General features: G+C 46.5%; 1 long non-coding RNA gene across 1 annotated transcript; it reads right to left on the bottom strand.

The window, feature by feature from the left end:
• Window positions 1-31,908: 31,908 nt before the first annotated feature.
• On the bottom strand, window positions 31,909-100,243 carry LOC142589086 (uncharacterized). The gene is made up of 5 exons (XR_012829819.1): window positions 100,204-100,243; window positions 94,332-94,468; window positions 94,176-94,261; window positions 57,681-57,767; window positions 31,909-32,020 (listed from the first exon to the last, which is right to left on the bottom strand). It is a non-coding gene; the product is annotated as an uncharacterized LOC142589086 (long non-coding RNA).
• Window positions 100,244-144,179: the final 43,936 nt, after the last annotated feature.

Raw genomic sequence — 144,179 nt, 5'->3', positions numbered from 1 at the left:
AATACGTGTTCCAGACGCGGCAGTCATCGTCTTCTCGTATTGTGACATGTTGCCGCACGTGCCAAGGCGAGGCGCTGAATTAAAATTGTGAATGCAGTCATAATGAAACACGCCGTTATAGGGATACAGTAGGCACAAGCTGTTCCGGGGTACGTGGAAGCGTGTAATGGTTACAGGAGTTACATTTGGAAATGCGGTTGTTTGCTTGAAATCAGGGGTGAAATCAAGACTCGATGGCAACCAAAGGTAAGTGTAGAACGCCTCGCATTGGACGCTCTCGGGGACACTGAAACAGTGCAGAGTGATATGGGCTGGACCAGTTTTCAAGTGAGAGAAGCTCACAGTAAAATGAATTATGAACACCGACTAAGGAATATGGTGGAAAGTAAATCGGCTGGGATAGTGTTCAGGTATCTGTACAGGAATATCAATGATTCAGAATGGTGGCAAAGAACTAGAAAGCGTACCAGCAACTATGCGACCTGAAGGCGAGCAACACAGTAACAAAGATCGCCAACCGGAACGTCATAGATGCTGATTTAATCTCATTGTTGGCGGCAATGGAAAAAAAGCCTTATATGAGTAACTACAAAAGAAAAAAAACGAATTCAGAAATAAAACAATTTATAATAAGTTCAAGGGAATCTCATTACATTTTGAAGCGAGATCAGAATGCCTTAGAACACGCACGTATAAAGCGAAATATAGTAAGGAGGAAGTATGCTATTGCTGCCCTAAAGTTAAGGAAACGATGGACCATGTTGTAGTAGAATGTGAAGATATCTTCCCAGTGGTCGATTTAGGAATCACTGGACTCCTTGAAGGCCTTGCGTTCAGCGAGATCAGGAGGAAAGTAAACAGGTGCGGAATGGCGATTAGTGAAAGGCGGTTCTAAGATTGGTGGAAGAAAAGTAGGAAATGACAAAAAACGGAAGCGTACAAGAACAAAGTTCACTGTAAGGGTTCAGAAACATTGGTTATGGAAATTCATTGTTATGTTTTTTGCCCTTTTTTAACGTAGGTAGAACATTAGGCAATAGAATAACAAGAGCTTGGCGGCGCAACCCACCGGCCGATTCCAAAGAGGAGGCTCATAACGTCCATCCATCCATCCATGATTGGATCGAAATTGCAAGGTGTTGTCAGTTGGATGTTGCGGAGTGAAATTTTCGGTGCTTCAGGAAGTAAATTGGGTTGCGTTCATTAATGGAAGTAAACTGGGTTGCATGATACCTATGAGCACGCGGCATTTTTTTTTTAGTTTATCTCGTGATGGTCGATGTTCATCTGTTTTTTCACTTGAAGGAGTCAGATCTGTCTCGAAAACTTGTTGTTGTAAGTCTAATACGAGAATGCCTATAAACGATAGGCTGCTGCCTTGTTTCTAGACGGTGAAGGGCCTACCCACCAAGCCATTCTTGCAGCGTTAAATGTTAGGCGATGATTTATTTCTGCCATTATATAGCCACCTATACGTGAGGTCATTCTAAGTGCGCAACAGAGATGATCCGTCACCTCGTTTTTAATGCAGACACAGAGTACTTTACGGTGGAGTAAAAATCACAGCGCTTTTTTATTTGCAACTAATTGGACTAGTCGAGAACCTAGCAAGCACCGTTCGACAGTCTACCCGTGCTGACGCTGTCGACATCTGTATATGCACTCTAAGCATGAGACTGCTTCAGTGTCCCGCCCGGCTTCGCAATACAACATCAGAACGGCAAGTTGCGCCAGTTGGTTGGGATTCATGGTATGGGCTGTAACAGCGGACACAAGACAGGGACAACAGAAGGAATAAAACGGCGACACAGCGCTGGTGTCGTCGTTTTATTCCTTCTCTTGTCCCTGTCTTGTGTGCGCTGTTAGAATCCATACCATGAGTTCACAATACAACTTCATTGACCTAACACTACCTTTGTAAACGAGCATCGCTGTTGTCACCGGAGAAGTGCGCAGCAGTGGCATTTACTGGCGACACATTTTGCGCATTGGCTTATCAATCAGCGGAGAAGTAATGGCCTCCAACAGAAGAGACGACCTGTTCTTGGGGCTTGTGATTTATCGAGACCCGTCCTGGGGTCACCACATGAACCATATGAAACAGCGGCTGATTGCTCTTTGTCACCTGTTCAAGTTCCTCACAGGAAAGCATTCGGGGCTGTCTACACGAGCCATGATACAGCTGTACAGGATGTCCTTTGCTGGATAACTCTGGTACAGTCTACCTGTTACATTTCCCATCTGCAAAGCTAACTTTCGCACTACTCAGACCATTCAGGCGAGACTATTATTGCATGCCTTGGTATACAACGCAGAGCGTCAACGGATGAAATTATTGCCTTTGATCTGGACTGTTCACTAATGACCCGTATCCCCTTCTCGAGAACACATGCACACTTCAGGCACCTTCCCCGGAAATATCCCGACCATCTCGCCACCATAGAAAGGCACCAAACGTAATAAAGTACAGCTCTCAGTGGATATCGTGGTTCGTTTATATTCGAGTGCGCTCATGCGCCTGCACCAGTGTCACATCTATGGTGTTTGTTCCGTCTGAAGTGTACCTCAGTATTCCCAGCATGCGGAAAAAGTTGGACCTAGCGCCATCTGCTCTCAAACAAGTAAGCTTCCTCCTCTTGTACGAGAATTACGGTAGCAACGTACATATCTGTAATGATGGATAGATTGAATCGACCAGTTCTGGCGATGCTCTCTTTACAGCGACAAGAGAAGCAACACTGAGATTCAAGACTGCACGTTTCACGAAGTCTATGGCTGCAGAACTCACGGGTCCGCGCAGTGCAATTCAATTTAGTGACACAGAATCATTGCGTTTGGACCGTGTTTTCTGAATCGGGAAAGGCTTCACACGGTATGCAGTCAGTCTTCCCACGTAAATCTCACGAAGAGGAAATTGTGAACTTATAGCACAACCTCAAATAAAAAGGCCCGCAAATTATTTCACAGTGGCTGCGCGGGCTTTGCGGGATAAGCGCATGTGATTATGCTGGCAAATCTGCCCGATATTGGCATGAAGAGCACAGCACTCAAATTCCTCTTTCTCCGGCTAGAGCGTCTGTCGCATGGCACGCCAGCTCTTTTTACCTGCTGGCACATACCAGGGCTCTAATTCGGCGTATCAGAGTCCTTAAAGCGAAAGCATTATTCTACTCATGACACGAAAAACGTGGCGTAGTTGTAGGCGTTGGTGTTATTACCGTTGGTCCAAAAGGTAACCAAACCGCCGACGTTGGGTGGGAGTCAAACCCACCACATTTGTTGTTCATTGAGGCTCAGGTATTGCGGATACAAATAATTAAGGAACTCAAACCCACGACCATTGCTTGCAGTCGAAACCACGGCATTTGGTGTCATTCCAGGCCAAATTATTTAGCTCACAATGAATTGAGGTACAGTTAAGGCAGTCGAACGCATGAAGTTTGTTGGGAGTCGAATTCTTGACATATCATAGAAGTTGAACCCATGACTTTGCATTATTGCATAACGTAGATGCATTGCACGGTGGTCGCACATCTTTCGCATTCATACACGTACGATTAACTAAGTGACCCTTGAGTTTATTCGAGATGCGGCACCTACACCGTACCACATCTGCAATGACCTATGCCAGCTTGAATGAGGCTCATAGTAGAGTGGCACGTATGTACACATTACCGCTTACTCAGTGCCCCAGGTTGGTCGGATGATTGGCTTTAATACCTCTTCGCTCAACACTGCAGGACGGTGCAATAGCCATTCGATCGCGGACTATCTAGTGAACCAAGAAGGTTGCAAAACGGTTAGGTAAAAAACACATGCGTACACAGTCCACCGAAAGTGCTTGAAGTAACCAAATAATGATAACCCAAAAGTACAAGGCGCACCCTATTTCACGATCTGAACACTTCGCTCCCACTCACACCTCCATCCGTGAGCCATTGCTTCTAACCCGGCTTTGGTAGGGTGTGGCTTACAAAAAGACTTACACTACATCGATTCGAATAACCTGGTACATTGTGCGACGTTTGTGCCAGCAAGGCGGACACCGAAATTTTATTGTGCCGCTGTCATTGACTTGAGTCGCGAAGAGAGTGTACATTGAAAAGCAACGACTGGACGATTGGCCTTTGTACACGCTGGAACTACTCGAAGAGCGCCCCATCGCTCATTGACCCTAAATTGTGTGAAAACACATCTTGCGTTTTGAGGGCGACTGCCAAGTTTGAACAAATTTTACTTGGTGGGATCCTCCGCACGCGTGCGCGTATTCCCCACGTTTACGTCGCAGCACCGCCCTCTCTATAGCTCACCTATCTATTCCCTCTTTACCATTCAGAAGTGGAAAGCAGCGAATGAGGCGCATTCCTGGTTAATGTCCCTGCTTTCTTCCTTTCTTTCTTTCTTCCTTTCTTTCTTTCTTTCTATCTTTCTTTCTTTCTTTCTTTCTTTCTTTCTTTCTTCCCTCTTCCCGCTTGAGCTTTGTGGAAACTCGATGCCTTTATTTTCGCTTCCTTTTGTGGCCCCGTAGAATGTAAAACAAACATCGAGCGTTGGGCGGAGCCTTTTGATCTCAACAGTGCATTGGGGCCTTATAACTCAGCATAACCTCTGGTGAATAAACAATAACATTGTAAAAATAAATACAATATGCAGAACGTGTTGACTTTCCTGTTTTAATGCGTCTTCTAGAACACTTGCCAACTCATTTAACTTCAAAAAGAGTTGTTTTTTGCCTATTATCTGCTGACGTACACTTTCTGATGACAGTACAGAAAACTGCCTTCATGCACTGACGGAGAGGATTGGCAGCGATTTAAAATGCAAACATCATGGGCTCAAACATGTCAAACACTTCATAGAGTTGACATGTTGCAGCGAACCAGGACGCAAGGCAACAACTACTTGGTAGGTGGGATGTCGACCCGACTGCTACCAGGTGTCTAGCAACGCTAGTGACGTGAGAAGTGCCGTGAACGGTGTTGCAGGCGCCGCACCTGGATGGTGCGTGAATTGAGCGGAATGAAAATGTGTCGGTGTTTACGTACGTGCGGACTAGCGGCAAAAAATAGGCGTGGCATACCACGGGTGGTAAATAACTCAGAACAATAACATCCGAGTGTCAACATCTTCCTGTAGCGAAACGAATTACTCTATGAGTTCTTTTTTTAGTACGTCACTGGCCACCGATCGCGGGGAACAAAGAGGACCAGTCATTCAATGGTGCAGGATTCGTTCGCGGGAAGAAAGAGGGCCAGTATTCACTCACTGGGTCAAACGCCGCATGAAACCTTCCTCGCTCAGCATCGCTAATCTCAGCTGCTGTGGTTCCATCTGCGAGCTAATCGCTTGTGTACCGCAGCGGCAAAGACTCCAGGGTGCATGATTTTGCAAACTCTGGGGCATGCTCCGGCCTGCGCCCTGCCACCGCCATTTTTCCCGCTATCGTGTATCTACCTTAAGTCAGCACCATGCTATGTATTAGTTGACGTTTACTGTCTGTCCTGCTCAAACCAGCGCGTATACAGAGAAAGCGGGAAAGCTAGTCTGCTTTCTCGGCGCAGCCTATCAGGCTAAGGCCGAACGCGGACCATTTTCCGTGACTGCGCCGATTGCGCGAAGCGATGAGGGTGCGTGCGCTTCGCTTCTCGGTTGTCGCAGCCATATCCACTCTGCGATTCTGAACACCGTGTGCACCTCCACGCGCGAATGTTGTTTCCAAGGTAAATGCAGGATAACATTGCGACGACTCCACCACTGCTAACGAGGCTGTCATGAACGTGCTCCAAGTGTCCTAAGTATGGACAGCTGGGCTTGTTGGTTGTGATTAGCATTATGAAACATCGTTCCAGCGCACAATTGAACACGGACGAGAAGAGAGATACAACACGAACGCAGGTGTCCGTATAATTGATATGTCAGTAAGAATGGTCTATTGGTTTTTTCCTGGCATCAACGTCTGAAGAGGTCGTGGCTATCGAGTCAGAGCAGTGCCTCTTCCGTCCGTCGGCCAACATATGGCATAGCGGCTTTGGATAAAAGAAATACTGACTCCTAGTGTGATGGTCTGAATACGCGCATCTGTCAGGCTGCTGCATAGTGCCACAGCGGGCATTTTGCGATAGCTGCTGTGAAAGTTAAGCGCTCAAAGTTAGGCTTCCTGTTTCAACTTGTCTCGTCAATAACGTAACTACTCATAAGTAACAGTCTACTGAAGAAAGTTACGGCGTTAAACTGGGCATTAGTGTGCAAAGAACATAATTCATTTATTCAAAAGGGCGTAAATATAGTTGATAACAAGCAATTATGCGTCTATAACTTATTACGTAGGAGTAGGCTGATACACCAGCTTGGCAATCTCGCAATTCAACTCTGACCGGATGCAAAGCTCGCTAGAAGCCACATTAGCGAGCCTGGAGCTCCTTAAAAAGTTGAATACTTCTAGTCGGAGTCCATATCGGTACGAAAGAGCCAAGAGGATGATAAGTGCACGTGTTTCGGTGGCTGTACGAAGACTTTCGAGACACCTGTGACTGCACGAGCTGCTCACACGCAATATGACGTTTTGCAGCAGCCCGGGTGTTTCGTCGTGACCATTCTTTGTGCACGACTACGTCGTAGCAACAAGCAGTGTATTCTTCGGAATATTTCGCTTACCGCTACATAATCAAAAAAAGAGGTGAGGATCTGATCATACACTCATGATGGAACGAATTGTAAATAAATGTATCATGTGGCAAGGCAGCGGCTGAATCACAGTGTACGGTATGCACGTACAACGAAAGTGTGAGTCATTATGCTGTTCAATCGATCGTAGAGTACGTTTTTTTCATTTGTCTGCTGGTGGTAAGGTGTTGTTTTCATAAGCTGAGTAGAGCATAATCACATAATGACGTCAGTGACATTGAACAAGGACTCACTTCTGTCCTTAAACAGTTGCTGAGGAGCCATGTGTTTTGTGGCGATATCAGCGAGGGAAAAGTCGGCGACGCATGTTAAACAGCCAGTTCAGAAGGCTTTTGTTATACTACACTACGTGCTGTAGTCGGCAGTGACAGCGATGCATTTGTTGTCAGAAGGTAACTTACTAAATCGTCTTTGAATATTCATGCTGACGAGAAAGAATAATTCCATAGCAACGTCAATATACTCAGAAAGCAGCCGGCAGGAAGCGTTGTTGAACGCTTGCGTCTTTGATAGAGGTCGCTGCCACAGTGAATGAAATTAGACAAGAGAGGACACTCTGCGAAAACAGGTAACAGGAAATACGTCACGGCTAGTGTTAGTCCCACCCGTTAGTTGACATGAGCACCGCCAAAAGAAGAGTCTGGAATGAACTTAGAGACGATTAATATTTTTGTGGTCTTTCTCGCTGAGACTAAAACGTTTTGCGTATATGTTAATTTACACTTTGTGTCTTATATTTCTTGCGTTATCTAGGAGCAAGCTGACAGCACGCTAGGCGCGACAGATGCATGCATTATGCGCCAGACAGGTCACCGAAGCTAGCGAGGCCAGGTTCGCATGTGTTGTTCGCCTGTTCGGCGATCCGTCTATTTTGGATGCAGCGTGTTCGTTGGGCTCCCGGCATGTTCTTGCGTTTCTTCTTTACTTCGACACGGCACCACTGCATTATTCGAGCACGGCAAGGCAAGAAATCCTGATTAACAGTCTGCGACGCATTCAAGGAGATTTTGGCTTTTATGACACCGAACCCAGACTGGGACGCACTTAGCGACAAACACCTCGGCCGTCTCGGCGCAGTCAATTTGATTTAATGAGTCGTACTGGGAGATGTTTGCGACGCTTTCAATGAGCCGCAAGATTACTATAACTTATTTCTGTAGATTTTAGGCACGCTCGCTGCGTCCGGCTTTGTCACGCAGTTAGCGAAAAGCACCTCGGCCGTGTGACACAGTGTCGCGTGTACTTAATCTTACCGGGAGAAGCTTTGGCACTTTCTTTGACCCGCAGCATTACTGTAACTAATGTCGTTACATTTTTCGGTATTTCTCATGCACAGTGGCCACGCCCGGCGTTGTGACGCAGTCAGCGAAAAGCAACTACGCTGTGTTTCGCAGTTAGTTTCGCGTGTACTGAATCTTACTGAAGAAAACAGACCAGCCATGGCGGGGGAATCTGTACAGAATCTTAGTGAGACAAGTTTGTGACACTTTCTATGGCCCCGCAACATATACAGTATTTCGGTGCTCACGCTTGTCTTAGACGCGACGAGCGATTACCAGGAGTATTCACCCGCAAGCATTTGGCTTGCGGCAAGAGAATGCGCAAAAGAAAACGCTGAGGAGCTCGAAAACCAAGAACTCGATAAGTCTGTCTTCTGAATGACGGAAAACAGGCTTTTCACGCACGCATTTCTCTTGAGTGCGAGTAGAAGGCATTCTGCGCGCGTCTAGTATGCTCTAGCTTGTGTTGTGGCCACCTCTGTGTGTGTAGCGTACTATCGCGTAGCTTGAGGCCAAATTGTTTTCGAAACGCCCTGTTTCCCGTGGATTTGTGCTCTTAAAGTGCAAGAAATGACGCACGGGAATGGGAGAACGCTTGCAAATCAGATGTTTTTTTCATAATTTATAGCATGGTTTAGAATGATTCAAGTATTTTTGACACCAGGTATGTAAGAGCAAATTGATTTTGTTTGTAATGTCCCCCATTCACCACTTCCGCACTTTTCCTCTCTACACACAGTACTTCTAAAAGGGCTAAATACCAAAGTAATGCATGCCTCTAATTTTTTTCAGCTGATGCCATCCGGTGAAGCTTCATTAATTTGTAGCGAGTAATTTGACTGTATATTGTGAAACAATGACGTGGCCCTACAGCGAGGTACACGGTGCCCCAGTGCACTGGATAACCTCTGCTTGGTCACGTGAGCAGAACTTCGCCTCGATGGGCGTGGCATTATGTTCGCTGCACTCTCCCAGTTTCAGTTTCTGTGTGCTCTGGTAACCGAAATTCGTCGGCCGCAGTTCCGCCTTTATTCGCCTTTCTCCAAACACAAAAGGTGATAAAGCTTGTACGGAGAGCTAACTTCATTGTCCCAATTACAAGGAACCCGCTTAAACAATACATTTGAAACTGAGAGAATTATCTTTTGGTAATTAGCCACTAATTACCGCGTATCAGTCGTCACCCCGTAGTCGCCGCCACTGACGGTGTGTATCCGAAGGAGCCGTTCATTTATTTCAAAACTGCTACTTTTAAACCTTACTGAAAACCTTCGTAGGAACTCCCTGTAGAACTGGTATGCTCCTTGCACCAAAAACGCCCGTGTATCATCGTTTGCTGTATTGAATATGATACACACAAAATATCTAGCTTAACTATGACGTAAGGTGCCGTGGCACATTAGAAAGCTGAAAATAACGAGATCTTTGCCTACGGTGTCCTGTCCACCTTGCGTAAATATTAAATAAATGCTGTTTTGGCATAGTATAGTCAGTAGGTACTGTGCAAAAATATATTTAAAAATAATGTACGGTTTATAGTAATATTATAAAAAATATTATTTAGCAAATCATATCGATATTGGTTCTTCACTGAGCACTTTAGAACATGACACACCCTTTTCGGTTTTTTTTTTGTTGTTGGGAGAAAGAAGCCATACTGACTAGTGTTTTCTGGAATGCAGTGATCACATCTTTTATTGAAATGCTGCAGCATGGAACCTATGATACCGTCTTATTGATGTTAAGTGACGAGTACATCTTATTAATGTGTTTAATAATGTTGTATCAAAAATTTTATTGGAACTGCTTCTTCGCTAAAGTTGGAGTTTCACTTCTTTAGTATACCTTGGCACTTCTGTGAGTAAACAGTCCTCGTTTTCCCTTGTTTTACGTGTTCGTTGTATTTAGTTACGCAGTCGGTTGTAGGGCCGGTAAGTATTGATGAAATCGTCACTCGTAGTTCGAACCACTGTCCGCCTGAAATTAAAAGAAAGCAGACAATGTAAATGCGTATGGCAAGTCCTATGTGGATGCACTGTTTTCTGCTTATTTCCATATGCAGTGAAATGAAGTCTATCCTTGATGTCGATCCTTTGGGAAATGGCTTACACAGAGTACCTTCGTTGCCTATCCTGCACAGAGCTAAAAAGGCAAGTAGGCGGACTAAACTTTTTTTTATTGGCTGTATAATTGCTGCCTCGTGGAGGGTAATAACAGCTGCTGAGCGTGAACACTCCTGCAAGAGCCCCTTTTAAAGTTACAGTTGCCTGTGTTATTATGGCAGAAAGGGACGCATCATTATACGCATCCCTGTAGAATAAGTCGCGGTTTTTTTGCAGGAAACCAAATTAGAAAAGTATTTCTTAGCTATATTGGCACCGTATGCCGAATTTATAGCGATGTCAGTGCTCTGTAGATTACATATGCATCGAAGTGAAGAAGTAAGCATATTTTTCCAGTTAATTCGGCGCGTAAATTCAGCAACATTATGCAAAGAACAAGCTTTTGCGAAGGGAAGTCACTAAAGTAGAACATATTTTCTAATTTTTATTTAAAAATGGCACGCAAGTAAAAACTTTGGAGCTGGTGTTTTAAGTGCTACAGAAGAAGCATGAAAGGCTGATCCCAATTGCCAGGACAGCCTACCAGTTGGCAGAATTTGAGGGTTCAGCGCGGAACAATATAGCGCAACCATTCTTTCGCATGATCTTCGTCTTGTTTTTGTTCTGTTTGTTGTTGCCTCATAACATCTGCATAAACCATCGCAATATCTTTGTCTTCTTTACTGTCGCGCAGCCTTCAGAGGTGGAGACGGAAACCCGGCGTTCGTGAGGGTGCGACCTCAAAGGTTGGGACGTATGCCTGAACGTACGACATGAACAATGTTGATAAGGTAGTGTTTACAAGCTTGCATATCAGACTTCTAGGCGTTGCAAAAAATTATCAAAATTACAAATAGGATAACTTCAATCAGATATGCACTTGAAAACGGTGCACAATTAGTGCCCCAGGAAAGCAACTGAGTAAATACAAAATAGTGGACTACTTATCTAATTCAACTAGATGGAGGCAATGCCTGCCATATTTCACTATTTTATTGAAACACTAGACGATAATGATGGTAATACGTGTTCCAGACGCGGCAGTCATCGTCTTCTCGTATTGTGACATGTTGCCGCACGTGCCAAGGCGAGGCGCTGAATTAAAACTTGTGGATGCAGCAATAATGAAACACACGCCGTTATAGGGATACAGTAGGTACGAGCTGTTCCGGGGTACGTGGAAGCGTGTAATGGTTATAGGAGTTACATTTGGAAATGCGGTTGTTTGCTTGAAATCAGGGGTGAAATCAAGACTCGATGGCAACCAAAGGTAAGTGGAACGCCTCGCATTGGACGCTCTCGGTGACACTGAAACTGTGCAGCGTGATATAGGCTGGACCAGTTTTCAAGTGAGAGAAGCTTACAGTAAAATGAATTTTGAACACCGACTAAGAAATATGGTGGAAAATAAATCGGCTGGGATAGTGTTCAGGGGCGCTATAACGTAAAACTATTCCAAACTTTTCTATTCCAATTCTGCTATCAGCCATCCACGATTGGTCAAAAACTTTTTTCGACCACCCCCACTTCACCTGTCTGTCATGCGGACGTCACGAAAACCGCGATACCTCCCCATCTGATGTTATGTGTACAGACTGATTATGCATGATTTGACAGACAAAAGAAAAACAGATGTTTCTGATTCGACCCCTTTTCGCCATTAGCCCTCGACTATTGGTAAAAAGTTTTCGGGCTGCACCCACTTCACCTGCCTGTCACGCGACGTCACAAAACCGCAATAACTCACCGCGTCAAAGTGACGTGTACGCGATAAAGATGCATTAATATGCCGAACAAAACTGAATTTGCTTCGGAATAGCCGCATGCTGCCCCGTTCCGAAAGGAATAGAAGATGGCTGCCGCCGATCACTCAGACGCTGGCTACTCGCACCTGCCGGAGAGCATGGGTGTATTTACGTATAATAACGCTTCTTGCGTGGCCGTGGAACGTTTTCGAGCACTTTCGGCACGTTTACCCCCTCATTCTGCCAACTCTTCTTTGCTGAGGGTCCGTTTTAGCGTCATTCTTGAGCTTCCGTTGCATGCCGCCGCGATTTTCGACCAGCCACCGCAAGCTAAGTAAGGGAAAGCCGACCAATCGTAGCCGCCGGCACCACCCTCTTCATCCGGTTATCGACTTTCAGTGCAGTGGCTCGGCCCCATCGAATCCCTCTCCACTTGAGCCTTCTGCTCGCCTCTTGTCAGCCAATCAGATACGACAAGCCGCTCAGTGTAGGCAACGTTATTCGTTTTTCAAGCAAAGAAAAGTGACCTCCTATGAACGAGGAGAGCGTTTGATTGGTCTGTTTAGACAACCCTGCGGGTGACCGCCCGGTGCTTGCGTTGGTGCTTACGCAAATTTGACGTCAGGAGATTGGAATAGAAACATATTGGAATAGTTTTACGTTATAGGGCCCCAGGTATCTGTACAGGAATATCATTGATTCAGAATGGTGGAAAATAACTAGAAAGCGCACCAGCAAGTTCGCGACCTGAAGGCGAGTGACACAGTAACAAAAATCGCCAAGCGGAAGGTCATAGAGGCTGATTTAATCTCATTGGTGGCGGCAATGGAAATAAAGCCTGCTATGAGTAACTACATAAGAAAAAAACGAAATCAGAAATAAAACAATTTATAATAAGTTCAAGGGAATCTAATTACTTTTCGAAGCGAAATCAGAATACCTTAGAACACGCACGTATAACGCGAAATATAGGAAGGAAAAAGTATGCTTTTGCTGCCCTAAAGTTAAGGAAACGATGGAGCATGTTGTAGTAGAATGTGAAGATATCTTCCCAGTGGTCGATTTAGGAATCACTAGATTCCTTGAAGCCCTTGCGTTCAGAGAGATCAGGAGGAAAGTAAACAGGTGAGGAATGGCGATTAGTGAAAGGCAGTTCGAAGATTGGTGGAAGAAAAGCAGGAAATGACAAAGAACGGAGGCGTACAAAAACAAAGTTCACTATATATAAGGGTTCAGAAACATTGCTTATGGAAATTCATTGCTATGTTTTTGCCCTTTTTTAACGTAGGCAGAACATTAGGCAATAGAATAACAAGAGCTTAGCGGCGCAACCCACCGGCCCATTCCAAAGGGGAGGCTCATAACATCCATCCATCCATCCATGATTGGTCCAAAATTGCAAGGCGTTGTCAGTTGGATGTTGCCGAGGGAAATTTTCGGTGCTTCAGGAAGTAAATTGGGTTGCGTTCATTATTGGAAGTAAATTGGGTTGCGTGGTTGCTATGAGCACGCGGTGTTTTTCTGTGGAGTTTTTCCTCGTGAAGGTCGATGGTCATCTTATTTTTTCACTTGAAGGAGGCAGATCTGTCTCGAAAACTTGTTGTAAGTCTAATACGAGAACGCCTGTAAACGATTGGCGGCTGCCTTGTTTCTAGACGGTGAAGGGCCTACCCACCAAACCATTCTTGCAGGGTTAAAGGTTAGGCAATGATTTATTTCTGCCATTATATAGCCACCTATACGTGAGATCATTCTAAGTTCTCAACAGAGATGATCCGTCACCTCGTTTTTATAGTAGCCACAGAGTACTTTACGGCGGAGTAAAAATCACAGCACTTTTTCATTTGCAACTAACTGGACTAGTCGAGAACCTAGCAAGCACCGTTCGACAGTCAACCCGTGCTGACGCTGCCGACATTTGTATATGCACTCCAAGCATGACACTGCTTTAGTGTCCCGCCCGGCTTCACAATACAACATCAGAACGGCAAGTTGGGCCAGTTGGTTGGGTTTCATGGTATGGGTTGTAACAGAGCACACAAGACGGGGACAACAGAAGGAATAAAACGACGACACAGTGCTGGTGACGTCGTTTTATTCTTTCTGTTGTCCCTGTCTTGTGTGCGCTGTTAGAATCCATACCATGAATTCACAATACAACTTCATCGACCTCACACTACCTTTGTAAACGAGGATCGCTGTTGTCCCGGAGAAGTGCGCAGCAGTGGCATTTACTGGCGACACATTTTGCGCATTGGCTTATCAATCAACGGAGAAGTAATAGCCTCCAACAGAAGAGATGACCTGTTCTTGGGGCTTGTGATTGATCGAGACCTGTCCTGGGGTCACCACATGAACCATATGAAACAGCGGCTGATTGCTCTTTGTCACGTGTTCAAGTTCCTCACAGGAAAGCATTCGGGGCTGTCTACACGTGCCATAATACAGCTGTACAAGATATCCTTTGTAGAATAACTCTAGTAGAGCCTACCTGTTACATTTCATATCTGCAAAACTAAGTTTGGCACTACTCAGACCATTCAGGCCAGGCCATTATTGCATGCCTTGGTATACAACGCAGAGCGTCAACGGATGAAAGTATTCTCTTTGATCTGGACTAATCACTAATGACCCATATCCCCTTCTAGACAACGCATGCACACTTCGGGCACCTTCCCCGGAAACATTCCGACCGTCTCGCCACCATAGAAAGGCACCAAACGTCATAAAGTACAGCTCTCAGTAGATATCGTGGCTCGTTTATATTATAGTGTGCCCATGCGCCCACACCAGTGTCACATCTATGGTTCTTGTTCTGTCTGAAGTGTACCTGAGGATTCCCAGCATTCAGAAAAAGTTACACCTAGCGCCATCTGCTCTCAAACAAGTAAGCTTCCTCCTCTTGTACGAGAATTACGGTAGCCACGTACATATCTGCAATGATGGATAGATTGAATCGACCAGTTCTGGCGATGCTCTCTTTACAGCGAGAAGAGAAGCAACACTGAGATTCAAGACTGAACGTTTCACGAAGTCTATGGCTGCAGAACTCGCGGGTCCGCGCAGTGCATTTCAATTTAATGACACAGAATCATTGGGTTTGGACCGTGTTTTCTTAATCGGGAAAGGCTTCACACAGTATGCAGTCAGTCTTCCCACGTGAATCTCACGAACAGCTAATGTATGAAATGGTGAACCTTTACCACAACCTCAAATAAAAAGGCGCGCAAATTATTTCACAGTGGCTGCCCGGGCTTTGCGGGATAAGCGCATATGATTACGCTGCCAAATCTGCCCGATATTGGCATGAAGAGCACAGCGCTCAAATTCCTCTTTCTCTGACAAGAGCGTCTGTCGCATGGCACGCCAGCTCTTTTTACCTGCTGGCACATACTCAGTGCTGTAATTCAGCGTATCAGAGTTTTTACAGCGAAAGCATTATAGGGCACATGAGACGAAAAACGTGCCGTAGTTGTAGGCGTTGGTGTTATTACCGTTAGTCCAAAAGGTCACCAAACCCCCGACGTTGGGTGGGAGTCAAACCCACGACATTTGTTGTTCATTAAGGCTCAGGTATTGAGGATGTAAATAATTAAGGTACTCAAACCCACGACCATTGCTGGTAGTCAATACCACGGCGTTTGGTGTCATTCCAGGCCAAGTTATTTAGCTCACAATGAATTGAGGTAGAGTTAATTAAGGCAGTCGAACGCATGAAGTTTGTTGGGAGTCGAATGCTTGACATATCAGAGAAGTTTAACCCAGGACTTTGCGTTATTGCATAACGTAAAGGCATTGCACGGTGGTCGCACATCTTTCGCATTCATACACGTAGGATTAACTAAGTGCCCCTTTAATTTATTCGAGATGCGGCACCTACGCCGTACCACATCTGCAATGACCTATGCCGGCGTGACAGAGGCTCATAGTAGAGTGGCACGTATGTACAAATTACCTCGTACTCAGTGACCCAGGTTCGTCGGATGATTGGTTTTAATACCTCGTCGCTCAACACTGCAGGGCGGCGCGATACCCATTCGATCGCGGACTACCCAGTGAACCAAGAAGGTTGCAAAACGGTTAGATTAAAAAGCATATGCGTACGCAGTCCACCGAAAGTGCTTCAAGTAACCAAATAATGATAACCCAATAGTACAAGGCGCACCATATTTCACGATCTTAACACTTCGCTCCCACTCACACCTCCTTCCGTGAGGCATTGCTTCTAACCCGGCTTTGGTAGGGTGTGGCTTACAAGAAGACTTACACTACATCGATTCGAATAACCTGGTACATCGTGCGACGTTTGTGGCAGCAAGGCGAACACCGAAATTTTATTGTGCCGCTGTCATTGACTTGAGTCGCAAAGACAGTGTACATTCAGTAGCGACGACTGGACGATTGGCCTTTGTCCACGCAGGCACTACTCGGAGAGCGCCCCATCGCTCATTGACCCTAAATTGTGTGAAAACACATTTTATGTTTTGAGGGCGACTGCCAAGTTTGAACAAATTTTGCTCCGCACGCGTGCGCGTATCCCCCACGTTTACGTTGCACCACCGCCCTCTCTATAGCTCACCTTTCTATTCCCTCTTTACCATTCCCAAGTGGAAAGCAGCGAACGAGGCGCATTCCTGGTTAATGTCCCTGCCTGCTTTCTTTCTTTCTTTCTTTCTTTCTTTCTTTCTTTCTTTCTTTCTTTCTTTCTTTCTTTCTTTCCTGTTCCTCTGCTGCTTGAGCTTTGTGGAAACTCGATGCCTTTATTTTCGCTTCCCCGTAGAATGTAAAACAAACATCAAGCGTTGGGCGGAGCCTTTTGATCTCAACGGTGTATTGGGGCCTTATAACTTTCAGCATAACTTCTGGTGCATATTTAATAACATTGTAAAAACACAATATGCAGATCGTGTTGATTTTGCTGTTTTAATGCGTCTTCTAGAACACTTGCCAAGTCATTTAGCTTCAAAAAGAGTTGTTTTTTGCCTAATATTTACTGATGTACACGTTCTGACGACAGCACTGAAAACTGGCTTAAAACTGGAGACGAGAGATACAACACGAACGCAGGTGTCCGTATAATTGATATGGCAGTAAGAATCGTCCATTGTTTTTTTCTTGGCATCAACGTCTGAAGGGGTCGTGGCTATCGAGTCAGAGCATTCTCTATTCCGTCCGTCGGCCAACATATGGCATAGAGTCTTTGGATAAAACAAATACTGATTTCTAGTGTGACGGTCTGAATACGCGCATCTGTCGGGCTAGGCTGCTGCATAGTACCACTGCGGGCATTTTGCGATAGCTGCTGTGAAAGGTAAGCGCTCAAAGTTAGGCTTCCTGTTGCAACTTGTCTCGTCAATAACGTAACTGCTTATAAGTAACAGTCTACTGAAGAAAGTTACGGCGTTACACTGGGCATTAGTGTGGAAAGAACAGAATTCATTTATTCAAGACGGCGTAAATATAGTTGATAACAAGCAATTATGCACCTATAACTTATTACGTAGGAGAAGGCTGATACACCAGCTTGGCAATCTCGCAATTCACCTCTGACCGGATGCCAAGCTCGCTAGAGACCACATTAGTGAGCCTGGAGCTCCTTAAAGAGTTGAATACTTCTATTCGGAGTCCATTTCGGTACGAAAGAGCCAAAAGGATGATAAGTGCATGTGTGCCGGTGGCTGTACGAAGACTTTCGAGACACCTGTGACTGCACGAACTGCTCACACGCAATATGACGTTTTGCAGCAGCCCGGGTGTTTCGTCGTGACCATTCTTTGTGCACGACTACGTCGTAGCAACAAGCAGTGTATTCTTCGGAATATTTCGCTTACCGCTACATAATGAACAAAGAGGTGAGAATCTGATCATACACTCATGATGGGACGAATTGTAAATGAATGTATCATGTGGCAAGGCAGCGGCTGAATCACAGTGTACGGTATGCACGTACAGCGAAAGTGTGAGTCGTTATGCTGTTCAGTCGATCGTAGAGCACGTTTTCCCATTTGTCTGCAGGTGTTAAGGTGTAGTTTTCATATGCTGAGTAGAACATAAGCACATAATGACGTCATTGACATTAAACAAGGACTCACTTCTGTCCTTAAACAGTTGCTGAGGAGCCATGTGTTTTATGGTGATATCAGCAAGGGAAAAGCCGGCGACACATGTTAAACAGCGAGTTTGGAAGGCTTTTGTAATACTACACTACGTGTTGTAGTCAGCAGTGACGGCGATCCATTTGTTGCCAGAAGGTAATTTACTAAATCGTCCTTGAATATTCATGCTGACGTGAAAGAATGATTCCATCGCAACGTCAATATACTGAGAAAGCAGCCGGCAGGAAGCGTTGTTGATCGCTTGCGTCTTTGATAGAGGTCGCTGCCACAGTGAATGAAATTCAACACGACAGGACACTCTTCGAAAACAGGCAACAGGAAATACGTCACGGCTAGCGTTTATCCCACCCGTTAGTTGACATGAGCACCGCAAAAGAAGAGTCTGGAATGAACTTACAGACGATTAATATTTTTGTGTTCTTTCTCGCTGAGACTAAAACGTTTTGCGTATAAGATAATTTACACTTTGTGTCTTATATTTCTTGCGTTATCTAGGAGCAAGCTGACAGCACGCTAGGCGCGACAGATGCATGCATTATGCGCCAGACAGGTCACCGAAGCTAGCGAGGCCAGGTTCGCATGTGTTGTTCGCCTGTTCGGCGATCCGTCTATTTTGGATGCAGCGTGTTCGTTGGGCTCCCGGCATGTTCTTGCGTTTCTTCTTTACTTCGACACGGCACCACTGCATTATTCGAGCACGGCAAGGCAAGAAATCCTGATTAACAGTCTGCGACGCATTCAAGGAGATTTTGGCTTTTATGACACCGAACCCAGACAGGGACGCACTTAGCGACAAACACCTCGGCCATCTCGGTGCAGTCAATTTGATTTAATGAGTCGTACTGGGAGATGTTTGCGACGCTTTCAATGAGCCGCAAGATTACTATAACTTATTTCTGTAGATTTTAGGCACGCTCGCTGCGTCTGGCTTTGTCACGCAGTTAGCGAAAAGCACCTCGGCCGTGTGACACAGTGTCGCGTGTACTTAATCTTACCGGGAGAAGCTTTGGCACTTTCTTTGACCCGCAGCATTACTGTAACTAATGTCGTTACTTTTTTCGGTATTTCTCATGCACAGTGGCCACGCCCGGCGTTGTGATGCAGTCAGCGAAAAGCAACTACGCTGTGTTTCGCAGTTAGTTTCGCGTGTACTGAATCTTACTGAAGAAAACAGACCAGCCTTGGCGGGGGAATCTGTACAGAATCTTAGTGAGACAAGTTTGTGACGCATTTTTCTATGGCCCCGCAACATATACAGTATTTCGGTGCTCACGCTTGTCTTAGACGCGACGAGCGATTACCAGGAGTATTCACCCTGAAGCATTTGGCTTGCGGCAAGAGAATGCGCAAAAGAAAACGCTGAGGAGCTCGAAAACCAAGAACTCGATAAGTCTGTCTTCTGAATGATTAAAAAAAGGCCTTTAACCCACGAATTTCTCTTGAGTGCGAGTAGAAGGCATTCTGCGCGCGTCTAGTATGCTCTAGGTGACAGCCTGTGTTGTGGCCACCTCTGTGTGTGTAGCGTACTATCGCGTGGCTTGAGGCCAAATTGTTTTCGAAACGCGCAGTTGCCCGTGGATTTGTGCTCTTAAAGTGCAAGAAATGACGCACGGGAATGGGAGAACGCTTGCAAATCAGATGTTTCTTTCATAATTTATAGCACGGTTTAGAATGATTCAGGTATTTTTGACACCAGGTATGTAAGAGCAAATTGCTTTTGTTTGTAATGTCCCCCATTCACCACTTCCGCACTTTTCCTGTCTACACACAGTACTTCTAAAAGGGCTAAATACCAAAGTAATGCATGCCTGTAATTTTTTTCAGCTGATGGCATCCGGTGAAGCTTCATTAATTTGTAGCGAGTAATTTGACTGTATATTGTGAAACAATGACGTGGCCCTACAGCGAGGTACACGGTGCCCCAGTGCACTGGATAACCTCTGCTTGGTCACGTGAGCAGAACTTCGCCTCGATGGGCGTGGCATTACGTTCGCTGCACTCTCGCAGTTTCAGTTTCTGTGTGCTCTGGTAACCGAAATTCGTCGGCCGCAGTTCCGCCTTTATTCGCCTTTCTCCAAACACAAAAGGTGATAAGGCTTGTACGGAGAGCTAACTTCATTGTCCCAATTACAAGGAACCCGCTTAAACAATACATTTGAAACTGAGAGAATTATCTTTTGGTAATTAGCCACTAATTACCACGTATCAGTCGTCACCCCGTAGTCGCCGCCACTGACGGTGTGTATCCGAAGGAGCCGTTCATTTATTTCAAAATTGCTAGTTTAAAAATTACTGAAAACCTTCGTATTAATTCCCCGTAGAACTGGTATGCTCCTTGCGCCAAAAATACCCGTGTATCATCGTTTGCTGTATTGAATATGATACACACAAAATATCTAGCTTTACTATGACGTACGGTGCCGTGGCACATTAGAAAGCTTAAAATAACGAGCTCTTTGCCTACGATGTCCTGTCCACCTTGCGTAAATATTAAATAAATGCTGTTTTGGCATACTATAGTCAATAGGTACTGTGCAAAAATATATTTAGGAATAATGTACGGTTTATAGTATTATTATACAAAAATAATATTTAGCAAATCATATCGATATTGGTTCTTCACTGAGCACTTTAGAACATGAAACACCCTTTTCGGTTTTTTTTTGTTGTTGGGAGAAAGAAGCCATACTCACTAGTGTATTCTGGAATGCAGTGATCAAATCTTTTATTGAAATGCTGCAGCATGGAACCTATGATACCGTCTTATTGATGTTAAGTGACGAGTACATCTTATTAATGTGTTTAATAATATTGTATCAAAAATTTTATTGGAACTGCTTCTTCGCTAAAGTTGGGGTTTCACTTGTTTAGTATACCTTGGCACTTCTGTGAGTAAACAGTCCTCGTTTTCCCTTGTTTTACGTGTTCGTTGTATTTAGTTACGCAGTCGGTTGTAGGGCCGGTAAGTATGGATGAATTCGTCACTCGTAGTTCGAACCACTGTCCGCCTGAAATTAAAAGAAAGCAGACAATGTAAATGTGTATGGCAAGTCCTATGTGGATGCACTGTTTTCTGTTTATTTCCTGATGCAGTGAAATGAAGTCTATCCTTGATGTTGATCCTTTGGGAAATGGCTTACACAGAGTACCTTCGTTGCCTATCCTGCAGAGAGCTAAAAAGGCAAGTAGGCGGACTAAACTTTTTTTTATTCGCAGTATAATTGCTGCCTCGTGGAAGGTAATAACAGCTGCTGAGCGTGAACACTCCTGCAAGATCCCCTTTTAAAGTTACAGTTGCCTGTGTTATTATGGCACAAAGGGACGCATCATTATACGCATCCCTCTAGAAGTGGCGGTTTTTTCGCACGTAACCAAATTAGAAAACTATTTCTTAGCTATATTGGCACCGTATGCCGAATTTATAGCTATGCCAGTGCTCCGTAGATTACATACGCATCGAAGTGAAGAAGTAAGCATAATGTTCCATTTATTCGGCGCGTAAATTCAGCAACATTAGACAAACAACAAGCTTTCGCGAAGGGAAGTCACTAAAATAGAACATATTTTCTCATTTTTAGTTAAAACTGGCACGCAAGTAAAAACTTTGGAGCAGGTGTTTTAAGTGCTACAGAAGAAGCATGAAAGGCTGATCCCAATTGCCAGGACAGCCTACCAGTTGGCGGAATTTGAGGGTTAAGCGCGGAACAATACAGCGCAAACATTCTTTCGCATGATTTTCGTCTTGTTTTTGTACTGTTTCTTGTTGCCTCATAACATCTGCATAAACCATCGCAATATCTTTGTCTTCTTTACTGTCGCGCAACTTTCAGAGGTGGAGACGGAAACCCGGCGTTCGTGAGGATGCGACCTCAAAGGTTGGGACGTATGCCTGAACGTACGACATGAACAATGTTGATAAGGTAGTGTTTAGAAGCTTGGATATCACACTTCTAGGCGTTGCAAAGAATTATCAACTTTATAAATAGGATAACTTCAATCAGATATGCATTTGAAAACGGTGCACAATTAGTGCCCCAGGAAAGCAACTGAGTAAATACAAAATAATAGTGGACTACTTTTCTAAGGCAACTAGATGCAGGCAATGTCTTCCATATTTCAGTATTTTATTGAAACACTAGACGACAATGAGGGTAATGCGTGTTCCAGACGCGGCAGTCATCGTCTTCTCGTATTGTGACATGTTGCCGCACGTGCCAAGGCGAGGCGCTGAATTAAAATTGTGAATGCAGTCATAATGAAACACGCCGTTATAGGGATACAGTAGGTACAAGCTGTTCCGGGGTACGTGGAGGCGTGTAATGGTTACAGGAGTTACATTTGGAAATGCGGTTGTTTGCTTGAAATCAGGGGTGAAATCAAGACTCGATGGCAACCAAAGGTAAGTGTAGAACGCCTCGCATTGGACGCTCTCGGGGACACTGAAACTGTGCAGAGTGATATGGGCTGGACCAGTTTTCAAGTGAGAGAAGCTCACAGTAAAATGAATTATGAACACCGACTAAGGAATATGGTGGAAAGTAAATCGGCTGGGATAGTGTTCAGGTATCTGTACAGGAATATCAATGATTCAGAATGGTGGAAAAGAACTAGAAAGCGTACCAGCAACTATGCCACCTGAAGGCGAGCAACACAGTAACAAAGATCGCCAAGCGGAAGGTCATAGATGCTGATTTAATCTCATTGTTGGCGGCAATGGAAAAAAAGCCTTATATGAGTAACTACAAAAGAAAAAAAAACGAATTCAGAAATAAAACAATTTATAATAGGTTCAAGGGAATCTCATTACTTTTTGAAGCGAGATCAGAATGCCTTAGAACACGCACGTATAAAGCGAAATATAGTAAGGAGGAAGTATGGTATTGCTGCCCTAAAGTTAAGGAAACGATGGACCATGTTGTAGTAGAATGTGAAGATATCTTCCCAGTGGTCGATTTAGGAATCACTGGACTCCTTGAAGGCCTTGCGTTCAGCGAGATCAGGAGGAAAGTAAACAGGTGCGGAATGGCGATTAGTGAAAGGCGGTTCTATGATTGGTGAAAGAAAAGTAGGAAATGACAAAAAACGGAAGCGTACAAGAACAAAGTTCACTATAAGGGTTCAGAAACATTGGTTATGGAAATTCATTGTTATGTTTTTTGCCCTTTTTTAACGTAGGTAGAACATTAGGCAATAGAATAACAAGAGCTTGGCGGCGCAACCCACCGGCCGATTCCAAAGAGGAGGCTCATAACGTCCATCCATCCATCCATGATTGGATCGAAATTGCAAGGTGTTGTCAGTTGGATGTTGCGGAGTGAAATTTTCGGTACTTCAGGAAGTAAATTGGGTTGCGTTCATTAATGGAAGTAAACTGGGTTGCATGATACCTATGAGCAGGCGGCATTTTTTTTTTTAGTTTTTCTCGTGATGGTCGATGTTCATCTGTTTTTTCACTTGAAGGAGTCAGATCTGTCTCGAAAACTTGTTGTTGTAAGTCTAATACGAGAATGCCTATAAACGATAGGCTGCTGCCTTGTTTCTAGACGGTGAAGGGCCTACCCACCAAGCCATTCTTGCAGCGTTAAAAGTTAGGCGATGATTTATTTCTGCCATTATATAGCCACCTATACGTGAGGTCATTCTAAGTGCTCAACAGAGATGATCCGTCACCTCGTTTTTAATGCAGACACAGAGTACTTTACGGTGGAGTAAAAATCACAGCGCTTTTTTATTTGCAACTAATTGGACTAGTCGAGAACCTAGCAAGCACCGTTCGACAGTCTACCCGTGCTGACGCTGTCGACATCTGTATATGCACTCTAAGCATGAGACTGCTTTAGTGTCCCGCCCGGCTTCGCAATACAACATCAGAACGGCAAGTTGCGCCAGTTGGTTCGGATTCATGGTATGGGCTGTAACAGTGCACACAAGACAGGGACAACAGAAGAAATAAAACGGCGACACAGCGCTGGTGTCGTCGTTTTATTCCTTCTCTTGGCCCTGTCTTGTGTGCGCTGTTAGAATCCATACCATGAGTTCACAATACAACTTCATTGACCTCACACTACCTTTGTAAACGAGGATCGCTGTTGTCGCCGGAGAAGTGCGCAGCAGTAGCATTTACTGGCGACACATTTTGCGCATTGGCTTATCAATCAGCGGAGAAGTAATAGCCTCCAACAGAAGAGACGACCTGTTCTTGGGGCTTGTGATTTATCGAGACCCGTCCTGGGGTCACCACATGAACCATATGAAACAGCGGCTGATTGCTCTTTGTCACCTGTTCAAGTTCCTCACAGGAAAGCATTCGGGGCTGTCTACACGAGCCATGATACAGCTGTACAGGATGTCCTTTGTTGGATAACTCTAGTACAGTGTACCTGTTACATTTCCCATCTGCAAAGCTAACTTTCGCACTACTCAGACCATTCAGGCGAGGCTATTATTGCATGCCTTGGTATACAACGCAGAGCGTCAACGGATGAAATTATTGCCTTTGATCTGGACTGTTCACTAATGACCCGTATCCCCTTCTCGAGAACACATGCACACTTCAGGCACCTTCCCCGGAAATATCCCGACCATCTCGCCACCATAGAAAGGCACCAAACGTAATAAAGTACAGCTCTCAGTGGATATCGTGGCTCGTTTATATTCGAGTGCGCTCATGCGCCTGCACCAGTGTCACATCTATGGTGTTTGTTCCGTCTGAAGTGTACCTCAGTATTCCCAGCATGCGGAAAAAGTTGGACCTAGCGCCATCTGCTCTCAAACAAGTAAGCTTCCTCCTCTTGTACGAGAATTACGGTAGCAACGTACATATCTGTAATGATGGATAGATTGAATCGACCAGTTCTGGCGATGCTCTCTTTACAGCGACAAGAGAAGCAACACTGAGATTCAAGACTGCACGTTTCACGAAGTCTATGGCTGCAGAACTCACGGGTCCGCGCAGTGCAATTCAATTTAGTGACACAGAATCATTGCGTTTGGACCGTGTTTTCTGAATCGGGAAAGGCTTCACACGGTATGAAGTCAGTCTTCCCACGTAAATCTCACGAAGAGGAAATTGTGAACTTATAGCACAACCTCAAATAATAAGGCCCGCAAATTATTTCACAGTGGCTGCGCGGGCTTTGCGGGATAAGCGCATGTGATTATGCTGGCAAATCTGCCCGATATTGGCATGAAGAGCACAGCACTCAAATTCCTCTTTCTCCGACTAGAGCGTCTGTCGCATGGCACGCCAGCTCTTTTTACCTGCTGGCACATACCAGGGCTCTAATTCGGCGTATCAGAGTTCTTAAAGCGAAAGCATTATTCTACTCATGAGACGAAAAACGTGGCGTAGTTGTAGGCGTTGGTGTTATTACCGTTGGTCCAAAAGGTAACCAAACCGCCGACGTTGGGTGAGAGTCACACCCACCACATTTGTTGTTCATTAAGGCTCAGGTATTGCGGATATAAATAATTAAGGAACTCAAACCCACGACCATTGCTGGTAGTCGAAACCACGGCATTTGGTGTCAGTCCAGGCCAAATTATTTAGCTCACAATGAATTGAGGTACAGTTAAGGCAGTCGAACGCATGAAGTTTGTTGGTAGTCGAATTCTTGACATATCATAGAAGTTGAACCCAGGACTTTGCATTATTGCATAACGTAGAGGCATTGCACGGTGGTCGCACATCTTTCGCATTCATACACGTACGATTAACTAAGTGCCCCTTGAGTTTATTCGAGATGCGGCACCTACACCGTACCACATCTGCAATGACCTATGCCAGCTTGAATGAGGCTCATAGTAGAGTGGCACGTATGTACACATTACCGCTTACTCAGTGCCCCAGGTTGGTCGAATGATTGGCTTAACTACCTCTTCGCTCAACACTGCAGGACGGTGCAATAGCCATTCAATCGCGGACCACCTAGTGAACCAAGAAGGTTGCAAAACGGTTAGGTAAAAAAAGCACATGCGTACACAGTCCACCGAATGTGCTTGAAGTAACCAAATAATGATAACCCAAAAGTACAACGCGCACCATATTTCACGATCTGAACACTTCGCTCCCACTCACACCTCCATCCGTGAGGCATTGCTTCTAGCCCGGCTTTGGTAGGGTGGGGCTTACAAGAAGACTTACACTACATCGATTCGAATAACCTGGTACATCGTACGACGTTTGTGGCAGCAAGGCGGACACCGAAATTTTATTGTGCCGCTGTCATTGACTTGAGTCGCGAAGAAAGTGTACATTGAAAAGCAACGACTGGACGATTGGCCTTTGTACACGCTGGAACTACTCGAAGAGCGCCCCATCGCTCATTGACCCTAAATTGTGTGAAAACACATCTTGCGTTTTGAGGGCGACTGCCAAGTTTGAACAAATTTTACTTCGTGGGATCCTCCGCACGCGTGCGCGTATTCCCCACGTTTACGTTGCACCACCGCCCTCTCTATAGCTCACCAATCTATTCCCTCTTTACCATTCACAAGTGGAAAGCAGCGAATGAGGCGCATTCCTGGTTAATGTCCCTGCTTTCTTCCTTTCTTTCTTTCTTTCTTTCCTTCTTTCTTTCTTTCTTTCTTTCTTTCTTTCTTTCTTCCCTCTTCCCGCTTGAGCTTTGTGGAAACTCGATGCCTTTATTTTCGCTTCCTTTTGTGGCCCCGTAGAATGTAAAACAAACATCAAGCGTTGGGCGGAGCCTTTTGATCTCAACAGTGCATTGGGGCCTTATAACTTTCAGCATAACCTCTGGTGAATAAACAATAACATTGTAAAAATAAATACAATATGCAGAACGTGTTGACTTTCCTGTTTTAATGCGTCTTCTAGAACACTTGCCAACTCATTTAACTTCAAGAAGAGTTGTTTTTTGCCTATTATCTGCTGACGTACACTTTCTGACGACAGTACAGAAAACTGGCTTCATGCACTGACGGAGAGGATTGGCAGCGATTTAAAATACAAACATCATGGGCTCAAACATGTCAAACACTACATAGAGTTGACATGTTGCAGCGAACCAGGACGCACGGCAACAACTACTTGGTAGGTGGGATGTCGACCCGACTGCTACCAGGTGTCTAGCAACGCTAGTGACGTGAGAAGTGCCGTGAACGGTGTTGCAGGCGCCGCACCTGGATGGTGCGTGAATTGAGCGGAATGAAAATGTGTCGGTGTTTACGTACGTGCGGACTAGCGACAAAAAATAGGCGTGGCATACCACGGGTGGTAAATAACTCAGAACAATAACATCCGAGTGTCAACAACTTCCTGTAGCGAAACGAATTACTCTATGAGTTCTTTTTTTAGTACGTCACTGGCCACCGATCGCGGGGAACAAAGAGGACCAGTCATTCAATGGTGCCGGATTCGTTCGCGGGAAGAAAGAGGGCCAGTATTCACTCACTGGGTCAAACGCCGCATGAAACCTTCCTCGCTCAGCATCGCTAATCTCAGCTGCGGTGGTTCCATCTGCGAGCGAATCGCTTGTGTACCGCAGCGGCAAAGACTCCAGGGAGCATGGTTTTGCAAACTCTGGGGCATGCTCCGGCCTGCGCCCTGCCACCCCCATTTTTCCCGCTATCGTGTATCTACCTTAAGTCAGCACCACGCTATGTATTAGTTGACGTTTACTGTCTGTCCTGCTCAAACCAGCGCGTATACAGAGAAAGCGGGAAAGCTAGTCTGCTTTCCCGGCGCAGCCTATCAGGCTAAGGCCGAACGCGGACCATTTTCCGTGACTGCGCCGATTGCGCGAAGCGATGAGGGTGCGTGCGCTTCGCTTCTCGGTTGTCGCAGCCATATCCACTCTGCGATTCTGAACACCGTGTGCACCTCCACGCGCGAATGTTGTTTCCAAAGTTAAATGCAGGATAACATTGCGACGACTCCTCCACTGCTAACGAGGCTGTCATGAACGTGCTCCAAGTGTCCTAAATATGGACAGCTGGGCTTGTTGGTTGTGATTAGCATTATGAAACATCGTTCCAGCGCACAATTGAACACGGACGAGAAGAGAGATACAACACGAACGCAGGTGTCCGCATAATTGATATGTCAGTAAGAATGGTCCATTGGTTTTTTCCTGGCATCAACGTCTGAAGAGGTCGTGGCTATCGAGTCAGAGCAGTGTCTCTTCCGTCCGTCGGCCAACATATGGCATAGCGGCTTTGGATAAAAGTAATACTGACTCCTAGTGTGATGGTCTGAATACGCGCATCTGTCAGGCTGCTGCATAGTGCCACAGCGGGCATTTTGCGATAGCTGCTGTGAAAGTTAAGCGCTCAAAGTTAGGCTTCCTGTTTGAACTTGTCTCGTCAATAACGTAACTACTCATAAGTAACAGTCTACTGAAGAAAGTTACGGCGTTAAACTGGGCATTAGTGTGCAAAGAACATAATTCATTTATTCAAAAGGGCGTACATATAGTTGATAACAAGCAATTATGCGTCTATAACTTATTACGTAGGAGTAGGCTGATACACCAGCTTGGCAATCTCGCAATTCAACTCTGACCTGATGCAAAGCTCGCTAGAGGCCACATTAGCGAGCCTGGAGCTCCTTAAAGAGTTGAATACTTCTAGTCGGAGTCCATATCGGTACGAAAGAGCCAAGAGGCTGATAAGTGCACGTGTTTCGGTGGCTGTACGAAGACTTTCGAGACACCTGTGACTGCACGAGCTGCTCACACGCAATATGACGTTTTGCACCAGCCCGGGTGTTTCGTCGTGACCATTCTTTGTGCACGACTACGTCGTAGCAACAAGCAGTGTATTCTTCGGAATATTTCGCTTACCGCGACATAATCAAAAAAGAGGTGAGGATCTGATCATACACTCATGATGGAACGAATTGTAAATAAATGTATCATGTGGCAAGGCAGCGGCTTAATCACAGTGTACGGTATGCACGTACAACGAAAGTGTGAGTCATTATGCTGTTCAATCGATCGTAGAGTACGTTTTTTTCATTTGTCTGCTGGTGGTAAGGTGTAGTTTTCATAAGCTGAGTAGAGCATAATCACATAATGACGTCAGTGACATTGAACAAGGACTCACTTCTGTCCTTAAACAGTTGCTGAGGAGCCATGTGTTTTGTGGCGATATCAGCGAGGGAAAAGTCGGCGACGCATGTTAAACAGCTAGTTCGGAAGGCTTTTGTTATACTACACTACGTGCTGTAGTCGGCAGTGACAGCGATGCATTTGTTGTCAGAAGGTAACTTACTAAATCGTCTTTGAATATTCATGCTGACGTGAAAGAATAATTCCATAGCAACGTCAATATACTCAGAAAGCAGCCGGCAGGAAGCGTTGTTGAACGCTTGCGTCTTTGATAGAGGTCGCAGCCACAGTGAATGAAATTAGACAAGAGAGGACACTCTGCGAAAACAGGTAACAGGAAATACGTCACGGCTAGTGTTAGTCCCACCCGTTAGTTGACATGAGCACCGCAAAAGAAGAGTCTGGAAAGAACTTAGAGACGATTAATATTTTTGTGGTCTTTCTCGCTGAGACTAAAACGTTTTGCGTATAAGTTAATTTACACTTTGTGTCTTATATTTCTTGCGTTATCTAGGAGCAAGCTGACAGCACGCTAGGCGCGACAGATGCATGCATTATGCGCCAGACAGGTCACCGAAGCTAGCGAGGCCAGGTTCGCATGTGTTGTTCGCCTGTTCGGCGATCCGTCTATTTTGGATGCAGCGTGCTCGTTGGGCTCCCGGCATGTTCTTGCGTTTCTTCTGCACTTCGACACGGCGCCACTGCATTATTCGAGTACGGCAAGGCAAGAAATTTTGATTAGCAGTCTGCGACGCATTCGAAGCGATTTTGGCTTTTATGACACCGAAGCCAGACTGGGACGCACTTAGCGACAAACACCTCGGCCGTCTCGACGCAGTCAATTTGATTTAATGAGTCGTACTGGGAGATGTTTGCGACGCTTTCAATGAGCCGCAAGATTACTATAACTTATTTCTGTAGATTTTAGGCACGCTCGCTGCGTCCGGCTTTGTCACGCAGTTAGCGAAAAGCACCTCGGCCGTGTGACGCTGTGTCGCGTGTACTTAATCTTACCGGGAGAAGCTTTGGCACTTTCTTTGACCCGCAGCATTACTGTAACTAATGTCGTTACTTTTTTCGGTATTTCTCATGCACAGTGGCCACGCCCGGCGTTGTGATGCAGTCAGCGAAAAGCAACTACGCTGTGTTTCGCAGTTAGTTTCGCGTGTACTGAATCTTACTGATGAAAACAGACCAGCCATGGCGGGGGAATCTGTACAGAATCTTAGTGAGACAAGTTTGTGACACTTTCTATGGCCCCGCAACATTTACAGTATTTCGGTGCTCACGCTTGTCTTAGACGCGACGAGCGATTACCAGGAGTATTCACCCTCAAGCATTTGGCTTGCGGCAAGAGAATGCGCAAAAGAAAACGCTGAGGAGCTCGAAAACCAAGAACTCGATAAGTCTGTCTTCTGAATGATTAAATAAAGGCCTTTAACCCACGAATTTCTCTTGAGTGCGAGTAGAAGGCATTCTGCGCGCGTCTAGTATGCTCTAGGTGACAGCCTGTGTTGTGGAAACCTCTGTGTGTGTAGCGTACTATCGCGTGGCTTGAGGCCAAATTGTTTTCGAAACGCGCAGTTGCCCGTGGATTTGTGCTCTTAAAGTGCAAGAAATGACGCACGGGAATGGGAGAACGCTTGCAAATCAGATGTTTTTTTCATAATTTATAGCACGGTTTAGAATGATTCAGGTATTTTTGACACCAGGTATGTAAGAGCAAATTGCTTTTGTTTGTAATGTCCCCCATTCACCACTTCCGCACTTTTCCTGTCTACACACAGTACTTCTAAAAGGGCTAAATACCAAAGTAATGCATGCCTCTAATTTTTTTCAGCTGATGCCATCCGGTGAAGCTTCATTAATTTGTAGCGAGTAATTTGAGTGTATATTGTGAAACAATGACGTGGGCCTACAGCGAGGTACACGGTGCCCAAGTGCACTGGATAACCTCTGCTTGGTCACGTGAGCAGAACTTCGCCTCGATGGGCGTGGCATTACGTTCGCTGCACTCTCGCAGTTTCAGTTTCTGTGTGCTCTGGTAACCGAAATTCGTCGGCCGCAGTTCCGCCTTTATTCGCGTTTCTCCAAACACAAAAGGTGATAAGGCTTGTACGGAGAGCTAACTTCATTGTCCCAATTACAAGGAACCCGCCTAAACAATACATTTGGAACCGAGAGAATTATCTTTTGGTAATTAGCCACTAATTACCGCGTATCAGTCGTCACCCCGTAGTCGTCGCCACTGACGGTGTGTATCCGAAAGAGCCGTTCATATATTTCAAAACTGCTACTTTTAAACATTACTGAAAACCTTCGTAGGAATTTCCTGTGGAACTGGTGTGCTCCTTGCGCCAAAAACACCCGTGTATCATCGTTTGCTGCATTGAATATGATACACACAAAATATCTAGCTTAACAATGACGTAGGGTGCCGTGGCACATTAGAAAGCTGAAAATAACGAGCTCTTTGCCTACGATGTCCTGTCCACCTTGCGTAAATATTAAATAAATGCTGTTTTGGCATACTATAGTCAGTAGGTACTGTGCAAAAATATATTTAAGAATAATGTACGGTTTATAGTAATATTATACAAAAATAATATTTAGCAAATCATATCGATATTGGTTCTTCACTGAGCACTTTAGAACATGACACACCCTTTTCGTTTTTTTTTGTTGTTGGGAGAAAGAGGCCATACTGACTAGTGTATTCTGGAATGCAGTGATCAAATCTTTTATTGAAACGCTGCAGCATGGAACCTATGATACCGTCTTATTGATGTTAAGTGACGAGTATATCTTAATTATGTGTTTAATAATATTGTATCAAAAATTTTATTGGAACTGCTTCTTCGCTAAAGTTGGAGTTTCAGTTGTTTAGTATACCTTGGCAATTCGGTGAGTAAACAGTCCTCGTTTTTCCTTCTTTTACGTGTTCTTTGTATTTAGTTACGCAGTCGGTTGTAGGGCCGGTAAGTATGGATGAATTCGTCACTCGTAGTTCGAACCACTGTCCGCCTGAAATTAAAAGAAAGCAGACAATGTAAATGCGTATGGCAAGTCCTGTGTGGATGCACTGTTTTCTGCTTATTTCCAGATGCAGTGAAATGAAGTCTATCCTTGGTGTTGATCATTTGGGAAATGGCTGACACAGAGTACCTTCGTTGCTTATCCTGCAGAGAGCTAAAAAGGCAAGTAGGCGGATTAAACTTTTTTTTATTCGCAGTATAATTGCTGCCTCCTGGAGGGTTATAACAGCTGCTGAGCGTGAACACTCCTGCAAGAGCCCCTTTTAAAGTTACAGTTGCCTGTGTTATTATGGCACAAAGGGACGCATCATTATACGCATCCCTCTAGAAGTGGCGGTTTTTTCGCACGTAACCAAATTAGAAAAGTATTTCTTAGCTATATTGGCACCGTATGCCGAATTTATAGCTATGCCAGTGCTCCGTAGATTACATACGTATCGAAGTGAAGAAGTAAGCTTAATGTTCCAGTTAATTCTGCGCGTAAATTCAGCAACATTAGGCAAAGAACTAGCTTTCGCGAAGGGAAGTCACTAAAATAGAACATATTTTCTCATTTTTATTTAAAACTGGCACGCAAATAAAAACTTTGGAGCAGGTGTTTTAAGTGCTACAGAAGAAGCATGAAAGGCTGATCCCAATTGCCAGGACAGCCTGCCAGTTGGCGGAATTTGAGGGTTAAGCGCGGAACAATACAGCGCAAGCATTCTTTCGCATGATTTTCGTCTTGTTTTTGTACTGTTTCTTGTTGCCTCATAACATCTGTATAAACCATCGCAATATCTTTGTCTTCTTTACTGTCGCGCAACCTTCAGAGGTGGAGACGGAAACCGGGCGTTCGTGAGGATGCGACCTCAAAGGTTTGGACGTATGCCTGAACGTACGACATGAACAATGTTGATAAGGTAGTGTTTAGAAGCTTGGATATCACACTTCTAGGCGTTGCAAAAAATTATCAACTTTACAAATAGGATAACTTCAATCAGATATGCATTTGAAGACGGTGCACAATTAGTGCCCCAGGAAAGCAACTGAGTAAATACAAAATAATAGTGGACTACTTTTCTAAGGCAACTAGATGCAGGCAATGTCTGCCATATTTCAGTATTTTATTGAAACATTAGACGACAATGATGGTAATACGTGTTCCAGACGCGGCAGTCATCGTCTTCTCGTATTGTGACATGTTGCCGCACGTGCCAAGGCGAGGCGCTGAATTAAAATTGTGAATGCAGTCATAATGAAACACGCCGTTATAGGGATACAGTAGGCACAAGCTGTTCCGGGGTACGTGGAAGCGTGTAATGGTTACAGGAGTTACATTTGGAAATGCGGTTGTTTGCTTGAAATCAGGGGTGAAATCAAGACTCGATGGCAACCAAAGGTAAGTGTAGAACGCCTCGCATTGGACGCTCTCGGGGACACTGAAACAGTGCAGAGTGATATGGGCTCGACCAGTTTTCAAGTGAGAGAAGCTCACAGTAAAATGAATCATGAACACCGACTAAGGAATACGGTGGAAAGTAAATCGGCTGGGATAGTGTTCAGGTATCTGTACAGGAATATCATTGATTCAGAATGGTGGAAAATTACTAGAAAGCGTACCACCAAGTGTGCGACCTGAAGGCGAGCAACACGGTAACAGAGATCGCCAAGCGGAAGGTCATAGATGCTGATTTAATCTCATTGTTGGCGTCAATGGAAAAAAAGCCTTATATGAGTAACTCCATAAGAAAAAAAAACGAATTCAGAAATAAAACAATTTATAATAAGTTCAAGGGAATCTCATTACTTTTTGAAGCGAGATCAGAATGCCTTAGAACACGCACGTATAAAGCGAAATATAGTAAGGAAGAAGTATGCTATTGCTGCCCTAAAGTTAAGGAAACGATGGACCATGTTGTAGTAGAATGTGAAGAAAGCTTCCCAGTGGTCGATTTAGGAATCACTGGACTCCTCGAAGGCCTTGCGTTCAGCGAGATCAGTAGGAAAGTAAACAGGTGCGGATTGGCGATTAGTGAAAGGCGGTTCTAAGATTGGTGGAAGAAAAGTAGGAAATGACAAAAAACGGAGGCGTACAAAAACAAAGTTCACTATATGGGTTCAGAAACATTGGTTATGGAAATTCATTGTTATGTTTTTTGCCCTTTTTAACGTAGGTAGAACATTAGGCAATAGAATAACTAGAGCTTGGCGGCGCAACCCTCCGGCCGATTCCAAAGAGGAGGCTCATAACGTCCATCCATCCATCCATGATTGGTTCGAAATTGCAAGGTGTTGTCAGTTGGATGTTGCGGAGTGAAATTTTCGGTGCTTCAGGAAGTAAATTGGGTTGCGTTCATTAATGGAAGTAAACTGGATTGCATGGTACCTATGAGCACGCGGCATTTTTTTTTTTAGTTTTTCTCGTGATGGTCGATGTTCATCTGTTTTTTCTCTTGAAGGAGTCAGATCTGTCTCGAAAACTTGTTGTTGTAAGTCTAATACGAGAATGCCTATAAACGATAGGCTGCTGCGTTGTTTCTAGACGGTGAAGGGCCTACCGACCAAGCCATTTTTGCAGCGTTAAAAGTTAGGCGATGATTTATTTCTGCCATTATATAGCCACCTATAGGTGAGATCATTCTAAGTGCTCAACAGAGATGATCCGTCACCTCGTTTTTAATGCAGACACAGAGTACTTTACGGTGGAGTAAAAATCACAGCGCTTTTTCATTTGCAACTAATTGGACTAGTCGAGAAGCTAGCAAGCACCGTTCGACAGTCTACCCGTGCTGACGCTGTCGACATCTGTATATGCACTCTAAGCATGACACTGCTTTAGTGTCCCGCCCGGCTTCGCAATACAACATCAGAACGGCAAGTTGCGCCAGTTGGTTGGGATTCATGGTATGGGCTGTAACAGCGCACACAAGACAGGGACAACAGAAGGAATAAAACGGCGACACAGCGCTGGTGTCGTCGTTTTATTCCTTCTGTTGTCCCTGTCTTGTGTGCGCTGTTAGAACCCATACCTTGAGTTCACAATACAACTTCATTGACCTCACACTACCTTTGTAAACGAGGATCGCTGTTGTCGCCGGAGAAGTGCGCAGCAGTAGCATTTACTGGCGACACATTTTGCGCATTGGCTTATCAATCAGCGGAGAAGTAATAGCCTCCAACAGAAGAGACGACCTGTTCTTGGGGCTTGTGATTGATCGAGACCCGTCCTGGGGTCACCACATGAACCATATGAAACAGCGGCTGATTGCTCTTTGTCACCTGTTCAAGTTCCTCACAGGAATGCATTCGGGGCTGTCTACACGAGCCATGATACAGCTGTACAGGACGTCCTTTGTTGGATAACTCTGGTACAGTCTACCTGTTACATTTCCCATCTGCAAAGCTAACTTTCGCACTACTCAGACCATTCAGGCGAGGCTATTATTGCATGCCTTGGTATACAACGCAGAGCGTCAACGGATGAAATTATTGCCTTTGATCTGGACTATTCACTAATGACCCGTATCCCCTTCTCGAGAACACATGCACACTTCAGGCACCTTCCCCGGAAATATCCCGACCATCTCGCCACCATAGAAAGGCACCAAACGTAATAAAGTACAGCTCTCAGTGGATATCGTGGCTCGTTTATATTCGAGTGCGCTCATGCGCCTGCACCAGTGTCACATCTATGGTGTTTGTTCCGTCTGAAGTGTACCTCAGTATTCCCAGCATGCGGAAAAAGTTGGACCTAGCGCCATCTTCTCTCAAACAAGTAAGCTTCCTCCTCTTATACGAGAATTACGGTAGCAACGTACATATCTGTAATGATGGATAGATTGAATCGACCAGTTCTGGCGATGCTCTCTTTACAGCGACAAGAGAAGCAACACTGAGATTCAAGACTGCACGTTTCACGAAGTCTATGGCTGCAGAACTCACGGGTCCGCGCAGTGCAATTCAATTTAGTGACACAGAATCATTGCGTTTGGACCGTGTTTTCTGAATCTGGAAAGGCTTCACATGGTATGCAGTCAGTCTTCCCACGTAAATCTCACGAAGAGGAAATTGTGAACTTATAGCACAACCTCAAATAAAAAGGCCCGCAAATTATTTCACAGTGGCTGCGCGGGCTTTGCGGGATAAGCGCATGTGATTATGCTGGCAAATCTGCCCGATATTGGCATGAAGAGCACAGCACTCAAATTCCTCTTTCTCCGACTAGAGCGTCTGTCGCATGGCACGCCAGCTCTTTTTACCTGCTGGCACATACCAGGGCTCTAATTCGGCGTATCAGAGTTCTTAAAGCGGAAGCATTATTCTACTCATGAGACGAAAAACGTGGCGTAGTTGTAGGCGTTGGTGTTATTACCGTTGGTCCAAAAGGTAACCAAACCGCCGACGGTGGGTGAGAGTCACACCCACCACATTTGTTGTTCATTAAGGCTCAGGTATTGCGGATATAAATAATTAAGGAACTCAAACCCACGACCATTGCTGGTAGTCGAAACCACGGCATTTGGTGTCAGTCCAGGCCAAATTATTTAGCTCACAATGAATTGAGGTACAGTTAAGGCAGTCGAACGCATGAAGTTTGTTGGTAGTCGAATTCTTGACATATCATAGAAGTTGAACCCAGGACTTTGCATTATTGCATAACGTAGAGGCATTGCACGGTGGTCGCACATCTTTCGCATTCATACACGTACGATTAACTAAGTGCCCCTTGAGTTTATTCGAGATGCGGCACCTACACCGTACCACATCTGCAATGACCTATGCCAGCTTGAATGAGGCTCATAGTAGAGTGGCACGTATGTACACATTACCGCTTACTCAGTGCCCCAGGTTGGTCGAATGATTGGCTTAACTACCTCTTCGCTCAACACTGCAGGACGGTGCAATAGCCATTCAATCGCGGACCACCTAGTGAACCAAGAAGGTTGCAAAACGGTTAGGTAAAAAAAGCACATGCGTACACAGTCCACCGAAAGTGCTTGAAGTAACCAAATAATGATAACCCAAAAGTACAACGCGCACCATATTTCACGATCTGAACACTTCGCTCCCACTCACACCTCCATCCGTGAGGCATTGCTTCTAGCCCGGCTTTGGTAGGGTGGGGCTTACAAGAAGACTTACACTACATCGATTCGAATAACCTGGTACATCGTACGACGTTTGTGGCAGCAAGGCGGACACCGAAATTTTATTGTGCCGCTGTCATTGACTTGAGTCGCGAAGAAAGTGTACATGGAAAAGCAACGACTGGACGATTCGCCTTTGTCCACGCTGGAACTTCTCGAAGAGCGCCCCGCCGCTCATTGACCCTAAATTGTGTGAAAACACATCTTGCGTTTTTAGGGCGACTGCCAAGTTTGAACAAATTTTACTTGGTGGGGTCCTCCGCACGCGTGCGCGTATACCCCACGTTTACGTCGCAGCACCGCCCTCTCTATAGCTCACCTATCTATTCCCTCTTTACCATTCACAAGTGGAAAGCAGCGAACGAGGCGCATTCCTGGTTTATTTCCCTGCTTTCTTTCTTTCTTTCCTTCTTTCTTTCTTTCTTTCTTTCTTTTTTTCTTTCTGTCTTTCTTCCCTCTTCCTCTGCTGCTTGAGCTTTGTGGAAACTCGATGTCTTTATTTTCGCTTCCTTTCGTGGCCCCGTAGAATGTAAGACAAAGATCAAGCGTTGGGCGGAGCCTTTTGATCTCAACAGTGTATTCGGGCCTTATAACTTTCAGCATTTAGCTTCAAAAAGAGTTGTTTTTTGCCTATTATCTGCTGACCTACACTTTCTGACGACAGCACTGAAAACTGTCTTCATGCACTGGCGGAGAGGATTGGCAGCGATTTAACATACAAACATCATGCGCTCAATCATGTCAAACACTACATAGAGTTGACATGTTGGAGCGAACCAGGACGCAAGGCAACAACTACTTGGCAGGTGGGATGTCGACCCGACTGCTACCAGGCGTCTAGCAACGCTAGCGACGTGAGAAGTGCCGTGAACGGCGTTGCAGGCGCCGCACCTGGATGGTGCGTGAATTGAGAGGAATGAAAAGATGTCGGTGTTTACATACGTGCGGACTAGCGACAAAAAATAGGCGTGGCATACCACGGGTGGTAGATAAATCTGAACAATAACATCCGAGTGGCAACATCTTCCTGTAGCGAAACGAATTACTCTGTGAGTTCTTTTTTTAGTACGTCACTCGCCACCGATCGCGGGGAACAAAGAGGACCAGTCATTCACTGGTGCAGGACTCGTTCACGGGAAGAACGAGGGCCAGGATTCATTCACTGGGTCAAACGCTGCATGAAACCTTCCTCGCTCAGCATCGCTAACTCAGCTGCAGTGGTTCCATCGGAGAGTGAATCGCTTGTGTACCGCAGCGGCAAGGACTCCAGGGAGCATGGTTTTGCAAACTCTGGCGCATGCTCCGGCCTGCGCCCTGCCACGCCCATTTTTCCCGCTATCGTGTATCTACTTTAAGTCAGCACCATGCGATGTATTATTTGACGTTTACTGTCTGTCCTGCTCAAACCAGCGCATATACAGAGAAAGCGGGAAAGCTAGTCTGCTTTCCCGGCGCAGTCTATCAGGTGAAGGCCGAACGCGGACCATTTTCCGTGACTGCGCCGATTGCGCGAAGCGTTGACGGTGCGTACGCTTCGCTTCTCGGTTGTCGCAGCCATACGCACTCTGCGATTCTGAACACCCTGTGCACCTCCACGCGTGAATGTTGTTTGCAAAGTTAAAAGCAGGATAACACGGCGACGACTCCACCACTGCTAACGAGGCGGGCACGAACGTGCTCCGGGTGTCCTAAGTATGGACAGCTGGGCTAGTTGGTTGTGATTATCATTATGAAACATCGTTCCAGCGCACAATTGAACGCGGACGTGAAGAGGGATACAACACGAACGCAGGTGTCCGTATAATTGATATGGCAGTAAGAATCGTCCATTGGTTTTTTCCTGGCATCAGCGTCTGAAGGGGTCGTGGCTATCGAGTCAGAGCAGTGTCTGTTCAGTCCGTCATCCAACATATGGCATAGAGGCCTAGGACAAATCAAATACTGACTCCTAGTGTGACGGTCTGAACACGCGCATGTGTCAGGCTGCTGCATAGTACCACTGCGGGCATTTTGCGATAGCTGCTGTGAAAGTTAAGAGCTCAAAGTTAGGCTTCCTGTTGCAACTTGTCTCGTCAATAACGTAACTGCTTATAAGTAACAGTCTACTGAAGAAAGTTACGGCGTTACACTGGGCATTAGTGTACATAAGAACATAATTCATTTATTCAAAATGGCATAAATATAGTTGATAACAAGCAATTATGCGCCTATAACTTATTGCGTAGGAGTAGGCTGATACAGCAGCTTGGCAATCTCGCAATTCACCTCTGACCGGATGCAAAGCTCGCTAGAGGCCACATTAGCGAGCCTGGAGCTCTTTAAAAAGTTGAATACTTCTAGTCGGAGTCCATATCGGTACGAAAGAGCCAAGAGGATGATAAGTGCATGTGTGCCGATGGCTGTACGAAGACTTTCGAGACACCAGTGAGTGCACGAGCTGCTCACACGCAATATGACGTTTTGCAGCAGCCCGGGTGTTTCGTCGTGACCATTCTTTGTGCACGACTACGTCGTAGCAACAAGCAGTGTATTCTTCGGAATATTTCGCTTTCCGCTACATAATGAACAAAGAGGTGAGGATCTGATCATACACTCATGATGGGACGAATTGTGAATGAATGTGTCATGTGGGAAGGCAGCGGCTGAATCACAGTGTACGGTATGCACGTACAACGTAAGTGTGAGTCGGTATGCTGTTCAATCGATCGTAGAGCACGTTTTCCCATTTGTCTGCTGGTGTTAAGGTGTAGTTTTCATAAGCTGAGTAGAACATAATCACATAATGACGTCATTGACATTAAACAAGGACACACTTCTGTCCTTACACAGTTGCTGAGGAGCCATGTGTGTTATGGGGATATCAGCGAGGGAAAAGCCGGCGACGCATGTTAAACAGCGAGTTCGGAAGGCTTTTGTAATACTACACTACGTGTTGTAGTCGGCAGTGACAGCGATTCATTTGTTGCCAGAAGGTAATTTACTAAATCGCCTTTGAATATTCATGCTGACGTGAAAAAATGATTGCATAGCAGCGTCAATATACTGAGAAACCAGCCGGCAGGAAGCGTTGTTGAACGCTTGCGTCTTTGATAGAGCTCGCTGCCACAGTGAATGAAATTAGACAAGAGAGGACACTCTGCGAAAACAGGTAACAGGAAATACGTCACGGCTAGTGTTAGTCCCACCCGTTAGTTGACATGAGCACCGCAAAAGAAGAGTCTGGAATGAACTTAGAGACGATTAATAGTTTTGTGGTCTTTCTCGCTGAGACTAAAACGTTTTGCGTATAAGTTAATTTACACTTTGTGACTTATATTTCTTGCGTTATCTAGGAGCAAGCTGACTGCACGCTAGGTGCGACAGATGCGTGCGTTATGCGCCAGACAGGTCAACGAAGCTAGCGAGGCCAGGTTCGCGTGTGATGTTCGCCTGTTCGGCGATCCGTCTTTTTTGGATGCAGCGTGCTCGTTGGGCTCCCGGCATGTTCTTGCGTTTCTTCTGCACTTCGACACGGCGCCACTGCATTATTCGAGTACGGCAAGGCAAGAAATTTTGATTAGCAGTCTGCGACGCATTCGAAGCGATTTTGGCTTTTATGACACCGAAGCCAGACTGGGACGCACTTAGCGACAAACACCTCGGCCGTCTCGACGCAGTCAATTTGATTTAATGAGTCGTACTGGGAGATGTTTGCGACGCTTTCAATGAGCCGCAAGATTACTATAACTTATTTCTGTAGATTTTAGGCACGCTCGCTGCGTCCGGATTTGTCACGCAGTTAGCGAAAAGCACCTCGGCCGTGTGACGCAGTGTCGCGTGTACTTAATCTTACCGGGAGAAGCTTTGGCACTTTCTTTGACCCACAGCATTACTGCAACTGATGTCGTTACTTTTTTGGGTATTTTTCATGCATAGTGGCCACGCACGTCGTTGTGACGCAGTTAGCGAAAAGCAGCTACGCTGTGTTCCGCAGTTAGTTTCGTGTGTACTGAATCTTACTGAAGAAAACGGACCAGCCATGGCGGGGGAATCTGTACAGAATCTTGGTGAGACAAGTTTGTGACACTTTCTATGGCCCCGCAACATATACAGTATTTCGGTGCTCACGCTTGTCGTAGACGCGACGAGCTATTACCAGGAGTATTCCCCCGCAAGCATTTGGCTTGCGGCATCAGAATGCGCAAAAGAAAACGCTGAGGAGCTCGAAAACCAAGAACTCGATAAGTCTGTCTTCTGAATGACTGAAAACAGGCTTTTCACCCACGCATTTCTCTTGAGTGCGAGTAGAAGGCATTCTGCGTGCGTCTAGCACGCTCTAGATAACAGCCTGTGTTGTGGCCACATCTGTATGTGTAGCGTACTATCGCGTGGCTTGAGGCCAAATTGTTTTCGAAACGCGCAGTTGCCCGTGGATTTGTGCTCTTATAGTGCAAGAAATGACGCACGGGAATGGGAGAACGCTTGCAAATCCGATATTTTTTCATAACTTATAGCACGGTTTAGAATGATTCAGGTATTTGCGACGCCAGGTATGTAAGAGCAAATTGCTTTTTTTTTTGCAATGTCCCCCATTCACCACTTCCGCACTTTTCCTCTCTACACACAGTACTTCTAAAAGGGCTAAATACCAAAGTGATGCATGCCTGTAATTCTTTTCAGCTGATGCCATCCGGTGAAGCTTCGTACGGGAAGTGCTGTTGCTCACCTGGTGCCAGAATGTTCGATGAACGCCGCAAAATCCCGAGCCGAGCATTTATATATGTTGAAATAAAGATTTCCTCATTTTAAGGCGTTTTGCGTCTGCCTTATGAAAAAGCACGGGGCACAGATTCAATGGAGGCTTCTAAAGGTCGTTCTCTATCACTTTAAATAAATAAATGATTGCGGACTAAGGCTGCGCGCGATTGGCCAGAAGAAGCAAAAAAAAAAAACGCCCAGCTCCAGCCAAAGTGCCAGCCAGCGTTGAAAACGAGTGCGCGCAATACCGAAAGCTGAAACAGTTAATCCCATCCGCCTGATGCGCTGCAGTCAATTCGGCCGCTGGGCTCTATGGGAGTGTCCGCTCTTATTGAATATATTTCTCTGTATTGCAGCTTGCACTATGTGCCAAGAAAAAGCATAAATATTGGGCCAGGAGAAAGGACGCCTCACGCTGGTGACCCTAGGCGTGCGAGTCACCCTAGGCGATAAGCTGTGCACTTGTCGTAGGGCTATTCGAAGGCTTCCTAGCATGTGGGCGCAGGCGTAAACAGCAAACACTCAGGGTAGTCGGGTTGGAAATTGTGTAATTATATGTCAAGACCTTATAGCATGAGCATGCAAAATGATATGCCAAGGGCCTGAGATTTTAAACGGTCAACGATCAAACCAAACGTAGGCTAACAATACGGTTCGGACTAAAAAAGTCCCAACTCGTGCTTTAGGAGCTTGCATGGCAATGTCAGAAGAAACCAAACTGTGCCGAGCAAGGTAATCGGCTTCGTTGTACAAGTGACCGCACTTGTGAACCACAGAAATAGTGTACTCATGCAAGCGCAACGCCTAGTAGGCAAGTGCTTTCGTGGATTCATGTAGCAAGTATGGTAAATAAATATTGACCAGTCTAAGAGGTACCGGGGAAAATTTACAGTCGTCCAAAACGAGGAAAAAACACCCGCGCTCGGTGAACGAATGAAGGCAGTCGAAGGGAGAGAAAATAATGGGGGAGGCGTATGCTACGCCAAAATGCTTAAACGTCACTGATATTACGCGAGGGCAGTGCCAGTTCCATGGCCACTATAGCCATTGGCAAGTTTAGTTGGAGCAAGCACATAAAAATGTGATAATATTTTGCAAATTGTGGTTGTATGGGGGAAGAATGTAACGAAAAAACGGCACGCTTCTTCAAACAGTCCTTCAAGGGAACTGTGATTGCCGCAAGGTTTTTGACTGAGCAGGAAAAATACGAACAAAAGCCAATCAAGCTGCGTGCATATTTTGGTTAAAAAGAAAGTACAAGGAAATCCCTCAGGGCACACATTTTTTTTCGGAGGCAGGTTCAATTCCACAAGCTTGAACAAGGTGGCCGAGCACGGTGATCTGACCGCTGTCGAAGCAGCACTTGGTTCAATTGACCTGAAGGTGGTGACACGGAAAACAGCTGTAATGGACGAGACACGCTGCACATTTCTTGAAAACGCAAAAGGAAGAAAGCACGCAGAAAGAACTCTAGGAGTTATCAAACTGCACTTAAGCATTGTACCACTTGCTCATCTCGATGCAGCCCGGTGTAATTGTCAATGCAACTTGATCCAACGAAAAACACTTATAAACGCTTATCGGTCGTTATCAACATTCTCAGAGTTGATTCAAACCTTACCAATCCTTATGTTCCAGTAAATACCTTATTACATTTGACCAGATCCTTATAAACCCACATATATGCCTACTAACATTACCGAGCATGGTCCGACGCTCATCAGCTTTTATCGATTCTTATTAACCTTATCCAACATGATCTGACCATTATCCACTTTCATCTGTCTTTGTTACCGTTATCATAATCTCTGCGACGAGTGTAAGCCCTAATCACCTTTTAGTACAATAAACACCCGCGTCGAACCATCACCCACCGTGATGAGACCCATATAACCCCTCATCACTTCTAATCAACTCTTTGCTTATCGCTCTGTGTCGCGCGACGTGAAGCACATTTATTTATTTAGTTATTTATTTCGGTACCCTGAGTGCCCTGAAGGGCATTACACAAGCGGGGGGGGGGAGGGGTTAGTCCAATAAAACTCATTGTGTCAAACATAGAAACACCTGAGCAAGCAACAAGAAAAGGAAGGATTTCAGTGTGGTAAAAGAAAAACACCTTAGTATAAAGGATCCTTAAACAACACATGGGCCCTTAGAGATCGGTGGCACTTCCGTCGGTGGTGAACGTCGCAATGGAAGGCGCATCCCTCTACCACTGAAACGCATAGACAGTTTGGCATATTTCGGCCTCAAATTTTCGTATAATCCCAATTTCTTTATGTCCATAATGCTCCAAGACGGCTCTACATCTTCTCCTAAAGATATCTATTATTCCACCATCTCCAAATACTTGAACAAAGCCTTCATCAAAACTGTTCTCCTTTAGCATTTCTTTTGTACCGCAGGTTCTAGGCATTCAGCTGCGCCCCTCATGCTTGGGTGTTTAGCTCAGGTTACTATACCTAGCAATTACGCGCGGTGCATTTGGATAGGTATCTTGAGATATAGTCACTCCGATTAGAGAGAACGGATGAAATGCGTGCGATGGCAGAAGCAGGGGGGTGGCCGTGAATTGTCGCTTTTTGAACGTTCCCTTATTTGTAATTTTTCCTCACTCCTAAACTATTTATCTTTTGCAGGTATTCTATTGCAAACTTAAGCACATTAAAAACGTTCACCGCATCCTTGCCACATTTATCTCTGGCGCTAGGTGGCAGCTGAAAATTAAGACAAATTTGTTTTGCCGAAAAAAAAAAGCTGGTTCGTTGTTGCGTCACTGGTTTCCTCAGCAAGTTAAACCACGTTTCATATTGATAGAGACGAAATAGACCAGCTTCTATGTTGTGTTTTTAAGCCATGCTAACAATTTCTATGCCTGTTTCGCTTTCATCAGTCATTGGCCCTCGTGACACAATGACGCAGGTCTTGCGCGTAGTGATAACGTCCTATCGGTTTCTCAGGGCTCAGTTTTCACATGAGTACATCTGCAGTGTAAAAGGAAAGCCTGTTATGGAGCATCTAGTTCAGAGTGTCTTCTCTGCACTATATTCTCGGTTAATGCTTCAAAAAGCGCGTCGGCACTACGTAGTCAAAGGATTAAAGATATGTGGATAGTTGCGAACGTTAAACATTTTTCTTCAAGCTTCACAAGGGAACACACTCGGCTAAAACGTAGTTAGAAGAAACAGGGATTCATGGGCCATTGGGAAACAGGTGCTTCCTATGCAGGAAGTCTTGAATTTTAAACACGTTTTCATTGACTGAAATAATGCCATTTTCTTTTGGGATAACTTTCAGATAATTTCTAAGATGGACCTACCCGTCAATACAGATAGAATTGGTTTTGTAACGCCTGCACAGAATTTTAAACCTATGGACATGACATTTTTACTCGAGCTGCATGCAGTATGACGTAGTCTGTTGGCATATAGAGGCTGTTATGTTACAGGACGATCTGAGCATGAATATTTAGCGCAAATGTTTGTGAAAGTACGTGATGTGTATAAGACGAGTGCCTGTGATGAAGGTGTCATTTTTTGTTGCTTTCAGACGTATCAACTGAGTGACATATGTGAATACAAACCCCCATCTAGTCTTTTGTCAAGCTTGAAATAAAACAAGAGGTCTTTATTCCAGTGAGTAAAACATGGCCTGTAAGCGTGGGGTCATATTTTCGAAACTCACCGCAGCCAACATTTCTTCTTTTGAACTTCATTTGTTTTAACCGTCAATATCAATATAGCGATTCAGCTTGCGTGACGGAGGGAGATGTTTCGTCGTTGGGTGGGCATAGAAATGATTTTTCATTTAAAAGTGATGAGGTCATGAAGTTTGAATACGCAAGTGGACGATGATGTGAACCCACAAAAAAAGAGTGTTCAGCATGCGTTGGAAAGCGGTCAGTGCATTGCAGACTAAAATCGGAATAGCTTTAAGATGGAAAAGCTCATCTGCGATGTCGAACGCACCTTTCTGTTCAGTTCATAGAAGGAAATAGGACGCAGATCTGAGCGAAGGCCGATGAACGATATGGTATTTTGTGCAGCGAAAACAGTAAAACCGGTAAAGTATACGCGGCAGGGGATACACGTCCTTTTCCTTTGTGATCATGTTCAGGGGACTCTAGTCTTGAATAGAACAACAGGTGATGCCCACAGAATCTATGGAGACTAATCCTAGCGCAGCGTTTTGCCCACTTGTAATGTTTCCTGTTCTGTGGCGATTACGCTCTAAGCACGACGACCTATAGCGCTCTCTTCACTGGTGTTCATGCCATCAGGGTGACCAGCGTGGTCAGAATGGATGATTGTTGAAGATAGAAAAAAGTAGCAGGCTTGTGCGAACTTCCATTGGCACACGCTGATTTCCAGCCAAGCTCTTTACCTTGAGTGCTTGCTATGGGAGTTTAATGATGTATTTTATTAAAACACATAATTTGAAAGGCTGCCCTTATAAGACTAGTCCGCTTGAAACCATTGTGCACGTGAGGCTTTCGAGTTCTTGTTAAGGAATTTCTGCAAACATCTAAGTAGAGCCGCCATAGTTTGTGGTGCAAATGCAAGCTGACATCCCCGCGCCGCTGCGGGGGATGGCGATTTTAGGGGCGGCTTTGTCTAGCGAGGAGATTGGCTGTCATAATGACAGGAAATGCAGGGACACAAGTATCTCTCGCTCAGCAGTGACGACTTCTTCGACGACAACTTCGAATTTTAGCGGATATACAAAGCAAGGCAGATTGCCCAGGGCCTCTATGTCTTCGAACAAGCCAGTGGTAGATTAAATTCGGAATAACGCAGTCGTCAGGAGTCTAATCTTATCGAAACTTGCTACGGCAACCTAGGGCGACCTAACAGACAGTATGTCTTGGTTAAACTTGATGCGGTGGCGCACAATCAGGTCATTTATGTCAGAGTTAACGCGCGAAAAATTGTTCACTGCTAACGCTGCACACGGAGTGCGCTTAGCACATTTAGAAAGCACATATAATTTGGTGGCACGAAAGTCCGCTCCTATATCCCCCTAGGGAGTGGTTCCACTGTTGGCGTCATCTAACACGTGGATATCTCCATCTCCGACGCGGATTTACCCATTGTAGTGAAGCCAGCCATTGACGGCCTCGTCAGAGCCCGTGCTTCACGTCCACACATCCCTCTGTGTGAAGAGAGCTTTCAAGTGCGAGTCTCTCCCCTGAAAAACCAGCGTGGGTCACTTTAGACATCCCTTGTCATCATTTATTCAAAGTCACAGCAATGCCGCAATTGCTTAAGGCACGGGCACCTGAGCTCCGTATGTGAGAACACGAGAATGCTGATCCTGCACATTGTCCTACACTGCAGACCCCTGTGAAACCACAGTTCACAGAAGCAGCAATTGCCTTGAGTCCCATGACGCTTCCTCGAACGACTGCCCCAAAATAAAGAAGGAAGAGGAGTGGTCTTGAAGCACACGGCGATAGACCGTTCGTCTAGCCGCGCCCCCCAGGAGACACGCAGGTGGCGCGCGCGCGTGCGTTGGTTGCTTCTAAAGCTGTCACTTGCCAGGTCGTTTTCCTGGCGTTGCGCTTACGGTGTCGACGACGGCTGGAGATGCGGTACGCGTTCGAGCACATGCGGAAACATGATCTGCAACGCCACTGTCGGCTTTATAAGCAGACCTTTTGCAGGCTATGCTAGGAAATGGAGGAGAATCAGGCACAAACGTACCAGTGGCCATTCCATGATGAGGACGGATTTTCAAGCTGAGGTTTATTGCCACCGGCCTGCAGCTTACAGAGATTTGTTGGAAGCGAAGCATTCATCCTAATGTCCCAGATCTCTGTTGCCGGCACTATCCACGAAGTTGCTCTCGCAATTGCGGTCGCATTTCTGTCAGAATTCTGTGTTGGTTGCTAGAAAGGTCAGGTGCACATTCATGTGACCCCCAGTTTCATAGCCAATGCTAAGTAGATATTTGCATGGTGTGATTTGGTTCCCCGTGCTGTCGTGAGCGTCGATACTTGAAGATCGACATTCAGCAGCCAGAAGTGTTCAACCCACGTAGCTGGAGCGTTTCCTTTGTCCGGTTCATAAGAGTGCACGGGCAGGATGAGAAGAGTGTACAGATCTCTTACATGGCTGTTCTTTGTGCTCTAGTTCGGTAGTGCCGCACTTTCGCTCTCAATTTCACAGTACAGCGCGAGCCATCAGCACATAGCTATTTGATTTTGCTTCGCTCATGCAATGTAGGCCCACCAGCAAATCGAGTATATTACAAAACTCGATTTGCTGTTCCATTGCTTCTGTCGCGCGACGCACCTTGCGGAAGATGAAGGCGGTAACGTTATGCCAGTTATGTCTGAGCCTGTGACGAACGTCTAAAAAATGATCAAAAGTTATATGGATCATTTGTAATGGTGGCCAAAAGATCCAGTTCGAGGTTCTCTTTTACTGGCTAGATTACTGGCTACTTTGAAAATGCTGGCAGCACATGCCAGTTGCGTGCATTGTGCAAGCACCTGGTACCTGACGACAGGGCGCTGCGCTCTGCCAGCCTAATTATGTTTTTGATGCCATCTCTCGGTTCAGAAGTAAAAAAAATGACATTATTAAATTAAGTTATGCATTTCGTAAAGGCCCGTACATCTATATTGTGAATTTTTCGAGATAATGTCTAGTTTACATGCTATATTAATTGAGCAACCGAAAACAATGCGCATTTCTTCCACTAGCACGCAATACGATGAGGTGCGCTTTAGAGATGGCTACCTCTATTTTATAGGCCGCGGCTTTCGCTTCTTGCTCCTCTGGCTTTAGAGCAGCCGGTTTACTGATGCAAGCAGCTAATTGAACCGTTCATTTTCCTAACGGTTATAATATTCCGCCCCAGTGTGGCCCGCCCTAGTCAACCCATAGCCGAGGCTACAGCCCAAGTCACAGCCGAAACCATAGCCGTATCCAAACCCAACGCCACAGCCGCAGTGACATCAAGTTACACCGTGAAGCACTGCAGAGTCGAAAGAGCCGGCAAGTGACGAATTGCCTAAAGAAGACTGGTAAGTGGCTGTGATGCTCTGGTTTCATGAACACGTTTTTCATGAACTTGAATATCTGCATGCTGAGTCAGAGGGATGTGCTGCGCAAGCGCTGGATGCTCTTAGTTCAGTGTTTTCAAGTCGTGAGCACGCTCCATGATTCAACGGCAGCCTTCTCTTCGTACTGAAGCAAAAAAAGTACGCAGTTTACTTCGCAGTATACTACGGCATACTGCAACGCACAGCTAAAAAAGCACTGGCCCTGTGGATCACCAAGGTGCATCACCATGTATGGGACAGCGGGACACTTGCTTGGTTTGGTTTTTTCTTTTAGGACGCTTTGGTGCACGCGGTGACATGTTGACATAGTCGTACCTCTCTCTCCTTCCTTCCGCTGTCTATTCCACCTTTCGCTTTCCCCTGTGTAGGCTAGCAAACAGGACTCCTCGTCCGGTTAACCTGTCTGCCTTTCTTACTTTCTCTCCCTGTACAAGGGCAGTACTTATTCTACACTTACTTTCCTCGCTCATCCCCCGCCCCCTAAATTTGATTTCGGTTCCACACATAGTTCCCCCGGGATAGCGGTATAGCTTCTGCGTTTTTCCTGAAACGCCTACAATGCTCCAGATCACTTCCACAGATATGTAACTGCGAATGCGCCAACTGACACATTTCTTGAACGAAAAAACCAGTCAAAAACACAAAGGACAAGAGGAGAGGTTAACACCACAACGACTGGACTATCAACTGAGGTTTATTAGAATCCGTGTAGTCCCAGCACGGCCAGCAGAGCATGCGCAACTGCATCATCGCTAATCACATAGCATGAAAAGACAAGAAACGCTTCTGTCGTGACCGACCTAGAAATTCAAATTCTTTTTCAAATAAGCGTACCGAGGTTGTACTAACGCAGTCATCACCTAATAAACTGATGTAGTACGCTTACAAGATTTCTCGCTCTTCTTCCCTTGCCCCTACCAAGAATCGTCACATTGCTGAACAAAGGGTAACAACCACACTCATTGCAATGGCGAGGCAAGTTTGCACCGTTATCTGACTCCAGGGAGGAGTGGTGCTCACGCAGGCGGTAATTAATACATCGACCGGTTTGGCGTATGTAAAATCTTTCGCACGTGAGAGGGAACTTATAGACAACCCCTGCATCACAAGCCGTAAAACGGTTTTCATGCTGCGTTGTGCAAACGTGGTTCCTTGCCATGCCTCGAGAAATGCGTGAGCACAGACCCGAAAGCTTACAAGGGGCAGAAAACACTACATTTACTCCCTGCTTGGCGGCAACCTTCTTGATGTTGTGGCTCACTTTATGCACATACGGCATAACTTCAAGTTTCCTACGTTCAGTTGCCCCCCCATCTACCAGCTTCGTACGTTCCTTCTTTAGCCTCTGAAGCAGCGATTCAGCCACCGCTTTCAAAAGAGGCGGAGGGAACCCTGCTGCTTCTAAACGTTGGAATTGTGGGTCAAAGCTACTTTTAATAGCGTGGTGACAGCTTCTTTTGAGTGCATTGCGGAAACAATCCATTGCAATCCCTCTTTTTACAATCTTTGAATGTGCAGATCCAAATGGTAAAAGAGCTTTCTTGCCCCTAGGTGAAAACATCCAGCACAAATGCCCGTCACCAAAGAATGTTAGTTGCAGTTCTAGGAACCTGATGGAATGGTTTCTAGGAAGTTCATGAGTGAAATTAAGATTGCGTGAAGAAGCTATAAAAGCAGTCAATACATCGTCTACTGCTGCGGGTAGAGTGTCATTTGGTAAAAGCTTTAAAAGTACTAAATAATCGTCCACATACCTAAAAACTTTGCGTACAAGCTTGTTTAGAAGGAAGCCTTGAAGTTTCCTGTCAGATTTTGCTAAAAATATCTGGGAAAGTACTGGGGCAACACTAGAGCAAATACATATTCCTTTTTTCTGAAGGAACAAGGAACCTTTGAATTCAACAACAGTGGATGACAGATAAAAGGATAGGAGCTCTAGAAAGGCATCCACGGACATACCACATGCATTTTGGAAGTTTACAGCACTGCAGTGATCAATAAGTTCACGCACAGCTACAAAGAGTTCATCATGGGGAATGCTGTAGAAGAGGTCTTCAATGAAAACTGAAAAGGCCAAGTTGGCGCCAGGGATCCCACAATTAAGGACCTCTACCACCGCTGCCGAGCTAGCCACGCTGAATGGATCCTGCGCTGGGAGGGCCGTCAACTGTCGCTGAAGAAACTGACTCACTTACTTCTGCCATGAACCTGTCTCCGTGATGATGGCTCTCAGAGGGCAACCCACCTTGTGTGTTTTTGCTTAAAAGAACACTTTCATGCGGTTCCCCTTGCAATTCATAACACTTCGCGAAAGTTTTTCGAAGTTGTTTTCTTTCAGGAGCTTCACCGCTGCCGTCGTCAACCTTGAGGGCTTCCGATTTGTAGACTCGAAGTTCTTCCCCACAGCAGCCATTGCCTTCTCACCAAAAAACCTTGTCGGAAGGACCACGAAGCCACCATCCTTGTCCGCTTGGAGGAGGATCAGATCATTTTCGATGAAGTGTTCGACAACCCGGTTGAGTACTCGGTTGCTGTTGCCTTACTGCTTGCCATCAACCTTCAGAAAAACGTCAACCCCTTCAGACAGCGCTGTTTTTCATCCTTTTGTGCTTTATCAGCCAGTCGATGTACGGTGGCGAGCAATTCATGGCTCCTTCGCATGGAGTGAGGCTGTACTTGGGGCCATCTTGAAGTAGATCATCAACAACCTTGGGCGCTGTCGCACCTTCCAAGTATGTAACTGAGCCTCTGTTCACTTTTAGCCTTTCCTTTTTAGGCAGATAAACCCTCAGCTGATTCCAGAACACTTATGTTGCATGGCCTGCCAAACGGCGATGATCCCGGAAACAGCGAACAGCGGTTTTTTCGTTCAAGTATGTACCAACTGGCCCAGATTTCAACCCTTCTGACATATTTCCTTTCATCTGCACGTTACGCATATGTACATCTGATGGTCAACAACTATAAGCAGTGTCTCCTGTTTGGTTTGGCGAGAGTAGAAGGGAATCCTACTTTGAACCTCGTTTACGACCTTGAAAAAGGAAAGAAAGAAGGCTAAGTAATTAGTTCAGAGCTCGTAATTTGGCAGAAACACTACAGTTTCGCCATAAAATGCCTTTTACAATACTCAAATTTTCACAATTATTAGACTTCATCTACGTCGCATTATCTCTTGTTATTTGAAAGTAACTGTATGACAATTTTAAGCATTTAAGGTTTTTTGGAAAGGTTGCGATATATCACATGCATTTAACTTCGTAAATAAATTTGCCGCACCCTTTCCCGCATTCTTGCGGAATTTCTTCGTGGTGAAGTATGTACTCCTGCCTTGGCAACCACTTATATTCTGCGCCCCCCGTAAGACACTTATAACGCTCCGGAACACTTCCGAGTATGAAGGTTTAATCCACGCAAGCGTTCCTAACATATGACTCGCCCATCGGAGATATTCAATCCAAAAATTAGGGCTATAAAATACCTTGCACTGGGAGATTTACCAAAATTAGTTTGCTGACAAATGTTTTCCTGCCGATAAGTTACTTTCAATGTTTGCTCAAGAACGCGATAGCTGTTGCCCTTGGAAAACAAAATGTTAGTTTAGAGCCTAATTCTCCAGAACTTCGCCATCTCAACCTGCAGTGATTTTTGTTCAATATAGAAAATTGTTTATTGAAAACGGTGGTAATAAAATATCTATTAGTTTTCGCAAGTTTCGTCATGAATTAATCAGATTAACTACTTTTTCAAGGAAAAAATGCAATAGATTCGTTTACTGTAAACTTTTTCTGCGCCGCCCAGAGGCATATAATACTTTAGAATTATTTGGGTGCTATCCCACTGTAGCACTTTTCCGAAATAATATGACAAATTTATGAACTCTCAGTTTTTGTCCATTTTCCTTTACATTTCCCACGATTTCCTAGAAAGAGGTTAGGGGTTACCATGAATCATCGATGCTCTGCTAGAGGACCGCTCCCACGGCTGCTGGACGCGCCATCCATGACAGCGTGTAATGCCGACAAGTTAGGATGTGCAAGAATTGCTGCATTTCTCTGTGTGCCCTTGATCTTGATAAGAGCGTCTTAATTAGCGGCGTCACAGTGCACCACGAATGTCTTGCTCTTGTTTGTAATGTCTTGTTGGTAAGGAGGCGATGCACAGGCGCTAGTCGGGCCGCACGCTTCATAATAAATCATGCTTAAAAGTTACCCATGCCTAAGAACTGTCGCATGTTTGTGATCGCTATTGCTCGGGGAAGCTTTCTACTGCTTCGATTTTTGATGAAATTAGGTGAATGCAACTGACATCGAGGTGATGAAGTAGTAACTCCAAGTTGTCGACACCAAACTCGCATTTTAAAGTGGCCCTGAACCACTTTTTATCGAAGTGGAGAAATACGTTTGAAGTAAAGATAGGCTATTTCAGAACCACTTTGCCGCAAAAAGTACTTCGATGCGTTCAGCAGAAGCGGAGTTACAGGCAATCAAACACGGCCTCAGCGGTGCTCCCCTTCCTCCTCCAATGCCTTGCACTGCGAAGGCTACGGCGGAGACATCACCGTGGCGCGCAGTTCAAATTTCCGATTTGGTGCCCGTGCAGCGCTAAACGTAGGCCAAACGCGGCTCTCCTTAGAGAGCCGCAGTGGGCTTAGCCACTGGACTCGTGGCGGCACCTCGTGGGGGCCGCGGTATAGCCAAGCGCAGAGACGAATAGCAGCCGCGTATTGGAGTGTGCTTTATGACGAAATAGAGCACACGAGCGAGGATCATAGGGTTTTTGAAACGAGAGCGCTTGAGGAAAAGGTGACTTCGCGCTCCGCTTGCGAACTCCACGGACCGCCTACGGCAGCAAAAGTTGGCTGAGATGTTCACAACAGCGTATGCTACGAGCGGACTCTTATTTATTTCACCAAGCCCTAGGGGCGGCTCGGGGCCCCTTTCAGACATGGATGACGATGCCATGTTCAGATCATCGTTGGGGCAAAACTGGTCGATATTGTAAATGCGCTTCGACGGGTTTACTCGCTACTAACAAGTAGTTGACGTAGGTGAAGGCGAAAAGTAGGCTACGCGGTATTGTGTCAGCAAAACTTTAGAATCATTAGGCGGCATTCAAGGCACTCCCAGAAACACGAAGTGCCCAAATGGCATTGTGATAGCCACCTTAGGTGTGTACTGCTCAACAAGAGGAATCTTGTGCAAAGCGCGGACCAGGCCACACTTCGAAAAGATGTTGGCACCGTGCAGAGCAACGGTGAAATGTTGGGCAGATGGCGCCCACCTGGAAACTCGTCGTCTCTGCTACTAAGTGATTTGAATCTTTCCACAGAACCCTCAAGCGTGGCTTTCATTGCCCTAATCGCAATGCTAAATTATCTAATGGCGTCTTTGATTTTTCACTTTGCTTTCATGGTGGAACTGCTGCGCTCTGGTTTCGCTATGGCTCTCTTTTTTAGCCGGGCTTTCGTAGTACGATTCCTCAATGTGAGTTTCACCGCCGACATACTCAGGTGAAGCAGGACATTGGCCTAAATTACGTTTAGTCGCGTTCCATAGACCTGTCATCTCGGCTTTGAGTTGCTCCATTGCCCTTTTCAGCATTCTCTTTCGCAAGTTGCGCTACCTTAGCATTACTATGCTTCGGCGGCGAACCCCCGTTACCTTTTTGAATTTTACGTTGACTCGGTCCACCCAGTTGGGACCCGTTCCTTGCTCAGCTGACATCTGGATACTGACACTCAACCTGCAGGACCGGGTACTGGAGCGACCTCTGGGGCAGGATGTGCTCCTGGAACAGGATTTCCCTCTCGAGCCAGCGCGTGACTTGTGACCCTTGAGGCCCCTGGAGGACGACCGGCCCCTTGAGCGAGCCCTGGATGAAACTCTGTACGGGCTCGGGCTGGTATCATCGGCCAGTACCAGATAGCGGCTGCCTATGGGCTTCCGACTCGTCAACCTGGATTTGTTACTAATTCCCGACTTGAGATGGGGGGTCTCCGCGCAAAACTAGTCATGTGGTTCTCAGGGTTCTTGATTTCGTCTAGCTCTGCTTTTTTGCCTGATGACGTATGGGATTTGAAATCTCTGCTTGGAGTCCTAATCCGCAGTCAGATGACGACACGCGCAGAGAGCACACTTCGGGGTACATCTGTCCTCGTCATCCGAGTTATTGGCACCACAACCGTGGCAAATCCCATCTTCCAGGGATGGGCAAACATCAGCTCTGTGGCCTACTTTTTAACTCGCCTAGGAAATGTCGGCTTACCTATGGTATAGGGAATTTTTGGCCAGGCTGGGAACACATTTCTCATAGTCTGGCACCTTGATTCCGTCAAAGAGGACTAAAACCGTGCTTGTGCTTTTTATTCTTCTCACCTCTACAGTAACTGGATTCTTCGTCTTGGACTGTGACGGGATCGATATTCCGGATCATCCTGTTTCACATATTGCTTGGAACCGCTACTTAGGCGCTGCCTTCAAAGCTTGTACTGCCGATGATGATAGATTGCACCCTGGCATAAGCCCTGGCATTTATCTCCGAAAGCGTCTTCCTCCTATGCTATCCGCCTTGCGGCCTCTTCGCTGTCGCCGTCTTTCATCCCGCTCTGCTCTAGCACGTTCGCTACTTCATCCTTCGCTGTGCTCGTTCGTTCGTTTACGAGGGCCGCCGACGCACAATGCAGAAACAGCTACCTTAGACCTACGCTCTAGAACTGTCCTGACTGGCTGGCTTTCTTACGGCAATCAATAACGGCAGCACTACAGATTCCAACGAGAAAGTTGGCGTGGTGATATCTGATCCCTGAATTCACTGGCAAAAGTTAATTTCTGCGAATGTGCGCCATCAAATGCAATGTATACGGATAAGTCTGTTACAAAATGTGTGATAGCTTCGTAATTACTGATGATAACTGCAGCTCATGAAAGCCGTGGAAGAAGGTTGCAGATAACAGTAAAGAGAGCTGCTACCGCGACGGCATGTTGCTCACGCGCAATCCGCGAGGTGTTTTCTCCATTTTTCGCCTCTATGTTCATTTTTCTCGTGCTTTGTTGTATATTGCCACGGAACTGCCGCCACAGTGTGGCTGCACTGAGGAGGAGGAAGACGACGTGGGCCCGCTTGATATAGCATCGCCATTTTGGCCTTCCGTTAGCGTCTCTGTAAATAGAGTGTATATAGCATTGGGCTTCAGCTACAAGTAACATTAATTTGGTGGAGGTGCGGGGTAAACAATCGGCATCCTGGTGCAAGCGTCCCGTCTTATATACCACGAAGAAGGTATATTCTTGCAGGCGTAATGCCCAGCGAGCGAGTCGTCCCGTGGGGTCCTGAAGCGAGGAGAGCCAGCAGAGCGCGTGGTGATCAGTGATGACACAAAAGGGGCGTCCATACAAGTATGGACGAAACTTGGGAACAGCCCACACAAGAGCGAGGCACTCGCCCTCTGTGATTGAATAATTGCGCTCGGCGGGTGATAGAAGTCGGCTGGCATAGGCTATAACGCGATCATGTCCACGCTGGCGTTGTGCTAACACTGCTCGTATGCAGTGACCACTGGCATCAGTTCGAACTTCCGTTGAGGCAGACGGGTCAAAGTGGACCAGAATTGGAGGCGTGGTAAGGAGAGTCGTGAGCGGCGAAAAAGATGCGGCATGGTCAGGTCCCCAAGAAAATGGGCCGTCTTTCTTCAAGAGGTCGGCAAGGGGGCGTGCGATGGTCGCAAAATCCTTCACCAAGCGTCGGAAATAAGAGCATAGCCCTACGAAACTACGAACGTCCTTGGTAGACTTCGGAACAGGAAAGTTCGTGACGGCGCGAATTTTGCCCGGATCAGGTCGCACGCCTCTGGCGTCCACGAGGTCTCCAAGGACGGTAATTTGGCGGCGAGCGAAGTGACATTTTGACGAGTTCAACTGGAGACCGGTGCCGCGGAACACGTCAAGAATCGCTGAAAGACGGTCTAGATGCGTGTCAAATGTGGGCGAATAAGCGATGACATCGTCCAGATAGAACAAACAGGTGGACCACTTGAACCCCTGAAGCAAAGAGCCCATCATTCGTTCGAAGGTGGCGGGCGCGTTACAGAGACCAAAAGGCATCACCTTGAACTGATAAAGGCCGTCAGGGGCAACAAATGCAGTCTTCTCTCTGTCCATGTCGTCGACGGATATCTGCCAGTATCCGGACCGTAAGTCGATAGAAGAAAAATAGGTGGCTAGAAAAGGTAGAAAAGGTAGGCTAGAATAGGTAGAAAAAAACATTCGACGTGTGGGCCTTGCTGAAAAGCTGCTGTCGCGCTACACTGGCCCATACCGTGTGGTGCGACAAGTGACCGATGTCACGTATGAAGTCATCCCCGCCGACCTCTCAGCGTCATCGTCGGCTGCAAGGGACATCGTTCACGTGGCGAGACTAAAGCCATACCAAACACCATTAACCGCGGATGTGTAGATTAAGCACCGGGACGGTGCTTCTACTGCCGGGGGTGATGCTACGGTACAGCCGCTACAGTGTGGCTGCACTGAGGAGGAGGAAGACGACGTGGGCCCGCTTGATATAGCGTCGCCATTTTGGCCTTCCGTTAGCATCTCTGTAAATAGAGTGTATATAGCATTGGGCTTCAGCTACACGTAACAATATTATTCAGTAAAGCAGGCCTTCAGCGTTGTCATACTCTCTCGTACTTCGGTAATATAAAGAAACGTACGTACGGCTTTCTTTCAGGAACACGTAGTAAACGGCACACGTGTATTGATCATCTGCATACCATATTACTTCCGATCCCTGCTGGCGGCCGGCTGCATCGAAAAAGGAAATGCTTCAATTCAATTTGTTATAAGGTCTATGTTTCCAATCCTAAAATGTTACAGTTTTAACATCGAGCCCCGAGAAACAAGACTCAATGTAAAGAATGTACACAAACCTGACTAAAGCATTCAGAAAGCATGTGACATTTATACAATTTGCAAAAACGGATATTATGGAAGTTAACGCGATGTTTGTCTTTTCGCATTTATTAAATGTAACCAATTATTCCAATAATACCATAAGAAAGTAGACTAATAGTACAGCATCACATTGTTTGCGTGTTTATTGGGCTTACACAGTATGAAAACGAGGCTGTTTTCTGTTGTGTGAGCTTTCTAGACACCTTTCTCTCCATGTCGAAATCTTTTATTTTGTTTTTAGCGTAAACGTCAATGTACGAGAATGGGGGTGACTATTAGATAAAGTAGAGTGGCACACAAGTTCACGGATGCCTATGTTTTCTTGTCGCTGTGACTCCGACTAAGCAATAACGATTTTTAGTTGGCAGCCGCACTTTAATCGGGACTGAGCATCGACAATTACGAATGAGAGTATCTCACAATGACTTTTGTCGTTATTACGCTAAGAATAAAAGTGATGTCGGAACATACTGTATTGCTCAAACTTGTATTTACAATCTTTAGTGGGAGAAATAGGCAAATAGTCCTTATCGGATTAATAGCTCCCCACGCCACAGCGTATACACGTTGAGACACCACAAAGAAATCTGCACCAGAACAGGCTCGCAAGCGCAGCGAATTTTGTGTAGCTAGCACTTAATATTTGGGGTTCACTACCTCTGACTTCCAATGAGCTAGGAAACGATTGGATCGACGTCTATATTTGTCGCAAAACTTTTATTTTTATTGCCCACGATTGCAGTAGAGTTGTTGATGTTTGTCAGTCACACCGTGAAAACCGCACCACGTAAGGTGGTGCCGTATGTCAATATGTCAACACAATAAAAAGATAGGCATATAGGTCCCAACAAAGCAAAGGGACCTTGAAGTAGACAGGAAATGCTAATCACAATAACTATTCCGTGCAGCCGTCTCTTTCAAAGGACCTTTGAACCAATTTTTGTTGACGTTGAGAAATGTATAGCGACCATCCGTCATTTCCTTGTCCCCACTCCTTGGAAGTGCAGTTTGCCGCGCTGTGGGAGCTAATGCCTTTTGCTGCGCTTACCGCGCATCGATGGTCATTGCGCCCTGCTTGACCGACTTGGTCGCCTGCACAACCATTCGGCATAGCCTTCTGTTTCGTTTGAATAAAGCCATTCGACTCTGCGTTCTCAACCTGTCAAAACATTTATTACTTGCCTGCGCTAAACCGAGCTCCCAGAAAATGCATTTCATGTAGAAATTGACTATTTCACAAATACCTTCCAGCAAAAAAAGTACCTTGATACGCGCAAATGAAGCGGACTTATTAACGGTTAAGCGTCGCTTAATATCCAGTTCTCTGGGCTCCCGTTCCTTCTTCAATGCCTTGGACTGCGAAGAATACGGCTAAGCGGCGCGTGCTTGCAACGCTCCGCCTACTGGAGGTCACCGTCGCCACCAGTTGAAATATGATTTTGGGTGTTTACGTAGGCGGCTCTGCTTCCAATTTTAGTGCATACGGCGTACCATATGTAACCAAACGTGACTGTCTTTACCGACCCGCAGTGCGCATAGCCAGCGGACCCGTCGCTGCCCTACGCGGCGGCCGCGGTATCTGTGCTATGTAGCAGACCGTATAGCATGCAATTGTAGTACGCATGCACAGCGTTTCATTTGTTACCGAGAAGTCTTGAGTGCGTACTCGCGTTCATATGCTGCAGTCGGACTACGCTACGTGGCGCGGACCGGCTTTTCTGTACACCAGTTTGAAAATATACACGTAGTAGCAAGATCAAGCTTTCGCATTTTGAAGCACTGTCACGCTCAATATATATATATATGTATATATATATATATATATATATATATATATATATATCAAACCTCCATTGCGCTCAATACTATGCGAAGTCTGCCAAGGCGTCTACCAAGCGCGGCCCGAGGCAGGTTGAACGCTCAAAACTAGTCGATATTTGCGAGATCCGATGCCTGCAACTCCGATAATTATGGTAGCCAGAGTTTAAATTCTGCAAGGACGGCCGTGGATGAGGGCATCTAGGCAATAGTTGGCTTATTTCAGAGGTACGTAGTGTTTATCAAAATTTAGAAGCTGATTTTCCCTTACTGTAACCTGTTTATTAAACTGCTTAACAAATAAATATACGCCGTAAGAGTATGCAGAAGTGCACTGATCCAACCACCATCTTGATTGTTGACAGCTACTGGCCAGTACCAGCCGCGTATGGGAATTTCTTATATTACGGAATAAAACGCTCAAAAAGAGAGTGAAGAACAGGCTTCTGATTTTTGTAACCAAGCCTGGGGGTCAGTTCAAGAACCCTTTAAGCTTAAGAACGCCAGGAGGAAAAGAGTATTCGGTAACCACCTGCATTTATTAGATAACCCCTGCGCTGATTAATGAATGAATGTGTCATGTATTGTGGCGCAAGGGGCCAGGCATGGCGAAAGAGCGCCATGCCAGTATTAACGAGTTTGCATTGCAGTTATGATTTCTATGAAGTTGATGTGACGTGGCTGTAAAAGGGCCTTAAAGATACTCGCGATAAAGTGCGTAAAATCTCTGTGTAATAACGCATTGGTGATAAAAAATGATGGAAACGATGAGCATTAGGATGCATTGCGAGAGAATGATACGATATGCACAATATGTCTCATGCTAAAATTGGGTAGAGCACTACTGCCTCATTAGAGCCTTTGAAGCACAAGAAGCTGGAGGCATGTGCTATGCAAAACATCACAGTGGAGAAGATGTGCTATGAATTTAAAGCGCTTATAACATGCAGGACAACATCATTCCTGAAATCGAGTACTTCTTTGGCGTTAAGGGCAAACACGGGTATTGAAATAACAAAAGAACGCAAAAAAGTAGATTTTCGGGAAAGTGCGTTTCCGCTATGTTTCTACCATTCACGAATCCCTCCGTGTAATCTAGAACCTAAATTTAATCGGAAAATATTAAAAAACACTTATACGGGCCAGGGTGTCCGCGGAATTAGCAAAAAATTGCCAAAAATGTTCCAACTTCGCACCGTCGTCATTTGCGAACGCGTTGGCCGGCGGGCGCCATGTTGAGCTTGTTAGGAAGCTGCTTTCTTTGTGCGGATTTTGCGCTAGTTAGAAATGGCGTAGGTGAGGAGGAACCGAAGCTATCGCGTAATTTCTGAAGGATGCGCCCGTGCTGCTGATTGGCCAAAGCAAGCACGCCCCCCGCGCGCCTCGCTCCTATTGGTCTGGGGTCGTTTGAGTGCGGATTCCCGCGTGCCCCACAGGCTGGTCGCTCTCGTACGCGCTGCGTGTTTGTCACTGTGGTTTTATCGCGCCGCTGGGAACGTTCAGCCGCTCGCTTCTCGAGAACGTTCGATGAAGTGTCTTTTTTGCTGCCCAAATAGAATGGCTGGAGGAGATAGATCGTCGTCTGAAGAGTAGTACGCGTCAAGGGCTCGGCAAGGCGCAAAGGCGGCCGTGGAATGCGCGATAGAAGACGGATAAGCCTGTCATACACCCGGAGTTGCCGGCTGTTGGTCTGCCTGAAGATTCTGCCGGATCGAGTTCCGAGCGGCAACCCAGTACGTCTAGCATCAACACTTCGTCCACCCACGTCTCGCGTGTTGGCGCAGACCGTATAGATACCGTTTTCTTCACGACCGAAGAAATAAGCAAGCGCGCAGCGATCGCCGATAGTGCGAAAACGCGCCTGGCGTCGCACTCTGCAACGGAGCGAAAGTTTGAGCTGCCGGGTGTTGACACGAAATAGGACGTTAGCGACAGCGGAACGGAACCTGCGATCGTGGATTTATTCGTCGTGCAAGACTTTTTTTGGACTTATGCCATGTCCCGTGTGCGCCGAGAAAACGCTGATGCTTTCGAAGGACCCCGCTAAGGAGCACCGGCTCTGCGCCAAGCTTGTGCTGGAGTGCTCCACGTGTGGCATGCGCGAAAGGATCGTCGGAGGCTTCACATGTCCAACAAGAGTCACACAAACAGTAATGCTTTGATAAACAAGCTTGCAAAGAGGCGCAAGCAAGCAACAGACTCTGCCTACAGACCTGGGCTTTTATAGGTACAGGTGTGACCTTTTGCTGAATGCACAATTGTGAGAGTGTGCATGAGATATAATTTTTTTTAGTTGGAATTCTGGGATTTTACGTTCCAAAACCATGATATGATTCTGGACCAATTCTGACCATTTGGGAAGCGCTACAACACAAGCACATGAACTTTTTTGCATTTCAGCTCCATTGAAATGTGGCGACCAGCACTGGGATTTGATCCAATTTTTTTTCTTGTAGCCATAAACTTTGTGGAAAGGACATACTTTGTTGTGGCCATGAACTCTGCGCAAATTTATTTGCAATGGGATGCCATTTGTGTACCTTCTGTTCAACAGGGAACTAAAATAAGAATCTGAAGCTCGTGGTGCTAGCTTTCTGGCATTGCTTTCAATGACTATGCCTGATTTTGCAACCAATATCTCAGTGTTAATTTTTTCAAAATGGCCATATATATGTCATGAACTTGTTGCTGAAAGACAGGGCTACATGGTGATGCAATTTGTATTGCCATATTGTTAGACCATTAAAAGTTACAGTGAACGGAAAGTTGAAACTCGTTTTTCTCAGCTTCATTTTTTTTCGGAACCGCACACTGCCTTACTGGGGATCTTCATATGTTCTTTCTATGCACCAGCAAAATGTTTGGTAGCAATATATTTGTGTCGAATGGATCTAGCCGGTGATGGTATTTATTTATTTCTAAAGTTGCCGGCTAAGTTTTAATTCCCACTAAATACGAATGAAAATTAGCAAATATATTAAAATTATGTTTACATCTGTTTATTCGCATTATAATTGCACTGAGAACAATAAAAATAGCATTACCGGCTAGAGCGACTCTCTGGCGTTTTGACCGTACACTTTGTTTTTCCTCTTGACAAAGTTAAGTTTTTGAAAAGTCCCGTAACAAAATTATTAAATTTCTGTATTAAAAACATTCCATCATTTGTTCTAATCAATATATACAAAAACTAATTATGTATTTGCAATCAGCAGAAAAAACTAAACAATACTGCTACATATCATCCCGTTCACATTACAATTAACAAAATTGCTTTTGGGACCCACGTCTCCACTTAAGAAGCGTTTCCTTACTAAGAAACCTAGCCTTTGAAGAGGGATGCAATAGCTTATGCAAGGGGACAATGTTTCTTTGGCTCAGCTTCGGCTTCCCGACACTCCAAGAGGACGTGTAGGACAGTCAGCCTGTCAATACATCTACCACAGGTTTATTATTTATTACTATTTATTATAATTTATTTATTTATTGGAAAAAATATAGAAAAATTACATGTGCATAGTAGACATAAGGAGGACCCACAGTCAAAGACTGTATCGGGGCCTCCTGTTAAAGACTCTTTTGATGGTATACAATGTTTACAGCAACAGTAGTACAGATGAGAGCTAACAGTGATATCAAAACATGTTTGTAGCATATTAGTAACAAGAACACTTGTAACAGCACGACAATATAAACACCGAATAAAATGAGACAAAATGAAAATATTAGTAAGCATTTATTATGTATGCTTTTAGTTCTCTTTTAAATTGGTATAAATTTTTTTGCATTTTTCTTTATAGGTGGTACAGTATTCCAAAGCGATAGGGAGGAAAATTCTGCATTTTCTTTACCATTGTTAGTTCGCAATTTAGGTAGACGGAAATTATTATTGACTGCAAATCTAGTGTGGCTATGAGCTATCTTGCAACAAGGTGAGAAGCAGATCAGTGGTAGTTCCTTAGTCATATATTTGTAGAATAATATCCCTAGATTATATTTGGTCAGTTTTGAAATGGCTAGGAAGTTGTTTTCATGTAGTAATGATTTTCCATCTGCAAAGCGTGAACAGCTTGCAATAATTCTTATGGACTGCTTGTGGATTTTCTGGAGGGACGCCAAGTGAGCTTTATAAGGGTTGCCCCAGCATATTACGCTCTATTTAATGAGAGTGAATCAATGAGGGGTATAGCGAGATTAATCTACTAAGTGTGAAGTAGGAACGAGTTTTAATTAGAACACGAATACCGTATGCGATATTTTTATGTGAGAAATGTGATCTATATATTTCAAGCTGCAGCCTAGAGAAATCCCAAGGAAAGATGAGCGTGACAGGGAGAAACAGAGTGTGAGCCAAAAGTTAAAGAAGCGAAGGATGCCGAATGTTGTTGATGTCAGAAAAATACAACAAATGTAGTCTTGGTGTCATTAATAAATAACAAGTTAGCATTGCACCAACCTAAAATATTTTCTAGATCAGTATTTAACTTGTTGATAAGAAGCGACATGTTTTATCAGAGGCAAATATGGTAGTATCATTACCGTACAGTATGCACTTAGTAGACGACAAACAGTTAGGTCGATCATTAATACAAATCAAAAACAGTAGTGGTCCTAAGATGGATCCTTGAGGGATGCCGATATTAGTGGTTTGTTGTCTGGAATAGGCATTATAAACACGCACAACCTGTACACTGTTTGATAAGTCACTTTTTAATATTGAGAGTGCAGGATCACGAACACCGATAGCCTCAATATTATCAAAAATGATATTATGGTTTAAGCATAATGTCTTTTGGAGGTTAATTTCCAGAAAGTAGAAAATTATAGGTCCTAAATGTGTTTCGTATTCTGAGACGACAATGTAGGACATCTCTTCAACGTGATTTTGTGGCGGAGGGCCATAAACCTAACTGTGCCTTTATCACGTGCAGTTTATTATTTGTTACTGCGTCCCACATGCGTTGCCAGTGGTTTCGTAGTTGCTGTCATAAGAAAGGCTTCTGATCTTTGACAGGGACAGCAGCGGTGGGATTAAAAGCATCTTATGTAATTGACATGACCATCTGGTCCACCAGAGCGTTACCCCCGATTCCTCTATGGCCAGGTACCCAGAATATCATTATATTCTGATTAGATAGATGAGCTTTGCACTGCTTGGAATAGAGCTGAATAAGTACTGGATTTTTTTGCTTACAGAGTGACATCAAGGCCTTCACGACACTTAGGGAGCCTGTGCATATTGACACGTGTACTTATCTTTATCGGGCGACCACGTTTCGCCGCCTAACAAATGTAATCGCACAACGCGGGACACGCCTACCTGTATCCGAAGTTTCTGGAAAGTTATCGATGCTTCTATCCGCTGTCTTTTGTCGCCGAACCTTGTGTTATCTGACTTATTCGCCTGAGGCGAATGGTGTAGAACTTTTTGTGGAAGGCGCGCGGGTCCCAACGATTAGTCTGGAACATTCGACGATTGCTGTATAAAAGCCGACGCGGTTGACCCGCTGAGCAGATTTTCTACGATCGACGACCGTGTTCGCCGCTATCGTTGTGCTATAAATGTAGCCTGTTCTTGTGGGCACAGGTTCGCCCAATAAAAGTTAGTTTTGTCTTTCACAGTATTGCTCCTGTGTTCTTCAACGTCAACACCACGTGACAATATAGTTACGCGCTATTCCCGCGCACTGAAGCACGCACCCTTCAGAGCATGGAAGAATGCGCCAGATAACGGTGAAGACGACGATCAGAGTAGCGCTCGTGTTCTTGTTCTGCCATCAAGCCTGCAGCCGTCTCTCTCTGCATATATTTTCTAAATACAATTTCCTATCCCTTTTGTCTACTCTCCTCCCTTTGACATTTTGGTGGGAGGTGCGGGGTATCCACACGGTACAAAGGACCTCCGCAGTGGGCGACGCTTGGCCTTCTCCACGATGGCGGAAGAGGGGTCGGCGCCCACCGAGGCGACTGCAATGACAACGGTCGCCATGGCTCAGCTAAAAGACCCAGGCACATTCTGCGAGACTGACAAAGTCGACATCGAGGATTGGCTACCGCTGTACGCGCGTGAAAGTAAGAATAATCACTGCGATGCGACGATCATGTTGGGCAAACATAAAATTTTAACTCAAAGGAACAGCAAAGGCGGGGTTTGAAAATAACGAAGACGAAATTGGGAGCTAGCATGTGCGCAAGCCAATAAACTAATGCATCAGCGCGACCTAATTAACGTTGAAATCTCGTGACATATGGGGATCACGGTCCTTAATACTAAGAAAACATCCTTATTTATTTTCCAAGAGGCCAAGATTATCAATGTAATACGTACATTGGTAATTGGGAGAGCATTTCTTCAGTCATCATCATCATCATCATCATCATCATCATCAGCCTGGCTACGCCCACTGCAGGGCAAAGACCTCTACAATACTTCTCCAACTACCCCGGTGATGTGCAAATTGTAGCCATGTTGTCCCTGCAAACTTAATCTGATCCGCCCAACTAAATTTCTCCCGACCCCTGCTACGCTTCCCATCTCTTGGAATCCATTTTGTAACTCTTAATGATCATCGGCTATCTTCCCTTCTCATTAAATGCCCGGCTCATTACCCTTTTTTTCTTGATTTCAACTTATGTGTCAACTCGCGTTGGTTCCCTTGCCTAATCTGCACTTTTCTTATCCCCCTCCCATAACATTACACCCATCATTCTTCTTTCCATAGTTACAAAGATGGCGCCGAATCAAACAACACACGAAGATGGGACACGAGACAGCACGTAGGCACGTGTTTTATTCGGCGCCGTCTTTGTAATCATGCTTAACCAACTAGGCCACCAACACATGCTCAGTTACTTCTTTCCAAAGGTCAGTTGCGCTGTCCTCAATTTAGGCAGAACCCTTTTCGCAAGCCTCCAGGTTTCTGCTCCGCAGGTGAGTACTGGTGAGATACAGCTGTTATACACTTTTCTCTTGAGGGATAACGGCAACCTGCTGTTCATGATCTGAGAATGCCTGCCAACCGCACCCCAGCTCATTCTTATTCTTCTGATTATTTCAGTATCATAATCTGTATCCACGGTCACAACCTGGCCTAAGTAGATGTATTCCCTTACCACTTCCAGTGACTCGCTACATATCGTAAACTGCTGTTCTCTTCCGAGGCTGTTAAACATTACTTTAATTTGCTGCAGATTAATTTTCAGACCCACCCTTCTGCTTTGCCTCTACAGGTCAGTGAGCATACATTGCAATTGGTCTCCGGAGTTACTATGCAACGCAATATCATCGACAAATCGCAGTTACTAAGGTATTCTCCATTAACTCTTATGCCGAATTCTTCCCAATCCAAGTCTCTGAGTGCCTTTTGTAAATACCGTGTAAATAGCATGGGAGAGATCGTATCTCCCTGCCTCTCGCCTTTCTTTATTGGGATTTTGTTGCTTTCTTTATGGAGGACTACGGTGGCTGTGGAGCCGCTATAGATATCTTACAGTATTTTTACATACGGGTCGTCTACATCCTCATGCCGAAATGCCGGCATGACTGCTGAGGTTTTCACGGAGTCAAACGCTTTCTCCTAATCAATGAAAGCTATATATAAGGGTTGCTTATATTCTACCCACTCCTCTATCACCTGATTGATAGTGTGAATATGGTCTACTGTTGAGTAGCCGTCCCAAAATCATGCCCGGTCACTTGGTTGACAGAAGTCCAAGGTGTTCCTGATTCTATCTGCGATTACCTTAGTAAATAGTTTGTAGGCAACCGACAGTAAGCTGATCGGCCTACAATTTTTCAGGTCCTTAGCGTCGCCTTTCTGGTGGATTAAGATGATGTTAGCGTTCTTCCAAGAATGCGGTACGCTCATGAAGTGAGGCATTGCGTATACAGGGTGGCCAGTTTTGCTGGAACAATCTGTCCACCATCCTTCAACAAATCTGCTGTTACCTGATCCTCCCCAGCTGCCTTCCCCCTTGGCATAGCTCCCAAGGCTCTCTTTACATCTTCCAGCGTTACTTGTGAGATGTCAAATCCCTCTATAATATTACCTCTTCCATTATCGTCATTAGTGCCACTGGTACTCTATAAATCTCTTAGAAGTCCTCAGCCACTTGAACTATGTTCCAATGTTTGTAATGATATTGCCGGCTTTGTCTCTTAGCGCATCCGTTTGATTATTGCCTATTCTTAATATCTTATTCACTGCTTTTAGGCTTCCTCCATTCCTGAGAGCATGTTCAATTCTATCCATATTATACTTCCTTCTGTCCGCTGTCTTACGCTTGTTGATTAACATCGAAAGTTCGGCCACTTCTGCTCTAGCCGTAGGGTTAGATGCTTTCATACATTGGCATCTCTTATTCAGATCTTGCATCTCCTGCGATATCTTAACGGTATCTTGTCTAACGAAGTTACCACCTGCTTAGATTGCACACTTCTTACCGATTCCCATAATATTGTCGTTCATTGCTTCAACACTAAGGTGCTCTTCCTGAGTTAAAGGCGAATGCCTCTTCTGTAGCTTGACTCGGAATTCCTCTATTTTCGCTATTACTGATAACTCATTGAACGGCTTCTTATGTGCCAGTTTCTTGCGTTCCCTCTTCAAGTCTAGGGAAATTCGAGATCTTACCATCCTTTGGTCACTGCAGCGCACCTTGCTTAGCACGTCCACATCTTGCATGATGCCAGGGTTAGCGCAGAGTACGAAGTCTATTTAACTTCTAGTCTCGCCATTGGGGCGCCTCCACGTCTTCTTTCCGTTATCCCGCTTGCAGAAGAAGGTATTCATTATCCGGAAATTATTTCGTTCTGCAAACTACTAATAACTCTCCCCTGCTATTCCTATAACCTATGATGTATTCCCCCACTGACTTGTCTCCAGCCTACTTCTTGCCTACGCTTTTCTTCATGCCTACGCTCATAAATACAACCTTAGCAAAACATTTGAGTAGGTAGAAAATCGTACAACCAAACCCTTTTTTTCTGACTACACCATATCATACAAGTGTCACTGACTTAAAATCAAAGGCTAATCTTCCCAAACTACATAGGCACCACAGTACGTTCATACTTTGCCTTTATCATAAACTCTACTATATCCTCTCTGCTGACACCGTCTTTCAAATCATATCAGCCACCATAAAGCAGTCTATCCGCCACGTGCTAGGAGAACTTCTCATCTTCATTCCTTTTTTTGTCAAACAGCGATTGATTGAAATATTCTTCCAGTCAGGGTCCTATTTCATGATGATCCTCGCGTTTTAGGTCCGCCATTTAATTACTGGCCTGATTGCGCCATCTGCTTTTATTATCTGTATAATTATTTTAAACGTGTTTCTGCCAACATCTTATTATGTTTATCGAAACGGCTGCCTGTTTTTACTTTTACTTACCGTGTTCCACCCCTAGAAAAATCTTACCGCTACCTTTTGTACACATTACGTTCAACACTTGTCCATTATCCTATGTGGTAAGTTTTCCTGTTTTTTTTGCGCATATTCCTATCCCTTAACCTGTGGATGTGCAAGGTGTTGTAGTCTTTCCAGTTTTCTACGTTGCAGTTTCTCTCCTAACTCATTTCAGTGCTTATTGCGATGGTATTGTTGTTGCCAATTTGCATGCTTGCCCACACCTTATGTGAAATCCCTCCAGCAGGTGTATTGGAAGTATTGTAAATAAAAATAACTAAATAAATTAGTTCAAGCTCTAATGGCGCTAATATATAACGCAAAGTATTTTATTTCGCTCGATTATTTATAGCTAGCCTGATTTATTTGTCGTTAAGCCTAAGTAACATCAATGTAATAGCTCTCCTTTTGGCTTCTTTGCCCATCATTAGTCTACGCAATTATTATTTAGGCCTAAATATTTAACCATAGGTGAGCTAATTAGGCTTTATTAACATTAAATGCTTCTAATACGAGCAAATGAGTACTACCTATCCCAACGATTAAATATTGAATAGCGGATTTCGTGTGAGAGCTACAGAACTGATTCCCCTTGGTAGGCTCCTTGAAACCAAAACTGCCTGGAAAAAGAGCGTCTGTATCGTCGATGTCGCCGCCCCCCAGCCTTTCGTCACGTCTCCGAGATCACCACAACTCCGGCCCGCGAGCCGCCTGCGTCATCTGTTTGCTGTCTGCGTTGGCCTGCTAGTACAGCAAACTGCACTCTCTTCACTCAGATTCCGGATGCGCATTACTGAAGATATCACACCGCCGACCCTCGGGTGCCGTTTTACTGAACGATTGGGCCAATTGGTGGTGATGATACATGGTGTGTCACACCTTCTCTCACCGCTGGAAATTAGAAGTGCGGCGAAGAATTGTGGCTGCTTTACTCGCGGTTGGCTTTGAAACTACGTTGCATATTCGCAAGAAAGGATGCAAGATCATTGGAATAGTTATAATGTCGTTGCGATTCTTAGGATACTTCACGTACTTTCAAGGGAATGTGTATCTACGAATCTAAGTTTGCATACTTGTACCTGACCATTCTCCCGCCTACCTGAGTCACAGGGTAGTCAGTGGTTGAATGGCTAGCGCGTCAGACTGATGTGCTGAGGCAACAGGTTTCAAAACCACCGATGGCGCCAACTTGCTTCACTTAGTAGATAGCAATGTACACATACGTGCCGCTCTTGAGTGATCCTCTGTCACGCTGACGTGGGTTACTTTAGATGCGAGACTGGGTAGCTACCGCTGTTCGAAGAAACTGTTTAACATCGACTTCGGGTACAGGTTATGCGCCAATCGCTCGGCGGAGCGGAAACTTTGTTCTGGTTTTGCACTGTTCTAAAACGAACATCTTTAAAGAATACTTGGGTCATTGGGTATGTACCAGTAGGCGTGTGCCAATCTTCTATGGACGCCATGGACGCCAATTTGGGCGAATAGGTATATGCTACTGGGAATGTGCCGCTCTGCAATGGCGAGGAATATCACTTAAATTTCTCCATTTCTGAGAGGAATCCAACCAACGTCGCTAGGGTTCCGACACGGATAGCAACTAGACACATTAACACGCTGCGCCACAAATTTCCTTTGGTATGTGCCACTATAGCATGAACTTATTTCACGGCAACGCTTCTATTAGCTGCGCCATGACGACACTGGGCATGCGCCGTATACTAATCACCAAACTGAACAACTGGCTATGTGATACTCAGTATGGGGCAAGCGAATGAAGAATTCATAGCGTTCGCGGGCAACGGCGCGCAGTGCTTCTCGTCTGACCAGCCGCGCGCGGACTTCTCGGCAGTACCATTATATGGCGAAGCGGGCCAAGAAAGAATCGCAAGAGAATAGCCCTGTTGCCGCATGACGCGTTTCTCAGCGTTCACACGCACAGGAGCGCCATGCATTTCGAAGGCCACGTGCATGCTGTAGAAGTCCGTGAAAGAACACACAGGAAGTGCGGTCAATGAGCAAACATGCCGATTTAATGAAACAAGAGTGAGGATTATGGTGGCAGGAAAGCGAGGAAGAATCCTCTACATACTCCTCGCCCCGACATGAAACGTTATTTTCGTTGCCTTTGCAAAGAGACAGTCCGGATACACCATATAAAACGATCGTGACGATCGATTAGGCCAGAGTATGTAAACGGAACATTCCACGGCGGTGTTTTCCACTAATTCGTGTAAATTCGCCTTGTGATCGGTATTCACCAGGATATGTGCCCTGTCCTTGATGGCTTACAGAATGCGCAGTTGTACCATGTTCCGCAGTCATAATTCTGGTGTGCACGCATAGTGATGTTAGGTGACGTACCTCAACATTTAACATCAGAAGCAGCCGCTTCTTTTTATATGGTCGATTAGTATCATATGGCCGCTGCTTGATGTTCCTTGAAACCATGTGAATGTCGTCAAGAGATGTGAAGAATCAGCAAAGCAGTCGGCGAAACGGCAACGTTGTTCTTTCTTTGCATTGCTTTGCTCATGCAAAGATGATATCCCGTCTCTGACGCATAGTTTGCCTGGCTTTACTGGATATCCACGCCGTTATTGGTGTCAGTGGTGCAATGTTGGTTGTTATTTTCGAGTTAAGCAGTTGGTTTTGACGGTGGGGGGAAGCAGTGACCAGACGCTCTTCTACGTTGATTGAGCAGCCACGATGGGCCTGCTCTTGCCGGTATCAGTACTGGCTGAAATTCATTTCTCTTCGGTTCATCCTTGCACCTTCGTGGTCTCCAATAATATGAGCAGGCGTTCAGCTTGCCTGGACGACGCTATGACTCTTCGCTGAAAATAAGGTCTTCGTGGACTCCTGGACTGTTCACCAGAGGCGCTGTCGAACTGCGATCGCAAACCTGCACAGTGCACGAAAGCTCTTTCGGTATCCCTGTGGTTACAAGAGCTATTTCTTAATCAATTTTGTGCTTTCGACGCGTCTCTAAAGTCCAAGATGAGATAAAGACATCAGCTGATAGCTGTCTTTGGTTCCGTCATCCACGTCTCCAATCATGTTACTACTTGTTTTACACATGACAATTTTGTGTTCAGTAGGTACTTCGGTATCAATGAGGATGTCTCTCTCTAAGTCGTCCTTTATTTACCGTGATGAATACGGTCCCGTCTTGTAGCTTCGGTCTTACAATCTTTTAGCGGTTTTATTTCTTGAAACGCATGAGGCACAAGAGTAATTGAATGGTCATTCTGCTTTCCGATATCTGTGACATGTCTTCACTGCTTGCACACTTTCTCATCAGAATAGGAATTCTGATTTTTGTCTTTGCTGCAACCAGTCTGTCTCTGTAATCTACCGGAATACTATCTTCTTCATACATGTCATCATCAGACACCAGTACTTGGACCTTTTCCTCTAGAAGACGAAGCCTCTCCTGAAGCAATTCGATATGGCGGCTGACGAGGCGAATTTAAACCGTTGAGACTTCACGGAGATCCGGGTCAGTATCGTCCAAAATGAGGCTGACCGTCGTTCTTATCAGTGTCATATTCCTGCTCAGCGCGGCCTCCTTGTAGCAGAAAACTGTCGCTGGTTGGATGAGCGTCGCTGATAGGGCTGAATCCGCTCTTGCTTGCGAATCGATCCGTGGGCCCGTCATCTGTCAGTCATCGGGGCATGTTCGGCCGTTAATTAATACAGCTCCGGGGTTTCACGGTCAACTTTGTTGAAACCCGCGAAGCACCACACAGGAAGAGCTGTTGATGAGAAAACATGGCGATTTTAGGGAACAAGAGTGATGATGAAGAGGATTATACTTGAGCGAGGAAGAACTTACTAAACTTGCTTTGCAGAAGCGGCGCTCGATGGCGCCAAGGGTTCATAGCGAAGTGCGAAAATGGTGTCCCGCTGTGCTACACGACTGAAACAGAAGTTGTTTCGTGGGTAGAAATACATTATGTCGCTTTATTTATTGTATACTAGTGCATTACATTCTACAGGTATTGCGATATGGGTACTGCTGCAGTTTTCATGCGGTGCTTGAATGTACAGCTGACGCCTCCCGTGGCTTTTTTTCAAGTACGTTAGACCGTTCCTACACTCTTCTTAAGGAAGGGAATTTGTAAAATGTATTATACGCACGGCACAACAAAACGTTGAGCATGTCGTACAGCTGAATACACGCTTCCCTCGGGTCAGCGCTAATTCTATTTGTATTAATGTGCAGCTTGCCTGGGTCGGCGCCGGCAGCGCAGAGCGGCGTTCTCATCACTGCTTCAACAACTGCCGTATATGCTTCCATAGCGTTCATACGTCATTTCACATTAACAATATCAATTGGTGATGCGCGTTCCGTCGTCGAGTAGAAGGACGTATAAGTGAACAAAATCTAGATTAGGCGTTGTTGTATGCCGATGGTAACAAGGCGTTAGCTTAAAAAGATGGGAAAGCAACCATGGAGGACCTTCTGTTGGGCACTAGATCCTCGAAAGTCACTTTTTATGATCTGGCAGATAGTACGAAGTATTCTTCCCCTTCCTAAGCGAAAACATCCTTTCCGTGATCTAGCGCTTCACCAATCTCTGACGGAAGCACAGATTGCTGAATACTTGTGCAATAGAGTTACCAGTTCAGATATTTCAAGGTACCGCACCACGCACCGTACAGTACCGCACCATGTTTTAAAGATACTCGCCTTGACCTTCCTCTCACGATGCCAGTATTGGAAACTGCACTTGCTGTTTGGAGATGATCACCTGCACCTGGACATGACGGTATTTCATGTACTCCTCTGTGGCAACTTTTCATGGAACCTCGGAAAGTTCTACTGTCGCACTACAAGGCCGCGTCGTTGTCCAGTACAGTTCAGAAGCGATGGAACGCAAGCCCTTTGGTGGCCCTCCCAAAGCGAGGAAAATCGCCTTACGAACTGTCATATTACGGGCTAGTAAGTTTGCTGGTTGTGTCGTTAAGGCGATGTTGCGTTTCGCCTGCGACACGCGGTTTTGCCGGCGCGACTGCGGCGGGGCGGCAGACATTTTGGCCCGTTCGGCGTCGCCGCAACGCTCCCCGCCAGGCGTTTCCAGGCGTTTCCAGGCGCGACTGCGGCGGGGCGGCAGACATTTTGGCCCGTTCGGGGTCGCCGCAACGCTCCCCGCCAGGTGTTTCCAGGCGTTTCCAGGCGCGACTGCGGCGGGGCGGCAGACATTTTGGCCCGTTCGGCGTCGCCGCAACGCTCCCCGCCAGGCGTTTCCAGGCGTTTCCAGGCATGTTCCGATGCCACGTGTCTTCATGTGCGTGTGTGAGTGTATGTGCCATTGTGCCCGAACGGCGGCGATGCGACAGCAGGGGGTCACCCTCTCCTTCCAGTCTTTGTGCCCGACCGGCGGCGCTACGACAGTGTGCGTCACCATTAGCCCATTGTACAATCACGTGCTCGTCTATTGAGGGGTTCCTTCTTGCCCTCAACTGCGAGAGTATAAAAACAGCTGCCCCCGGACGCCAAGAGGGGGGGCTCCGATTTCTTCTGTTGAGTAAAGTGCTCTCCCGTCTCTCTACTTCGGTCAACCTGACCGCCAACTCTTTGCGATGTTAAAATAAACAAGTTGTTTTGTTGTTACCAGTCGACTCATGCTTTGCCGGGACCTTCGGATGCTTCCAGTTGTACCCCAGGCCGCCAGGCCAACGCTACCCTTGGGGCTTGCGACCCAGGTACAACCACGGGCGTCAGCGCCGAGTTTCCAACAACCGATGCCATCGGTGGGATCCAAACAACTGTCTGCCAGCGGTGAGATCGCGACAACGGAGGCCAGCAGCGAAGATATGCAGTTGACTGTATGCTGAGCAGCTCAACGACGATCCGGGAGCAGTGCAACGAGCCCTGTGTGATGACTGGTTGCCTGCAGCGGAACGACTGCGCTGGACTCTTGGCTGCGAGGTTTGGTGAGTGCGGGACTTTCTTCTTCTGAGCTTTGCCAGGCTTTTGTTAGTGTCAGAAACAGAGCTGGTAATTGTGGTTGTCGTTGCTGCCGGGTTAGTTTGCGGCAAGGCAATAGTAAGCAGTAGAGAAAGCAGCATTCAGAGCAGCCATGGATTTGAAGTCGTTGCGCAAACCGAAATTGTTGGAGCTTGCAAGAGAGTTGGGTCTGGATGTCTCAGACAAACTAAGAAAACCTGAACTGCTAAAGGCTATTCTTGAGTTAGAGGCTGAGGATGACGAGCTGTCGGAATGCCTTGAGACTATTGAGGAGAGGGAGACTGCAAAAAGACAGGAGCGCGAACTTAAAGAACAGAAAGAAAAAGAAGAGCGTGAACGTAAAGAACAGAAAGAAAAAGAAGAGCGTGAACGTAAAGAACAGAAAGAGCGAGAGCAACAAGAGCGTGACCGTCAACACGCTTTGGAAATGAAGCGTCTTGAGGTAGAGATGGAACGCGCTCGTAATGGAAGTCAGGCACACGGTGCAGGAGAACGCGTATTGTTCAAAATGACTGACCTGATGCGGCCGTTTAAGCTTGGAGAGGACATTGGTTTGTTCCTGGTTAACTTTGAGCGAACGTGCGAGAAGCAGGGGTTCTCTCGGGAAACGTGGCCACAGCGCTTGCTCACTTTGTTACCCGGCGAGGCGGCCGACGTAGTCGCTCGCTTGGATAGAGAGGAGGCAGAGGATTTCGACAAAGTAAAATCGAGTCTGCTAAAAAAGTACCGGCTGTCTGCGGAGGCGTTCCGTCGGAAGTTTCGGGAAAATGAGAAAGGCAAAAGTGAGTCATATACAGAGTTTGCGTATAGGCTTATGTCAAACATGCAGGAGTGGCTCAAAGAAGGAAAAGCGTTTGGTGACCACGATAAAGTTCTGCAGTGTTTTGGGCTAGAACAGTTTTATAGTCGGTTACCGGAGAACGTGCGATACTGGGTCTTGGATAGGCCAGACGTTTGTACGGTGGCTAAAGCCGCTGAGCTAGCCGAGGAGTTTGTGACGCGTCGGGCTCGCGGAGCTAAGGACGGTCAAAAGGGTGAATTTGGCTCGAAGTTTGAGAGGCCGAAGTTCACACCCATGAGAGCAAAGGGGAACACGCGTAGTGCGGATGCGAGTGGAAGCAGTGCGACCGAACCTAAGGAGACGGCGGCAGTCGAAGCCGAACGCAGAAAGCGGTTCGAGATGAGGCAAGCGCGCGTTTGTTATACGTGCCAGAAGCCGGGTCACTTTTCGGCGCAGTGTCCGGAAACAACACCAAAAGTTGTGTTTTTTTCAATAGGCAGCACTGACGAGAACATGAAGCTTCTCGAGCCTTACATGCGAGACCTCCTCGTGAACGGGAAAGAGTGCCGAGTGCTTCGCGATTCCGCAGCTACGATGGATGTAGTTCACCCGTCTTACGTAGAACCCCATATGTTCACGGGCGAGTGCGCATGGATCAAGCAAGCCGTGGAAGCTCATAGCGTGTGTCTGCCAGTAGCAAAGGTGCTTATTGAAGGACCTTTCGGAGCGCTTGAGACGGAGGCGGCAGTGTCATCTATGCTGCCACCCCAGTACCCGTACCTATATTCAAACAGCTCCGATCACCTCCTGCGCGAGAAGGGGCTTTTGTTTGGTGAAGCTAGTGTTCAGGCCTTAACCAGATCGAAGGTTCGGGAGCTCGCTGCAAAGGCGGTAGTTGCGGGGCCGACGTTATCAAACAACGAAAAAGGGTCAGAGGCGCAGCAAGCTGATATTCAGAGCACGCCCGAACTGAATAAACTTGAGTCTGTAACGTTAAAGGCACCAGATACCGGAGAGGAAAATCCCGATGCGGGAAAGTTAGAAGAGCTATCTACTGATTTGCTCATCGCGCCTACGTCAGACGGACTTAATAGGTTGCTAAAAGTCAGCCGGTCGGCTTTGATAGCCGAGCAAAAAAAGGATGGCAGCCTGGAAAACGTGCGCTGCAATGTCAAAGAAGGTATCGCCAGGAAAACTGCGCGTTTTGTGGAAAGAGGTGGAGTCCTGTACCGGAAGTATCTAGACCGCCGAGGAGTGGAGTTCGATCAGCTGATCGTGCCTCAATGCTATCGTCAGGATCTGTTGCGCTTGTCACACGGGGGTTCGTGGTCCGGACACCTTGGAGTTAAGAAAACTAAGGACCGTCTCTTGCAAGAGTACTATTGGCCAGGGTGTTTTCGGGACGCAGACCATTTCGTGAGGACATGTGACACTTGTCAGCGGGTGGGCAAACCAGGGGACAAATCAAGGGCGCCGTTGAAATTGGTACCTATCATAACGGAGCCTTTTAGACGGCTCGTTATTGATACAGTGGGACCTCTGCCGGTAACAGCCACGGGGTACAGACACATTTTGACTGTGATCTGCCCAGCGACAAAGTTCCCTGAAGCAGTGCCGCTTAAAGAACTCAGCTCAGTTGAGATAGTTAATGCACTACTGTCCATATTTGCGCGAGTTGGTTTCCCTGCGGAAATCCAATCAGATCAGGGCACAGTGTTTACTAGCGCTTTGACGACAACTTTTCTCGAAAGGTGTGGGGTAAAGCTGTTACACAGCTCAGTGTACCACCCACAGTCGAATTCCGTTGAGAAGCTCCACTCCGTCATGAAGCGCGTGTTGAGAGCATTGTGTTTTGAACATCGAACTGACTGGGAGCTGTGTCTGCCTGGGGTGATGTTTGCGTTAAGAACCGCGCCGCATGCAGCTACGGGGTTTTCGCCAGCTGAACTGGTGTACGGTCGCTCGCTTCGGTCTCCGCTTCGCATGCTTCGAGAATCGTGGGAAGGTAGGGGCGACGACCCAGTCGTGGTGGAGTACGTACTTAAGCTCCTCGAACGCTTAAGAAGGGCACAGGAGTTGTCAGGTGAAGCAATGACAAAGGCCCAGCAGAGGGCCAAGGTTTATTATGATCGGACAGCCAGGGCCCGTCGTTTTGAGGTGGGCGATGAGGTCATGATATTGCGCACATCGCTAAACAACAAACTAGACGTGCAGTGGGAGGGCCCAGCACGAATTGTTCAGAAACTGTCGGACGTTAACTACGTGGTAAGTATGCCAGGAAAGCGGAAAGCACAGCAAGTTTACCACTGTAATCTGCTCAAACCTTATAGACAAAGGGAAGCAGTGGTGTGCATGATGGTAAACGTTCCTGAAGAGCTTCCGGTCGAGCTTCCGGGACTAGGCTCAGTGACGAACAGGGAAGACACCGGTCAAGTCATTAGTGACCTTATCAGTAAAGCACCGCTGTCGCCCGAGCAGAAAACCGAACTACACCGGCTATTAAAAGAGTTTCAAGGTCTGTTCTCTAAGAGGCCTGGTAGGACTTCTGTACTTACTCATGATATAGAACTTACCTCCCCAGAGCCAGTACGATCCAAGGCGTATCGGGTGTCACCCCGCCAGAGCGATATTATGGAGGCTGAGGTAAAGAAAATGCTACAGCTCGGTGTTATTGAGGCAGGTGAGAGTGATTATACCTCCCCTTTGATTTTAGTTGAGGTACCGGGCAAGGAACCTCGTCCTTGCGTCGACTACCGCAGGCTTAATTCCATCACTAAGGATCAAATTTATCCGATCCCTAACATCGAGGAGCGCCTTGAGAAAGTTAGTAGCGCTCAGTTTATTTCCACCCTAGATCTTGTCAGGGGTTATTGGCAGGTTCCACTTACAGAAGAGGCTAGTAGGTATGCGGCGTTCATTTCACCAATGGGAACATTCCGTCCTAAAGTGTTGAGTTTTGGTTTGAAGAACGCGCCATACTGTTTTTCAAGCCTCATGGATAAAGTGTTGCGGGGACAGCAAGAATTCGCTTTACCGTAGCTAGACGACGTAGCGATATTCTCCGCATCCTGGTCTGAGCATATGGCACACTTGCGGGCAGTGCTAACCCGCCTGCGCGAAGCGGGCTTGACAGTAAAGGCTCCTAAGTGCCAGTTAGCACAGGCCGAGGTTGTCTACCTCGGTCACGTGATTGGTCAGGGTCGTCGCCGCCCCTCTGAAATAAAAGTGGCCGCTGTGCGAGACTTTCCGCAACCGCGCACAAAGACCGATATTCGGTCGTTCTTAGGTGTCGCCGGCTACTATCAGAGGTACATCCCCAGGTACTCTGATATCGCGGCTCCCCTGACGGATGCTCTAAGAAAGTCAGAGCCTCAAACAGTCGTCTGGGACGAGACAAAGGAAAGAGCTTTTAGCGCCCTAAAGAGTGCCCTAACAAACCAGCCTGTGCTACGATCGCCAGACTATACAAAAGGGTTCATTGTTCAGTGCGATGCTAGTGAGCGAGGCATGGGCGTTGTACTGTGCCAACGGGAAAAGGGAGAAGTAGAACATCCCGTCCTGTATGCTAGTCGTAAGCTGACCAGTCGTGAGCAGGCGTATAGCGCCACCGAGAAAGAGTGTGCATGTCTCGTGTGGGCCGTTCAGAAATTGTCATGCTATCTAGCCGGCTCGAGGTTTATCATTGAGACGGATCACTGCCCTCTCCAATGGCTGCAGACCATCTCTCCCAAAAATGGCCGCCTCCTGCGCTGGAGCCTCGCTTTACAACAATATTCCTTTGAGGTGCGTTACAAAAAGGGGAGTCTCAACGGTAACGCCGATGGCTTAAGTCGAAGCCCCTAACGTAGGAATCAGCCTCAAAATTGTTTGTTACTGATGTTTTTCTTCCTGAGGCAGGATTTTTTTTTAACATATTGCTTTTGTTTAGTGTTTCAAAGTGATGATATGCTTTCTAGTGCAATTTTCCAATTTGTGGACGCGTTCTGAGTGATGCTAGACTACTGTAAGGAACTAGGCAGTGGTATAAAAAGGGGAAAAAGCCTGGCAGGGCTTAGTGAGGGTTGTGCCGTGCTTGCTGACTGAGCGGTTGAGTTTCAGCGTAGTTCTAACGCTTGCCGGGAACGAGAACAAAAATGTGAACTCTCCCGAAGTCACTTTGCAGTGTCCCGTGCGAACCTGAACGAGAGAACGAGGCCTTCTCTGTGCGCTGCGCTCAAGAAACGTCGAGGGACGCCCGACTTCGGTTATGAGCATCATCGAGCGACATCCCTCCGGACAGCGGATGCAGTCCCCTGTCCATCGGGATCTCCTTCCCCCGGCGGGGCGGTCTGTTGCGTTTCGCCTGCGACACGCGGTTTTGCCGGCGCGACTGCGGCGGGGCGGCAGACATTTTGGCCCGTTCGGCGTCGCCGCAACGCTCCGCGCCAGGCGTTTCCAGGCGTTTCCAGGCGCGACTGCGGCGGGGCGGCAGACATTTTGGCCCGTTCGGCGTCGCCGCAACGCTCCCCGCCAGGCGTTTCCAGGCGTTTCCAGGCGCGACTGCGGCGGGGCGGCAGACATTTTGGCCCGTTCGGCGTCGCCGCAACGCTCCCCGCCAGGCGTTTCCAGGCGTTTCCAGGCATGTTCCGATGCCACGTGTCTTCATGTGCGTGTGTGAGTGTATGTGCCATTGTGCCCGAACGGCGGCGATGCGACAGCAGGGGGTCACCCTCTCCTTCCAGTCTTTGTGCCCGACCGGCGGCGCTACGACAGTGAGCGTCACCATTAGCCCATTGTACAATCACGTGCTCGTCTATTGAGGGGTTCCTTCTTGCCCTCAACTGCGAGAGTATAAAAACAGCTGCCCCCGGACGCCAAGAGGGGGGGCTCCGATTTCTTCTGTTGAGTAAAGTGCTCTCCCGTCTCTCTACTTCGGTCAACCTGACCGCCAACTCTTTGCGATGTTAAAATAAACAAGTTGTTTTGTTGTTACCAGTCGACTCATGCTTTGCCGGGACCTTCGGATGCTTCCAGTTGTACCCCAGGCCGCCAGGCCAATGCTACCCTTGGGGCTTGCGACCCAGGTACAACCACGGGCGTCAGCGCCGAGTTCCCAACAACCGATGCCATCGGTGGGACCGAAATAGCGACGAAACAGATGGTGCTCACTTTATTTGTGTCCTTCATGGAAAACATAGAGCCTGAAATGAAGACCAGATTTTGAGGTGGACGGTGTGCTGTATATGAAGGTCATTGATTTCATTTCAAGGATCAAACAACAAAAAAGAAGGCATCGATTTCTAGGAGCACTTTCCTCATGCACAAAAGTGCTTTTGATAATGTACATGACAAAGCCATTTCTGACGCCCGCGGTAATTTGCGAACTTGCCGCCGTCTCGACGTGTGGATTGAAAATTACCTGGATGATCTCATGATCTCAGAAGTACTGAGCCTGAACCTTTTCAGTGTTGCCTTTAGTGTCCTTTCGGAAGCAATTTATGGTGCAGCACGCCGAGGGCGTAGCGATGGGGGCGGGCTCTTGGGGCTTCAGCTGCGCCCACAAAATTTTTTCGTCTACTCATGCACCGCCGGCCAAAAGAAGCCCCGGCGCAGGAAATCATTCTGGATATTACTAAAATGTCTATTTCACATTCGAAAGGACATTTCGGCGAGAACATTGCGAACTCCGGCTGCATTTTACACCAAAGTCCATGCACCTAGAGTCACAACACACAAGGAGTCCCATCCGAGCAAAAAGTTTCATGGGCGTTTTGATGGTTAGCGGGCTCTTCAACGCATCTCGCGGAGGCCGCGGAATCTACGGAGCGCATGGATTTCAATTCTGAAATGTTAGGGGTGTAAACTTCTTATGAACTTTTCGTGCTAAAGGCGCAATGATAATTCCAAATTCGGGCTTTAGATTTTCAATTACGTAACCTTGTGGGTTTTATGCTCTTATAAACATTTCACGCCAAAAGGGCATTTTCTTCTCCAAATTTGTACATGGGGCTACACAACGAGACAAGCCAAACTACCACACTATCAAACAACTTGACAAAGCAAGCTTGGGGTCCGATGAGACGAAGCGTTAGTCATTTGTGCCGTCATGTCACAGAAAGGAATATCAACATGATTTTAATCTGTGCCAGAGTATCCGTGTCAAAACAGTACATCCAGAAAATGTGGCTACGTTATTATTTTATTACTTTGACTTTTACTCGCGAGGTCACGTTGAGCCTTTTCAATTTCCTTGCTCTGGCTAGCCCCGGGCTGCGAGAGCCAGGAAGAGCGCATGCGTTTTTCTCGTGATGCGCGGACCACTCCGCGGAGCCCTTTCGTGCGCGTTGGCTTTTATCTGGCTGAGTGGCTTTTGTCCTGTCAAGATTTTTGGACGCTTTCAAGAAAGCAGAAAAAAAATAAGAAACAATGGTCACTCCCCTCCATCACTGTGGTGACTCCATAGATTGCAACGTGTTCTCTTGAGGGCATCAGCTTCGCTTCGATATTGCCACCTGCAGTAGTGGGCACAGAGCAAGAGAAGAGGCAGGAAGAACAAGAAGGAAGTTGCGCGCGTGCTACTCTCACCCACTCGATAGCGAGGTCCCACTGCCATGTTTTTGGGCAGCCAGCTATCTGCATAAAACGTCGCTAGTCCTCTTTGAAGACACGTTGCAAAGTGTTGGAGGTGCGGGGCATTGCTAACTCATGCCGCAGAGCCCTCCTAGAAGCGGAACCACCAGCCCAGTACCAATGGAGACTCCCGTCCATCGGGAAGCCGTAGGATCAGGGGCTGTCTTCAGAAGACAACTTAGCGATTGTAACCACCTCAATTGGTATAGATAGCCCGATGACGTTCAGGTACACACTTCAGAACCCACGGGTTCCAAAGTCGTTCCATGGTGACGTGTTCGAAGTCGTCGAAGACTGGATGGCGGACTTTGAGCGCGTGGCCAAGCACAACGAATGGGACGACGCGACTAAACTGCATTTGTGACTCCCGACGGCTTATACGAATTTTGGGTGCTCCCTTTCGGCTTGTGTTAAGCTCCAGCCACTTCCCAGTGAATTATGGATACCGTACTCGCTGCACTGAAGTGACAGACTTGTTTCGGGTACCTGGATGACGTAGTATTCTTTTCTTAAACGTTTGAGCAACATCTTCATCGCTTGCGGAGTGTGCTAGAAGTGATCCGTTCGGCTGATCTCACGCTTAAACCATAAAGTGCAACTTCGGTTATGACGAGCTCAACTTTTTCGGATACGTCGTCAGCGCCAGAGGATCCCGACAAGCTTTCCACGGTAGGAGCAATTCCTCCTTCGGCCGACAAGGAGACCGTGCGGCCTGTCCTACGAGGATGTGCGTATTATCGCCGTTTCCTTGAAAACTTCTCTCCGTAAGCGGAACCTCTGACTCGCCTTACAAGGGATGACTCGCCATTTTCCTGAAAGATTGAGCAATAAACGGCCTTCGCTGAACTACGCCAACGCATGCAGGCAGCCCCCATCCTGGCACATTTTGACGACGATGCCGACACCGAGGTGCATATTAACACGAGTAACATAAGTCTTGACTCAGTACTCGTCCAACGTCCAGACAGCATTAAAATAGTAATAGCGTATGCTAGCCGTTGGCTGTGCGGTACCGTGCCGAGGCGAACTATTCTACCACAGAAAAAGTGTCTTGTGGTTGTGTGGGGGATCACGAATTTCGCCTTTATGTTTACGGCCGTCCTTCCGAAGTGGTGACAGGCCACCATGCCCTGCGTTGCTTGGCAAACATACGCGACCTTTCAGGACGACTGGCAAGATGAAGCTTGCGGCTACAGGAATTTGATGTCACTGTCGTTTACAAATCTAGCCGCAAGCACGAAGACGCTGACGCACTGTCGTGTGCACCCACCGAATCTACCAGTCGAGAATAAGAGCGTGATGACGACTTCCCGGGCGGCACAACTGCATCGGACTTGATAAGATGACAGCGTGACGACGCTGACATTCGACCTATCATTGAGCACTTAAAGGGCAGACGAAGAACCATTACACGCCATCTATGTCGCCTATTGACGTCTTTCTGAGGTCTACGCGGCAACGTGCTTTACAAGAAAAACGCCCGTGCGATAGACGGAGCCTGCCTGCTGGTGGTCCTAAAAGAGTTGCGGGTTGACATTTTTTTCGCTTGCCATGACAAGCCGACAACTCGTCACTTAGGCTCCTCAGGAAGGGTTGCCAGAGTGCGGGAGATTTATTACTCGCCCGGGCTTTCGGCGATTATCAAACTGTATGTTAAAGGTTGCCGTGAATGTCAGCTACGAAAGTCACCGCCCCGGAAGCCCGCCGGGTTATCGTAACCTATCCAGCCACCTTATAAGCGATTTGACCAAGTCGGCTTGTACATTCTTGGGCCTTTTCCTCTCTCGACCGACGGCAAGATGCGGGCGATTATGAGGATTGACTATTTAACCCGCTATGCCGAGACGGAGGCGCCCCCACGAGCCACGGCTTCTGAGATCGTGCTGTTCCTTATGTGCCACATGGTATTGCGCCATGGTACCCCGTCTACTGTAATCACAGACGCAGGGACGGCGTTCACAGCACAGCTCATGCACGAAACTTTTCAGTTGAGAAACACGTGGCATCGAAAGATGACTGGTTACCTTCCTTAGTCCAACGGACTTACAGAGCGAGTAAAGGAGGTTATCACGGATATGATCTATAAGCATATTTACGTCTAGCAATAAACATGCGATGATATATTGCCTTACGCGACCTTCACGTACAACACCGCCGTACAAGAAACCACGCGCTTTACACCGTTTCATCTCCTTTCCCGCCGCGAAGTTCAGACGATGTTAGACGATATGCTACCTTGTAAAAGAGACGAGCGCCTAACTACTGACGCCGAAGAATTTGCTCAGCGCGCTGAGGAAGCTTGGCAAACCGCGCAACTGCACATCGTTCAACAACAGCACGCCGACGCACGGCGTTATAGCATCCGCCACAGGCAAGTCTGCTACAACCACGGCGACCAAGTGTGGGTGTGGACTCCCGTTCGCCGCCGAGGCCTTAGTGCAAAGTTGCTCAGGCGGTATTTTGGCCCATACAAAGTGCGGCGCCGCATTAGCGACCTGAACTACGAAGTCGTTCTGGACAGTGCGGCTCAGACACGGCGTAGAAAACAACCTAGACCTGAGATCGTTCACGTTGTACGCATGAAGACATATGTTGCGCGTTCGTGATTACAACTTCTTTGTTCATTTATTCAATTTTTATATTTGTGCTTATACTTGCCGCTAATGCGGCTATCTCTCCGGTTCTTGAGACTGCATGAAACGCTGCGCCACTGCTGTACTTGTGGCTTTCCTGTCGCTGTTACTGTGTTCTTTGCGCGAACATCTGTTTGACCGTGTTTCTTTGCCCCCTCTTTTTCTTACACCATTTCTTCACCATCGAGACGATTCTGATTTCAAGGGAGGGGGAAAATGCAACATGCAGTAGTGGGCACAGTGCAAGAGAAGAGGCAGGAAGAACAAGAAGGAAGGAGCGTGCGTGCTACTCCCACCCGCTCGATAGCCAGATCCATCAACCGTGTTTTTCTGGAGCCAGCTGTCGGAAATATACGCAGCGCGTCCTATGTGAAGATACGTGGCAATATTATTGGAACTTCCCCTGAAAGTCTTTTGTTTCGGCGCTGTAGGATACCGAGGAGAATGCGTATGATTCTCTGTGGACCAAGCGATTCATGTTTTCTTTGATATTCCTTCGGTAGCCACAATAGGTGTCCAAAGTAGGCATTCAGTTGTGGTCAAGATGCTTTCCTGGACGTTTTTTCTTTCTCATTTGGTGCTCCACCCCACAAAATAAAGAGAAAGTATTGTTGCGGGGCAGCGAATTCTCCCGTGGGGAAGGTTTCATTTTCTTCTTTCTTTGCGGAAAGTAATAGACCACGGAACTCTTCAGTTGCCGCATACTCTTATTGTATTATTTCGAAAGCAAATATATGGACACTCCATGAACATTTAATGCCCCCGCCGTCGTCGTGAGGTTCCGTTTAAAGTGCTAGGTGGTAACATCGTCAAAGCACGACGGATGCGGTATGTTCCAGCGTAAGCCTGGGGAGGGGATGGGCAAGCGCACGATTGTGGCATAATCTCGTATGCGTAACGCAGAGAAGCGAGGAGGAAGCGCGCCGCCTTCCGTCACTCGCGATGCATCGGGGGGAGTGGAGGGAGGGGGGCCTAGGATTCTGTGATCTGTGATTGCGCCACATGTTTATTTGCCTTGTTTGACGGATTATGTACAGTGGCTTTTACTTAGACACGTACGTTTATTGAATACTTATACTATGTATATTTAAATATCTTGTTGGTGAGGTTTTGTTTGTACTTGCAGTTTATCAAGCCGTTTCCACGCATTTGTATATTCCACTGTAACTTCGCATTTCTAATGTATAATTCGCAGAACTCATGCTCTTTATATGTGCTCTCCGTTGCGGCTATAATTTTTGTACACTTACTCAGTATACACGACCGGGGACAGCTGCTCCTGCGGAATACATTGCAACAAGGGCAGCGTTGCTGAGATTTTTCTCTGTGCGTACCAAATGTACAAAAATGTAAACAAGGTTCTTCAATGACAAAAATTAATTAAAATATTTTTGCTCAACTTGTTCATTCCATGTCCTTTGAATTTTTCATACAAGCGGCATGCACTGCTTTCCTGGTTTCCAAGGGATATAGCTCTAAAGTTCGTGTGATATTCTGTTTACTTATTAAGTGGACAAAAAATTGGAGGACGCTTAAGCTTCGCCTTCAAGAGTTGAACGCGACAGCGTTCCCGTCGACCCGCCAAGGGGTGTAAGACAATGGGCTACGGCGCAGCGACTACGACTACACGCCCCGCATCGGACGCGGTGAGCGTCGAGCAACGCAGCGTTCGGCGCGACAACGAAATGTGCGCCTGAGCAAGCGACGCACGCCTGAGCCTTAGAAACGGCTCCTTTCTAAGGCAACACCGCGTTCACTAGAGGCGCTTTTGTACCGCTTTGAAGCATCGAACTCGTGGCTCAGTGGTAACGTCTCCGTCTCACACTCCGGAGACCCTGGTTCGATTCCCACCCAGCCCATCTTGGAAGTTGCTTTTTATTTATGAAGTGCCTGCCGTGATTTATCGCTCACGGCCAACGCCGCGGACGCCGACACCGACGCCGACGACACCGGCTTTTCTGCGACACGAGCTCCTTAACGCTATCGCGTTAAAACATGAAAGCGTTGATATCACTTATTTATGGTACAATTTTTGAGACATCCAAGTATATTATTTTCTACAAAACTACATATTTCACTTTCCTCGCAAGTGCGTAGCGTTCAAGAATTCGTCTGCAGCGTCTCTGGCAATGACAATGTAGGTATTATTCAAGTGTTTCATTCCTGGACAAATTCTATATGGAGGAGGCCGAGCTGTAACCTGAGTACCCCACCCCTCAAAACAAATTTTCTGTCTGCACCACTACAGTGCGCATCAATATGTACGCCGACGACATATGCATTTCCTATGCGAGTAACCACATATACTTCGATGTTATCATTGATCGCAGTGTTTTATGGTCAGATAATGTGGCAATGTTAAAGAAAGAAATCAGTGAACTTTCTCGAGTTGTTCGGTTTCTGGCCGGTGTGAAGTGGGGCCCGTCTGGGCATTCGCTAGTCTCGCGGAAGCAGACTTTCTACTTCGGCTGCATTTGATGCAGCCTGCCAGATATATCAAGTAGGAGCCTATCATGATTGCGTGCACTGGAAAGAGCCTAAGCACAGATGCTGAAAACACGCCTAGGAGTCCCACGTTGCACACGAAACTCTAGTACAACTGAAGGTCGCGTCACCCCTCTACCTGTATTTCTACGACGTGAAACTTTTCAAGTATTCCTGAAGCAGCTGTGCTGTCACAGATGTCACCACTTCACGACACGTACCGAGACATGGCCGGATTTCACTTTTTCGAGAGGCATTACATACCAGGAGTCCACCACACCATCATACTTTGGCCTTGCTGACCTTCCACCAATGTCATCATGGGGAATGCCCAAAATGCGGATCCATCTTTATATTTCCGGTACTTTTTCATCATCATCATCATCAGCCTGGTTACGCCCACTGCCGGGCAAAGGCCTCCCCCATACTTCTTCAACAACCCCGGTCATGTACTAATTGTGGCCATGCCGTCCCCGCAAACTTCTTCCCTTCCCTTCCAAACGCACCCCAGCCTATTCTTATTCTTCTGATTATTTCTGTCTTATGATCTGGACCCGCCGTAACTATCTGCCCTAAGTAGCTGTATTCTCTTACCACTTCCAGTGCCTCGCTACCTATTGTAAATTGCTGTTTCTCTTGCGACGCTGTTAAACATGACTTTAATTTTCTGCAGATTATTTTTAGACCCACTCTTCTGCTTTGCCTCCCCAGATCAGTAAGCATGCATTGCAATTGGTCCCCTGAGTTACTAAGCAAGGCAATATCATCAGCGAATCTCAAGTTACTAAGGTATTCCCCATTATCTTTTATCCCCAATTCTTCCCAATCCAGGTCTCTGAATACCTCGTGTAAACACGCTGTGAATAGCATTCGAGAGATCGTATCTTCCTGGCTATCGCCTTTATTTATTGGGATTTTGTTGCTTTCTTTATGGAGGACTACGGTGTCTGTGGAGCCGCTATATATATCTTACAGTATTTTTACATACGGCTCGTGTGCACCCTGACTCCGTAATGCCTCCATGGCTGCTGAGGTTCGCACAGAATCAAACGCTTTCTCGTAATCAATGAAAGCTATACATAAGGGTTGGTTATATTCCGCACATTTCTCTATCACCTGATTGATAGTGTGAATATGGTCTATTGTTGAGTAGCCTTTACGGAATCCTGCCTGGTCATTTGCTTGACAGAAGTCTAAGGTGTTCCTGATTCTATTTGCGATTACCTTAGAAAATAGTTTGTAGGCAACTGACAGTAAGCTGATCGGTCTATAATTTTTCAAGTCTTTGGCGTCCCCTTTCTTATTGATTAGGATTGCGTTAGCGTTCTTCCAAGATTGCGGTACGCTCGAGGTCATGAGGCATTGCGTATACAAGGTGGCCAGTTTCTCTAGTACAATCTACCCACTATCCTTCAACAAATGTGCGATCACCTGATCCTCCCCAGCTGCCTTCCCGCTTTGCATAGCTCCCAAGGCTTGCTTTACTTCTTCCGGCATTACCTGTGGGATTTCGAATTCCTCTATGCTATTCTCTCTTCCATTATCGTCGTGGGTGCCACTGGTACTGTATGAATCTCTATAGAACTCCTCAGCCACTTGAACAATCTCATCCATATTAGCAATGATATTGCCGGCTTTGTCTCTTAACGCATACATCTGATTCTTGCCAATTCCTAGTTTTTTCTTCACTGCTTTTAGGCTTCCTCCATTCCTGAGAGCATGTTCAATTCTATCTATGTTATACTTCCTTATGTCAGCTGCCTTCCGCTTGTTGAATAACTTCGAAAGTTCCGCCAGTTCTATTCTAGCTGTAGGGTTAGAGGCTTTCATACATTGGCGTTTCTTGATGAGGTCTTCCGTCTCCTGCTATAGCTTACTGGTATCCTGTCTAACGGAGTTCCCACCGACTTCTATTGCACATTCCTTTACGATGCCCACAAGGTTGTCGTTCATTGCTTAAACACTAAGGCCATCTTTCTTAGGTAAAGCCGAATACCTGTTCTGTAGCATGATCTGGAATTCCTCTATTTTCCCTCTTACCGCTAACTCATTTATCGGCTTCTTATGTGCCAGTTTCTTCCGTTCTCTCCTCAGGTCTAGGCTAATTCGAGTTCTTACCATCTTATAGTAACTGCAGCGCACCTTGCTGAGCACGTCCACATCTTGTATGATGCCAGGGTTAACGCAGAGCATGAAGTCTATTTCATTTCTAGTCTTGCCGTTCGGGCTACTCCACGTCCACTTTCGGCTATCCCGCTTGCGGAAGAAGGTATTCATTACCCGCATATTATTCTGTTCCGCAAACTCTACTAATAACTCCCCCGTGCTACTCCTAGTGCCTATGCCATATTCTCTCACTGCCTTGTCTCCAGCCTGCTTCTTGCCTGCCTTGGCATTGAAATCGCCCATCAGTATAGCGTATTTTGTTTTCACTCTACCCATCGCCGATTCCACGTCGTCATAGAAGCTTTCGACTTCCTGGTCATCATGACTGGATGTAGGGGCGTAGACTTTTACAACCTTCATTTTGTACCTCTGATTAAGTTTCACAACAAGACCTCCCACCCTCTCGTTAATGCTATAGAGTTCCTGTATGTTACCAGCTATGTTCTTATTAATCAGGAATCCGACTCCTAGTTCTCGTCTCTCCGCTAAGCCCCGGTGGCACAGGACGTGCCCGCTTTTTAGCACTGTATATGCTTCTTTTGGCCTCCTAACTGTACTGAGCCCTATGATATCCCATTTACTGCCCTCCGATTCCTCCAATCGCACTTCTAGACTCGCCTCGCTCGATAACGTTCTAGCGTTAAACGTTGCCAGGTTCATATTCCAATGGCGGCATGTCCTACTTTTTTTAAATATCGCCAATACCAGCCGCGGGCCTCAGGCATCTCTAACTTGAATATATGTCGAAAGAATATGACTCTACGGTCATGTGTATAAGGACAAATTGGTGTCATTGTATGTGTCAGTTTGGCTTTTGTCGTGCCTGCGCATCAAGGCATTCGGCAGTTTTATCTGCGTAACATGAAGACACCAACATCAACAGAACTAGTGGTAATCAGAGAGGCAATTCACTATATCTCGTCAAGTATGAACAGAACTTCAGCGACGCAAAATTGGCTTTACAGCTACATAGAGTTGTAATGAAAGAAAGCCCTTACGATGTGCTGCATGTTCAAACTGCCGAGCTAACAACATGGTGGAAGAGAACGGCCACCACAATACATTTCAATGAATTCCGAGTCACTGTCATGTATACGGCAGCGAACTGTCCGAGGCCGAAGCGAAAAAGGCAGTAGAATAAACAGCCACAGCTTGTCCTTGCTTTTTCCAGAACGGATGCCAACTGCTTTCTGTCAGGTGTCATCCGAGAAGCGACAATAAAATACTGCCCAAATGGAATGATCGCCACGGACAACTTCAAAGATAGGACTCTACCACGAAGTTTAGGCAACCGCCAAAAATACAGTGCAGTTGTGCTAATATTCTCCAGAGATTTAGGCTGGGGGTAGCCGTTACACCCGCGCACGTGCACCTGATGCGACGCAAGGAAGTTGACCAATCACCTTACGCGCCTCGACACCATAACGTTGTTGCAGGAGGTTATTCAATGCCCATGGGCAGTCCTTAAATCGAGTTTTCAGGCCGGCCTCCCTTGACTTTTGAAAATGCATGAGCTGGAGTGTAGGCTTGGAACAGGCCGAAGTGATTGGTATGTTTTACGTGCTCCTTCTATCGTCATTGTTACATATCATGATCCTCTTTCTTTGCCTCTGGCCTTTGTCGCAGCACAGAGTAGCTGGGTTGAGGAATGAACCTGAGGCCTAGTTCTCTGCATTTCGTACCATTAAAGCTTTGCCTCTCCGTCTTCACCTTAACAAAAGACGTTGCACTCAGTTCCTCTGGCCGCGATACGACAAAGTCTGCTTCTCGTAAATTGACAAATGATACAGTGCGCAGAGTTACCTGACCGTTTAGGTAAATGGCACGAATTGACCGGCGTTGCCGCAATTCGCAATTACGAAGATTGAGAACTGGAAACGGCAATCCTAGTTTAGTTTTGGATCGCAAACCGAATCCAGTTCCCCTTGCAGTACAGATTGTTTTGTCGCTCGAAGTAGTTCTTTAATGACGTTCCTTCGGGGTATTGCTCTAATCGTACCGTTATCCAGAAGACTAACAAAGACAAGAATTTGGAGCGTGAGTCGTGGATTCGTATAAGACTTTGCCGTTCTGCATACACTTAAATTACTTTCAGCTTTCTCTCTGTAGTACACGTACACACAGTTTGAGGCTGCTTCGTCTACTTCAAGAAGTTCTTGCTGTGTAGATATAGTTCGGCGCAGACGTGATGGATATCATACAGGAAGTGGCTCGCTTGGATGGTAGTCGGTGCCTACGTGGCTAGGGGCTCGCTTTTCTCCAGGAACAGACAGTGGCTCTTTGTGTTCAATGCTTAAAATATGGGGGTCCGGTTTATACTGTGCAAGCTCCCACGAGTTTGTTGTGCACACGACACAGCAGCCAAAATCGATAAAAGTTGTGTGGAAGATACCTAAACAGTTAGCAGTCAGTGGTTAATCTTACGAATAATTAAACATTTGCAAGCCAGTCGTTCTGTTAACCTTCTGGTAAGATCTATCAATAGTGATCTGAGTATCTGAGTTGTATATGAATAACTTAATTTAAAGCGAAGCTTTCTTTGTGTCTTCCATGGATTTTTCCGCTTATTCTGCTCCTGCAGTTGCTCAACGTCTATGAAAAAAAACCACAGAAAGCTTTGCTTACATCGATTCCCAGAGTGCACAGGATGCGCATATTTCTTTTTTTTTACTTGCCTGCGGCAGTTTTCTAGACCTGGCGACGGCTTTTTTTGCTGCTTCCGTAAATCTGACAAGGGAGGATGACCGGGAGCAATGCGTCGTCGCTGCAGTCGGACAGCCACAGGCACCGAACAGTGGAGTCACGCGTATAATCGGGTGTTTATTGCACCGTTCTGAATTGCTGTACATAGCTCATCTCAGAAGAGCGGAATAAACGCAGCGTATAAACAGCGCAATAGACGCGGCGTGATTAGAGCAGCCTGTCGAGTGGCAGTGGGGACACCCAGCTTGCTAACTTGGCCATTCCCAAATTTAAGTGACGGAAAAGTTTTGGCCGCGTCAGACACCTATGGACCTAAGCAGGAAATAAATATGAAACTAATCACAAAATAAACGAGGCACCACGCATAATCGCACTCGCGAGCGTGAAGTGGAAAGTGAAATATGGTACCGCTACGCCACCAGCGAAGCTTGCCTGGCTGTTTATCAGTTGATAGTTTTTCAGCGCCCTTGAAGTATTATATTTCCAAATTTCGACGTTTTGAAGGCAGATTCTTTTACGCTTTTCGCGCATTCTGCTATGGCATTTTGTGCTATAATGCATTTAACGCCTCGAGTCACTTGTAAATGCGTCTTTCGTTAGAATGGGGAGACTTCCGCCGCGTTGACACTGATTTCCGTCGAGGTGTGCCTCTGATCATAGATTCTCCCGCTTGTTCCCGTAGGATTACAGCTTTCCCAGTTGATGTCAGGAAGATGTGCGGGTATGATAAAAACCTCTGGGGTACGTACTATTTGAAGATTGCGCGAAGCTTCTCGGAATTCTGCTGACAAATTAATTTGTCGACTTAAATATATGTCGGATGCTTATGGATGCTGCGCTAGCTTGAGCGTCACGCTGTCCACCAGAAGGAAAGGAATCATTGACAACTTTTCGTGGCAAGGAAAGCAAAACTACAGAGGAGTAGTTTCTGCATTTGTGGTACTGCGTCATAAATTTTGCTAGCAATTAACCACGCGTTCGGTTTGTCCAAGTAGATACTAAATCAAGGGCGTAGCTTCCATGTGCGACAATTTCGCGTTCTTCCACAGCTAGAAATCAAAGCTGCAAATAAATTTTCCAATCAGACCCGTCTCTTTGTTTTGTTTTCCCGTCGTATATCAAGTGTTTACGTTCTCTTTTGTCCAGCACACGTTAACGTGAATGTGAAAATTTTTCAGCCAGGCTCCTACTTGTGCACATTTTGCCTACGAAGCTTTCGCTGCATTACTACACGACGCTGCCTGTATAACAGCCTTGCATCCGATATTTCGCATCGCACTTGAGAATAGAGATGATCTGGCGTCATACACCCGCCGCGCTGGCTTGCCGGCCGTGGTGTTGGGCTGCTACGCACAAGGTCGGGGGTTAAATTTCCGGCCCCCTTAGCCGCATTTTCATGAGGTCGAAATGCAATTACGCCCACGTGCCGGTAATCTCAGGCACGCGAAAGATCCTCTCGTAGTCAAAATTGTTCCGTGGAACTCCTCTACGGCGTCTCTCACAATAAAATTGTGGTTTGGCACGCATAACAGCAACATTCAATTAAATTGCATCCTGTTGCCATAGCTACGCCAATTTACGAGATTGAGAAAATCCAGGTAATCCCAAGATGCTTCAAAAGAGCCCTAGACTTTGTTGTTCCATAAAGAAAGAAAAAAGGCAAAAGTAAAACTTACTTTTATTGGTAGCGATAACAAGTTGGTCGTACACGTCGAATCCTGTGTCCCATTGTGTAAAAGTTCCTTTCAAGTGAAAGACTTTCCTACAGAAGGAACCATACGAAACCAAACATTATATTTTTTTTCTTAGACATTCAGGTAAGTTTTTCTTACCTGACTGTTTTTTCGTAGTAGTATCTTCGAAACGTGATATTCGTATCTGTTATTGTCTCTGTCACGTCCACGTTGCAACTAGTTATAAAATTGTCAGTTGAGTAGTATAGCCAGATAGGGTCCTCGTACTCCAGGAACTAGACAATCATAGAGGTTGTATTTTGGATAAAAAGTACATATAAAAAGTAAAAAAAGACCATGTAACTACATAAGTATCGTGCGAACCTTTTAGCATTTCTTTATTTACTTGTCTTTACCTCAAACCAGAGCTACTGTGCACATAAATAGTGCCTCTCAAATTTTATTTAGAAATAGTAAATATATTGGTCCTACTGTAGCTCTTTAAAAAAATCCTACGAATAGATATAGAATTCGTTTTCCTATTTGATGGGCAAAAATTTCCGCCAAAGAGCAGCAACCTACGAAACCGGCGCAAGAGTGCGAGCTTGGACGCACTTCTAGGAGCTATTAAGGCGATACTTCGGACCGTATCGAGTACTACGTTCCTTAAGTGACCTGCGAGGTAGCACCCGGCAGCACCCGCCTGAAGTAGTGCACGTAGCTCGCATGAAACCGTACGTCAGCGAGTGACTGTGCGAGGAACTTCATACCAGTGACCTCCTCTAGCATAGGGACGATGGTTCCTTTTCGAGGAAGGCAAATTCCGCGTCTCTTTTATGTCGACGACAAAGACACTGCTGAGAACTTTAGCAGGCTCCGCCTAGTGCATCGGCTAGCGGTGATTAGAAGACGAAGTTCGCTCTAAGCTCGACTAAAAATACAAAAAAGAACATTCGTTATACTTTTACGCTGTAGAAAGGTGGTTCCGATTCCACCAAATATTGACTCATTTGTCTTTGCGCCACGTGAATCGCTCAAATTATTGGAAAATTTTGGCAAGAGACAAGAAAACTGATTGACTTTAATAGTTCCACCGTACCTACTGAAACCTTTAGAGCTAAGGAAAATTAGGGAGTTCACATTACAAGTACTGCGGATGTTATTCGCTCTCTGCCTTCTCCAGCGCCAGGTCCAGATGAAGTTACCACAGCCGTAATAAAAATTCTGCATAATTGATCCCCGCAAGATGTTTTGATTAAGTTAAATTACTATCTAAAGATATTTGGAAACCTTCAAAACGGAAAATTGTTAAGGTAATTCCGATCCCTAAAATACAGGGAGGTGGATATAATTTAGGTGATATTAGACCAATTTCTCTCACATGCCATTTCGTTAATCTAATATAAAGAGTTTTGAAGTGTTGAATTACAACCTACATTTTTGAAAACGTAATACTTAGCCCCAGTTAAATTGTATTTCGATCTTGGTGCTCGACGTGGTGTGTGCACGTAACCATAGAGAGTCCGATACAACTTGCTCGTCGCCAAAGAGGATATTCAGCATTTAGTCACCTTCGATCTAGTTAAATATTATGATTCAGTGTAGCGTGGCCTACTGATAAAGCAACTAGAGAATTACAGGTTTCCGAAATACATCCTGCCGTGGGATTCAGAATTTTTTAAGGAAAAAAATTCTATGGTTTTCAAAGCAGATGTTCATTGTCTAGGTAGGAGCAGAAAATCTGGGTACCACAAGGGCGTGTGTTATCTCCTGTTTATTTAATATATTGACACATGCCATTGCATATGGGTCATTCACATACACGCTTGAGAGGTAGGAAGAAGAGAACGTTTTAGTTGTCTCTTTTCCGGTGAAGACGTGGACTCCTGGCTGTCTCCGTTGTTTCGCCCATGACATTACTGGTGGAAGTGCTGGGTAAGTGTACCTTCGCCCACAAAAGTTTCCGCCGTCACTTCAATCCCCTTACAGACAGCCACAGCTCCCACAGCAAGAAGCAGCGGCGCCCCCAATGCCTACCACCCGAATTCGGTTCCTTGTCATCGAGACTGGAGATAATTATGTGAACGACTACTACAAGCAAGGCGAGCGAAAGCTACGATGCCCAGTCTGCTCTGCCCTATGTTTTCAGGTGCCACAGACCGTCAGACCATTTCACAGAGACACATTTTAAGACGTTAAATCCTGGCTGGACCACTTTCATCTGGTTCCCAACGTCAACGATTGCGACGATGCCCGCAAGAAGCGGAAAGTTTATTTCGCCTTGCAATACTCGGCGAAGACATAGTACAAGAACCAGGAGGGCTCCTTTGCGACATGGAAAGAGTTTAGTCGACAGCTCCGCTATGCGTACCGCAACGTCGAAACAGACGAGACAGCTGAATAAGACGTCTCTTCTAGGAGCTATCGGCCAAACGACAGTCTCGATGCTTGCCAAGGACATGCTTCATCTTTTCAGGCACGCAGAAACTGAGATTCCCAAGAAAACGTAGGTGCGACATTTCATGCGTGGAGTCACGGACCAGCTCTTCGCCGGACTTGTACGCAAACCGCCAATAACATTGGCCGAGTTAGTGACTAAGGGAACCACAGTGTGAAGGCACTCTCCAACAGCTGTCGTCACAGTGGGCAAGCCACGACATCACGGCTACTGTATCCTCTATTGGCCTCGACGGCAAAAAGGCGGCCCTCGCGGACTTCATACGAAGGATTATGCGTCGTGAACTGCGGCAGCTCCGAGCAGTGGGACCAGTGGGACCCCGACCCCCTGTGACAGCACTTGCGGCCGTCAGCCGGAATGAAATCAGACAGATGGTGCCACCACTCCCACCACGAGATCCATCAAAACATGCGGTCCCCTTCCAAACATATACGGCGGCATTTAGGGCGCCTGCACCACCACCGATACATACTTTCACGTGTACAGTGGAGCAGGTTACACATCTGTTCTCGGACACGCCTTCGCATCCACTACCTGACTCAAGGTACACGAAAGTAACCACGTATCTACAACCTGGATCAAGACAGAGGCAAATGTATGGCACTCGTAACGTAACCGCCCGCTCTTCTGCCAATGTGGCGAAGCAGCTCACATGTATCACCACTACTAGCACCGCAAGCGATGTCTCCATGGCTTCCACTCTGATGCGCGGTTGCCACCCTGCGGCGAGCGTCCCCGCGGAATCGAAGCGTATCTGACGGGCGACGGGATTCCTGTTTAATGCCACCAATCGCGATCACCATCCCTTCGCTGGTCCGTGTAACCTAGCTTGCCTTCGTCCTCTTACGCTGCCCCTCAGGAACCAATCACAGAGTCCCCACATGGGAAACTAGGATCCGTGACTTCTGGGGATGTAGTCGCTTTCCAGGGATCATTGAAAGGACCTGCTTCGACGCAATGACCCGACGACAGTGGTTCTGGTTTTTCTATATTGTTTGATGCTATTAAGATTGTTTCGGCCGGCATCGCCGTAATTGTTGATAATAATGCTGTTGCTGCCCTCGTTTACACCGTGGCCGAATATTCACTTATGAGTGGCTCCCTGGCATCTAAATTAAGGAAAGTGACCACGCCATGGCAAGGACGCCAGTTACGCACGGCAGGTGGTCATCTGGTGATGCCAACTGAAATGTGCACGGCACGTATTCGAATCCATACGTTGACGTTCACGTGGTCTCTCCTGGGGTTACCTGTGCAGTCCCGTCCAATAATCCTAGGCATGGACTTCGTGAATACGGCGCAATCATTGACCTACGTGAGTTGTCGATGTCGTTCGAGGACCCTTTCCCTCTCGAAGCAGACAATGCCCAATTACCAAAGACCACGATACGTGTGTCCGATTAAGCATTAACTCTGCTCCTGCGAAGCAGCCCGTTGTCGTTGTGGAATGTGAACAGGACATCCCCGACGCGGTAATTCCAGATGCGAATTTGCCTTTCCTTCTTGAATCCCAAATCCGCATTGGCCGAGGCGTTATTCAGCCTACAATCAGGCTCACCTGCTGCTTACGAACCTAGGCGAGCAATATTGTCAACATCTAAGACACACCGCCATTGCAAAATTTGATGAAATTGCCGACGTTCGCGGTCCGCCGATATTCACCGTGTGGCCATTCTGCCACGGCATTCGCGGGCATCTAGATGTAAATCCGAACCTCCCATCATCACAGCGAGAAAACCTTCTGAGTTTAGTCGGTTCTTTTCGAGATTTTTTGGCTACAACGACGAAGGTTAAGCAGGCGCCGCTTGCCCAGCATCGCAACATTACCGATCGTGCCGTAAGGCCCGTTTGACAACATGGCTTTAAGGTCTCTCAAACAGAAGAAGACGCTGCAGGTCACCAAGTTCAGCAGATGATTAAAGACAGCCTCATCCAGCCATCGACCAGTCCCTGGGCTTCGCCAGTTGGGTTAGTATAGAAGAAAGATGGTAACGTGCGCGTTTGCGTCGATTATCACAAATTGAATAAGATCGCCGAAAAAAGGCGCGTATCCTCTGCCCTGAATAGACGACTCCTGGGATCGTATACGCAATTCTCGCTACTTTTCTTCCATGGATCTATGAAGTTGCTATTGGGGAATTGCAGCTGACGCACGTGATCTAGAAAAGACAATTTCTATTACTCCAGACGGCCTCTACGATTCCAAGATAGTTCCTTTTTGGTTATACTCGACTACATCCACTTTTCAAAGAATGATTGACACCGTTATCTATTATTATTGTTATTCACTCCTTATCGTGTAGTTCATGGTCGAGAGGTCACCATGACTCTCAATGCCATGCTACTTCCCGACAACTTCGGAATTTTTAACACGGATGCTGCCATGTCCGCTGGGCACGCCGAGGAGGCCCGTGAGATCATGCGCTACGGTATTCAATGTCGCCAAACCGCACATGCACGCTGCTACAACCTTCATAACCGTGAGGTTATCTACAATCCTGGCAATGAAGTGCGGGTGTGGACCACTGCGCGACGGCGCGGCAAGCCCGAAAAGTTGCTGCGTCACTGCTTCCGTCCTTACAAGTTTGTACGGCGACTCAGGGACGTTACCTACTAGGTTCTCCCCGAAGGCACATTAGGAAACCGTCGGCTTCCTGAAAACGATATCGTTCATATTTCAAGACGCAAACCATATTGGTACGGGGGTAAGAGAAGTCAGAAATACATTTACAGGATATTTACAATAAGTGTAGCAGCTGACAAGATGGTACACAGCGCACGATGTTCAGAGCAGTCTTCTTCGGACCAACCATAAAACGTCTTTTTCGTCAACATATCACATGACCCACGGCGGCTGAAGCACCGGTTCGGTGCTGTTTAGGATGCAGTCCAGTGATACGACTTAAGGTACGCGACGTGGACCACGTCTAAGTGATGGTCAGCTTTGGTTGGTTCAAGAGGGGCGAGTTCGTACGTCACGTCAGTTGCTTGACACAAAAATCGGTAACGGCGAGAGTAACGTGAAAGCAACTTCTCCGAGAAGTCAACGCGTCGCGAAGGTGGGCAAAGGAGAACCACGCCCCCGGTGTCTAATGGATCTCACGATGGCGGCCATCATGGAAGCGCCGCTTATTTTCCTGCGGCTCCACAAGTCAACATTGGGCAACATGGTGCGACTCTTGTGCTTTGAGTTTGGCTTCACGGGCGTATTGCGCTGTGAAAATTAGACTAGCAGGCAGAACGGTGTCCAAAGGTAGCATAGGGTCGCGGCCAAACAAGAAGAAAAATGGAGAGAAGTCTGCGGTATCATGGAAAGGCAAATTATAGGCAAAAGTAACGAGTGGAAATGCAACGTCCCAGTCACGATGGTCAGCAGAGACATTCATTGACAGCATGTCAGTAAGGGTTCGCTTGAGACACTCGGTTAGACCGTTCGTTTGTAGATGGTAAAAAGTAGCAAGATTGTGTTTTCTGGGGCACGAGCGTAGAGTGTCAGTGACAACATTAGAAAGTAAGTAGCGGCCTCGGTGGGCGAGAAGCTGTCGAGGGGCACAGTGGTGAAGGATGACGTACCCAAAGAGGAAGTCGGCGACATTGGTTGCAGAGCTTGCCGGAAGAGCCGTGGGCTTCTGTACTGGGTGCAATCCACTTTTTTTCCCGAAGCAGACGTAGGAAAAAAGGCTTCAAAGATAAAAACCTACACGGAACAATTGTTCGGATGGTACGTCAAGTGGTTGAAGCCGACTAGCAAGGAGTGTGGTCGGCTTTTTGCGTCGTTGACAAAGGTCACACGCAGCGATATGCCAGCAGACGTTACGGTAAAGTCCTGTCTGCCACGGTGATGAATCTGTGACACGCCAAGGTGACCTGCAGTGGTTACATCATGAAGCTGGGTGAGAACAGTCTGACGCAGAAGCTCAGGCGCAACGAAGAGTCGGTCAGGGCCGTCAGGGTGCATGTTAGAGCCATGCAATGTGCCATTGTTAAGTTCAGACCTGCGAAGGTAAGAATCGGGCATCGTTGTAGTAAGCCGTTGAATAAGGTCTTGTAAGGAGGAGTCCGGACGTTGTTGAACTCAGATATCGCGAAAAGCAGTCAGAGGGATCACGTTGACAGTTGTGCTGGTTGCAGGAACGGCAGGTGGGTCGACAGAATGGCGAGAAAAGCAGTGCACATCTTGATGTAACTGGCCGATCGAGTGAACAACTGAATAGTTGCATTCTTGAAGGCGCAGAGCCCAGCGGCCAAGGCGCCCTAAAGTGTCTTTCAGGGACATAAGCCAACAGAGAGCGTTGTTAGCACTGATTTGCTGGCCGTACATATAGCGGCGCAATTTACGCACTGCCCAAACGGGAGCCCGACACTCGCGTTCTGTGGTAGAATACTTGCGCTCAGCAGGAGAAAGAAGGCAGGTGGCGTTCGCGCCCTTATTGTTTCTCGACCAAGATAGCTTCAATACCGTGACCACAGGCATCGATACGGACTTCTGTTGGAGCTGACGCATCTAAGTGAGCCAGAATGGAAGGGGGGGAGGTAAGCAGCCCAATCTGCTTGGCGAAAGCACCAGCTTGCCCCGGTCCCCAAATGGAGGCTGGTTCTTTCTTGAGGAGCTGATTAACAGGGCGCGAAAAGTCCGCGAAATTTCGGACAAGCCGACGGAAGTAGGAGCAGAGGCCGAAGAAGCTCTGAACGTCCGTGGCACACGTTGGCACGAGTAAGTCCTTCACTGCTCGTATTTTATCGTGATCACGGCGTACAACAGAAGAATGGACGAGATGTCCCAGCACAGAAATTTCACCACGGACGAAACAGCATTATGATGAACTTAGTTGTAGCGCACCCTGATGGAATCCTATAGGTGTTCGTGGTGCATCGCTAATGTCGGAGAAAAAACGATCACTTCATCCAGATAACAGAGGCAGATGGACCACTTGAAACTGTGTTTGAGGCCGTCCATCAATCGTTCAAATGTTTCCTGGGCATTACATGAACCGGAAGGCATCACTTTGAACTCATAAAGGCCGTCGAGAGTAATAAAACCGTCTTCTCGAGGTCCATGTAAGCGAAGGCAATTTGCCAGTAGCCGGAGTGAAGGTCTACGGACGAAGAATATTGTGCTCTAGGCCGGGAATACAGGGCATAGACAACGCATGGTAGTGGATTGACGTCCCTCTTTGTTACCTTATTGAGGTGCCAAGAATCCACGGAAAATCGCCAACTGTTATCCTTCTTTTTACCAAGTACAACAGGGGATGCCCATGTGCTGCAAGAAGGTTCAATGATGTTACGAGAAAGCATCATTTTCTCTTCGTGGTTCGACGCTCGAGTGATTTGATTATATGGGCGATTCAGCATCGTTCTTTTTGTTGTTGTTGTTTGTTCCTTCTTGTTGCGTTCTGTCTTTTTTATTTTATTCATTCTTTGTGATCTACACATTGTTATTTCGTGTGATGACACATTTCCTTGGTCTTTTTTTTCCCTCATATACACCACCGAGACGATGCTTCGTTAGGCATGGGGGGAGGGGGGATGTTGACACATGCCATGGGATAGCAGTCGTTCGCCGTGGAACGTATGCTCTTGAGGGATTGCAAGCAGAGGCGAACGTTTATCGTCGTCTGTTTAGCGGTAAAGAAGTGGATGTCATTTCTTATTTCTTTCCGTCTTTGACAGCTGCAGATTGTAATTTCGTGTAAGGACATTTTGGTCTTCTTGTACCCTTGTGTACAGGATGGAGAGGATGCTTCTTTAGGTAGGGAGGGATGACACACGTCATGGCGTACGAGTCATTCACTGTGGCACGTGCGTGCTTCAAGGGTTGGAAGAAAAGGAAAACGTTTTTCATTGTTGGTTTTCCAGTAAAAAACGTAGACTCTTGGCTGTCTCTGTTGTTTCGCACCGGGCAATATTTTTAAGCTCCAGCCTTCTGCTTCAGGACATTCAGGTATATATTTATGCCTACGACACCGCTTTTTCGGGCATCGAATGATGATGTACATTTAGTTTATCAATTGTTACAAAATTACTTACGTACTCTGGAAACTTGGACATAGAAAATGCACATGTCTATGAGCGTCACTAAAGTTCAATTCTTCACTTTCCTTTACGTGTTCCCGATCACATTTCACTCGCGTATCGTCAAGAGTTTATTCCCCATGTGGATTCTCTTAAATACCTGGGAATGAGGTATGATGGGACACTAAAGTTGAGAAGGAACATGTAAAAAGTCGCGTCTAACGCAACTCGGTCCATGGAATGGTTGCGTAAGCTTAGTAACCGATGATATGGGTTGCCAAGACATACAATATTTATGACATATAATATGTATATACGACCCACCATAGAATTTCGGTGTGTCTTGCTGTCGGGAGCCCAGCTTATAAAATGCAGCCTCTGGTTCTATTAGGAAAGAAACTCTGCCATTTTGCCTTGGACTCCATAAGTTTGTTATAAACACCGTTTTGTATGAGCGGCTGTCACCACAAAAGCCGGGCGGAAGATACATGACGACCTGGGAATAGGGCGCTCCAACAAGGCGGAGATGAAGCTCTCCGTCCCCGAAGAGGTCCGACGCCATACCAGAAACGAACCCATACCCAACGACATGCATCCCGAATTCAACAACGGAAGAATAGCGGTGAGTTACAAGTCTCTCATTGACCTGCACGCCAACGACGAGCACGCTCGGTACGTGGACACGGCCGAAAACCCAACGGAACGCCTTCGTAGCGGTCGTCATAGAGGCATCAACCGGCACCACGAGGACGGCAGTGAGCGTGAGAAGCGCCGGAGCGGAACAAGTGGAGGAGGGGCCATCGCCCTGAACATCGCAGACGCAGACTGCCACACGGTCCTGAGTGACTCCAGACAGGCGGGGCCAAACTTCGCCGAAGGCCAAATCTGCAGGGAGGCCGAATGCGTACTGCGAGCGGCCAAACTGCAAGACAAATGTAAGAATCAAGTGGTTCCCGGTGCATGCGGACGACGCGTCGGAACGCAGTGAGAATGACAATCGGCACATGCAGCGGCGCGAGCCCTAAACAACCGCGCCCGGACCACAGACCGTCCGACGTGGTTCGGAGCCAAGGACCCCATGACGGACTACACGACATCACGAAGGCTTACCACGTGGCTCCCCGGACTCTCCCACCCGCGTACCCGAGGCTGAGCTGAGCGGAGGCGGTACTACTAAAACAGCGCGTGAGCGCATCGGCACTGAGCACGGGGCTGATGCATGGCATGCACCCCGAGACCTACCTTAGCGATAAGAGCAGGGCCTGCTGGAGGGCAGGCCCTGCACTTATTCTCTGGGTTTTTGCCGACGCAGTCAAAAATCCAGAGGAAACAAGATCAAGAACGATCTCGCCGCGGCTCGAGGCAGCCGTTAAGAGCTGCGATCAAGATGGACAGCTCTGGGCTGTCCGGCCGGTCCTCGGGGCGCACAAAAGTCAAGGACCCAGCAAGCCGGCAACCTCGTAGATGAAGTAGGCTCTCTTCGGGGCGCACGAACGCTAAGTGCAGGCACAAATAAAGTTTGTTCGAATTGAACAATAAAGTTTGTTCCAGTTTATATATGGAAGCGTAAATTTTTAATTGGGGGCGCGAATACCATGTGTAAAAAGTACATTCAGGATCCTCGCAGACAAAACCTACCTAAAGATTTGCAATTCTCCTCAAATAAAATCAATGTATGCTTTCTTTATTGAACCAAGTTCCTTTTTTAATAATCGGTTGACGCGACTGCACGGAACTAAGATGGTATGTGTACAGGCACAGCTAAAACCTTTGAGTGTGCTAATTCAATGCATTCAGTCAACACGTCAGTCCAAGATAAGTCTCCATATAGAATTTTACGACATTTTCCCTCTAATTCCAAACTAATGCGATACCAATATTTAAATGACCAATTAACAGATTACTTTTCTCGCATGAAAAGAATAAATATAATAACCACTAATGCTTCACTGTCTGAAAACAAGGCTATCGTAGGTATTTTATCTCCTTCTGTCTGGTGCTTGTCTATACTCCTTCCAGATTACACGCCTATTTTCATAGAATAATTATTGTCTATAGTTCTGGTGCTGCGAAAACTTCGTCCTAACCAATCGTCAGCTTTCGCAGAGTTAGATTCTCTATCGCTATGTCTGTCGTTTCCACGGCATCGAATAGTATGTTTCAAATTGTACTCGTTACAACTTTACAAAAACAATCATTTGCTGTGGGTTCCTGGCCGCTGAGTCTTATACTGTGCGACGAGGTTCATTGTCCTTCAGAACATTGTGGAACGCTAGGTAAATCAAAGCACTGCAAGGGCTGTCCGTAGCACGGGGCTCACTCGCGATCCCGGCACGGCCCTTCGTCTTCGTCTTCAGACGGCACATACACAGGGACGCGTCTGCTTCATTACAATGCCCTTGGAGCGAAGCGTAGCCATCCTGGCGACTCAGGGCACGGATAAGATGAGCATGTCGTAATACGGTTTTAGGCGGTTGACATGTACTGCCTCTCGCCCAAGACGACGCAGGTCTGGTGACGCGGTGAGCGGTCCGGCGATATAGTTGACCGATGAAGTGGCCTCGCTGATACGGTACGGACCGTGATATCGCGCCAGGAGTTTGGAAGAAAGGCCAGGAATGTGGGCTGGTATCCAAAGCCACACAAGCGAACCAGGAGCAAAGTTGTGCGGTGGTTGATGAACGCGGTCATACCTTGTCTTTTGACGTTATTGAATCTCACTAGTCAGGGCACGTGCCAGCTGACGGCAATCTTCAGCATATTTCGCGACTTCGGAAAGCGGAGTATACTCTGTAGCGTCCGGTTGGTACGGCAGTATGGTGTTCAAAGGGCATGAAGGCTCACGGCCATACACAAGGAAAAAGGGGGAAAAGCTGGTGGTCGCTTGCGTCGGTTTGTTGTACGCGAACGTAACAAAGGAGAGTAAGGTGTCCTAGTTGGAGTGGTCGGATGAAATATACATCCGCAACATGTCGCTAAGTGTGCGATTGAAGCGCTCGGTCAGACTGTTGGTTTGGGGATGGTACGCGGTCGATTTGCGATGAATTATCCTGCACTCAGCGAGGAGGGCTTGGATGCTCTCCGGCAGGAAGACACGGCCCTTATCACTCCGTAATTGTCGGGGAGCACCGTGGCGAAGAACAAAATTGCGAAGGATGAAAAAACCAACGTCACGGGCGGTCGCTGCTGGCAGAGCTGCAGTCTCAGCGTAGCGACAGAGGTGATCCACGCCGACAATTATCAACCAATTTCCGCGCTCGCTGCATGGAAACGGGCCGTAGAGGTCGATGCCGACGCGGTCGAACGGACGAGAAGGGCATGGTGACGGCTGCAACGGTCCTGTAAAACGCTGGGTAGGTGTCTTGCCTTGTTGGCATGTAGTGCAAGACAATGTACTTTTGCCCAAAGTTGTACATGCCTCTCTAATACTAGCGCTGATGCAACCTTGTGTAAGTTTTGAGGATTCCGGCATGAAGCGCTTAGGGGATCAGCGTGAAAAGACGCGCAGACGTCAGAGCGCATATGACGAGGTATAGCGAGGAACCATTTGCGTCTGTCGGGCATGTAGTGGCGGCGATATAGGATGTTTTCCTGGACGGAAAAGTGAGTTGCTTGGTGACGCAGTGCTCGTGTCGAAGGGACACCAGACGGAGCGGCAAGTAGTCAAGTAACATTGCAAGGGTTGGATCCTTGCGCTTCTCTGTGAGCATGTCAGTTATGGGGAATGGTGACAAGGTGGACGAGGAAGCTGACAAAAACGCCAAATCAGGCGTCAGTGGGAAGCGAGAGAGCACATCAGCCTCGGAGTGCTTGCGACCGGAGCGCTACATGACTCGGACGTCGCACTCTTGCAAGCGGAGCGCCCAACGTCTCAAGCGTCCAGACGGGTCTTTCAAGGAAAAAAGCCAACAAGGGGCATGGTGGTCAGTAACAATGGCGAAATAACGGCCGTAAAGGTATGGGCGAAACTTGCTTAGGACCCAGATGATCGCTAGGCACTCCTTTTCTGCGGCGTAGTAATTTAATTCTGCTTTCTCTAGAGTACTGCTCGCATAAGCGACGACGTATTCATCATATTCAGCTTTCCGTTGCGCTAAGACCGCGCCAAGGCCAACTCCGCTGGCGTAAGTATGGACTTCCGTTGGAGCATCATGGTCGTAGTGGCGAAGAATCGGTGGTGAGGTCACCAAGTAGCACCACTGCTGCAACCTTGCATCACATTCAGATGATCACGCTGCTATGCCGTTAATGGCGGAAAGTAAACCTGTCAAAGACGCCATGATGGATGCGAAATTGCGTACGAAGCGACGAAAATAGGAACATAAGCCAATAAAACTTCTGAGGGGTTTGATAGACGTGGGCGTTGGGAAGTCTGCAACGGAGCGGAGCTTGTCTGGGTCCGGGAGGACGCCGTCTTTTAAGATAACGTGACCCAATATGGTTAGCTTTCCTGCAGGAAAACGGCACTTCTTGAGGTTAAGCTGTAGGCCGGCAGATGCGAGACAGGTCAGAATGTCATGTAGGCGAGTTAGGTGTCTCAGAAAATCGGTTGAGAAGATGACGATGCCGCCTAGCTAACATAAATAGGTCTTCCATTCGTGGCCGCGGAGGATGGTGTCGATCATACGCTTAAAAGTAGCAGGCGCGTTGCACAACCCGAAGGGCATGACGTTAAACTCGTAGAGGCCATAGGGTGTAACGAATGCGGTTTTCGGACGGGCAGGCTCGGCCATTGGAACTTTCCAGTATCCGGAGCGCAGATCCAAGGTACTGAAGTATTCTGCGCCTTGTAAACAGTCGAGAGCGTCATCGATTCGAGGCAGTGGATAAACGTCTTTTCTCGTGACCTTGTTTAGGCGTCTGTAGTTAACACAAAAGCGAATGGAGCCATTTTTTTCTCACCCATACGACAGGTGAAGACCAAGGACTTCGAGAGGGACGGATGACACTTCGTTTGAGCATGTCGTCTACTTGCTTCGTGATGATTCGGCGCTTTTTGGCGGAGACACGATACGGGCGCTATCGCAAGACGGAGTGGGAACCGGTTTCGATGGTGTGAGAAACACCGGTGGCACGGCCCAGTGACGTCTGGTGACAGTCGAAAGAAGATAAAAACTTGTGAAGGAGTGCGACAAGTTGGCGGCGATGAGGTGGGGAGAGAGCAGGGTCGATGGCGTTGTCAAAACCCACTGAAGGTGATGAGCCGGAGACCGAAGCGATGGCGTCAATGTGACGGAGGGAGTCCGTAGGAACATCGAGGTCGTCGACGTAGTCGACCACCTGGAAGTCCCCTACGGTCTCTCCACGCAGCAGGCTGATCGGGTACTGGTATAGTTGGTGACCAGCATCACAATTGACCCACATGTTACAGTAAGCACGGCAAACGGAAGGACAATGTCCTTGCGTTGAGCAAACACATCGGACTGCGTGAACACTACAGTGGCGTCATATGCGGCATCAGACGACTAGACAACAGCCATCGACGACTCAGGAGGTATGGTTGTGTCGGCATCAACAGTGAGTTTGTCGGCAAAGTGAGGAGAGCTGGTCGGCAGCGATTCACATAGTGGTAAAAGCGACACTTCTGCACGCGAAAAGTCAATGACAGCATGATGACGTGACAGGAAATCGCAACCAAGGATGAGGCCGTGAGAGCACGATGTTAGCACGAAACACTCTAATATGTACAGAACGTCGTTGATGACGACACGGGCTGCGCATACAGCTGAAGGGTGGCTAAATAAACGTACACTCGCCAACTGAAAAAATTCAAAACACAGATTGACGTTTCGGCGGCCAATACAGGGGCCTTGTTCACAATGAACAAATGCATGGTGGTCTGTATTATATACGCGTTGGAAGACGTAATGCGCTTGCGTACAACTCAGGGAGGCGTCCCCGTGTCCGGGTTTGAATTCTGGGTGAATTCGCTGGGCACTGGCAGTAGCGAGCACCAGGCCAGAGTGAACTGTAGTTACTTTTCGTAGCTTGCGGCAAAGGCCCTCGTGAATGACGGAAGCGGCTGCTCCGGTATCGACTAGTGCCACTGCAGGTACTCCCTCTACAAAAACAGTAATGACATTTTGCGGCGAAGATTGAGGTCTTGAGAACGTCGATGTATTTGTAGTTCTTGGCTCTGGAAAAGCAGCAGTCAGTTCCACTCTTCAGTGGGAACTCGACGACGCAGGGGCGGAATCGAACGCCGACGAGGAGAAGGGGAACGCCGAATTTCTGACCGGCGATCAGTGTCGAGACGTCGCGGTGAAAATGGAGGCGTGGCGGCGTATTGTGGTGCGTCGCTGGGCGTGTCATAGCTGGTACGCGCAGTTGGGGCGCGGCGGCGACAGGAGCGCGCCACATGGCCAGCAATGCCGCGGGCGAAGCAGATAGTCCGGTTGTCTTGAGTGCCTCACGTCTCGGTGAGACGAAAAAACCGTGGAGACGGTCGGGCAACTGGAAATGAAGCCGGTAGCACGGGCGATGAACAGGAAGCTGTCGGCGCAGGTGGCCATGCAACCACGGCTGCATAACTGAGCGCGCGGGACGTAGGGTGAGTGGCCAAGTTGGTATGGGCCAGCGGCACACTCATAGGATCGGTTGGGGGTTCGTAGGAGCTGCAGGAAGCGCTTCGGATATCTGAGTCCGGATGGCTTGCTGCAGTATTGGCGGCAAAGCTGACGGAGGTGGGTCGCTGTGAGAAGTCGAGTTGGTTAAGTCGATAGAAACCGCGATGCTCGAGACGCAGCTCGTCAAAGCTCTGGCAAAGGTTAATGAGGACTGACATGCTAGTTGGGCTTTTGGCCAGCAAGGTCTGGAATGCACTGTCCTCGATGCCCTTGAGGATATGTTTGATCTTGCAATCCTCTGACGCACTGGGATTTACCCACTTACACAAATCGAGAACATCCTCGATGTAGCTGGGGGATGTCTCTCCAGGCTGCTGTGCGCGCTGGCATAGATGCTGTTCAGCGCGTAGCTTACGCACAGCTCGGTGATCAAGCACTTCCCCAAACAGAGTCTTAAAAGAGGGCCAGCTTGTAAAGCCTCATTCGTGGTTGAAGAACCAAAGTTTGGCTACGTCGGCTAGGTAGAAAGGCACGTGGGCCAGCTTAGACTGATCATCCCATTTGTTATGGGCACTTGTTCGTACGATGACAACCAGTCTTCCACGTCGTGTTCGGCGGTCCCACCGAAAATGGGTGGGTCGGGTTGACCAGGGACGCCGGTGCAGATGATAGTGGCAGCCGGTGGTGCAGGCAACGAGGTGGTGAGATCAGGCATAGTGGAGGGCGATCTTGTTGGCATGGCTCGAGTGCGGAGCTCCAGGACGAGGCTAAGGATCTCGGCAACCTCCACCAAATGCAACGAGGTTTATTGTCGTTCAGAACGTTGTGGAACGCCAGGTAAATCAATGCACTGCAAGGGCTGTCCGTAGCACGGGGTTCGCCCGGGATCACGGCACGGCCTTTCGTCTTCCTCTTCAGACGGCACATACACAGGGGCGCGTCTGCTTCATTACAACTTAAACGAAATGGCAGACGTACTAAACAGAACGTCATTAAGTGGACCTTTTATTCAAGTTTTACCGGATACAGCTGACATAACTGCATCGAGATACAGAAAATTTTGTTTGAAAAAATGATGAACTCTATCGTTACTACGCCTATCCAAATCGATCATGAGTGGTGTTTAGATCACCAATTTCGACATGTAAACTTTGCTCTCTCCCTCGTACTGTTAATTTATGACTTCAAAATTTGTCCTGCTGCTTAGATACAAACAAACTCTTATTGAATGTTAGGAAAACCAAATACAGTGTGTTTTCATCCAATAATAAAGCAGTTCACCTTGATAGCTCTATAACGTTTAAATCATGTACATTAAAGGAGGCTTCAGAATACAAGTTTTTAGGGGTACCATTTCATGAAAATCTTCGATTGACAAGTCACGTGAATTTTATAAAAAGTATCATTGCTAAAAAAATTCAATGCTAAATAGAGTTTGGACATTGTTGCCAATAAGAATAAACGACAACTTTATTTTAGCACAATACATTCTGGTATACAATACAGTCTACTAGTTTGGGGGGGGCTACATCAAAGTATAATTTGGAACGTTTATATATAACGCAGAAGAAGAGTATAGGACTCATTCAAAACCTATCTATTCGTGACCCTACATCCCCATGCTTTTCCGAGAGCCGAATAGTTCATATAGAATTGTTGTATAAACAGCGTTCGTTGAAATTGATTTTTCCGGAATCGAAACCAAATCGTGAGCTGTTCTTTCATGCATATACAAATACGGAGACACCATATCATTGCAGAAAAAAAACATCGTAAAGATAAAAAGGACAACTAGATACGGTATGCAGTTTTTAAAATGGCGAATTCCGAACTTTCTGAGTTGTTATCCATCGTTTTTAGATACAATGGAGAGTTCTCCTTCTTTGCCTGCTTTCAGGAAACTAACTAAAATGTACTTCCTCCAACAGTTGTAATTTTGGTCTACGGTTGTTTTTTTTTTCTCTTCAGTCCAATTGTAGTCCATTGGTTTTAATACTTATGTGCCACGTTGATGATGAATGTGTTGACGACTTATTCTGTCATTCTTCCTTGTATTGCTTTATCGTGTTTGATACCCTGCACGTGCATATGAATTTGTATTTTTTTTCATATTTTACACTGGTGTTTTGAAGCATGTTGCGCTCATGCTGTCTGCTGCGCGTGTTGTCTGGTGTGGAAGGCCTAGTCATGTGGCTTTTAGTGCCGCCTTTTGCTTGACACCAAGACAAGCCGCTCTTGAGCATTGTTTTGTCAATAAACAAATAAAATGAAAACAATAAAATATTGCGTTCTGGACTCCGCGAGAAAACTTCATATCCATGTTGAAAAACATTGCAGCGCTTTCTGTTGCAAGGTAACACGCGTTGCACACGAACTTTTGAGCTGCTCGAGCCACAGGCGTAGTCAGGATTTCATTTAGAGGGTTTGAGGGGGCTAGTCTTCCTTAAATGTTTGCTCGTGCGTATGTACGTGTGCGGGTATGTATGTGCATGAAACTAAACATTTGGGGTCCCCCCCCCCTCCTGCGACACCAATCGTTCGAGCGCAGCCTGCATTCAAAAGTGTCATCTCACTCAGTGCTTGTGAGTAATTGCTGCCTGTAGCTCGTGACCAGCGGACAGAAAAGCAAATGTAACTCCGCGTGGCATTTGCCTCCTGCGCGCGAGGAGCGGCTTCACTCCAGAGCAGGAACATAAGCGGGGACCTATGCGCAACTCTGATCCCCACGGCAGCATACCGAGGGAGACTAATAATTAGCTAACAATTGTGATGATCCATCACACCTCTTCAATGTGGCGACGCACGAATTCAGTTTATTCGACATGAGCGAAACCGAATTTCATCTATGCTAAAGCTATGCCAACTGAGTACGCTGGGAGCGTCAGGGGGCTGTCTCACGACATGTGGGATGGGAAATGGTGACAGAACGTGAAACATGCGCGAATGGTAATGCGCGGAAAGGACAAGATACGGTGATGGGTCATTGCACAGTGGCAAACTCAACAGCGCCCATTACGGAAGATAATGAATTTAAATAACGAGGCAGGCAAGACCTTCGAGGAAAAACAATAAAAGCAGCCAGGAGGCGAGCCATATGAGCCGCATATCACGTGAACGACCGAATCCTCAAAAGTCATTGAGCAAAATACAGAATTACAAACGCCCTGAGAGAAGCAAATGAAAGTGCGTATTACCAGGAAACGAATACAATAATAGTGCGAAATAAATTTCTTGCAGTAATGAGCGTAAAAAAATTAAGAAAGTCAGGAAGTGCGATTATACAAACTTACAAAAAACAAAACATCTCATTTAGAATGCACTCTACCTAACAGGAATTACATTAACGAAATGGGCGCGAAAGCCTGAAGGAACCTGCGAAGAATTGATGCCATGCTTAGATTAAATTCTACGCTAAACAATACCGACTGTTGGAGTGACATGTGGGGAACGGAAATTAATCATAATAAAAAAAGAATATATCACCATGACTCATAAAAAACAATAATCATTAGGTTCAGTTCTAGTACATTCGATAACGATTGGATAATAACTGATACGGTAAAATATTTAAGTGGAACCTTTACAAGTGCATTGAATTGTAATGGGCATATTGAAAACACATTTGCGAAGGAATTCCGAATGTTCGGTTTCTTGTGAAGAAAATTTTCTGCAGTACCGTCCTGTGCGAAAATAACAGCCCATAAAACTTTAGTAACGTCAATCTTTAGTACGCTGCCATAGTGTGGAAACCGCACCAGAACAAAATTCACAGTGAGAAAAGAAATTATCCAAAATGAAGATTTGGATACCTTGTTGCAAGTTATATTTCATTTCATTTCCTTTATTTATTCTCAATGCCGTACAGGCATTACAAAGAGGAGTGGCAATACTAAAAGGAAAAATGGCTACTGAGGCAACAGATGATCACAGATAGCCGAATAGAACGCATCATGACCTGTGATAGTGGCGATAGAGGCGGGAAGCCGATTCCATTCTTGGCTTGTTTTCGGGACGAACGCTTCGAGGTATATATTGCTTTTACAATGAGCTACCCCAACCTTCATTCGATGGTCAATATGGAATGACAAATGACTCGGACGCGAAAAAATTGTCATTTCTAGGTAATTATTAGTGTAGTATATTTTATGAAACAGGTATAAGCGAGAAATTCGACGTCGGGCAGGAAGAAGAGGTAGGTGAATATTTTGCTTCATGCGAGAAACGCTGGCTAAGCGATAGTAATTAGAGAGTAAAACCTAGCTGACCGGTTTTCAACTGATTCTAAGCACTGTGTTAACGACCTTGTGTACGGGTCCCAGATCGCTGAAGCGCACTTTAGTTTAGAACGCACGAATGGTTTATATGTAGTAGTTTCAACGGAATAGGTGCGAGGTGGAAAATTCGCCAAAGAAAACCAAGGGAACTGTTAGCTTTGTGGACCACAAAGTACAAACAAAAATTATGACGCAACATTGCGGCAGAACGCCGCTCCTTGGTTGGTCTCGCTCGCGCCGCGACATTCCATTCTTTCTCCGAGTGACGTCACCTTGGCGTAGCAGCCAGACCGAACCGGTTCCAAAGCTAACCGTTACAGAATACCGCCCAAGCATTTCATTGTGGACAATATTTTATGTTGCAATGTGTGCTGAAATATTACTTGTAGTGGTAAATAATTTTTTCCAAGATCTGAACACGACCATTTTCTCACAATAATGGAATAGTTAGGTCTCCAGATTTTGCTTCTCCAGACTTTGAACATCTCTATTTTGGCTAGAGTAAACAGTGGTGTCATTCTGGGCAGTTGAAAGTTACATACACCATAGTACGCTATCGCATACCGCAATTGAATTTTTATTTACATAGAGCTGGTCAGAAGATGTCCGTCTATGCCACAATTATAAGGAAAATGAGCCAACTGACCACTAATTTTTACCGTGTAGACGATACGCACACCATAGATAGATATTAGCCGCAGCTGCACTCTACAGATTTAGATTAGGGTTAGGCTATATTCAGAGAAGTTTTTTCAGCAGTATTTTATTATTTAGTTGTGTGAAGAAGAAGACGCGCCTCGCAGCACAGCCGCATCATCAACGCTCGGCTCGGCTCCGCTCGCGCTGTTGATTACTGTCGACTTTTTGGACAGTGCTTCGGGGTGTCTCGCCGTTCCCGGTCGCTGCGCTTTTGCAATAGGAGCCGTCAATAAACCTCTTCTGAATTGGTGGAGGTGCCGCGACTCAAACCCCGTTGCTTGAATCCCTGCAGCTGCGAGCAAGAACGCTATCGCCCGCCATGACCGACAGCTCATCCCAAACGGCACCGTCGCCACAGTCCGTCACTTGAACCGGCGTTCCACGACAACGGGACCCCAAGATCTTCAGCGGTGCAGACGACGAAGACGTAGAAGACTGGTTGGCGTCTTAAAAACGGGTGAGCGCGCACAACAGGTGGGATGATCCGGCGAAGTTAACCCACGTCATCTATTATCTGGCTGGCGTTGCCCAACTCTGGTATCACAAGCACGAAAGTGACCTACCCACATTGTCAATCTTCAAGACAACCTTTACGGAAGTGTTCGGCCGACCCGCTGTTCGCAAGCTGCGCGCTGACAACGCTTGCGCGCCCGAGCACAGCAGAGAGCAGAAACGTTCACGAGCTACACTGAAGACGCGTGGACCTTTGTAAACGAGTCAACGCCGCAATGCCCGAAGCTGAACGAATTCACCATATACTGAAGGGCATCGACGACGGCGCTTTCGAGATGCTCCTAGCCAAGAATCCGGGCACTGTGTCCGAAGTCGTCAGCCTATGCCAAAGTTCTGATGAGTTAAGGAAGCAGCGCGCTTCGACTCGGCGTGCTCTGGGAAGCGACGACTTGGTGACAAGCCTTGACAGCATGTACAACCCATGCTCATTATTTCAGCGGGTCAAGGACTTCGTGTGTGAGGAAGTTGCCCACCAAGTTTCTTTAGTCCCATTCACTCAGGAGCCCACCTCCCGTGCTCCAAACACGCTCCGCCCTCTCATTTCCGAAGAGGTCGCTCAAGTTGTCCCTTCCGCACACCATCAGCCACCTGCAGCCACGAATCTCAACTCTGCGCTGGCAGTGCAGCCTGTCGCCACGCCTCTCACCTATGCGCAGCCAGTCCTGCCTGTCGCCGCGCCTCTCACGTACGCGCAGGCAGTACGCAGGCCTCCGCCTGCGTCTTTCGCAACCCATTCCCAACCGGTGCCACCGGAAGCCCATGCTGCATCTTGGACCGCACCGAGACCTAATTCTTGCAGGACGCCTGACAATCGTCCCATCTGTTATTCTTGCTGCACTCCCGGACACGTCGCCCGATATTGCAGCTGTCGGCCTCAAGCGTACGGCGACGCCTCTCGGACCTTCCAATATGACAGCCAGCCCTTTCGCCAATACGCCACTCCTACCCCCCAACCGTATGCTCGTGCTGACCTTCCAGAATTTCCTTCGCGTCGCTCGCCATCGCATCGCACGACGCTCGCTCTCCCCAATGCGTAGGCGACGCGCACCACCTGACCAGGAAAACTGAACGTCTCAGTTCCCGAGGCAAGAACTGCGCCCCATACGAACTGCCTAAGTCCTCGCGCCTGTCTTGCTAACGTGGTCGAAATTTGTGTAGAAGGTGTTCCTGCATTCGCTCTTGTGGATACCGGCGCAGTCGTTTCTGTGATAGCCGCCAAACTGAGCCGTTCTGTGCGCAAGGTGACCACGCCGCTTTCTTGACTGTCGCTTCCTACGGCAAGCGCGCAGCACGTCACTCCGCAAGCAGCCTGTACTGTACGTGTGCTTATTCACGGCATTGTTTACATAGTCGAGTGCATTGTTCTTCCTACCTGCTCGCATGACGTCATCTTCGGATGGGACTTCTTATCCCGTCATAAAGCCGTGATCGACTGCGCACGCGCCGAAGTAGAATTTTCCCCTTGTACCGCACTCTTGCACGAAGATTGTGACCGTCTTTCTAAACTTACCGTGCACGAGGACACAAATATTCCACCTGGCTCCTTCGCTCTCGTACACGTCTCATGCGATGCCATCACTGCTGCAACGCTCTTCTTCACAACGTCCGCCGTTTACATGAGCCGTAACTCTCTCCCACTACCATTCGCAGCACTTGACATGGCCGGTGGCTGCCGCAATATACACTTTTGCAATCCCCTCTGTGCGCCTATTACATTGCTCGTTGGTGAATGCCTTGGCTTCGTGGAACTCCTCGACTCTTCGTCTTTGGTTGACGTCCCCGGAGACTCTTTTGATGTCGACTCCGGCCAGTCATCTTCGATTTCCGCGCTTGAGGAGACGTCCAGGGATGCATTCTAGAGTGCCATTGCCGATACCTTCACACCTTCCGAACGCGCCGACCTTCTTGATCTCCTGTACCACGTTAGAAGTTCATCCGACGTTCCACAACCTCACTTGGGCCACGCGTCGGAAGTGCAACACTACATTGACACCGGTTCACATCAGCCGTTACGCCAACGACCGTACCGCGTCTTTGCTGAAGAGCGTCGTGTCATTACCAGCGAAGTCGAGGGTATGCTGCGCTGTGACGTTATTCAACCTTCGCGCAGTCCCTCGGCATCGCCTGTCGTTCTCGTTCGCAAGCAGGACGGGTCTATTCGCTTTTGCGTCGACTACTGTCGGCTAAATACGGTTACGCGCAAAGACGTCTATCCTTTGCGGCGCATCGACGTCGCCCTCGAGAGTATTCAGAGAGCAGAATTTTTCTCTTCTCTTGATTTGCGTTCAGGGTACTGGTAGGTACCGATGGCTGCAGCCGATCGCCAGAAAACCGCATTCATTACGCCTGATGGCTTGTATGAATTTAACGTAATGCCGTTCGGCCTTTGTAACGCCCCAGCCACCTTTGAATGACTCATGGACAACACGCTGCGTGGCTTCAAGCGGTCCATATGTCTGTGTTAGATCGACGATGTCGTGGTTTTCTCGCCTGATTTTCCGACTCACCTGCTCCGCCTCACACTTGTTTTGACCTGTCTAAAGAACGCTGGCCTCCAACTCAACCTCAAGAAGTGCCGCTTCGCCGCCCGAGAGCTCACCATTTTAGGCCACGTTGTATCCAAGCACGGCGTTCTACCCTATCCTGCAACACTTCGAGCAGTCGCTGTTTCCGAAGCCTCAGACCATCAAAGAACTTCGAAGCTTTGTGGCCCTATGCCTATATTTCCAGCGCTTTGTTCGGAATTTCGCATCGATCATGGCGCCATTGACTCAGCTTCTGCGCGGTGACACCACCCTCTCCTCCTGGTCCCCAGCATGTGACTCCGCCTTTGCTACGCTGCCTCGTCTTCTCATCTCGCCACCAATTCTTCGCCATTTCGACCCCTCAGCTGCAACTGAGGTACACACAGATGCCAGCGTGGTCGGTCTCGGCACCGTCCTCGCCTAACGAAAACCCGGCTACCCCGAATACTTGGCAAGTTCCGACCATACCTGTACGGGCGCCCATTCGACTTGGTCACAGATCACCACGCGCTTTGCTGGCTTGCCAACTTAAACGATCCCACTGGCCGCCTAGCCCGTTGGGCATTACGCATCCAGGAGTACGATATTCGCGTCGTATACCGCAGTGGGCGAACACACTCCGACGCAGACGCCCGGTCTCGTTCACCTTTAGCTCTAGACTCGGCCTGCGGACGAGTCTAGAGCGTGACGAGCTGCTCCACAGACGCAATTACTCTCTTGAAGACCGTCGGTGGCTTCTGGTGACTCCCCGCAGCTTAAGGTCACAAATGTGTGCCGCTTTCCACAACGATCCACAGTGTGGCCACGCCGGAGTCTTCAAGACGTACGAACGAATTCGCCACCGCTACTACTGGCGCGGCATGTACAATTTTGTACAAAAATTTGCTCGGTGCTGTCTTGACTGTCCATGCCGCAAATCGCCGCTTTACGCCCGTCTGGTGCCTTGCAACCACTCCCGTGCCCTGCCAAACCCTTCGATCGCGATCGGCATGGATCTATATGGCCCGCTTCCTATGACGCCAGACGGCAATCGGTAGATCGTAGTTGCTGTTGATCACTTGACACGCAACGCCGAAACTGCAGCTTTACCAAGTGCTACAGCGCGGGATGTAGCGTTTATCGTCCTACATCGCTTCGTGCTTCGACACGGCACACCTCGAGAACTCCTCAGCGATCGAGGTGGCGCTTTACCTCTCCGAAGTCGTTGAAAGTTTGCTCTCGGAATGCCGTATTATTCATCGGACAAGCACGGCATACCATCCCCAGAATAACAGCCTCATAGACCGATTTAACTGCACACTTGGTAACATGCTGGCGATGTACGTGGCATCTGATCATGGCAACTGGGACCGCATGCTTCCATTCATCACGTTCGCGTACAACACCGCGATCCAGGCTACTACGAGATTTTCACTTTTCTTCCTCCTGTATGTCCGCGAGCCTACGAATAACATCGACACGCTCCTTCCATACACTTCTGACGCCTCCGAGTGTCTACCTGTGTCCGACGTCGCCCGACAAGCCGAAGAATGCCGCCGGCTAGCGCGCTCCTTTACGGCAGAGCAAAAGCAGCGCTAGAAAGAAAACCGCACCGACACGCTTCCAAACACAACCTACGCTCCAGCCGTTCTTGTGTGGTTGTCCGTGCCTGTCCAGATTCCAGGGTTTTCCTCGAAACTCGTCCCAAATTCGAAGGGCCTTACCTAGTCTTGGAGCAAACATCTCCTGTGAATTTTTTAATTGAGGCACTGTCACCACCTGAAGACTTGCGCCGGCGTGGACGTGACATTGTCCATGTCTCGCGTCTCAAGCCCTACCACGACCCTCTGCCTCCTAATTCTTAAGGCGCCAGGATGGCTCTTTTTGTCCGGGGGGAGATTGTGAAGAAGATGGCGCGCCTCGCGGCACAGCCGCATCGCCAGCGCGCGGCTCGGCTCCACTCCCGCTGTTGATTACTGTCGCCTTTTTGGACAGTGCTTCGGGCTGTCTCAACGTTCCCGGTCGCTGCGCTTTTGCATTAGGAGCCGTCAATAAACCTCTTCTCAGTTGAAACAAAATGATTACACTGCTAATCATTCTCTTTATTGTCTATGTCAAATCGGTGTTCATTTCTCCTTAATTTTCTTTCTATAAATTTTTATTAGCATCAATTTGTCCTTGATTTCAGCCTCTTTTAACGTTCACCTTTCAGTTAGTCTGTCTGCTCGCTCACATACTAGTACATCCGTTTAGCTGAAATATTTTTGCCTGCCATGCATAGAAATACCGCCGGGAATTTTCCAAATGTTTGTGGTTCTGAAATATTCATTAAACCGACGTTCGTACAACTGAGAGTGTCTGCATTCAGCGTCAGAAAAAACAAGTTTAGGCAAGAAAACCTCGACGGTGTGCTCGTTAGTCCCGGCTTCCACCATTTTCCTTCACCTAGGCAGACATCATGCATCAAGCTGTCGACGGGCGCACTTTCACTTGCACAGCGTGTTGTTATTTCCTTGAATAAATTTTTAAAGTTGGCTTGAAAAGCTAGTGTATGGATCTACTTCTCTATTACAAACGCACTATGCAGCGTAAAAGCTACTCTGGAATCAAACTATACTTGCGCATGCTTATGTATAAACCGCGAATTTCAGTGCTCATTTTTAACTAAAGTGCGTACAGTTTTAGTGTAGATTGTTATATGTGCCTAAAACAGCTATATTGAAAGCCTCAAGTTCTGTTCTTACATGATCGCGAACAGTGTTGTATATTCTGGAGCTTACGCGAGCACTAGCGATTACGCTATAACAGTCAATTAGTCAGGTACAAATAGCAAATGCGCTTGACCTATGGATGCGATTACGATATAGATGACGGCTCTTGCAGCTTTCCTTGTGCTTTGAGTGTCGCATATCTTGCTCGGTGAAGGTTCGCCAATAAAGCGTTAAATTTGTTATTCACCGTTTTGCGGCTGTCTGGTACTTCACCGTCACCACAATGTGAAAGCAGGCTGCGGTGAATAATTCGGGCTAAGGTAAACCAGTAAAGCTTGGTCACTCAGTACGTACCACTGCGTACCTTCCTAAGTTTCAAAAAAATAAGAGGGGAGAGCAAGAGAGGAGCCCGAACAATCAGCGTGCCTCCTCAATCTAATTATTAAACAATCGGCACTTGTACATACCATTACTACGCTTGTGTCTCGTTCCTTCTAACAATATGTACATTAAAATAATGATTATAACACCAGTCATAACATACACAATTTATGGCCAATTACGCAGCAATCGTAAGAAGTATTGATAATCTAAATAACACCGCAAATATTCTCCATAACGAACTCTGTTGAAGCTGTTTCCACAGTATGTGCTATCATTTCGTGCTTAGCGGCTGTAAAATACTAGTGGCACCATGCAGGGACAATGTTTGGGTCTTTTTCTATTAATAATATTTGGGGTTTTACGTGCCAAAACCACTTTCTGATTATGAGGCACGCCGTAGTGGAGGACTCCGGAAATTTTGACCACCTGGGGTTCTTTAACGTGCACCTAAATCTAAGCACACGGGTGTTTTCGCATTTCGCCCCCATCGAAATGCGGCCGCCGTGGCCGGGATTCGATCCCGCGACCTCGTGCTCAGCAGCCCAACACCATAGCCACTGAGCAACCACGGCGGGTGGTCTTTATCTATTGTGTGCACATCCGAAAATACATACCATGTTAAAAACCTACAAACTATCCCACATTCCAGCAAATGCCAAGAATATTCGAACCTCTCGTGATTTGGAGAGGTATCTTAGTGCCCGGTTTATGACTTTCATTCAGTGCAAAATTGGCTAAAAAGTGTAACGCCAACCAAGTTCCTGCGATTCTCATTGCATGTGCGTTCGCTTTTAACCATTGCTATAACGTGAAAATGTTCGAATAAAGTGCTATAAAAAATTCGGCTGCCTCAAGGTCTTCCGTATAAAGCATTACCCTTTGCAAGTCATACCCTTGGATTTCTTTCATCGGTGGCTTCTCGGTGCTTGAGTTGGCTCTTTGGAGCAAGAGCACCAAGAGGATAGTTAAGCGATGACGGTCCATAGATGACAGCTTCGACGGCGTTATTTGGTTGTAGCAACACTAAAAGGAGTCTCTTACAGGCTGCAAAATAAGGCTATATATGTGTGTGTGTGTGTGTGCATACATACTTACATATGCTTAAGGGAACTTTTCTGACTCACATTGTTCTCGGAAGCGTCCAAATGCATTGCCAGACACGAACTCATAAATTATCACTTAGTGACATGTATATGATGACATACAGAAAATTTGAATCTTGACGGCGTCGCGGCATACCTTAATATGGTTAAGCAATATAGCGGTGTAAGCCCTTAAAAAGAAGTAAAGCATCGGAGATTATTTTCTATATTTTTATATTTGATGGAGTTGGTGCATTCTCTGGGTTTACTCTGCTGTTTTCAAATGTAATATCTGTTCTCAGTATCTTGTCTGGTTCTTTTTGTGTGCCCCTCCTGGAAATGGGGAAAGTATGGCCTCCTGTGCGTTGGGGCTCCCGCCAACTTCAAGAGGGTACTGCAAAATATCCTGTAGTATTCTTTATGAAGAAATAGCTAAAGTTGATTGGTATTTATACTCTTCTGTTTACTTTAATGAAATAACTTATGGTCGATTATTGTTAACCAGAACATCGTACGTTGATTTGCTAACATGCACATAACCAAGTTCGCTCAAAATTCCACACAGCCTATTTACTTGTGGTTTAATGTGGTTAGGATTCAGATGAATGAAGTCAAAAAAAAAATTCCACAATAACCTTGAGAGTAGATGCTTAAAGAATAATAACAAGTTTGAATATCTCTTGATATTGCGCAATATCATCAATCGTTATAAAATTTCTGCTGATTGCATTTCAATGTTTTAGGAAGAAATATGAAATTATGCTGGAACTCCATTGGAGTTGTCTAAGGATGAGATAGATTGTTATAATTCCTCACTTCCATGCATCCCGCTGCTAATAACACTCATGAAATTTAATCCAACCTGTAAAACCCTTATCAGTGGTTATGAACCTTATCGGACTCGATCAGAAACTTATCAACCCTTATCGGTTGCTATGAAACCTATGATGTTCTATGCGCCCTTTAACAACACATATAGGTCGTTATCAACCTTATCGCAATCAATCTGGTCCTTATCAATTCTTAACAACGTTATTGGATACGATGACATTCTTAAAACCTTTATCGGTCTAAATCAGCTTTATCGCTTTTAGCCCCTTATCCCACCGCGCCAAACCAATATCAACCGTGATAACAACCATATAATACCTCATCACTCCTTATGATCTTTATTGACTCATTCACTGCTTATCTCTCTGTGTTGCGCGAGGGTAAATGCATGAGTGAATCCACCGGATTTATTTTACGAAAGAATCCCTACAAGGCGCGTGTTTATCGCACTGCTTATTAAGAGTGAAAAGTCTGTGGTGTTTTGATCCTGCACGTGGCATGGCCTTCAGCCCCGTCTGCTGTTGTGCGGGTGTTCTTGTTCTGACTACTGTCGCCTTTTCGCAATTCAATATCAAGTAACCCACAGTGAAAACACGAATGGTGCGAAATACTGCATTAGCTTGTCTGTGAAGCTTGGTGAAAGCCAAGCTGAAGGAGCTCGTAAAAAAAGAACAGCCTTTCAAGATGACTCTGTGGCAATGATCCAGGGAATACACGGGGAAGGCGGGAGCTGCAAATTGAAGACACTGAACAAAACGAGAACGATAAAAAGGGTAGCCAAGGTTTCCACAAGTAGACTTCTATTTTTCAAGGTGACATATGCATTCCTCGGCACCGTATATATAGGTAGGGTTCTCCTAAAGGGGACAAGGGGTAATGCGGGTGTGCGCAGCCACCACCGAAGGCGTGTTAGCGGCGAGGGTGTGGAATGGAAAATAAAGGGGTACTGTGGAAAACGCCGTGTAGAATCCCTGTACATGCTCCCGCTGGGTGCAGAGTTGCGCATAGATCTGCCGTTATGTTCCAGCTCTGCAATGAAGCCGCTCCTTGCGCGCGCAGGAGGCACTACATGCGGCAGTTATTCGCAAGCGCTGAGCAAGGTGGCACTTTTGAATGCAGGCTACGCTCGAACGATTAGTGTAGCCGGAGGGGTGCGAACCCCCCAAATTTTCAGTTTGTATGTACACATATACACACACATATACAAGCACACGCAGGAATGTACATATAAGCAGGACCGCCCCCCTCGGTCCCTCAAAATGAAATCCTGTCTAGGCCTGTGGCTCGAACAGCTGAAACGTTCGCGTCTCCGATCTCCAAGCAATAGGCCATACGTAGTTTGGTTTCATAGTGGTTTTATCCCTCCCTTTCTTTCCTTCGTTTTGTTTTGTTTATATATTAGTTAACTTCAGCACTCTCTACTGATTTTTTTCGGGAGCATCGTTTCCTGCCGCTGCTTTTATTATCTATTTCAGAGGCACGATAGCCCACGACCACCAGAAAATCAGTTATCAAAGGGGTGTAATGCACACGGCCGTTGACACGCCGGCTGACGCATGGCCTTGTCACCGGCCTAGTCTTTCTGTATATGCTTCCAGACGGAGCAGAGTTGCGCATATATTTTCCGGCGCAGCTCGCACCGGTATTCGCCGAGAGCTATCACGCAGTGCAAAATGACGTAAACTGTTCAACTTCGTCGCTGCAAAGCCAACTTTACGGACGCGGCGCCAGCTCGTTTCCATCAGTGCCATCGAAATTGCAATCAGCGGACCGCCGAGTGTCCGTAGCACCGAACGGCTCTGGGTTGCAGGTAAGGTATTATACGATATTAAGTTAATTACCTTGGTTAGGTTGTACGAAACGCATAATTTTGACACTTGGGGTCCAGTACGACGGGGTACGGCACACCAAACTGCACAAACCTCACGGAAGGTCGGCAAAGCATTTTACGCAGTGCCGTGCGGATGGACGAGACCGGCTGGCTCCGAAAGGGGCCAGGATATGCGAGTTGCGTTCGCCTTGGTTACAGAGGTGAGTTCGGCTTCTTTACACCAAATCAGCATTTATCTCGAGTAACACTCCTGTACACGCCGAAATGCTTACTCCTGGCATGAGAGGGTGCTCACTTGAGCAATTTTTGGTGCATATGTGCAGCGCGGCACATAGGCGGGACACAGAATGAAATACACGTCTGTGTGGCGCTGCACATATGCGCCGCGAATGTTAACTTACCAACTCGCCCAATCAGCTGTGTTGCTTGTACGATTGTTCGGGCTGTGCGGCTGTAGAACAGCGTGTTCGAAACAGTGTAAATACTAGCAGATACAATTTGGCCACTGCACCCGGGCTTTTCTCTTGCCTGTTTTTCTTTTAATTTTTTCTCATCGTTATGATTTCTCATGTAAGGTGAATTGAGGTGCTGGTGTTGATTGTATTGTGGTGAGCGAAAACATCGCGTGCTCCCGCGGACCAGACAGCTGTCATAGCTTCGGCATTCACCGCCTGCAATAAGTTGCTTGTTCGAACAACCGTAGTCAACGTGAGGAATGTAAAATTCGCTTTGTATGTTTAATAAACGTTGTGTTATAGTAAATTAACCTGTGTAGTATGAAGAGATAAAAATGTGTTGCAATATAACAAGCTGTCATGTGTGAATAAGTACTTTGCAAGATTGCCATCTTATGTGGTTAGCGCGATAAAAAAAAATAGAAATCGCCTGTTGGTATTCTTAATACCTTTTCGCCTTTCCAGTGGCGTTGAATTCTCCACCCCCCCCCCTCCAAGCTTGCTAGAACCAGAACTTATCCCCTGCTGCCACGAGCCATTGCTCATTCATTCTCTTGCACGAAAAAGATTTGATCTAGAATCTTGTGCATCTTGCATGTTTTTTCACTTGCAGATCTGCTGCGTAAGTGAAAAAGCTAAGCTCTGCATAAAATGTTTGCATGCGAATATTTGAAATGCGTTTACATCTACTCTCTTTTACCGCATATGTCGACAACGTGCAGCAGCAATGACGGTCAGGGTTAACGGTCACTCACATAACTGTGGGCACGATTGCCCTCTTGGCTAACATCATTATTCGTCTGGTTTCGGGAGCCAAAACGTGCTCATATATATATATATATATATATATATATATATATATATATATATATATATATATATATATATATATATATATATATTGTCTATCACACTTGTATGAAGGTTTCTTAATCATCCTTATTGTGTCACTTAAATCATACATTTAAATGCGCATAGCTTAAGGAATAGAGAGGAAGAACTCGACTTTTTTTTTGTCTTCTGTATACTACAATATCCATGTACTCGCGTTCAGTGAAACTTGGTTAAGTTGTGACAGAATTGTCATGCAGCTCGATGGCTACAATTGCGAGGCACTCTGTAGAAAAGCAGGACGGGTGGTGGCCTGGCCCTTTATATTGTCACGTGGTGGTGACGTTGAAGAACACAGTAGCAATACTGTGAAGGACAAAACTAACTTTTATTAGGCGAACCAGTGCCCACAAAAACAGGCTACACTTATAGCACAATGATAGCGGTGAACACGGTCGGCGATCGTCGAAAATCTGATCAGCGGGTCAAGCGCGTCCGCTTTTATACATCAGTCGTCGAATGTTCCAGAGTAATCGCTGGGACTCACGTGCCTTCTACAAAGTACTACATTATTCGCGTCGCGCACACATGCGATCAGATTACACAAGGCTCGGTCACAGACAGCGGATGGATGCATCGATCACATTCCAGAAAATTCCGATACATGCAGGCGCGTCCTGCGCTGTACGATAACATCTGTTAGGCGGTGAAACGATTAAGACAAACAAGTACACGTGTCTATATATATATATATATATATATATATATATATATAATTTTCATATTATGTTATACCCGAATAGTCTGTTGTTAATCCAGATTTTGGGTCCCTTGCAGCACAGCTAACGCATTCACACTTGCACTTATCTACCACCCGCCCTATGGATCCTTTGAACAAATTTACCGCTTTTTGGAACGAATGTTTGAATGTTTTATCTTTGAAATCGGCAGTAATTATTCTAGGTGATTTCGTTGTAAATATATTAAACCAAACAGATTTAGTGAGAGAATTTGTCGATATGATATCGTAAAATGGTTTTTCGAATGTTATTGATGTTTCGAAACGCATAACGGCCCATCTGAGTCTCTGATTGACCTATGCCTCACAAATCTTGATAAAAACGATATTAATGCTTGTGTACTTACTACTGCTACCAGTGATCATAGTTTTCTTTATCGTTTTCTTCCGAAACGCTCGGTGCATAGGGTGACATCCATAGCGACAAGAATTGCTGCTACGCCTATGTCATGGAGTTGTATTGATAACTTTTGACAACCTGTATCGTTGATTGACTCAGACAGATAAATGCAAGAGACTAATCCTAAGACCTCTATGATGCATTTTATGATAAAACTATTGGAGCATGTGATCGTGCGTGACCAATCAAATAAAAAAGAAACCAAGAAAACCTTATATAAACCGAGATCTACTGCGTCTAATAAAAGAAAAACATTACCTCTTCCATAAATTTATAAGACACAGACACTTTGCAATGCTTATAGAATTTAAAAAGTTTATAAACAAGCTGAGCTCGAATATTAAGAACTCCCCAATTTCTTACTATACTAATAAGTTTGCCGACATACATCGCGACCCTCAGAAAACCTGGTGCACTATCAGAGACATACCACGGAAAACGCGAACTGACCTCCCTAAAAAAATGAAAATAGAATGACAGAGATTAAGTGGTAAGGCTCCCGCTATTGAGTTTAAACACCACTTTTTGACTTTTCAAGCCTCGGAAGGGACCAACTGTGAGAATTTTGAAACATACATTGAAAACAGTTTTCCACAAACTTTATTTATTTACCCGGCATCCCAAGCTTAAATTGCTGGTATTATTAACAGCCTAAAAGTTTCCTGTGGTTTCGATGGCATTAAAGCAGCCCCAATTAAAGCGGCTTCAGATTTGCTATCCGACGTAGTTTGCCACTTTATGAATACATATTTTGTTGACAGGAATAATTCCGGATAAAATGAAAGTTGCTGGGGTTTCAGTAATGCATAATGCTGGTTGACTGTAGAGATGGCTTAAACATGGCATAAAGATGGCATAAGATGGCATAAACATGGCTTGACTGTAATTCTAACTACAGACCAATATCGGTACTTCCGCTATTTTCCAAATAGCAGAGAAAGTTATAAACTCTAGAATAATTCAGCACTTTTGAAAGCACAACCTAATATCCAAATCTCAGTACGGATTTCAGCAAGGCAAGTCGACTGAGTCAGCATTATTAAACATCAGAGAAGAAATTGTAACTAATATAGAAAATCAACAGTACACAATTAGTATTTTCTTAGATTTAACAAAGCCTTCGATTCTACCAAAGATCCCAAACTGTACGCAAAGACACCATATTATGAAATAAGAGGACTTCCACTTAAGTTACTGCGTACTTCCTGCCTAACCATACTCAGTTCATTGTAATCAATAGTGCACAGTCGGATATTGAACTCATAAGTTATGGAGTTCGGCAAGGATATATATTAGGACCAACAATATTCTTGCTGTATATAAACAATATTGTCAACATCCTCCTTACCCCATACATTGTCCTCTACGCAGATGACACGAATGTTTTTTCACATCTGATAACCTTTTCTCTTTCCCTCGTACTGTTAATTTATGGCTTCAAAATTTCTCCTGCTGCTTAGATACAAATAAACTAGTATTGAGTGTTAGGAAAACCAAAATACAGTGTGTTTTCATTCATAATAAAGCAGTTCACCTTCATAGCTCTATAACGTCTAAATCATGTACATTAAAGCAGGCTTCAGAATACAAGTTTTTAGGGGTACTATTTCATGAAAATCTTCAATTGACAAGTCACGTGAATTTTATAAAACGTATCATTGCTAAAAAAATTCAATGCTAAATAGAGTTTGGACATTGGTGCCAGTAAGAATAAACAACTTTATTCTAGCACAATACATTCTCGTATACAATATAGACAAGTTTGGGGGGGGGCTACATCAAAGTATAATTTGGAACGTTTATACATAACGCAGAAGGAAAGTATAGGACTCTTTCTAAACCTATCTATTCGTGACCCTAAATCCCTATGCTTTACCGAGAACCGGATACTTCATATAGAATTGTTGTATAAACAGCGTTCGTTGGAATTGATTTTTCCGGAATCGAAAGCAAATCGTGAGCTGTTCTTTCATGCATATACAAATACGGAGACACCATATCATTGGAGAAAAAAAACACCGTAAAGATAAGAAGGAGAACTAGATACGGTATGCAATTATTAAAATGGCGAATTCCGAACTTTGTGAGTTGTTATCCATCGTTTTTAGATACAATGGAGAGTTCTCCTTCTTTGCCTGCTTTCAGAAAACTAACTAAAATGCACTTCCTCCAACAGTTGTAATTTTGGTCTACGGTTGTTTTTTTTTTCTCTTCAGTCCAATTGTAGTCCATTGGTTTTAATACTTATGTGCCACGTTGATGATGAATGTGTTGACGACTTATTCTGTCATTCTTCCTTGTATTGCTTTATCGTGTTTGATACCCTGCACGTGCATATGAATTTGTATTTTTTTTCATATTTTACACTGGTGTTTTGAAGCATGTTGCGCTCATGCTGTCTGCTGCGCGTGTTGTCTGGTGTGGAAGGCCTAGTCATGTGGCTTTTAGTGCCGCCTTTTGCTTGACACCAAGACAAGCCGCTCTTGAGCATTGTTTTGTCAATAAACAAATAAAATGAAAACAATAAAATATTGCGTTCTGGACTCCGCGAGAAAACTTCATATCCATGTTGAAAAACATTGCAGCGCTTTCTGTTGCAAGGTAACACGCGTTGCACACGAACTTTTGAGCTGCTCGAGCCACAGGCGTAGTCAGGATTTCATTTAGAGGGTTTGAGGGGGGTAGTCCTCCTTAAATGTTCGCTCGTGCGTGTGTATATATGTGTGCGTGTATGTATATACATGAAACTAAACATTTGGGGTCCCCCCCCCCTCCTGCGACACCAATCGTTCGAGCGCAGCCTGCATTCAAAAGTGTCATCTCACTCAGTGCTTGTGAGTAATTGCTGCCTGTAGCTCGTGACCAGCGGACAGAAAAGCAAATGTAACACCGCGTGGCATTTGCCTCCTGCGCGCGAGGAGCGGCTTCACTCCAGAGCAGGAACATAAGCTGGGACCTATAGGTAACTCTGATCGCCACGGGAGCATACCGAGGAACACTAATAATTAGCTAACAATTGTGATGATCCATCACACCTCTTCAATGTGGCGACGCACGAATTCAGTTTATTCGACATGAGCGAAACCGAATTTCATCTATGCTAAAGCTATGCCAACTGAGTACGCTGGGAGCGTCAGGGGGCTGTCTCACGACATGTGGGATGGGAAAAGGTCACAGAACGTGAAACATGCGAGAATGGTAATGGGCGGAAAGGACAAGTTACGGCGAAGTGTCATTGCGCAGTGGCAACCTCAACAGCACCCATTACGGAAGATAATGAATGTAAATAACGAGGCAGGCAAGACCTGCGAGGAAAAACAATAAAAGCAGCCAGGAGGCGAGCCATATGAGCCGCATATCACGTGAACGACCGAATGCTCAAAAGTCATTGAGCAAAATACAGAATTACAAACGCCCTGAGAGAAGCAAATGAAAGTGCGTATTAAAAGGAAACGAATGGAATAATAGTGCGAAATAAATTTCTTGCTGTAATGAGCCTAAAAAATTAGGAAAGTCGTCAAGTGCGAATATACAAACTTACAAAAACAAAACATCCCATTTAGAATGGACTCTACTTAATAGGAATTAAATTAACGAAATTGGCGCGAAAGCTTGAAGGAACCTGCGAAGAATTGATGACAGGCTTAGATTAAATTCTGCGCTAAACAATACCGACTGTTGGAATGACATGTGGGGAACGGAAATAATCATAATAAAAAAAGAATATATCACCATGACTCATAAAAAACAATAATCATTAGGTTCAGTTCTAGTATATTCGATAACGATTAGATAATAACTGACACGGTAAAATATCTAAGTGTAACCTTTACAAGTGCATTGAATTGTAATGGTCATATTGAAAACACATGTGCGAAGAACTTCCGAATGCTCGGTTTCTTGTGAAAAAAATTATCTGCAGTACCGTCCTGTGTGAAAATAACAGCGCATAAAACTTTAGTAACGTCAATCTTTAGTATGCTGCCATAGTGTGGAACCCGTACCCGAACAAAATTCACACTGAGAAAAGAAATTATCCAAAATGAAGATTTGGATACCTTGTTGCAAGTTAAATTTCATTTCATTTCATTTATTTATTCTCAATGCCGTACAGCCATTACAAAGAGGAGTAGCAATACTAAAAGGAAAAATAGCTACTGAGGCAACAAATGATCACAGATAGCCGAATAGAACACATCATGACCTGTGATAGTGACGATAGAGGCGGGAAGCCGATTCCATTCTTGACTTGTTTTCGGGATGAAGGCCTCGAGGTATATATTGCTTTTACACTGAGCTACCCCAACCTTCATTCGATGGTCAATATGGAATGACAAATGGCTCGGACGCGAAAAAATTGTCTTTTCTAGGTCAATATTAGTGTAGTATATTTTATGAAACAGGTATAAGCGAGAAATTCGACGTCGGGCAGGAAGAATAGGCACGTGAATATTTTGCTTCATGCGATAAACGCTGGCTAAGCGATAGTAATTATAGAGTAAAACCTAGCTGACCGGTTTTGAGCTGATTCTAAGCACTGTGTTAACGACCTTGTGCACGGGTCCCATATCGGCGAAGCGCACTTTAGCTTAGAACACACGAATGGTATATATTGTAGTAGTTTCAACGGGATAGGTGCGAGGCGGAAAATTCGCCGAAGGAAACCAAGGGAACTGTTAGCTTTGTGGACCACAAAGTAGAAACAAAAATGATGACGTAACATTACGGCAGAACGCCGCTCCTTCGTTGGTCTCCCTCGTGCCGCGACATTCCATTCTTTCTGCGTGTGACGTCACCTTGGCATAACAGCCAGACCGAACCCGTTCCAAAGCGAACCGTTACAAAATACGGCCCAAGCATTTCATTGTGGACAATATATTATGTTGCAATGTGTGCTCGGCTCGGCTCCGCAAGCGCTGTTGATTACTGTCGACTTTTTGGACAGCGCTTCTTACTCTTTCGCCGTTCCCGGTCGCTGCGCTTTTGCAATAGGAGTCGTCAATAAACCTCTTCTCAATTGGTGGAGGTGCTGGGACTCAAACCCCGCGCTTGAAACCCTGCAGCTGCGATCAAGAACGCTATCGTCCGCCATGACCGACAGCTCATCCCAAGCGGCACCGTCGCCACAGTCTGTCACTGGCACCGGCGTTCCACAACAGCGGGACCGCAAGATCTTTAGCGGTGCAAACGATGAAGACGTAGAAGACTAGTTGGCGTCCTATGAAAGGGCGAGCGCGCACAAGTGGCATGATCCAGCGAAGTTAACCCACGTCATCCGTTATCTGGCTGGTGTTTCCAAACTCTGGTATCAGAAACACGAAAGTTACCTACTCACATGGTCTACCTTCAAGACAACCTTTACGGAAGTGTTCGGCCGACCCGCTGTTCGCAAGCGGCGCGCTGAACAACGCTTGCACGCCCGAGCGCAGCAGACGGCAGAAACGTTCGCGAGCTACATTGAAGACGCGTAGACCTTTGTAAACGAGTCAACTCCGCAATGCCCGAAGCTGAGCGAATTCACCATATACTGAAGGGCATCGATGACGGCGCTTTCGAGATGCTCCTAGCCAGGAATCCGTGCACCGTGTCCGAAGTCGTCAGCCTATGCCAAAGTTCTGATGGGTTAAGGAAGCAACGCGCTTCGACTCGGCGTGCTCTGGGAAGCGACGACTTGGTGACAAGCCTTGACAGCATGTACGACCCATGCTCATTATTTCAACGGGTCAAGGACTTCGTGCGGGAGGAAGTTGCCCGCCAAGTTTCTTTAGTCCCCTTCACTCAGGAGCCCACCTCCCGTGCTCCAAACACGCTCCGCCCTCTCATTTCCGAAGAGGTCGCTCAAGTTGTCCCTTCCGCACACCATCAGCCACCTGCAGCCACGAATCTCAACTCTGCGCTGACAGTGCAGCCTGTCGCCACGCCTCTTACCTATGCGCAGCCAGTCCTGCCTGTCGCCGCGCCTCCCACGCACGCGCAGGCAGTACGCAGGCCTCCGCCTGCGTCTTTCGCAATCCATTCCCAACCGGTGCCACCGGAAGCCCATGCTGCATCTTGGACCACACCGAGACCTAATCCTTGGAGGACGCCTGACAATCGACCCATGCGTTATTCTTGCTGCACTCCCGGACACGTCGCCCGATATTGCCGCGGTCGGCCTCAAGCGTACGCCGACGCCTCTCGGCCCTTCCAGTATGGCAGCCAGCCCTTTCGCCAATACGCCACTCCTTCCCCCCAACCGTATGCTCGTGCTGACCTTCCAGAATTTCCTTCGCGTCACTCGCCGTCGCATCGCCGACGCTCGCTCTCCCCAATGCGTAGGCGACGCGCACCACCTGACCAGGAAAACTGAACGTCTCAGTTCCCGAGGCAAGAACTGCGCCCCATACGAACTGCCTAAGTCCTCGCGCCTGTCTTGCTAACGTGGTCGAAATTTGTGTAGAAGGTGTTCCTGCATTCGCTCTTGTGGATACCGGCGCAGTCGTTTCTGTGATCGCCGCCAAACTGAGCCTTTCACTGCACAAGGTGACCACGTCGCTTTCTTGACTGTCGCTTCCTACGGCAAGCGCGCAGCACGTCACTCCGCAAGCAGCCTGTACTGTACGTGTGCTTATTCACGGCATTGCTTACATAGTCGAGTATATTATTCTTCCCGCCTGCTCGCATGATGTCATCTTCGGATGGGACTTCTTATCTCGTCATAAAGCCGTGATCGACTGCGGACGCGCCGAAGTTGAATTTTCCCCTTGTACCGCACCCTTGCACGAAGATTGTGACCGCCCTTCTAAACTTATCGTGCGCGAGGACACAGATATTCCACCTGGCTCCTTCGCTGTAGTACCAGTCTGTTGTGATGCCATCACTGATGCAACGGTCCTCTTCGCAACGTCCGACGTCTTCATGAGCCGTAAATATCTCCCACTACCATTCGCAACACTTGACGTGGCCGGCGGATGCAGCAATATATACTTTTGCAATCCCCTCTGTGCGCCTATAATATTGCTCGTTGGTGAATGCCTTGGTTTCGTGGAACTCCTCTACTCTTCGTCTTTGTTTGACGTCCCCGGAGACTCTTTTGATGTCGACTCCGGTCAGTCATCTTCGATTTCCCCGCTTGAGGAGAAGTCCAGAGATGCATTCTAGAGATCCATTGCCGATACCTTCACACCTGCCGAACGCGCCGACCTTCTTGATCTCCTGCACCACATTAGAAGTTCATTCGACGTTTGATCACCTCACTTGGGCCGCACGTCAAAGTGCAGCACTACGTTGACACCGGTTCACATCAGCCGTTACGTCAACGACCGTACCGCGTCTCTGCCACCCGCCGTGGTTGCTCAGTGGCTATGGTGTTGGGCTGCTGAGCACGAGGTCGCGGGATCGAATCCCGGCCACGGCGGCTGCATTTTGATGGGGGCAAAATGCGAAAACACCCGTGTGCTTAGATTTAGGCGCACGTTAAAGAACCCCAGGTGGTCAAAATTTCCGGAGTTCTCCACTACGGCGTGCCTCATAATCAGAAAGTGGTTTTGGCACGTAAAACCCCAAATACTACTAGTACTACGTCTCTGCCGATGAGCGTCGTGTCATTACCTCCCAAGTCGAGGATATGCTGCGCCGTGACGTTATTCAACCTTCGCACAGTCCATCGGCATCGCCTGTCGTTCTCGTTCGCAAGAAGGACGGGTCTATTCGCTTTTGCGTCGACTACAGTCGGCTAAATAAGGTAACGCACAAAGACGTCTACCCTTTGCCGCGCATCGACGACGCCCTCGACAGTCTTCAGGGAGCGGAATTCTTCTCGTCCCTTGACTTGCGTTCAGGGTACTGGTAGGTACCGGTGGCTGCAGCCGATCGTCAGAAAACCGCATTCATTACGCCTGACGGCTTATATGAATATAACGTAATACCGTTCGGCCTTTGTAACGCCCCTGCCACCTTTGATCGACTGATGGACAACACGCTGCGTGGCCTCAAGTGGTCCATCATCATCAGCAGCAGCTGCAGCAGCAGCAGCAGCCTGGTTACGCCCACTGCAGGGCAAAGGCCTCTCCCATACTTCTCCAACTACACCGGTCATGTACTAATTGTGGACATGTTGTCCCTGCAAACTTCTTAATCTCATCCGAGCACCTAACTTTCTGCCGCCCTCTGCTATGCTTCCCTTCCCTTGGAATCCATTCCGTAACTCTTAATGACCATCGGTTATTTTCCCTCCTCCTTGCGTGTCCTGCGCATGCCCATTTCTTTTTCTTGATTTCGACTAAGATATCATTAACTCGCGTTTGTTCCCTCACCCAATCAGCTCTTTCTTATCCTTTAACGTTACACCTATCATTCTTCTTTCCATAGCTCGTTGCGTCGTCCTCAATTTAAGTAGAACCCTTTTCGTAAGCCTCCAGGTTTCTGCCCCGGACGTGAGTACTGGTAAGGCACAGCTTTTATAAACTTTTCTCTTAAGGGATAATGGCAACCTGCTGTTCATGATCTGAGAATGCCTGCCAAACGCGCCCCAGCCCATTCTAATTCTTCTGATTATTTCAATCTCATGATCCGGATCCGCAATCACTACCTGCCCTAAGTAGATGTATTCCCTTACCACTTCTAGGGCCTCACTACTTATCGTAAACTGCTGTTCTCTTCCGAGATTGTTAAACATTACTTTAGTTTTCTGCAAATTAATTTTTAGACCCACCCTTCGGCTTTGCCTCTCCAGGTCAGTGAGCATGCATTGAAGCTGGTCCCTTGAGTTAGTAAGCAAGGCAATATCATCAGCGAATCGCAAGTTACTATGGTATTCTCCATTAACTCTTATCCCCAATTCTTCCCAATCCAGGTCTCTGAATACCTCCTGTAAACACGCTGTGAATAGCATTGGAGAGATGGTATCTCCCTGCCTGACGCCTTTCTTTATTGGGATTTTGTTGCTTTCTTTATGGTGGACTACGGTGGCTGTGGAGCCGCTATAGATATCTTTCAGTATTTTTACATACGGCTCGTCTACACCCTGATTCCGCAATGCCTCCATGACTGCTGAGGTTTCAACTGAATCAAACGCTTTCTCGTAATCAATGAAAGCTATATATAAAGGTTGGTTATATTCCGCACATTTTTCTATCACCTGATTGATAGTGTGAATATGGTCTATTGTTGAGTAGCCTTTACGGAATCCTGCCTGGTCATTTGCTTGACAGAAGTTTAAGCTGTTCCTGATTCTGTTTGCGATTAACTTAGTAAATAGTTTCTAGGCAACTGACAGTAACCTGATCGGTCTATAATGTTTCAAATCTTTGGCGTCCCCTTTCTTATGGATTAGAATTATGTAAGCGTTTTTCCAAGATTCCGGTACGCTCGAAGTCATGAGGCATTGCGTATACAGGGAGGCCAGTTTCTCAAAAACAATCTGCGCACCATCCTTCAACAAATCTGCTGTAACCTGATCCTCCCCAGCTGGCTTCCCCCTTTTCATAGCTCCCAAGGCTTTCTTTACTTCTTTCTCGCTTTCTCGCCTGATTTTCCGACTCACCTGCTCCGCCTCAGACTTGTTTTGACATGTCTAAAGAACGCTGGCCTCCAACTCAACCTCAAGAAGTACCGCTTCGCCGCGCGAGAGCTCACCCTTTTAAGCCACGTTGTGTCCAAGCACTGCGTTCTACCCGATCCTGCAAAACTTCGAGCAGTCGCTGAGTTTCCGAAGCCTCAGACCATCAAAGATCTTCGAAGCTTTGTGGGCCTATGCCTATATTTCCAGGGCTTTGTTCGGAATTTCGCATCGATCATGGCGCCATTGACACAGCTTCTGCGCCGTGACACCACCCTCTCCTCCTGGTCCCCTGCATGTGACTCCGCCTTTGCTACGCTGCGTCGTCTGCTCACCACCCCACCAATTCTTCACCATTTCGACCCGTCAGGTGCAACTGAGGTACACACAGATGCCAGCGGCGTCGGTCTTGGCGCCGTCCACACCCAGCGAAAACCCGGCTACCGCTAATACGTAGTCGCCTATGCGAGTCGCGCTCTGACGAAGCCTGAGGCCAATTACAGCGTGACCGGAAAGAGTGCTTGCCCTTAGTATGGGCACTTGGCAAGTTCCGACCATACCTGTACGGGCGCCCATTCGACTTGGTCAGAGATCACCACGCGCTTTGCTGGCTTGCCAACTTAAAGGATCCCACTGGCCGCCGAGCCCGTTGCGCATTACGCATCCAGGAGTACGATAGTCGCGTTGTATACCGCAGTGGGCGAACACATTCCGACGCAGACGCCCGGTCTCGTTCACCTTTACCTCTAGACTCGGCCTGCGGAACAACTTCTGCACACTCCATATCATCTCTCGACATGGACTCCTTTGCCACCGCACAACGACATGACCCATTGATCGCTTCTCTTTTCGACTATCTATCTGGATCATCGACCATCCCTGAATCCCCAGCCCTCCGACGCCAAGCAGTTCATTTTGCCATGCGGGACCAGCTGCTCCACCGACGTAATTACTCTCTCGAAGACCGTCGGTGGCTTCTGGTGACTCGCCGCAGCTTAAGGTCACAAATGTGTGCCGCTTTCCAGAACGATCCACAGTGTGGCCACGCCGGCGTCTTCAAGACGTACGAACAAATTCGCCACCGCTACTACTGGCGCGGCATGTAGAATTTTGCACAAAAGTTTGTTCGGTGCTGTCTTGACTGTCAACGCCGCAAATCGCCGCCTTTACGCCCGTCTGGTGCCTTGCAGCCGCTCCCGTGCCCTGCCATACCCTTCGATCGCGTCGGCATCGACCTATACGGCCCGCTTCCTATGACGCCAGACGGCAATCGGTGGATCGTAGTTGCTGTTGATGACTTGACACGCCACGCCGAAACTGCAGCTTTACCAAGTGCTACAGCGCGGGATGTAGCCTTTATAGTCCTACATCGCTTCGTGCTTCGACACGGCGCACCTCGAGAACTCCTCAGCGATCGAGGTCGCGCTTTACCTCTCCGAAGTCATCGAAAGTTTTTGTATTGCATTTTTGCAGCGCTTTTGCATTAGGAGCCGTCAATAAACCTCTTCTCAGTTGAAACAAAATGATTACACTGCTAATCATTCTCTTTATTGTCTATGTCATGTCTGTGTTCATTTCTCCTTAATTTTCTTTCTATATATTTTTATTAGCATCAATTTTTCCTTGATTGCAGCCTCTTTTAATGTTCACCTTTCAGTTAGTCTGTCTGCTCGCTCACATACTAGTACATTCGTTTAGCTGAAATATTTTTGCCTGCCATACATAGGAAAACCGCCGGGAATTTTCTAAATATTTGTGATTCGGAAATATTCATTAAACCGACGTTCGTACAAATGAGTGTCTGCATTCAGCGTCAGAAAAAAAAAAACAAGTTTAGGCAAGAAAACCTCAACTGTGAGCTCGTTAGTCCCTGCTTCCATCATTTTCCTTCACCTAGGCAGACATCATGCATCAAGCTGTCGACGGGTGAACTTTCACATGCACAGCGTGTTGTAATTTCCTAGAACAAATATTTAAAGTTAGCTTGAAAAGCTAGTGTACGGTTCTACTTCTCTATTACAAACGCACTATGCAGCGTAAGAGCTACTCGGGAATAACACTATATTTGCGCATGCTTATGCATAAACCGCAGATTTCAGTGGTCATTTATAACTAAACTGCGTACAGTTTTAGTGTCGACTGTTATATGTGCCTAAAACAGCTATAGTAAAAACCTCAAGTTCTGTTCTTACATGGTCGCGAACAGTGTTGTATATTCTGGAGCTTAGGCGAGCGCTAGCGAATACGCTATAACAGTCAATTAGTCAGGTACAAATAGCAAATGCGTTTGACCCATGGATGCGATTATGATATAGATGACGGCTCTTGCAGCTTTGCTTGTGCTTTGAGTGTCGCATATCTTGCTCGGCAGAGGTTCGCCAATAAAGCGTTAAATTTGTTATTCACCGTTTTGCGGCTGTCTGGTACTTCACCCTCACCACAACGTAAAATCAGGCTGCGGTGAATAATTCGGGTTAAGGTAAACCCCTAAAGCTTGGTCACTCAGTACGTACCACTGCGTACCTTTCTAAGTTTCAAAATATAAGAGGGGAGAGCAAGAGAGGAGCCCAAACAATCAGCGTGCCTCCTTAATCTAATTCTTAAACAATCGGCACTTGTACATACCATTACTACGCTTGTGTCTCGTTCCTTGTAACAATATGTACATTAAAATAATGATTATAACACCAGTCATAACATATACAATTCATGACCAATTACGCAGCAACCGTAAGAAGTATCGAAAATCTAAATAACGCCGCAAGTATTCTCCATAACGAACTCTGTTGAAGCTGTTTCCACAGTATGTGCGATCATTTCGTGCTTAGTGGCTGTAAAATACTAGAGGCGCCATGCAGGGACAATATTTGGGTCTTTTTCTACTGCGTGCACATCCTAAAATACATATCATGTTAAAAAACCTACAAACTATCCCATATTTTAGCAAATGCCTGGAATATTCGAACCTCTCGTGATTTGGAGAAGTATCTAAGTGCCTGGTTTATGACTTTCACTCAATGCAAAATTGGCTAAAAAGTGGAACGCGAACCAAGTTCCTGCGATATCTCATTGCATGTGCGTTCACTTTTAATCAATGCTATAACGTGAAAATGTTCTAATAAAGTGGTAAGAAAAATTCGGCTGCCACAAGGTCTGCCGTATAAAGCATTACCCTTTGCAAGTCATACCCTTGGATTTTTTTCATCGGTGCCTTCTCGGTACTTGAGTTGGCTCTTTGGAGCAAGAGCACCAAGAGGATAGCTAAACCATGACGGTCCATAGATGACAGCTTCGACGGCGTCTTTTGGTTGTAGCGGCACTAAAAGGAGTCTCTTACAGGCTACAAAATAAGGCTATTTATATATATGTGTGTGTGTGCATATATATTTACATATGCTTAAGGCAACTTTTCTGACTCACATTGTTCTCGGAAGCGTCCAAAAGCATTGCCAAACACGAACTCTTAAATTATCACTGAGAGACATGCAAATGATGACATACGGAAAATTTGAATCTTGACAACGTCGCGTTATACAGTCATCTGCTTGTGCAATATAGCGGTTGAAGCCCTTAAAAAAGAAGTAAAGCGCCAGAGATTCATTTTCTTTATTTTTATATTGAATGGAGTTTGTGCATACTTTGGTTTTACTCTGCTGTTTTCAAATGTAACATCTGTTCTCAATATCTCGTCAGGTGCTTTTTCTGTGCACCCCCTCCCCCCTGAATATGGGGAAAGTATGGCCTCCTGTGCGTTGGGGGGGGGGGGGGGAGGGCTGACGCCAACACAAGATAGTACTACAAAATATCATGTAGTGTTCTTATAAAGAAACAAGTAATGTTGATTGGTCTTTACACTGTTCCATTTATTTTTTATTGGAATATTTTACGGTCGATTATTTTTAACCACAAGATCGTACATTGATGCACTAACACGCACATAACCAAATTAGCTAAAATAACCACACAACCTGTTTACTTGGACTTTTGATGGTTCTAAATGTGCATGAAGAATGGGGTTAGGATTCACATGAATGAAGTCAAAAAAATTTCTTGCACAATTACCTAGACAGTTGATGCTTAGAAGAATAACAAGAAGTTTGAATGTTTCTGGACATTGCACACAATCAATCGCTATAAAATTTATGGTGGTTGCATTCCAATGTTTTAAGAAAAAGAATAAATCGTGCTGAAACTCCATCAGAGTTGTCCAAGGATGCGAAGGATTGTTATACTTCCTCACATCTATGCATCCCTGCGTCAATAACGCTCATAAAATTTAATCCGACCTGCAAAACCCTTGTCTGTTCTTATGAACCTTATCGGACTCGATCAGAAACTTATCAACCTTTGTCGATTTCTATGACACTTATAAGACTCTACCCGCCCTTTAACAACATTTATCGGTCGTTCTCAACCTTATCGCAATCGATGTGGCCCTTATCAATCCTTAACAACCTTATCGGACACGATGGCACTCTTAAAACTTTTATCGGTCTAAATCAGCCTTATAGCTTTTAGCACCTCATCCCACCGCGCCAAAGCAATATCAACCGGGGGATAAAAGCCATGTAACATCTCATCACTCCTTATGATCTTCATTGTCTTACTCGCTGCTTATTGGTCGGTGTTGCGCGAGGGGAAATACATGAGTGTATCAACCGGATTTATTTTACGAAAGCAAAGAATAACTACAAGGCGCGAATTTATCACACTGTTTATTCAGAGTGAAGAGTCCGGGGTGTTTTCATCCTGCACGTGGCATGGTCTTCAGCTGCGTCTGCTGTTGTGAGGGAGCGCTTGTTCTGACTACTGTCGGCTTCTCGCGACGCGATATGAAGTGAGCCACAGTCAAAGGCCGAATGATGCGAAATACTACGTTAACTTATTTGTGAAGCTTCGTGACAGCCAAGCTGAAGGAACTCGCATGAACAGCCTTTCAAGATTACTCTGTGGCACTGATCCAGGGAATACACGGGGAAGGCGGCAGTTGGAAATTCAAGACGTTGAACAAAACGAGAACGAGAAAAAGTGGTAGCCAAGGTTTCCACAAGAGGACTTCTCTTTTTCAAGGTGACATATGCTTTGCTCGGCACGGTATATATAAGTAGGGTTCTTCTAAAGGGGAGAGGGGCTAATGCGGGTGTGCGCGGCCACGACCGAAGATGTGTTAGCGGCGAGAATGCAGAATTGAGAATAAAGGGGTGCTGTGCAAAAGGCCTGAGGAGTATGCTCCCGCAGGGAGCAGAGTGGCGCATACGTTCGCCGTTGTGTTCCAGCTCTGCAGTGAAACCTCTCCTCGCGCGTGCATGAGGCACTACAAGCGGCAATTCTTCGCAAGTGCTGAGCAAGGTCGCACTTTTGAATGCAGGTTACGCTCGAAAGTTTGTATAGCCGGAGGCGTGCGAACCTCCCGAATTTTTAGTTTGTATGTACACATATACACGCACATATACAAGCACACGCACGAATGTACATTTTAAGAGGAGCACCACCCTCGATCCCTCGAAATGAAATCCTGTGTACGCCTTCGGCTCGAACAGCTGAAAATATTTTGTGGAAACGCACAGTACCTTGCAACAAAAAAACGTTGCAATATCTTTGAGCATACATATGAAGTTTTCTCGCGGAGGCCGGAACGCAACAAATATATTAAAGTGATTAAATAAACATTTACCCACGTGTGATAGATAATTATGTGAGAACACTTTCGCGGCCGAAATAAGTCGAATAATGATCGTCGTCAAGAGAACTATCGTGCCTGCAGTAATTTCCGTGACCACTAACCTTGACCGCTATTCATCACTAACCGTCGTTCACAGCTGCTGCACGTTTTCGATATATGCGGTACAAGCACGTAGATTTAAACGCAATTCAAATGTTCACATGCGCACATTTTATGCAGAGCTTACTTTAACGATTCATACCGCAAACGTAACAGCTGCTTCGTAGCACCAAGACAGCAAGTGGAAAAAAGATTCAAGATGCACAAGTTTCTAGATGAAATTTTTTCGTACAAGAGAATGGATGAGCAATAGCTGGTGGCAGCAGGGGATATGTTTTCGTTCTTTTATCCTTGAGGAGCAGAATCTAAAACCGCTGGAAAGGCAACAATTTATTAGGTATAATAACAGGGGTTTTTATTTTATTTGTCTTTATTGCGCTAATCACATACGATGGCAAATGCAAGGTTGCACATTGCAGACTGTTATATGACCATCACATTTCTTTACCTCTTCATACTACTAAGGTTAATTTACTATAACACAGCGCTTATTAAACATACAAAAATAATCTTACATTCCTCACGTCGGCCAAGGCTGATAGAACAAGCAGCATATTACGGGCGGCAAATGCTGAAGCTATGACACCTGTCTCATCCGCGGGAGCGCGCGATGTTTTTGCTTACCATGAAACAATAAACACCAGCACATCAATCCACCTTAGAGAAAAATGAGAACGCAGACAACAAAATTTCAAAAAGAACATCCAAGAGAAAAACTAGGGCGCAGCGGGCAAATTGTATGTACTAGTATTTACTCTAATTCGAATACGCGGTTCTAGAGATGCATTGTCAGAACAATCGTACAAGCAACACAGCGAATTGTGCGAGCTGGTAAGCTAAAATTCTTGGCCTATATGTGCAGCGCGACAAAGACATGTCTTTCTTTACTTGTTCCGCGTCTCTGTCGCGCTACACATATACACTAAAAATAGCACAAGTGAACACCCTCTCATGCCAGCATAGTCAGTGAATCAGCGAACGGTCACTTTTCTGTAACATGATAAGCGCCTTTTCTTCAACCCTGCTAAGCTGCTCCCAGCAAAAAAGATGCGGGACTAAGCAGTGAACCTTTCACTCCAGCCCTAGGCGCCCCGTTTCCCCGATTCTCGGAACGCTCCTCACCCACCGTCACTGATTGGGTAATTGATCCGTCACATGTCTGAGTCATCTGCTTTTCATGAGCCGTATCTCGCGGCCTAGGTTGCCGCGGTGAGGACGTTACATTTATTAGTTTCATCGTTTGAAGATGACCTTTCTCGTTTCTTTTGGAGGCCGCGTTAATGCGATGCAAGCGAGGCTGGTAGAGAACGACCGGCCCTCCTTTTCTTAAAGCTCCTCCGATTTGTTCGAAAAAACATATGAAAAGTGTTTGGGTAAACTTAAACTCACGGCTGCCTCCATTTTTAACCTTCCAAATCCGCCGAGGGTTACCCTGGTAACTGGCAAGCACGCACTCTGCTCTTCTGCGACTGGTCTGATCCAGGTGCACTCCCCTGTATAGTCCACGGGAGAAACACAGGGCGGATGAGTAGCTGCCATGGTGGCGGCAGAATCGCGAAGTCCCCTGCACATTTTCCCGTCTACCACGACTTCCTGCATATATGGCACTAGCAGCCTCAAATTTTCGTCTGACTGGCTTATGCGGGCGAAAGCGACTTGCTCCTTGCGATTTGAGGAAATACGGCCTTCCTTGTTGTTCCCGTCAGTCATAGATTTATCGAATAAACTGCCACACGTCATTGTGTCCTCAGAATCTGTCGTCACATTTTCTGTCAAGATTGATATTTTTTTTACCAGCAGGTTGCGCCGTTGCAAAAAAAAAAGCACTGCGCACGGAGTGTATGTTTCATGTGTATGCTGATCGCAGTTCGTTTTAGTGTATGCCACTTGCAGTTCTTATTCCGAAATCAGTGTATGACATGTACCCTTTCCTGATAGTCTGTACTGTTTTAGGATTTTCTTTTCTTTCATTTCTTATTTTCGGATCTTTTTCTTTGATTGTTAGCAATCTGTACTTTTTGTTCTTTTTTTTGTTCCCACTCCTGTGGGATCTTATCAAGGCTTAATTTATTAATAAATAAAATAATAATAATAATAAAAAAGGAAAGCAGATAGTTGGTCTCCGGGCCTCGAACGCGCGCTCTACGTCTGCTTAGCTTTCGCGGTCCTAGCCGACTAGGCTTTCTCTGCTGGCCTTTGCCTCGCCACCTCAACCTTAGTCGATGCTCCCTTACTGAACTCGTCGCTCGTGGATGATTTCCTACACGCAAAACTGGGTTGCGAGGAGAAAGCCGCTTTAAGGAATAGTCCTTTCTAGCCCATGTTTCTTAATCC

The sequence above is a fragment of the Dermacentor variabilis genome, chromosome 7 (assembly GCF_050947875.1).
Source record: "Dermacentor variabilis isolate Ectoservices chromosome 7, ASM5094787v1, whole genome shotgun sequence".
Classification (NCBI taxonomy): domain Eukaryota; kingdom Metazoa; phylum Arthropoda; class Arachnida; order Ixodida; family Ixodidae; genus Dermacentor; species Dermacentor variabilis.
This window is presented reverse-complemented; position numbering and strand designations above follow the sequence as displayed.